Source organism: Ranitomeya variabilis, chromosome 1, assembly GCF_051348905.1.
Source record: "Ranitomeya variabilis isolate aRanVar5 chromosome 1, aRanVar5.hap1, whole genome shotgun sequence".
Lineage (NCBI taxonomy): Eukaryota > Metazoa > Chordata > Amphibia > Anura > Dendrobatidae > Ranitomeya > Ranitomeya variabilis.
In genome coordinates, this window is record NC_135232.1 from 1157638817 (window position 1) to 1157782995 (window position 144179).

At 46.0% G+C, this 144179-nt stretch overlaps 1 protein-coding gene across 2 annotated transcripts; it reads right to left on the reverse strand.

Moving 5' to 3' along the window:
- Positions 1-26831: 26831 nt before the first annotated feature.
- On the reverse strand, positions 26832-115749 carry LOC143793419 (uncharacterized). 2 transcript variants are annotated; one of them, XM_077280368.1, is made up of 10 exons: positions 115660-115749; positions 107450-107788; positions 104835-104885; positions 104535-104654; positions 96879-96983; positions 65907-65963; positions 38639-38710; positions 38198-38305; positions 33150-33248; positions 26832-28681 (listed from the first exon to the last, which is right to left on the reverse strand). In XM_077280368.1, the coding sequence occupies exons 1-10, from the start codon at positions 115703-115705 to the stop codon at positions 28599-28601; spliced, it is 1080 nt and encodes a 359-aa protein (XP_077136483.1). In that variant the 5' UTR covers positions 115706-115749; the 3' UTR covers positions 26832-28598. The 2 variants fall into 2 exon arrangements, with proteins under 2 accessions (XP_077136483.1, XP_077136484.1); XM_077280369.1 differs by having other exon boundaries at positions 115629-115730.
- Between the last annotated feature and the right edge of the window lie 28430 nt (positions 115750-144179).

Consider the following 144179-nt stretch of genomic DNA (forward strand, 5'->3'; position numbering starts at 1 on the left):
TCTCAATGACTGCTCTCCACCTTTTATTCACTTATTAGGAGTAAATATCTCCCCTAGACTGTAAGAACTCTCGAGTATGTAACTCAAAACACACAAGAACTTTACAGAAATTTGGACTCACTGGCAACTTTTTAGCAAATCCACCCATAGACCTTCCTTTCCGATAGGTATCCCATCTTCTCTGCTCCTCTCATGGGCTGATAGTTTGGATGTGCCGGTTAGTGTTTTGATATTTGCATACATAGGCTCTCTCTAAGCACTCCACCTCTCAGCCTCAGCAGGATCCTACCTTCCCATATAAATGTAGACTTTTGCCCATGGGAGGATTCACATTAGGAAGGTTCCCAGCAATGAGAATCGCCTTATCATGGCTGCCGGGTATGCATGAGTTGGCCAGTTTATGAGTATTTTCAATTTTGACTACTTTCTAGAGCAGTAATGCAATTAAAATTTCATATATTTCATGTTTTTGTGTTATAGCACTACATAGTGCAGCTTTATACTGTTGGTTGTGTATGGAGATGGCTACTCTTAGTACGCTCCTGTACACGCCTGATTTCTGTTTGGAAGTGACGGTCAGTCTTTTGATATTTATAATACTTGTAGTTACCAATTTATAAAACTTTAATAAAAAGAATTTAAAAAAGAACATATAATGCATAGAATAAAATAAATAGAATATATAGTATATTACAGAATATAAATTACATAACATACACCTTACACCAAAATCAGAGGATAAAAATTCATCTGAACTGGTCCATGGTATATAAATAATGATGACCTACATATATTGGGGAGCACTGTCCCTCCTGGAACAACATCTCAAACACTTACACGAAAATTACATCTCAACAACCTTCAGGACAAAGCGTATCCACATGCCAAACACCTGACCAACGTTGGTAAAAAGTTCTTATTCCGAAAAATACCTAGACCCCTAAAGTATTGTAGATCGTAGAAATCACTGCCCCGCCAGGTCTTTCTGCTAGAGGTTCCTGTTTTCTCGCATCAATGAGTTTGGGTCCGTGGTGGGGTCCTCGTTGTTTTTCTCATTTTTGTTCTTTAGTTTCCAATCTACAAGAAGAGTAAAAATATAAATGTAACCCCTTCATGACGGAGCCCTTTTTCGTTTTCGCGTTTCTGTTTTTCGCTCCCCTTCTTCCCAGAGCCATAACTTTTTTATTTTTCTGTCAATATGGTCATGTGAGGGATGAGTTGTACTTTTGAACGACTCCATTGGTTTTACCATATCATGTACTCAAAAATGAGAAAAAAAATCCAAGTGTGGTGAAATTGCAAAAAAAGTGCAATTCCACAACTGTTTTTTGGATTTTTTTTTACCATGTTCACCAAATACTAAAACTCACCTGCCATTATGATTCTCCAGGTCAGTACAAGTTCACAGACACCAAACATGTCTAGGTTATTTTTTATTTAAGTGGTTAAAAAAAAATCCAAAGTTTGTTAAAAAAAATAATGTTTCATTTTTCGATACCCGTAGATCTGTGATCTGGGGTCGGGTGAGGGCTTATTTTTTCTGTGTCGAGCTGACATTTTTAATTATATCATTTTGGTGCAGATATGATCTTTAGATCGCCTGTTATTGCATTTTAATGCATTGTTGCCGCAACCAAAAAAAGTAATTCTGGTGTTTTGAATTTTTTTTCGCTACGACGTTTACCAATTGGATAAATACTTTTTATATATTGATAGATCGGGCGATACTGTACACAGTAATACCAAATATGTGCATGTTTGATTTTTTTTTTTTATTATTTTGAATGGGGCAAAAGGGGGGTAATTTGAACTTTTATATATTTTTTATTTTTGTTTTAATATTTTTAAAAACTTTTTTTTTTTTTACTTTTGGCATGCTTCAATAGCCTCCATGGGAAACTAGTGCACACCCAAAGAGAAAAACCCGAACAAAAGGTCAGATAAAATAGGACAATAAAAGATATTACAGTTAAAATACCGTTATTTAGTAGCAGTACATGGCACTACAAGCACAAGAGGTGCCTGCACAAATAATAACACATGATTTATAGAGATAAAAAATAATATACAATATAATATGAGCGGCGCTCATAGCAATCTGGCATTGACAAACATAGAGGTCTGCTGGAGATTGACAGCGGCATTTAACAGGTTAACAGCCACGGGTGGATCGTGATTCCACCCAAGGCTGTTAGAGGTGCGTGTCCACTGTTCAAAACAGCAGACATGTACCGGGAAAGATGTGGGCTCAGCGCCAGAGCCTACATCAAAGGGAGAGACATGAATCGCACAGTGCTAGTACGGCACATGTCATGAAGGCAATAAAGGGGTGGTACGAAAAACAAATGTATTTTTATCCGACATCCCTATGTATTTAGTGTCATATTTAGGGATGAGTGGACCCGTGGAAGTTCAGGTTCTTCGGGTTCAGCTGTAATTTAGTCCAAAGTTTCGTTCGGTTACCAGAACTTGACCCGGACCCCATAAGTCAATGGGGACTTGAACTTTGGTGCTGTAAAATGGTCATAGCAAGGGCTAGAGGGTTGCATAAGGAATCAAAATGGGGGTAAGAGCAGGACAAATGCCCAGCAAATGTGGATAGGGAAATTACTAGTGATGAGCGAGTGTACTCATTGCTCAGGTGACCTCCGAGTATTAGTGTTCGGAGATTAAGTTTTCATCACCGCAGCGGAATGATTTACGCCTACTGGTCAGCTTGATTACATGTGAGGATTCCCTAGCAACCAGGCAACCCCCACATGTACTGAGCCTGGCTAAATAATTCAGCTGAGGCAATGAAAACTTAATCTCCAAAAACTATCAAATACTCGGAGATCACCCGAGCAACGAGTACACTCGCTCATCACTACAAATTACTTAAAATAGCATAGAGTTAAAAAAAACTAAAATTATAATTTTGGACCAGGAGGTGGAAGTGGAGCAGTGTCTCACATGTGCAGTTTACTGTACCTGTTAATAAATAATTGAAAAAATAACATGGAGGTCCTCTCTATTTTTATATCCAGTCAAGGCAAAGCAAACAGATGTGAGCTGGTGTTATTATGCTGGGAAAGGGACAATATTCATAGCCTATTAATATAAGCTCGTGCTCTCTGCTTTGCCCTTGCTGGTTACTAAAAACGGGACCCTAGAAAAAAAACAACATGAGATTTCCCCCTATTTTTATTAACCAGCTAAGGCAAAGCAGAAATCTGTGTGTTTATATTAATTGGCTGGGAAGGTCGATAGATATTGGCCCCTTCCCAGGTTAATAAGACTGGCCAGTTCCCCCAGAAATGGCGCATGCGGTAATAGTGTTTGGGGTTGATGTCAGCTGTGTTATGTCAGCTGGCATCATTCCCAGGTTTTAATAATGGAGGGGCATCTATCAGACACACCCGTTTGGAGCGCCCCCAGCCGCAGGGCCGCGGTGCACTCGATACCGGGCCTCTCTGTCTAAGTTCTGGGGTTGTCACGGTGGCTAGACCCGGTCTGTGACCCTGCTAAGGGGCGTCCAATAAAAGATGTAGTGGTGCGTGGTGCGATGAAATAACGAGGACACAGGGTTGCAGTCTCTTTACCTCTTTACTGTAGGCTTCAGGATCCACAATCCAGAGCACTGCTAACAGGGCTGGCTGAGACCGGCCGGTCCGAAGGCACATCCAGAGTTCCCTTTGCAGGTGGAAATCAGTGCCTACCTTCTAGCGCCTGTGTGTTGTAGTACTTCCCTGCTGAGCACCACGGGATAGTCCTCACAACTGTTGTGTCTGTTTCTGATTTTCGTTCTCTCCGTCCCCCAGATGATTTGGCTAGGACACACCCGTATGACGGGGTAGGCCTGGAGTTCTTCCGGGACCCTAGAGTCGCCCCTCTCCTAAAATTGCCTCCGTTGTCTGCTTAGGTGATTTAGGTGAGACAGCCAACCTATGATTGATTGTCCTGCCATGGTTTGAAGTAATGCTTAAAGTCTCTTACTTTCTCGGCGTTCCGGCCGCCGGCTTTGCGCCTCAGAAGTATGTTGCTGATCTGGGAGCACGACTCCTTCTGGTCCTGTCGCCTCTTTGCTGTATTCCCGTTTCTCACTCCTTCACAATACCCCTTGCTTCTTGTCCTTTCTTAGGAGTCTGCCACTATAAAGCACAGGCACGGCTCCGTAACGATCTATCCTTTCCTAGGGCTCTGCCAGGATTCCACCCCTGACAGCTCTCTCGAGCTCTTTCCAGCTACTTTCTTCCTAACTTCCTGTCCAACCCCCAGTTTTACCAAAGTGTGAGGAGTGGCCTAATAGATAGAACCACCCCCCCTGGTGGCCGGATTGTAGTGTGTGTGTGATACCTGGTCAGGTGAACTCCTTTAGTGCAATCAGACGTAACATCACTCCCCTTAGTGGCAGAGCGACATTACAGCAACGACCAGGACTCTGGGGCGCTGCACTCCCCCCCCCCGGTTAAATTCAGTACTCCCGGACTGGGAAAAGAAGAACAACATTACATGTTATTAAGAAAACACACAAAATTTTGAAACACTATAAACAAGCAAATGCTATGAACAAGTGAATATATAACAGTGTTTCCCTTTATGGGAGGTGAGGACGCTTGAACGTGGCAAAAGTTTAGTCATGCACAGTTCATGACTCCCAGTTCAGTCGTTGAAACAGCGGGGACCCCGGGTAAACAAAGGGCTCCCCTTTGAAAGTTTTGGAGCAATTCACTGTCCATTACTCCATTGTCCATTTTTTTTTAAACCTGTAACACAGATATTTACACAAACATTCTTAACCAAATAGCAACTTTCGTTAATACCTCCAAGTTTTGTAGCGAAGTGGAGTTTGATTCTTGGTGCTACGTGTAGACCTCCGCAGCACAGGGGTTGCTATTGGCCTAACAGGGCCCGCTACGCTTGCTACCACTGGTGTAGTGCACTGCCTTCTAGCTACGCTTCTAGTGAGTCTGGGTAGTACCGGCATGCTGGGGCTCTCAGGGCTGCTGCTACCAACAGTGGGTACGGCAGGCTCGCCGATAGCAGAGGGAGGACCCGCTGGTCCCACGGTTGGAATGGCATCTTCTGGTGGGGTCTGCGGTGATTGCGGGTCCGGATGATCTGGCACCACATTTAGTTCAGGCGGATTCGGCTGACGAAACGTTAGGACAGGCACCACAAAGGCCTGGTTTATTTGAGTCCACGACTGGGGAAAATCGCCAAGGACAGTGTGTATCATCTTCTCCTCTTCGACAGGTGGAGAGGTTCTTGGATCTGCTTCCCTCTCTCTTAACTTATCAGGGCATATCTTAAGGTGGTCCCTGGATATTGCCGTGGAGGTTTCTCCTCCATCCTTGCTGATGAGGCAGACCTTCGTGTTGTCAAAATCGGACGGCAGGATGGTATACGGTTCCGCTTCCCATTGGTCGTCAAGCTTGTGTAGCCTCCTCTTCCGCTTGAGTACTTGCTCACCGGGCGACAAGGGAATCGCAGGAGCATGCTGGTTGTAGTCCCTTTCTTGTTTCTGTCTGGCTTGAGTGAGATTTCTTTCCACGCATTCCTGTACTTTGCGGTACCTCTGCTGCCTTTCTGTATCCCAATCTGCATCCGGCGAGGTATCTTCAGGAGTTAAGACCCCCATGTCTAGATCAACAGGTAACTTGCTAGACCTTCCACGCATCAGGTACGCCGGAGTGCAATTGGTGTAATTTACTGGGATGTGGTTGTACATGTCTACCAGGTCAGGCAGTTTTGTTGGCCACAAGTTCCGCTCCTCTACAGGCAAGGTCTTCAGTAAGTCGATCACCACTTGGTTCATCTTCTCATTCTCACACATCCTGTTGGTTTGTGGATGGTACGGTGTGGTTCTGATCTTCTTACACCTGTACAGGTTGCAGAACTCCTGGAACACCTCCGCCTCAAACGCTGGTCCCTGATCGGTCAGTACCTTCTCCGGATACCCATGGGGCCTGCAGAAGTACTGCTGGAAGGTTTTGGCGGCCGTCCTGGCCGTTAGATCCTTGACAGGCACAACCACCAGGAATCTGGAGTAGTGATCCACGATGGTAAGAGCATAAATATTGCCTGACCGGCTAGGTGTCAGCTTCACATAGTCTAGCGTGACCAGTTTGAGCGGCCATTTGGTGATGATAGGCTGCAAAGGAGCCCGTTGGCTGTCACGGTCCTTCCTGCGTAGGCTGCATGGGCCACACTCCCGACACCACTTCTCGATGGCTCTCTTCATGCCAATCCAGTAGAATCTCTCTCGGAATAGCCTCTCTAACTTCCTCCACCCGAAGTGTCCGGTCCCATCGTGGTATGCCCCCAGAACTATTGGCGCATCTTGCCTTGGGACCACTATCTGCCATATCAATTCGTGAGTGCGCGGGTTGACACTTCTTCGGCACAGCTTGCCATCGTGAATGAACAGTTTGCTTCTCCCCTTCCACAGCTGTTGCGTCTCTTGTGGGTCATCCGGGCCAGGATGCGAACTTACCTGCATCAGGAGCTCTTTCACCCGATGGACCGTGAGGTCCCCATCTTGGGTCTCTGCCCATCCGTGGTGGGGTAGGGGATTCAGCGTGGTATCCTGTTTGGTTTTGTGCCGATTCTTCACATGATGGGAGCACTGAGTGGCTTTGGGACGATGGAAAGCGGGCAGCTCTACCTCTTCAAGTGCCTCCAGGTCCTCCTCCGTTTCTGGCAAATTAGGCATCCGGGACAAGGCATCAGCATTCGCATTCTTGCGTCCTGCCCGGTACTTGATGGTAAAGTCGTAATTGGACAATCGGGCCATCCACCGCTGTTCCAAGGCCCCGAGCTTGGCGGTGTCCAAGTGCGTCAGCGGATTGTTATCCGTGAAGACGGTGAATTTCGCTGAGGCCAGGTAGTGCTTGAACCTCTCCATCACTGCCCAGACGATGGCAAGGAATTCCAGCTTAAAGGAACTGTAGTTGTCAGGGTTCCTTTCCGTGGGACAAAGCTTCCTGCTGGCATAAGCGATTACCCTCTCCTTGCCTTTCTGGACCTGGGACAACACGGCTCCCAGTCCTATGTTGCTGGCATCCGTATACAGTACAAACGGTTGATCATATTCAGGATAGGCCAGTACCTCTTCTCCCGTCAGCGCCATCTTCAAACAAGTGAATGATCCTTCTAGCCCCTCGTTCCAATCAAATGGGGTATTCTTTCCCTTGGTCTTCTTGGATTGGCCCACCAACAGGTCTTGCAATGGCGCGGCCTTCTTGGTGAAGTCCTTAATGAATCTCCGGTAATAGCCTACCAGCCCAAGGAACTGCCGGACTTCATGGAGGTTGCTGGGTTTCGGCCAGTCCTGAATCACCGTAACCTTGTCGGGGTCTGGGGCCACTCCTTCAGTACTCACCACATGGCCTAGGTACTGCACTTTGGGCTTCAGCAGATGGCATTTGGAAGGTTTCACCTTTAAGCCAAAGTTGGACAGGGCTTCAAACACCTCGGCCAGGTGCTTCAGGTGGTCTTCATAGGTCTTAGAGAAGACAATGACATCGTCCAGATACAGCAGTATGGTTTCAAAATTCTTGCGTCCCAAACAGCACTCCATCATCCTCTGGAACGTCCCCGGGGCATTGCACAATCCGAAGGGCATTTAGTTGAATTCGCAGAGACCCATCGGCATCGTGAAGGCCGTCTTCTCCTTGTCCGCTTCAGCCACGGGAACCTGCCAGTACCCACTGGTGAGATCCAAGGTAGAGAAGTAGTTAGCAGATTTTAAAGCGGCCAGGGACTCCTCTATCCTGGGCAGTGGGTATGCATCCTTATGTGTAATGCGATTCAACTGCCTATAATCAACACACATCCTCATTGTGCCATCTTTCTTCTTAACGAGGACTAATGGAGCTGCCCAGGGGCTACAACTGTCTCTCACTACCCCAGCCTCCTTCATTTCTCGCAACATGTCTTTGGCACACTGATAATGAGCTGGGGGTACAGGACGGTATCTCTCTTTTATGGGTCGATGGTCTCCTGTGGGGATATGATGTTGGATCCCTTTTACCTGCCCAAAATCTACGGGGTGTTTGCTAAATACCCGCTCGTACTCATGAACCACCCTGTAGGCCCCCTGTTTCTGGTGGGATGGGGTAGAGTCAGTGCCCACGTCCAATTCCCGACACCAATCTTTCGGGTGCCCTGCAGAACCGTTGTCCTCCGCCGGGTTGGATGGGACCAAGGGTCCAGGTGTTTGTATCACACTATTATTGACAGTAAACAGTTTGGCGAGCATGGCATATTTGGTGAGATGGACCTCCTCCTCCCCACAGTTAAGGACACGTACTGGCACCCTCCCCTTGTGGAGGTCAACCACCCCCCTGGCTGTTAGGAGAGTAGGCCTATTGTCTGAGTATACTGGTTCTACCAGGGCCTGATAGTCTTTACCCCTGAGGCCTATGGCTGCCCGACACCATATTAACATTTCGCTCCTGGGGGTATCGCAATGGGGTTTGAATCACTCACTGTGACACGACCAATTTCACCACCAGTCAGCTCCACCTGTTGTCTCTGCATCAGAGCTCTGATTTCTTTTTGCAGGGCACGTTGCTCACTGTAGCCAGCTGTTTCTGCTACCTGTTGTAGCAAGACAATAACTTCTGCAAGACAATTCTCTATAACATTGGTACCGATGGTCATCATGGGATTACATTCACGGCGGTCAATATCAACAATTACAATCCCTTGGGCCTTCAATTCCACCCGCCCCACTTTGATGGTGACCTCTTTATACCTCACTTGTGGCAATGGCTGACCATTACTGGCTATTATGGTGAAATCATCACCGGGGCCACGAGTAATATCGGTGTCCTCCCAATAACGTTTATAAAGCACGTAAGGCATAGTCATCACCTGAGAACCGGTGTCCAGCAAAGCGTTCATGGGGATACCGTTGATCACAATTGGGAGGACTGGTCGCCCTCCAATGTATTTGGCTGTCCAATGCTGCGGGCCTGATCGTCCTACTTCTGGGGGTTGGCCCTCTGCCCCAGGGGTTGCTCGTTTAAATAACAGTACCTTGCAAGGTAGCCCACCTGGTGGCAGCGGCGGCAGATAGGTCGTCCGTCCCGATGAAAACGATCGTCATCACTGCCTCTGGTCGGCGGAGTCCTCCTCTGTCGCATCCAGGGGACATCCTCCAGTCTGGAGGCCAGCTGGATCTTCTCCTTGGGGGTCTCCTGTAGGGACTGCACGGTCCGGGCTAGGGCAGCAACGCTCTTGGTCAGCTCCTGCATCTGGAGGCGTAGTCCTGCAGGGGAGTCGTCCTCCAGGATCTGGGCATCGGCCTCGGCGGCAACTGGGGCATCTGGCGCCACCTCCTGGTGGTACATGAGGGCTTGACGCCTGGGGGGCACCGCACGGCTGGGCTGTCGCTCTTGCAGCGCCTGGATGGCTTCATCCTTGAATTGTGCAAAAGTCAGGTCTGGATTCTGCATGGCCAGGAAATGCAGTTGGCCCCTTTGGTGACTGCACAGGAGCCCCTCAATGAACCGCTCTTTCAGGAGTTTATCTTCATCTTGCTAGCTGCTGGGGTCACTCTGCTTGATGGCCCGCAGCGCCTCCTGGAGATTAAGGGCATAGTCCCATAAGCTATCCTGCGGCCTCTGTTTGCACCCATAGAAAGTCAACTTAATTTCTGTAGCGGTGCGGGTGTCAAAGGTGGCTTTATCATATGAACTTTCTGAGGCTCTGTCAAGGGATAGAACTCGAGCAGGCTGCAGATCCCTTCTTTAAAGTCAGTATGCGATTCTCCAGAGTATCGCGGGAGCCAGGCCGCCCCAGGTAAGTACGGCATGGAGAAGGGCATTATGACCGTTGTAGTCGCGGCAGTCTCCGGCTGGCTGATGGGGGCGGCAGGCTCTGCGGCAACCGGTGGTGGTATAAGGCCCGCGGCTACGTCTACTGCGGGGACCGGAGCTGCCTCCGTATCCACGGCTGCGACTGCCGCCTCCGCTCCTCCCGACTCAGACATGACCGTCCCTCCCTCTTGCTAACCTGCTGGAGGTCGGGGTTCCTCTTCCGGTGTCGGCACTTTATTGCGTTTTCTTGCTCCGCGCTCCTTTTGGCCGGCTCCGCCCACGAAGCTATGGCTCCTCCCTCCGTGCGCGGCGATGGCGGCCTGTGGCGGGAACTTTTGGCGATGTTCTGTCTTCATACACGTTGATACAGTGTGTGATCCAACATACGGCATAAACCACTTCTGTCTCCCAAATAAGCAGACTGTTTTCTGTAGTCTAACTTGTTTATTGGTAAACATGAGCGCGGTAAAACTAGAAGAATACAAATGATATGTATAAGTATTGGGCTAAACGATAACACAACTGCAACTTAACAGGGAAACATACAGTATGGTGCAACTTCTACATAACTACATACAGCAGATTCCTGGTAACCACATTTCCTGTGTACTGGCTGCTATACAGTTAATCACACTCTGTACAACACTACATTACAAGAACAGAAATAATGATCTTACCGGATAAACTTAACAAGGATGGGAAGTAAGTGAGGTAGTTCCAACAGCAGAGATTAACACGAGTGTACAGGAAATACATAGAGAGAAGAAAGGGGAATTCCCCAATCCCATGATGCTTTGCTGAAACCCACAATGCAACACTCTATTATTACATGGAAAACACAGGTTATAAATTTATCCACCACTGGGTGGTGCTATAACACAGCAAAAACCAAACACTAATAGTAATTAACCTTTAATGCATGGACGAACCCCTGTCTTTCATTAGGAAGGGCAGAACACTCCCCGCTTGGCATCAACCGATGCCACACACAGCTCTTTTCGCGAAAACAGTAAGACAAGTTCCGCAACTGGTCTGAGGAATTAAACGAACGAGGGCACGAACAAGTGAGTCCCAAGTTGAGAACCTGTTGAATCGGTGGGATTTGAGGTGATTGTCTTTAGTCACCGTACGTAGAACGGATACCTGAGGGCGGATTTCCTCATCTGCCTCTGGATCTACCAGTTCAAAGATGTTTGACTCGTCCACATATGGCGTCGAACGGTATAAGAATGTAGGGCTGGTGAACCAGGTTGTGTCCTTAAGGTGTCTTGCTTCAACGGATCTGGTTGCGTGGTCCGCCGGATTGTGGTGCGTGGACACATAGTGCCACTGTTTAGGTTCGGTGGATCTCCTGATCCTTAGCACCCGATTGCTGACATAGACATAGAAGCGACGAGTTTCATTGCAAATGTACCCCAGCACTACCTTGCTGTCGGTGTAGAACTCGACTTCTTTGATTTCCAGGTCCATTTCTGTCGAGATAAGCTCAGCTAACTCTACTGCTAGCACAGCTGCACAGAGTTCCAGTCTGGGTACTGTGTGTTCACGGTGTGGAGCCAATTTTGTCCGGCTCATAACAAGCCTTACGTGGCATTGTTCATTGATGTCAGTTGTTTTCAAATATGCCACTGCTGCAATTGCTTTGGTTGAAGCATCGCAGAAGATACAAAGCCTTTGCATCTTGATTTCTGATGAAGGCACAGAAGCATATGGTCGTGCTACGTAGAGACTTGACAGGGCTTCTAAAGAATTTTTCCATCTTTCCCACAATTCTCTTTTCTCGCTGGGAAGCGGATCATCCCAATCGGATGTCTCTTGGGTGAAGTCTCTCAACATCATTTTACCTTGGATAGTTACAGGGGTTACAAATCCCAGAGGATCGTACAAGCTGTTCACAACGGACAGGACGCCTCTACGCGTGAAGGGTTTCTCTTCTTCGCTGATCTGGAAGGTGAATGCATCCTTTTTCAAATCCCAGAATAGACCCAGGCTCCGCTGCATGGGAAGGGAGTCTGTGCTTAAATCCAAGTCTTTTAAATCGGTTGAGTAGTCTTGAGAGGGAAAGGCTGCCATTAGTTTCTGGCTGTTGGAAGCAATTTTGTGCAACCTCAAATTGGACGAAGCGAGCATTTCTTGTGCCCTTTTCAGGAGACTGACTGCCGACTCCTCTGAGGGTGTGGATTTCAGGCAGTCATCTACGTAGAAATCCTTTTCCACAAAAGATCTTACATCCGATCCATACTTCGCTTCACCATCTCTGGCTGAATGTCTAAGGCCATAGATAGCGACAGCAGGGGAAGGGCTGTTCCCGAAGATGTGAACCTTCATACGATATTCCACGATGTCCTTGTAGGGGTCATTATTGCGGTACCAGAAGAACCTCAAGTAGTTTCTGTGTTCTTCTTTAACAAGGAAGCAGTGAAACATCTGTTGTATGTCGGCCATAAATGCTACTGCGTCTTTGCGGAAATGAAGAAGTACTCCCAGAAGTCTGTTGTTGAGGTCTGGACAAGACAGGAAGACGTCGTTTAAAGAAACCCCTTCGTATCTGGCACTTGAGTCAAATACCACTCTTATCTGACCTGGTTTCTTCGGATGATACACGCCGAAAATAGGTAAGTACCAACATTCCTCGGAATCTTGAAGTACAGGTGCAATTTCCGCGTGGCCACTCTGGAATATTCTCTCCATGAAGGTAAAGAAGTGTTGTTTTGTTTCTGGTGCCTTCTGCAGTTTGCGTGTAAGGGAGACAAATCGACTGTAGACAAGTTCTCTGTTGTTGGGTAAGCGTTGCCTCTGTGGTTTGAATGGTAAAGGTGCGACCCAACTCTTTGATTCATCTCTTACTATCTTTCGCTCCATGATGTCCAAGAACAGTCTGTCCTCTATGGACATTGCTACCTGGTTGTCTTCTCTTGTCCTGTGGAAAACTGTGCACCCTATATGATCTTGCTCACCGTCGCACGCATGGTCTTCACAGGAAGGATCAGCTAACGGACAAGGTGGAGGGGTGTGGTGTGGCAATTCTTTAATCAGGAAACTGTTCTCGCATGGCTGGAAGAGAGATGGGCGTCCATTCTCGAGGGTATTGGTGAGCATGCTATTGACTGATGTCGGCCTGTGTGCTCCACCCAAACAGACATCTCCCACAATGACCCATCCTAGGTCAAGTCTCTGAGCATACGGGGCGTTTTGTGGGCCGTTGATCTGTCTTCTAGCCTTGTGGACCCATAGTATGTCTCTTCCGAGAAGTAAGATGATAGGAGCTCCTTGGTCGAGCTCTGGTATCAGGTGAGCTATACATCTCAAGTGGGTGTGATGAGCTGCTACCTCTTGTGTAGGTATCTCAGACCTGTTGTCTGGAATCTGGTTGCACTCCAGTATTGATGGCAAGGATAAGCAGGTTTGACCGTCTATAGACTCTACCTTGAATCCAGTTGCTCTCCTCCCCGCCGTCTCGATAGTACCTGCACATGTCTTCAAGGAGTACGGAGAGCCGGGACCAGCAATGTTGAAGGTGTCGAAGAGAAAGGACATAGCTAGAGACCTGTTGCTCTGATCATCCAAGATTGCATATACCTTGATTGCCTTATCCCGTTGGCTCGCTGGGAATACTCTGACGAGACAGATCTTTGAGCAGGATCTTCCTGCTACGAGTTCCTTGCAGATCTCCGTGCACCGAGAAGTGACCACTGGGGTGTCCATGTCAGTGTCCATCTGTTTTTCGGCAGACTCTTCTACTCGCGACGATACCCCTGAGGGTGGTCCAGGATGTAAGGCCGTGTTGTGCTCCACACTACTACATTCTGTGCATTTCACACTGGTTTCACAGTTCTTGGCGAAGTGTGAGGTTGTCGCGCAGCATCTGAAGCATATCTTGTTTTCCTTTAGAAAACTCTTACGGTCTTCTAGAGACTTCTCCCTGAAGGCTCTACATTTTAGCAGAGGATGAGGTTTCTTGTGTAGGGGGCAGTGTTTGCTGAGATCCTGCGGTTTGTCCTCTTCTGGAGAGGACTTACTTGCACTGTAAGGAAAACCTGTGGAGGTAACATTAGTTTTGTGGACTGCCACTGGTGTTTTACTGGGTTTTACACCAGAGGCAGTGGTACATGACATAGTGAAATCGAAACTAGGGTCATTTCTAACTTTGGCCTGCTGAGCAACAAAGTCTACAAACACCCCAAAGGGAGGAAATGGTACCTTATGAGCCTGTTTGTAACGGGACCCCTGACTGACCCACTTTTCTTGTAAGTTGTAAGGGAGCTTTTGAACAATCGGGTTGACACCTCTGGCAGTGTCCAGGAATGCCAACCCTGGTAGATCACCTTCTGCCTGAGCAGCATGTACCTCCATTAACAGGTCGCTCAGTTCCCTGAGCTTTTGATAACCCTTATTTGCTATCTTGGGGAAATCATCAATTCTTTTAAACAAAGCATTTTCTATAGCTTCTATTGACCCATAACATTCTTCGAGTCTCTCCCACACCATACGAAGTCCTGTGTGTGGGTACTTTATGTTAATGTTCCTGATTCTTTTGGCATGTTCAGCTGACTCACTCCCAAGCCACTTAACCAGTAGATTTAACTCTTCACTACTGGAAAGATGCAAGTCTCTGATGGCATTCTGAAAAGAGGCTCACCATGCTCTGTAGCTTTCAGCTCGATCAGTGAACTTTACAAGTCCCTTGGTCACCAGCTCCCGGCGGGTAAAGAACCTTGCAAAGTTCATAGTGGCTGAGTCTGTGCCGACGTGAGCTGGTGTGCTGTTGTTATGCGGTGTTTGTGGTGCATCCTCATACCTGGTAGGAGCTTCTGGCATAGGAAAGTCTGTATAAACCCGTTCAGTGGCGAAGGGTGTCCCTGTCAGTCTGGGCGGAGGTCGTACCTTCTGTTCCGTAGGACGGTAGTGGTGATCAATGTCGTTTCGCAGTATACTTTCCTGCTTCCAGTACGGTGTTTGGAGGAAGGATCTCTGGTAATCTGTATAGGCTGGTTGGTGTAACGGATCAGAGTTGTCTTCCACTTTGGGATGTTGGCGGACATATTCTGAGACGCGTTGAGCAGGGTCCTGATGATCAAGGTCTGGTCCGCGTATGTCGCTGCCTCGCTCGGATTCAGGAAACTCCACGGCTTCTAAAAACTCAGCTTTGGCTATTGCGGCTGCTGCTTCTTTTTCAGCGGAAAGCCTTTCTAAGGTCGCTTGCAGGCGGGCTCTTTCTGCTTCTTGCTCTGCTCGCAGGCAGGCTCTTTCTGCTTCTTGCTCTGCTTGCAGGCGGGCTCTTTCTGCTTCTTGGCGAGCTCTTTCAGATTCTTGCTCTGCTTGCAGGCGGGCTCTTTCTGCTTCTTGGTCCGCTTGTCTTAACTTTAACTGCATCTCTTGTGCAGCGAAGGAGGATCTTACTTTTGCCGCCTCAGCTTCAGCTCGGGCGAGGGTGGCAGACCTTTTCGAGGAAGACTTGCTAGAGCGGCTTGTTTGGGACCTCGTCCTGAGTGAAGATGTTTGACTTGCAGACATTTTATGTCCGTTTGCAGGCTGTAGGACGTCTCGGAGCGGGTAGGGGTGACTTCAGCGTGGACTGAGACGTGTGGTGCTTGGTGGGCTGCACTCTCGGTACTTGTGACTGTATGGCGGCCGCTGTGGTATCTGCAGGCAGTGCGGTGTGGTACAAGCGGCTGCGTAGGTGGTATTTGCTATCGCTGGCGTCTAGCCTCCCTTTACTGTAATCCCAGCGCCTAGCTTCCGTTTTACTGGCCTCCGCTGGTATTAAGTCTCCGTTTTACTGTTCTGTCTTCATACACGTTGATACGGTGTGTGATCCGACATACGGCATAAACCACTTCTGTCTCCCAAATAAGCGGACTGTTTTCTGTAGTCTAACTTGTTTATTGGTAAACATGAGCGCGGTAAAACTAGAAGAATACAAATGATATGTATAAGTATTGGGCTAAACGATAACACAACTGCAACTTAACAGGGAAACATACAGTATGGTGCAACTTCTACATAACTGCATACAGCAGATTCCTGGTAACCACATATCCTGTGTACTGGCTGCTATACAGTTAATCACACTCTGTACAACACTACATTACAAGAACAGAAATAATGATCTTACCGGATAAACTTAACAAGGATGGGAAGTAAGTGAGGTAGTTCCAACAGCAGAGATTAACACGAGTGTACAGGAAATACATAGAGAGAAGAAAGGGGAATTCCCCAATCCCATGATGCTTTGCTGAAACCCACAATGCAACACTCTATTATTACATGGAAAACACAGGTTATAAATTTATCCACCACTGGGTGGTGCTATAACACAGCAAAAACCAAACACTAATAGTAATTAACCTTTAATGCATGGACGAACCCCTGTCTTTCATTAGGAAGGGCATAACAGGCGGTAATAGCAATAAACAGTCTTTGCAATAAATCACGATTCAAGCACAATTCAGTCACAGTTCCAAGGCACACATGACCTGATTCTTCAGGCTTAAGTAGATCCTGTTCGTGATGCCAAGTTTGGAGCGCCCCCAGACACAGGGCCGCGGGGCACTCGATACTGGGCCTCTCTGTCTCAGTTCTGGGGTTTGAAAAAAATGACCGTCACATCCAAACATAGATTAAGTGTGAACAGGTGCTGAACCTTAGAGTCACCAACTCCTATACAGTCAAGCAAAAAAGGCAGCACACTGCAGCGCTAACACATGCAAACATGAAACACAGAAATTGAATTGCATTACTGCACTATAAATATGAAAAATGAGAGCGTTTAGCACATAAAAAAGGCCAATTTTATGTGTACCTGGTAGCCACTTTACGGCATCTCTCTTATACCAGGTCCTATGCTTTCCTTCCTCGCTGAGAACACACGTCTCCATGTGAATGGGTACCTATGAAAACCTCTTCTTAGACTAACATTCTCTCTCTCTGTGGAGGGGTACTGGACCTGCTGCAATTAAGACACCTGTGACTAGGAGGTGGAGTGCTCGGTCAGAAGGCTAAATAATACATTTGAAAAAACTGACCGTCACATCCAAACAGATTAAGTGTGAACAGGTGCTGAACCTTAGAGTCACCAACTCCTATACAGTCAAGCAAAAAAGGCAGCACACTGCAGCGCTAACACATGCAAACATGAAACACAGAAATTGAATTGCATTACTGCACTAAAAATATGAAAAATGAGAGCGTTTAGCACATAAAAAAGGCCAATTTTATGTGTACCTGGTAGCCACTTTACGGCATCTGTCTTATACCAGGTAAATTTCAGACTGCCATTGTAGTGCCCAGTACGTTGCAGTGCCCAGTACGTTGCAGTGCCCAGTATGTTGTAGTGCCCAGTACGTTGTTGTGAGCAGTATATTGTTCTAAACAGTACGTTGTAGTGACCAGTATGTTGTTGTACTAGTACATTGTGCCCAGCTCATGCTCCTCTCCTGTAAATTATGCAGGCTCTCATCGCTATAGAAATGCCGGACATGTGAATGCTAAATGTGGTTTAGGCCGGTTTCACACGTCAGTGGCTCCGGTACGTGAGGTGACAGTTTCCTCACGTACCGGAGACACTGACACACGTAGACCCATTAAAATCAATGCATCTGTTCAGATGTCATTGATTTTTTGCGGACCGTGTCTCCGTGTGCCAAACACGGAGACATGTCAGTGTTCGTGGGAGCGTACGTATTACACGGACCCATTAAAGTCAATGGGTCCGTGTAAAACACGGACCGCACACGGACGTTCTCCGTCTGCAGTCCGTTTGCGTGCAGGAGACAGCGCTACAGTAAGCGCTGTCCCCCCCACATGGTGCTGAAGCCGTGATTCATATCTTCTCTCCAGCAGCATTTGCTGCAGAGAAGATATGAATAATAGTGTTTAAAAGACAGATCTATGTGTCCGCTGCCCCCCACCCCCTGTGCGCCCCCCCCGCTGGTCAGAAAATACTCACCCGCTCCCTCGTTGGCTGTCGGTACTTCCTGGTCTGGCCGCGGCTTCTCTACTGTATGCGGTCACGTGGGGCCGCCGATTACACTCATGAATATGTGGCTCCACCTCCAATAGGGGTGGAGCCGCCTATTCATGAGTGTAAATGAGCGGCCCCACGTGACCGCATACAGTGGAAGCCGCGGCCAGACCAAGAAGCAGCGAGGGAGGCGGGTAAGTATTTGCAGAACAGCGGGGGGGGCGCACAGGGGGTGGGGGGGCGGTGGACACGTAGATCTTTATTTTAAACACTATTATTCATATCTTCTCTGCAGCAAAGGCTGCTGCAGAGAGGATATGAATCGCGGCTTCAGCACGATGCAGGGGACAGCGCTAAACTTTAGCGCTGTCTCCTGCATGCTCCGTGTGGTACCCACTCACCACACGGGCGGCACACATGTGTGCCGCACGTACAGTGCCTACAAGTAGTATTCAACCCCCTGCAGATTTAGCAGGTTTACACATTTGGAATTAACTTGGCATTGTGACATTTGGACTGTAGATCAGCCTGGAAGTGTGAAATGCACTGCAGCAAAAAAGAATGTTATTTCTTTGTTTATTTTTTTTTAAATTGTGAAAAGTTTTTTCAGAGGGTCATTTATTATTCAACCCCTCAACCCACCAGAATTCTGTTTGGTTCCCCTAAAGTATTAAGAAGTAGTTCAGGCACAAAGAACAATGAGCTTCACATGTTTGGATTAATTATCTCTTTTTCCAACCTTTTCTGACTATTTAAGACCCTCCCCAAACTTGTGAACAGCACTCATACATGGTCAACATGGGAAAGACAAAGGAGCATTGAAAGGCCATCAGAGACAAGATCGTGGAGGGTCACTAGGCTGGCAAGGGGTACAAAACCCTTTCCAAGGAGTTGGGCCTACCTGTCTCCACTGTTGGGAGCATCATCCGGAAGTGGAAGGCTTATGGAACTACTGTTAGCCTTCCACGGCCTGGACAGCCTTTGAAAGTTTCCTCCCGTGCCGAGGCCAGGCTTGTCTGAAGAGTCAAGGCTAACCCAAGGACAACAAGGAAGGAGCTCCGGGAAGATCTCATGGCAGTGGGGACATTGGTTTCAGTCAATACCATAAGTAACGTACTCCACCGCAATGGTCTCTGTTCCAGATGAGCCCGTAAGGTACCTTTACTTTCAAAGCGTCATGTCAAGGCTCGTCTACAGTTTGCTCATGATCACTTGGAGGACTCTGAGACTGACTGGTTCAAGGTTCTCTGGTCTGATGAGACCAAGATCGAGATCTTTGGTGCCAACCACACACATGACGTTTGGAGACTGGATGGCACTGCATACGACCCCAAGAATACCATCCCTACAGTCAAGCATGGTGGTGGCAGCATCATGCTGTGGGGCTGTTTCTCAGCCAAGGGGCCTGGCCATCTGGTCCGCATCCATGGGAAGATGGATAGCACGGCCTACCTGGAGATTTTGGCCAAGAACCTCCGCTCCTCCATCAAGGATCTTAAGATGGGTCGTCATTTCATCTTCCAACAAGACAACGACCCAAAGCACACAGCCAAGAAAACCAAGGCCTGGTTCAAGAGGCAAAAAATCAAGGTGTTGCAGTGGCCTAGTCAGTCTCCTGACCTTAACCCAATTGAAAACTTGTGGAAGGAGCTCAAGATTAAAGTCCACATGAGACACCCAAAGAACCTAGATAACTTGGAGAAGATCTGCATGGAGGAGTGGGCCAAGATAACTCCAGAGACCTGTGCCGGCCTGATCAGGTCTTATAAAAGACGATTATTAGCTGTAATTGCAAACAAAGGTTATTCCACAAAATATTAAACCTAGGGGTTGAATAATTATTAACCCACACTTTTATGTTTAAAATTTATAAAAATTTAACTGAGCAACAAAACTTTTTGGTTTGTAAGATTTATGCATCTGTTAATAAATCCTGCTCTTGTTTGAAGTTTGAAGGCTCTAACTTATTTGCATCTTATTAAACCTGCTAAATCTGCAGGGGGTTGAATACTACTTGTAGGCACTGTATGGCCTACGTGAGCTCACAGGCACACGGACACGGATAACTCCGGTAACGATTTTTTCCGGTACCGGAATTATCTGGATGTGTGAGACTGCCCTTAGACACACTGGTGCTCAAAAGGAAGGGGGCATTTGGATTAGGGAGCGCACAACTCACTGGATTTCTTTTTGGGGGAGCGAGGAGCCATAGCGCGTTTACAGAGCCATTGTGCTACCAGTAACGTGAAAGCCCCCTATATTTCCATTGACAGATGACAGACCTGAGTGCGGTTTTTTGTGGATTGAGTTGAAGCTTTTATTTGGGAACATTTTACATAACACATGGGATTACATTTATCTGGTGGTCTACGCTGAACACTTACTTTGAAGTTTCCAGCTAAATCGCCAAGTGATGTGATTCAGATGAAACCCCTGAGGGATCCATTCACTATAACAAGGCAGCAGAGTTACTCTGGACTCCGCGGTGTGCTTCTTTTTGGAGGTGCACAAATCTAATACTGACAGCACTTTTATGCACGGCTAAAAAAAGGACATCTCCGGATTATAGGCCAGGCAGAGTCCACAGTGTTTCCATCTGCCTCATTATAGGGAATCTTCCGCCAGGGGTTCTGTCTGAATCTCATATTTCAGAGATTTACACTGAAACCCCGGTGTAAGCGCTCAGTGAAGAACGCAGGATAAATGTGCGCCGAGCTTTACTGTGATCTTTGGGAGGCAGATTGAACAAATCAACAGCAGATGAATAATTGGTTTATTTGTTTTTTTATGTTATTCCTTGTGTAGTGTAAGTGATTAGGCGACTTTATTCTTCCAGTCAGTGCAATTACAGCGATACCAGATTTATATCAGGTTTTTATGTTTGGTTGCAGTCACACACTAAAAGACCTTTTTTTGCAAAAACTAGTTTCCCCATCACCATATTTTGACATATTTGAGTATATCAGCAACAAATCAGTGTAATACATGTAGATGCACACGCCCACAGTGAAAATTCTCTGATAACGCCCATTTCAATTCAATTTGTTTTACCTCATCAGGTGCCAATACTTTGATTGTTAATATTTCTACAACAGAGAGGCAAAATTAAAATGTACCGTATTTTCAAGTGTATAAGGCGACTGGGCGTATAAGACGACCCCCAACTTTTCCATATAAAATATGGAGTTTGGGATATACTCGCCGTATAAGACGGGGGTCATCTTATACGCCCAGTCATCTTATACGGCGTGTGCGGTGCGGATGGTTCCCTGGGTCTGGAGGAGAGGAGACTTTCCTTCAGGCCCTGAGATCCATATTCATGTAAAAAAAGAATAAAAATAAAAAATGTGGGATATATTTACCCTCCAACGGCCTGCGGCTCTCAGTGGTGCAAGTGGCGGCCTCCATTCCTAAGGATGCATTGAGCAAAGGACCTTCGATGACGTCGCGGTCGCGCGACCGTGATGTATCCTTAGGAACGGAGGCCGCCACTTGCACCGCTGAGAGCCGCGGGCCGTCGGAGGGTAAGTATATCCCATATTTTTTATTTTTATTCTTTTTTTTACATGAATATGGATCCCAGGGCCTGAAGGAGAGTCTCCTCTCCTCCAGATCCTGGGAACCATACAGGACCGCTCCCTGCACATGCCGTACCGGCGTATAAGACGACCCCCGACTTCTGAGATGATTTTCAGGGGTTAAAAAGTCGTCTTATACGCCGGAAAATACGGTATATATAAATTCTACTCTGCAGACTCTATTACATAGTGTGTCCAGTTCAACATAAAAATTTGGTGAAATCTTCTCTTTAAGTATCTATATATTTTTCTATTACCTTTTGTATTCCTGTGAAGTGTGCATTATTATTGCTAACCTTTTGCCAGTCCCTGATGAATGCTGTTCACTGGTGATACGCATGTGTCTTATCCTGCACATAAGGACTTGAACCACTCAGACTGTCCACGGGGTGAACAGGTGAATCCCCTGGCGGACCCCTCTGTAGGAGAGCTAATAAGCAGCGCTAATACCTTTGATTTTGTATTTGCAGACAAAGGAATCAAAAATGAATTAAACAAATGAGCCAGATTAGTATAATATAGAAGACAAATACATTTCTGCGCAAGGTCACTTTTGAATGTAGCTGAACACTTGTTCCCAACAATCAGTGTTACCGGTCGGCCACCCCAGTCTGACGCTGCGCGGTGTAAAGCTGCAGTAGCATCGTACGCAGTGAAGAAGCAGTGACCCACAAATTCAAACACAAAAGTCTCTTTTAATGTGTTTCTTCACAGCATTAAAGTCCAGTACACATAAATGCATATAACTTCAGTGATCAGTTTACACCAGTTCAATGCAATGCATTTCACATGGCTTTAGATTTGCGGTCCCTAAACAGGCCAGACTTCCCTTGTCCAGTTTCCCTGGGCGACCGCACGCCATCTTAGTCTCTATACGTCTCCATACACACAGCCCTCCTCTGACTAGTTCCCGTGGGTGTCCTGCATCGCTGTATCACAGTCTCTGTACTCACTCAGCGCACTGCACTCTTTATCCTCTGGAGTGCAGCCGGGTACAAATAAGACAAAGTCTCTTACAGACTCTTTACTCACACAGTCGTACACAGATCAGGATATCCTCCGGATAGCAGCCGGGCACCATATCCACCTGTTTGCAATCGTTGCACATGCTAGTCCTCTTTCGGGCACAGGACATCCACCTCCGGGCACAGAACATCCACCTCCGGGCACAGGTCTGTCCACATCCGACTCCTATGGGCACAGGACAACCACCTCCGGGCACAGGACTGTCCACCTCCGGGCACAGGACTGTCCACCTCCGAGACCAGTACCATGGACGACTTGCATCTCTGCGTACGCTGCGGGTGCCAGGCTATTCAGCTGCCCTGGGTGCTGGCTCTGCTGGCCTCCATGCACTCTGCAGACCAGCACACACCAGACTGACACTGACGTGCACCTTGCACACCTGGCCTCACCTGGCCAGAGGCCTGACACGGCCTGAGAAGGCCTGCACGGCCTGACACGGCCTGACCCCCTTACTGCAGGGCTTTTAAACACACACAAACCTGTGGCCTTCAGCCACCTGGAAAACCCGGACCGGAAATCCATGACTCTCATGCACACCTATGGACTTCATCCGTCTGCATGCATATTCTGGGGAGAACAAACAGCGCCCCCTAGCTGTATCAGAGGCCACAGCCTCACAGCGGACATCAACCCTCTAGATACAAGGTACATCACTTTGGTTGAACGTTTTTATGGCTTTATTTTATGGTACAATATATTCATGCTTTTCTACTAACTACTTGATAATCTGAAGGCATTAGCTTCATCTACTTATTTTTTTTATTTTTCTATTTTATTCACTTATATAGCGCCATTAATTCCACAGCACCTTACAGACATCTTCATCACTGTCCCAACTGGGGCTCACAATTTATGTCCCCTATCAGTTTGTCTGTGGAGTGTTGGAGAAAACCAGAGTACCCAGAAGAAACCTCCGCAAACACAGGAAATACATACAAACACCTTGCAGATGTTGTCCTTGGTGAGATTTGAACCCAGGACCCCAGCGCTGCAATGCTAACCTCTGAGCCTTCATGCTGCCCATTATGTGGCTTTTGTCCATATTGGAGTTGTTGTGCCTTATAATGGCCCATAGCTGGCTAGTTTCACTCTGTAATATGTTTTTTACGTGATTTTAATTGAGTCTGTGATAAAGATGATCAAATCCATTCAATGTGAATTGAATACGAATAGAATTTTATGAAAGTCGTAGGTCTCAGTGAATTCAAACAATTCGTGATTTGATTCAACAGCATTGCTAGAATAAAACTGTCAGGTCAGATCATGTGTTTACTCATCCTCCCTCGCTGGACCGGTCCCTGGAGTCTCTTCTATCCTCCCAAGGCCTGTGTACAGTACGCAGGTCTACTGAGAGAACACTTAGGAAGCGCACTCTACCTGCTTCTTAAAAGGTCCACTCAAGCATTTCTGAATAAGTCCCCAGCCATTGACTGGGAGACGTTAGGTATTTAAGGCACCTTCCCCAATAGGGAGGTGCCTTAGCAACTTTAGTAATCAGCGGATTGTCCTGCTGACTAGTTGTAAGGTCCCTGTACATGTGCTCTCTAAATCTTACCCTGCCCATCCTGTCTGCCCTTGATCCTGCTTTTTCTGCTGTATCCCATTCCCTGAATCTGTCCTGTCTCTACCTAGCCCTGAACCTGATCTGCCCTGTCTCCACCTATACCATTGCTCTCACCTGTCCAGTCTGAACCTGTATAAGTGATCCTGCACCTGAATCCGTCTTGTGTTTCTGTACCTATCCTGCTCATAGGGGGGCTGCATTGGACAGCATATCACGCAGGTACACTCATGGGTAAGCGGAACCTCTACCTGATTATTGTCTACACTCCTGCTTGGTGTTTTATTTGAATACTTCAACCATATAATGTGGCAGGTCTGCATACGATACCCTTATTGGTCTGGGATGTATGTGTAATTATTATGATCTGAGGGTGCCAACTGATTTTACATTGACACATTTGATAGTGGCTGTGGTATCTCATTTGCACCATAGACTTTATACTGTAACTTTGGTAGAGTAGTCTTTTCTTGATCCTGCTTACATTTAGTAATATGGTTTGGTCCTCACACCTGAGCCTTTATATCTGCTTGACCTTCTTTGTGCATACTGTCTTGATAATTTTTTTAGGCCTGATTATTTAAATAAATTCTTGTTTTAAAATACTTTTCTGGACTACACCTCCATTGCTCTTGTACGATATATTGTATTGGGAGTGTCCTTGTGTACTTCATGCTGGCTTTTTTAGATTGGCATTACCAGCTTACATGGATATTTAGGATGTGTCAGTGGTTTCTGCTTATTCCAATCCTGCTCATGCCTGATCCAGCATCTGTCCACCAGCCACATCCCTCCTATCAACCAGTTTCTGGATGGTCCTGCTCCCCTGCTCCTTTGGAGTTAGCTGCCGCGGCTCTGGACTCTGTCCTGGAATGACATCTGGCATCCACCTGGGTTCAAATCTAACACCATCAGGGTCTCTCGTGAAGAACCACTTGGTTGCTTAGGTACGCCCCTAACAGGCTCTCCACAGATCATGGCACAGTGGTTCCACAACCGTGTGCAGAAAAAAAAACACCAGCATTCTCCACAAAACAGAAGATCCTACATGCCAGAGAGGGTTCCCATATGCTCAAAGGCAGTGAAGCGGGCTTTACCATAATGCATTGCAACTGTTACATCACATGGTATAGCACAGCTAGGAGGGACAATCCTAGCCTATATAAAAGCAGAAGAAGGGAATGCAGCAGCCATTTTATGGTGATTAATGATATTGATAGGACAGCAAAGCTTGCAGCTCAGCAATAGAGGAAGGAAGAGAAAGCCTCAAAACATTGGGCAAGTACTCCATGTGTTTTATAAGTGTAGCACTGAAAAAGATGAGAGTAGTAATCTGAGAATAATAAAAAGATTCAACTAATAGGAGGGGGGACAGAGCTAGGCTAGGTGCCAGCAGCAGTGCCAAGTTCACTTTTTGATTGATTGAGGGATATGGTGTGGCTGACATCTGTCTTGCTGCATTTTAATTACAATTACTCAGTTTTCCTTCATCATTCTTAATGCACTAGAAAGCAGCAGGAAGGTAGCACAATAGTTTTTATAGAGAAAAAAATCTGAAATCAGTGTCACATAGTGTTCTTGCTTGTCTTAAGCAAGCGTATTGAGTTTTTATTTTTTTGTGCACACATTCTTTGTGAAAGGGAGGAATAATTGTTTAGTTTTTAAAAAAAAAAAGTCCAAAAGAAAAGTCCCCAAAAAACAGAAATTTATATGCGTCTACCCACCTCCTGAAGGGTGCGTCTTCATACCACCTTTTTTTTGACACATGGCAAGAGCTGAATAACTGAGGTTGACAAGATTGTCAGAAGAAAATTATAGTAATTTACAAAATGTTTGGAAAAGAAAAATTAGTAATGGCAATAAATGCGATAGGGTAAAAAATAAACCCCTTACCATGATTAAAAGTGTTGGAGCCGCTAACAGGAACCATCACCACTCTTTAGTCAGTAGTACCACTAACTTAAGCCAAAATTGGTCTCCTTTGCCTGCAGCAACCATATTTTAGGGTATAAAGTGGTGGGCATTATGGAATAATGGCACATCACTGGTACATCATACGGCACATCACTGGTTTAAGTCAAAATCAAATGTGACCTCTGGCAGCAACATCATCAGTTTGAATGAGTGATCTGCACAGGACATAATTTATTAGTTAAAAAAAATGAAAGATTTTCACTGCACTGTGTTAATAAATGGGTTGCTAGTTATTATCAGGTTATTATACATTTTTATAGTGAGTCACTTGGACATTACTAATTTTCAGTTTGAGTTACAGCTTGAAAGGAGTTGAATGCAGTCTATTGAAGCTTCCGAATGTTATACATATATTTTCGGGGTTATTAGTTTACCTGTGTGTTAACCTGTAGGTATGGGGTGACTCTGCAGGTTAACGGCGTTATGATGCTGTCCGGCGCCTGCACGCAGCCAAGTGCAGCACGGAGAAAATGATCTTTATTCTTCCCGCCATCATTCTTTATTCAGTCACAGGAGTTGCGGGGGTGCCGGCTTCAGTCACCACAGAGCGGCCGCTGTAACCGTGCACCCTCAATGTACAGTCAGTGTCAGGGCCGGAGGCGCGCTTACAGTGTGTATACTCAGAGCAGTGACTGAACCAACGCCGCCGCCTCCGTGACTGAATACCGAATGCTGGCGAGGAGAATAAAGATCATTTTCTCCCCGTTGCATTCGGCGGCAGGTTGGCGGCGGACAGCATCATAACGCTGTTAATCTGCAGTGACAGGTTCCCTTTAATTAGCTTTCAAAAGTCACATAATCCGTAGGTTGTGGTTTCTAACCCCAAAATACATACAGGCACCACATCCTTCACCTCCTTTTTCACCTCTTTCGTCTTCATTTTGTCTGTCCATTGCTGTTAGATCCTAGGGCAGATGGCACTGCGGGGTGATCATTACCGAACATCCTACAGGACGGCTCAGCTCCGGTTATGTAGGATTATGTGTGGTGCATAGTTTGCCTGTTATTTCTAGTGTCATTCTGAATATAATTTCCTTTACACCTTCGGCCACACGTTTCTGCTGTGGCGCCATTTACATTGTAGTTAATGTAAACAATATTTTTTATGTATTTGTACATGTTCCATCTTTAATAAAGCTTTATCTTTTACTCTGGTTCTTTCTGTGCACATTTCTGGATAATGTATATTTTTTTGTATTGAACCCCACTTAGTTCCATGCGCCGCCCATGAGCCTGGTTTACAGCCAAGAACACACACAATTTAGGCTCAGTTTAATACATTTCTTCATACATGAAAACATTATACAAATATAGCTTTTTTCCAGACAGATGAAATCAGTAATAATACCGTTATCAAAACACTTCATCAAAATATTAGTGTAACATTTTTTGCTCGAAAAAAAAAACACACAAAAGACATTTTTAAATAAATGATATATAAACGTATGTAAATTAAATTAACATATTTCAATAAACTGAACATTTTCAAGTACTGAGAAAATTAGGGCGAGTCAAACATTTTCGACACTCCTGTTATATTAATAATAAATAATAATAATAATAATCTTTATTTATATAGCACCAACATATTATGCAGCGCTTTACAGTTTAGCAGGTGAAAACTTCTGTTGGCCGCATTATTTTATCGTAGACTTTATCACTTCATAGAAGCCCCCTGAGGATGAAGAGCAGAAGACAGCGGGGCGTTCATGACTCGCAACTCAGCCTAAAATCTTTCTGAGGGAATATTACAATTTGTTAACACATGAACAATGTGTATTGAAAAGCTGGGAAAGGGTGTTGAAAAATGATGTATTTGATTTTTGTTTTTGTTTTTTTTTAAATTAATAAAATAAAATCTGAAGCCCGAGTGCGGATTATATTTGACTCACCCTTGTACAAAAAGTGCAGCACAAATTCCTGCCTGCAAAACCGACCGGATATTTTTTCACAATGCAAATAACATTTACTTCACATAAAAATTCATCAATAATTTAGAAAAAAACTGCTGTACAAATAATGCTAATAATACTAATAATGATGAACTGCTATCTGTCTTGTCTGTCAGTAAACAGAAGAAAATGACACAACGGAAATGTAAAAGAAAATGTTTAAAAAATGCCATTAATAAAAGCAGCAGCTCAGAGATTTTCTCAGTAACAGACAAGAAACTTTTTGTACATTTTTCACACATATAAACAGTCGGTGTGATGAGGGTAATAAAGAGGTGGAGTCATTGTTACCATCAATGGCACAGTGAGTGCAGCAGTTCCTCAGGGGCGGGGCACATTCATTAGCACCGCTGCACACAATCCCAGAGATACAACCTGCACATTCTACAGTTTTCGATCGGATATCAATAAAGAAAATAAAATGCAAAAAAAATGAATATAAAACAGCTCCTGGAGGAGGTTTAAACACTTCTGATAGGGGCTCCACGCAGGGAGTGTTTGCCTTTTGTGCTTTTTTGGGGGGAACTCGTTATCCAGTCAGACAGGACAGCTGCCAATAATAGATCATTACTAATTGATGCCAGATGTAAAGGGAATAATTATAGTGTTAAATACAAAAATACTTCCAGACATTTGGAATGAGGGGGGTCCACAGGATCCAGGATTGTCCGCAGTGGGTCTGCTGTGCTCCAGTGCTCGGCAGTGTGTTCACCAGCTGGGATCCTACAACTTTCCGCTCTACATGGACGTCTCTTTTTCCGGGTCATCAGTTGTTTTTGTAGGATCATCAGTGGGAACTTCATCAAATGTTGCTTTATAACCTAAAAAAGAAGATAAGATTACAGTGTACTGACACTTCCAAAAAGAAAAGGACACATCCAATGAGCATAGATGGAATGAAAGTACAGTGTAGGAGAAGACGCCTCCTAGAATATCACACGTTAAAGAACCAGTCCAGCAAACGTTCTTCCATCCCTGAACCACAACCCCCACATCTATCCCTGTTACAGATGTAAATCTATAAGAGGTCTTATAATTAGCCAAGAGCTTGCAATCTAACAAGTTATTATTATTTATTTATATAGCACCATTAATTCCATGGTGCTGTACATGTGAAAAGGGGTTACATACAGGGTTATAGATATCGTTAAAAGTAAACAAATTTACAATTACAGACCCTGTCCTTGCATGATCCCCTATGCAGCTGACTCCTTCCTTTGGAAACAGGTAAATAAGGAAAATCCTAATGGCTAGCAGATGTGAGGCCAACCCTAGCTTCATGCACAGAGAAGGACAGATGGGTGACCTCAAATAATAATCTTTATATAGCGCTAACACATTCTGCAGCGCTCTACAGGTTGCACACAGGTTGCACACATTATCGTCGCTGTCCCCGTTGGGGCTCACAATCTAAATTCCCTATCAGTTTGTCTTTGGAATGTGGGAGGAAACCAGAGGAAACCCACGCAAACACGGAGAGAACATACAAACTCTTTGCAGATGTTGTCCTTGGTGGGGCTTGAACCCAGGACTCCAGCGCTGCAAGGCTGCTGTGCTATCCACTGCGCCACCGTGCTGCCCAACGGTCACACCATAGGCGGAGAAAATACAGGGCATGCATGTCGGCGCATGTTAAATGCCGCTGTGAGATATTGACAGCGCCATTTAACAAGTTAAAAATCATGGGTGAAGCTCCACCTGCGATTTTTAGAATAAGGTCCCATCAGTAATACACAAGCATCACCTGCTGGGTGTACACAGTAATACACAACCATCACCAGCTCCATACATCTACTTCCGACATATGTCATAGATTTTCGACAGATGTCGCGAAGGGGTTAGAGCTGGACATATGGTCAGGAGCTTCTTTTCTCATGTCAAAAACTCTAGTTTCCAGTAATAAGATTTCAGGGCATATCATCTACAGGACTACCTCCCAAAATGGCTGCATTCTCGGATTGCCTTCAATCAGAATGTAGGTAGTCTGCTCTCTACCGGCACCGACTCCTGACTATAAAAGGGGAAACTGCTCTCTGCCTGCTCGTTATTTGCCCCAGGATGGAATCTCTCAATCTCTGTAGTTAGGACACGGAATCTTGCTGGACCCTCTGGCACAGGACTTTCCTCGCTGATGCAAGAGGGAAAATCGACTCTCTAATGGCATCTGCACCCTAAAAGAGTGCTAAACGTTAGTGATGAGCAAGTATACTCATTGCTGGGGTGGTCTCCGAGTATTTATGACTGCTCGGAGATTTAGTTTTTGTTAACTCAGCTGCTTGATTTATAGCTGTTATCCAGGCTGAGTACATGTGGGGGTTGCCTGGTTGCTAGGAAATCCTCACATGTATTCAAGCTGGCTGGAGACCACCAGAGCATGCTCAGGAAAACCCGAGCAACGAGTATATTCGCTCATCACTACTAAACGTCCATCCACATTGTTGGAAGCGTATGTACATAGAACCCTATAGGACTGGGCTTACTTTCCATGTGGCAGAGAAAGTAAGAAACATAGGATTTCCTATGAGTGGGTGAAGAAGCAGGACTCACAGTCTTTATCTATGAATAGTTGAGGAAGCTGGATTCACAGGCTTTCTCTATAAGTGAGTGGGGAAGCAGGACTCACAGGCTCTCTCTATCAGTCAGTGGGGAAGCAGGACTCACAGGCTCTCTCTATCAGTGAGTGGGGAAGCAGGACTCACAGGCTTTCTCTATCAGTGAGTGGGGAAGCAGGACTCACAGGCTCTCTCTATCAGTCAGTGGGGAAGCAGGACTCACAGGCTCTCTCTATCAGTGAGTGGGGAAGCAGGACTCACAGGCTTTCTCTATCAGTGAGTGGGGAAGCAGGACTCACAGGCTCTCTCTATCAGTCAGTGGGGAAGCAGGACTCACAGGCTCTCTCTATCAGTGAGTGGGGAAGCAGGACTCACAGGCTCTCTCTATCAGTGAGTGGGGAAGCAGGACTCACAGGCTCTCTCTATCAGTGAGTGGGGAAGCAGGACTCACAGGCTCTCTCTATCAGTGAGTGGGGAAGCTGGACTCACAGGCTCTCTCTATCAGTGAGTGGGGAAGCAGGGCTCACAGGCTTTCACTATAAGTGAGTGGGGAAGCAGGACTCACAGGCTCTCTCTATCAGTGAGTGGGGAAGCAGGACTCACAGGCTCTCTCTATCAGTGAGTGGGGAAGCAGGACTCACAGGCTTTCTCTATAAGTGAGTGGGGAAGCAGGACTCACAGGCTCTCTCTATCAGTGAGTGGGGAAGCAGGACTCACAGGCTCTCTCTATCAGTGAGTGGGGAAGCAGGACTCACAGGCTTTCTCTATCAGTGAGTGGGGAAGCAGGACTCACAGGCTCTCTCTATCAGTGAGTGGGGAAGCAGGACTCACAGGCTCTCTCTATCAGTGAGTGGGGAAGCAGGACTCACAGGCTTTCTCTATAAGTGAGTGGGGAAGCAGGACTCACAGGCTCTCTCTATCAGTGAGTGGGGAAGCAGGACTCACAGGCTCTCTCTATCAGTGAGTGGGGAAGCAGGACTCACAGGCTTTCTCTATCAGTGAGTGGGGAAGCAGGACTCACAGGCTCTCTCTATCAGTGAGTGGGGAAGCAGGACTCACAGGCTCTCTCTATCAGTGAGTGGGGAAGCAGGACTCACAGGCTCTCTCTATCAGTGAGTGGGGAAGCAGGACTCACAGGCTCTCTCTATAAGTGAGTGGGGAAGCAGGACTCACAGGCTCTCTCTATAAGTGAGTGGGGAAGCAGGACTCACAGGCTTTCTCTATAAGTGAGTGGGGAAGCAGGACTCACGGGCTTTCTCTATAAAATAGCAGTTTTTTAAATGTATTTTATGCAAAAATTCAAGACCTGTAAGAATAGGGCCGCGTTCACATGTGCAGTAGTTGTGCCCATCCTTGTAGCCCACTTAGGAATTAGTGCTGGATCCATTCATATAGATGGGGATAGAAACGACCCCAAATGTCTTATGTTTTACAATCCGCTTATGTTTCATTAGGCAGAACCAAAGCATCGTCTGCACAATTGTTTGGTCCAGCTGAAAAAAATGGAATGCAGCTGGATCATTACTATGTTTGTATTAAAGTATATGATAAACAGATTCGTTAAAGGGAACCTGTCACCCCCTACATCATTCTGTAATGCTGTAGATAAGCCCCTGATGTATCCTAAAAGATAAGAAAAAGAGGTTAGATTATACTCACCCAGGGGCGGTCCACACTGCGGTCCGGTCTGATGGGCGTCGCGGTCCGGGGCCTCCCATCTTCTTACGATGATGTCCTCCTCTTGTCTTCACGCTGCGGCTCCGGCGCAGGCGTACTTTGTCTGTCCTGTTGAGGGCAGAGCTAAGTACTGCAGTGCGCAGGCGCCGGGCCTCTCTGACCTTTCCACAGCGTGGAGACCAGAAGAGGACGTCATCCTATGAAGATGGGAGGCCCCGGACCGCGACGCCCACAGGATTGGACCGCCCGCCCAGGTGAGTATAATCTGACCTCTTTTTAGTCTTCAGAAAGGGAATGGCACTAGGTCCGCCTGAATCACAGCATGAAAAAAATCACATCGCTCCATGTGGGTGCAGTCAGCGTGGAGTAACTGGATTTATGGTGCTCAGCTATACTCAAGTGTTGCAATACGACATTTCAAAAAGTTAGTCTTTAGAAAATAGCGGCACTCACCAGCTTGCTGATCCAAAGTGTTTAATCCATGTGCAGATTAATGCAAACCCATCTTGGAAGGTGCGGAGGGTGTGGGGAGTGCAGAGGGACGACGGCCGTTTCGTGCGATTAGCACTTCTACGGGTCCAGGATGAAACGGCCGTTGTCCCTCTGCACTCCCTGCACCCTCCGCACTTTCCAAGATGTGTTTGTATTAATCTGCACATGGATTAAACATTTTGGATCAGCAAACTGGTGAGTGCCGCTATTTTCTAAAGACTAACTTTGTGATCTGACCTCTTTTTCTCACATTTCAGGATACATCGGGGGCTTATCTACAGCATTACAGAATTCTGTAGATAAGCCTCTGATGCCGGTGGGCTTAGCTCACCCTCGATTTTGGGGGTGACAGGTTCCCTTTAACTATCCATCCGTTTTCCAACCGTGGGAAACGGATCCATTTATTTGTTTAATGGATTCATTTGGGTGATCACTGGACATGTGAACTCTGTCCAACATGTCTGAGACTGGGCCTGGATGTAACGAGCCTTCTGTAGAGCTGGCGGCTCATAGAGGTTTCCACCCTACTCCCCTCATACAGCAGTAAGACCTCCGTATTGGTACTTACAGTGGTAGGTAATGATGAAGACTCCACATTTCAAGATCATCGAAAGGACGAGTGACAGAACCAAATAAATCCAGGAGGAACGTATTCCTGAAGAGTCACCTAAGAATAACACAAAGGGATCAGATTTGGGGATTATCAGACCCATCACAGACAAAACGAGAACCGGTGATTATTACAAAGAATGTGAGCGGAAGATGGGTAAGTTTATATATAAATACGAGAAAGGCAGCGCACCATTCAAAATGAAAAATAATGCTGTGTTCTTGCCCATCATGGCTACTAACTACTAGACAGCACTTTCTGTCATTTTGAATGCTGCGCTGCCTCCAATTTCTAGTATTATATTGGAGGTTGGTCTGCACCGGGGAGGCTTTGCACCCAAATACTATGTGCTAGCGCTGCTTTTGTTTTTTTAAATATACACATACAGACACACAGCGGGTGAAATAAGTATTGAATACACCACAAATTTTCTAAGTAAATCAATTTCTAAAGGAGCTATAGACATGAAATTCTCTCCACATGTCGCTAATAACCCATCCAATCCACACAGGAAAGAAATCACCAATGAGAAATGACACCGGGGAAAAGTATTAAAAATTCTTATTTACATTTATTTAAAGGGAACCTGTCACCAGGAATAACACTGATAACCTACAGATATGGGGTTATTCTGCAGGCTAGCAGCGTTATGATGCTGTCCGGCGCCTGCACGCAGCTGAATGCAGTGAGAGAAAATGAACTTTATTCTCCCCGCCAGCATTCGGTATTCAGTCATAGGGGCAGCGCTGCTTCAGTCACCGCTCTCAGTGTACAGAGCAACCGCTGTAACTGCGCCCCGGCCTTGACTAACACCCGCCTTTAAAGTAAAGCCTGTCATGATCCAGACCAGGTTTTGAGTCCCGTCTTCCCTTTTCCCGGTCTGATCATGTCAGGGGTTAAGTTTTCTCAGCCTCAGTCTGGTTTCAGGTTTTGCTATTTATCTCTGTTGCATCCTGCAGGCGGTGTCAGTTATAGATCTGCCTGCGGTGTGTATAGCTGACTCTGGTATATCTTGACTTGTCCTACTGCGTTAGCTGCCTGAACCCCTGTCTCTGTGTTCCCCTATCCCCGTCTTGACTCAGTGTTTCCCCTTTACATGTTTACTCCCTGGTTTTGACTCAGCTTGTATCCTGACCTGCTTCTGCCTTCTGTCTTTGGCTAATCCGCTCCTGAGTGTTACTGACTTTTTGGCTTGTCTCTGACTCTGAGTTTTGTCTATTCCTTTGGTACTGCGCTAATGGCTATATCTACCCGGCTTGTTTAACTTTCCTGCTGCCACCTAGTGGTAGCCTTGCTGCTGCACGCCAGGCCAGCTTTGTCTAGATGCAGTCCTCCTTCCACTCTATAGATATCTAGTGAAGCTTGCACCTACCTGCATTGCAGCAGCATGACAAAGCCAGTGTCAGTCAGGGCCGGGGCGCGGTTACAGCGGTCGCTCTGTATACTCAGAGCGGTGACTAAACCAGCGCCACCCCTATGACTGAATACCGAATACTGGCGGGGAAAATAAAGATCATTTGCTTCCCACTGCATTCGGCTACGTGCAGGCACCAGACAGCATCATAACGCTGTTAACCTGCAGATTAACCCCATATTTGTAGGTTATCATTGATATTCCTGGTGACAGGTTCCCTTTAAGTAAATTTCAATAAGAATGCTCAATACTTCAATCAAATGAAATTTGCCTGTGCCGCATGCTGAAAAACAGCCTCACACCATGATGTTCCCACCTCCACACTTTACTGTTGGTATGGTGTTTTGGGGTGATATGCAGAGTCTTTTGGCCTCCAAAAATGGTGTGTATTATGGCATCCAAGGAGCTCAATTTTGGTCTCATCATTTTGGTCTCATCTGACCAGACTATATTCTCTCCCTGTATTTCACCATTATGTATCCATGTTTATGAGCAAACAATAAAAAAAGTTGCACGTGCTTTTTGTTCAGCACTGTCACAACCAAGCTGTGACAATGTCTCCATGATGGGGATCATTATCCTGTTGGAGGAGCCATGACCTGGGTCTCAGACTGAGCTTTCTGACACTCAGAAGCACATATCTCTCTGGAATGATAGTCTTGAGATTTCATTGTTCCCTGCACATGTTCAAGAGTCTCTATGCCAGATGCAGCAATACAGCCCCAAAACATCACGAGCTCCTCCATATCTCACAATACAATGTTCTTTTTATTTGTTACTTCATGTTTGCATCTGAACATAGAGCTGATGTGACACCAAAAAGCTCCAGTCTTTTCTTTTACTGTGTGTACAAAAGGACGCTCTATCAGAAGCTTTGTGACTTGTCAATAATATGCATTCTTACAAATTACAGTATTGCTTTTTTATGATTTGCTTTCAGCAGTGGCTTCCTCCTCAGTCATTTTCCATGAAGTCCATTTTGGCCAAGACAGTGATGGATGGTGTGACCTGACACTGATGGTCCTTAACCTTGGCGTTCACCTATAATCTCTTTAGAAGTTGTTCTGGGCTCAGTGGTTCCCATTCGTATTATCCATCTCTTCAGTTTGTCATCAGTTTTCCTCTTGTGGTCACGACCAGGGACGTCGGCTTCAGTCCCGTAGACCTTACACTTCTAGATAATATGTAGTAACAGGAACATCGAGTTGTTTGGAGGCGTCTTATAGCCTTTACCTTAAACATGTTTGTCTGTAATTCTTTTTCTAACCTCCTGAATACTCTCTCCTGAGCTTTCTTTGCTCCATGTTCAGTACAGTATGGATCGCCCCCAGGCGCAGGGCAGTGGGGTACTCGGTACCGGGTCCCTCGGTCTCGGTTCTGGGGATGTCAAGGTGGCCCGACCCGGTCCTGCTAAGGGGCGCCCAATTAAATGTGTAGTTTGTCAAGTGTTCGTGACGCCACCTGTGGTGTTCGGTCAGAGTGACCGACGCTGCTTAGGGGTCCACTGGGGTGATGTTATGGCAGCTAGATGGTATACCTTCCCACAGGTGAAGTATGTCCCCAGGGCTTCCCAATGTGTAGATGGATGGCGATGGTGTAAGTCGCAGTAAATAACGAGGACACAAGGTTGCAGTCTCTTTACCTTTTACTGTAGACTTCAGCGTCCACAATCCAGAGCACTGCTAACAGGGCTGGCTGAGACCGGCCGGTCCGAAGGCACATCCAGAGTTCCCTTTGCAGGTGGAAATCATTAGCCTTCCTACTAGCGCCTGGGTGTTGTAGTACCTCCCTGCTGAGCACCACGTGATAGTCCTCACAACCTTTGTAGATGTTTCTGATGTTCTCTCTCTCTGTCCCCCAGATGATATGGATAGGACGACCCGTATGACGGGGTAGGCCTGGAGTTATTTTATAGGGACCCTAGAGACACCCCTCTCCCACAATTTGCCTCTGTTGTCTTCATTAGGTATTAAGGTTGGGCAGCCAACCTGGAATTAACTGCCCTCCCGTAGTTCAGAGTAATGCGTAGAGCCAATCACTCCCTCGGCGTTCCGGCCGCCGGCTACGCGCCTCAGAAGGATGTTGCTGATCTTAAGGCAGGACTCCTCCTGGTTCTCCTTGTGCTGTGATCTCGTTTCTCACTTCTCCACAATATACTTCGCTTCTTGTCCTTTCTTAGGATGCTGCCGCAATGAGGTGCAGACACGGCTCCTTAACGTTCTATCTCATGCTAGGCCGCTGTCAGGATCCCACCCCTGACAGGTCCTCCCTGGGTCTCCCCAGTCAGCTTTCTGTCTAACTTCCTTATCCAACCCCCAGTTTTACCCGAGTGTGAGGAGTGGCCTAATACATAGAACCCTTTGCTCCCCCTGGTGGTTGGAGTGTGAAGTGTAGTGTGTGACTGTGATACCTGGTCAGGTGAACTCTTTTAGTACAATCAGACGTACCATCACTCCCCCTAGTGGGAGAGCGATAATACTGCACGACCAGGATTCTGGGGCACTGCACGTACACAGCACGATACCAAACAGAACAATGACTACTTTTCACCCCTTATATTAGCACTGACTTAGAAGTTTGTAGACACATGTGATGCTGATTGAAAGGACACACATTAGTTTCACATGTCCCTATGGTCAAATTATTTTCAATCTTTTCTATTACTAGTTTGCAGAAATGAGGAAAAACAAGACTCTGCCCCTATAGATTCATTGGTATTCACGTCCTTAGGAAATTAAAACAATTGAGCAGTTGGATTTTGTTTGTCGCCAAGAGGCCTTTTGCTCCCTGTGATTTGGCACTCTCAGTGCTGCAGGACTGGACTTTCTTGGGTACAGGTGTGATGGATCTCCAGATGTTGCACAGAGAAGACCCCCTAACCAAATACTCTAATTACTAATGAACAAAATTTAAGATAGAAAAATGAGCATATACCCTGCTGTATGTAATTAATATGTCATAGTACATGGAAATGACGTAGGGTACTTAGTAAAAAAAAAAATGTAAAAGCCATCCAACCGTGACAAGGTGAACCCATCGGGACAGTCCTATCCTCTAGTATTAAAAGTTCACCTTGTGTCAGACAGCTTCAATGTAGATGGGGACGACCGTGGCCCGACTATTCAGGCACCCAGCCATGGGAAGCTGCGTAGATCTAATACTTAGCTCAAAAAGGGGAAAAGCCCCTGTTTGTACAAGAAAATAAAGCAAAACCAAAGCAAAGTGGGCCCCTTTTCTGACCTGGGCATTTCATCATGGCGGGGTGCCTGAGTCATCGGGCTTCGGGCCTGCTCTACCCCTTTGATACAAGGTGAGGTTTTAATACTAGATAGGAGCATCCAGATGGATTCACCTTGTTGCGGTGGGGTGGCTTTTACCAAGCGTTTGCCAGGTCCCCTGGTTATTTCCATGTACTACTACTATTTTCTTACTTACAGAAGGACACATGTGAACATACTCCTATTGCATGTATCCCGACTTCTGCTCCAGCTCATTTCATTGGTTTTACTATAACTCCACCCTGGTTGGTAACAGATCTGACAACCGCTCATCTGACATCTCCAGTGCATTAAGGTTGTCAGTGGACACTCACCAAAGGATAAAAGCCAAACGAAGACAGCAAACAGGACCTGAATCAGCAGGATGAAGGCGTTCCACAGATACCAAGCGATCCGCTTACATCTGGAACAAAAGTCGTCACCTAAACAGGAGGAAAAATACAAGGTCAGACATTTTCTTTATAACATATTCCTAAGAGCCCGATTCATTAAGGCTGGCGTATTGCACCACACTCCTATTGATGGCAGAGCTGGAATCAGCTTGCATCCGCCTCTGTGGAAAAGTTACTCTAGTCAGGGAGTGGAGTACTTTTCTGGCATAAGTTTTGAAGACTTTGCCGAGCGGCCTTCACCACATCCTTTCCCACCCCAACTCTGCCCGTTTTGGTGACATTAAATAGGGTTGACATAAAAACCAGAATTCTGGTGAAATCACCTTCATGAATCGAGCCCTGAATCTTAAACCTAAAACTTACCGCAACTCGAGCAGCAGAAGAAAATCTTCCTGAAGCAGATTAGAGAATGTCTCAGAAAATAATCCAGGCATACTGCAAAATGCGGAAAGGAAAAAGCTCAGCCCACGATTCCTTTTTTTATTTTCCCAACATTAAAGTAACAACCTGAAAAAATGTGATGTATTATCCAAGACCAGGATCTAGATTGCCGTCACCCACACTGATACACTGTAACAAACCACCAACTGCTCAGAGTTATTCTCTACAAGGAATACGGTATTCAGGTAGCCAGTCTAGTCGCTTCTCCCTAACACTGCCAGTCTAGTCGCTTCTCCCTAACACTGCCAGTCTAGTCGCTTCTCCCTAACACTGCCAGTCTAGTCCCTCCTCCCTAACACTGCCAGTCTAGTCCCTCCTCCCTAACACTGCCAGTCTAGTCGCTTCTCCCTAACACTGCCAGTCTAGTCCCTCCTCCCTAACACTGCCAGTCTAGTCACTTCTCCCTAACACTGCCAGCCAAGTCGCTCCTCCCTAACACTGCCAGTCTAGTAGCTTCTCCCTAACACTGCCAGCCTAGTCCCTTCTCCCTAACACTGCCAGTCTAGTCACTCCTCCCTAACACTGCCAGTCTAGTCCCTCCTCCCTAACACTGCCAGTCTAGTCACTTCTCCCTAACACTGCCAGTCTAGTCCCTCCTCCCTAACACTGCCAGTCTAGTCACTTCTCCCTAACACTGCCAGTCTAGTCACTTCTCCCTAACACTGCCAGTCTAGTTGCTTCTCCCTAACACTGCCAGTCTAGTCCCTCCTCCCTAACACTGCCAGTCTAGTCACTTCTCCCTAACACTGCCAGTCTAGTTGCTTCTCCCTAACATTGCCAGCCAAGTCGCTTCTCCCTAACACTGCCAGTCTAGTCACTTTTCCCTAACACTGCCAGTCTAGTTGCTTCTCCCTAACATTGCCAGCCAAGTCGCTTCTCCCTAACACTGCCAGTCTAGTCACTTCTCCCTAACACTGCCAGTCTAGTCGCTTTTCCCTAACACTGCCAGCCAAGTCGCTCCTCCCTAACACTGCCAGTCTAGTAGCTTCTCCCTAACACTGCCAGCCTAGTCACTTTGCCCTAACACTGCCAGTCTAGTCGCTCCTCCCTAACACTGCCAGCCAAGTCGCTTCTCCCTAACACTGCCAGCCTAGTCACTTTGCCCTAACACTGCCAGTCTAGTCGCTCCTCCCTAACACTGCCAGTCTAACCCCTCCTCCCTAAAACTGCCAGCCAAATTGCTCCTTCCTAACACTGCCAGTCTAGTCACTTCTCCCTAACACTGCCAGTCTAGTCACTTCTCCCTAACACTGCCAGCCAAGTGACTTCTCCCTAACACTGCCAGTCTAGTCGCTTCTCCCTAACACTGCCAGCCAAGTGACTTCTCCCTAACACTGCCAGTCTAGTCGATTCTCCCTAACACTGCCAGCCTAGTCACTCCACCCTAACTTTGCCAGCCAAATCACTCCTCCCTAACACTGCCAGCCTAGTTCCTCCTCCCTAACACTGTCAGCCAAGTTTCTCCTCTCTAATACTGCCAGTCTAGTCACTTCTCCCTAACACTGCCAGTCTAGTCGCTTCTCCCTAACACTGCCAGCCTAGTCCCTCCACCTTAACATTGCCAGCCAAGTCGCTCCTCCCTAACACTGCCAGTCTAGTAACTTCTCCCTAACACTGCCAGCCTAGTCCCTCCTCCCTAACACTGCCAGCCAAGTCGCTCCTCCCTAACACTGCAAGTCTAGTCCCTCCTCCTTAACACTGCCAGCCAAGTCGCTCTTCCCTAACACTGCCAGTCTAGTCGCTTCTCCCTAACACTGCCAGCCTAGTCACTCCTCCCTAACTTTGCCAGCCAAATTACTCCTCCCTAACACTGCCAGTCTAGTCGCTTCTCCCTAACACTGCCAGCCAAGTCGCTCCTCCCTAACACTGCCAGTCTAGTTGCTCCTTCCTAACACTGCCAATCTAGTCACTTCTCCCTAACACTGCCAGTCTAGTCGCTTCTCCCTAACATTGCCAGCCAAGTCGCTTCTCCCTAACACTGCCAGTCTAGTCACTTTGCCCTAACACTGCCAGCCTAGTCCCTCCTCCCTAACACTGCCAGCCTAGTCGCTTCTCCCTAACACTGCCAGCCTAGTCCCTCCACCTTAACATTGCCAGCCAAGTCGCTCCTCCCTAACACTGCCAGTCTAGTATCTTCTCCCTAACACTGCCAGCCTAGTCCCTCCTCCCTAACACTGCCAGCCAAGTCGCTCTTCCCTAACACTGCCAGTCTAGTCGCTTCTCCCTAACACTGCCAGCCTAGTCACTCCTCCCTAACTTTGCCAGCCAAATTACTCCTCCCTAACACTGCCAGTCTAGTCGCTTCTCCCTAACACTGCCAGCCAAGTCGCTCCTCCCTAACACTGCCAGTCTAGTTGCTCCTTCCTAACACTGCCAGTCTAGTCACTTCTCCCTAACACTGCCAGTCTAGTCACTTCTCCCTAACACTGCCAGCCAAGTCGCTTCTCCCTAACACTGCCAATCTAGTCGCTTTGCCCTAATACTGCCAGTCTAGTCCCTCTGTTATGACCCCAGTGGACAGGGTCTCAGAGGAACGTGTAAGTCTGCGAGATACAAAAATCCAGCTCATAGGGCTGTGGTAACTGGGTTGACCAAATAGCTACTCCTAACGCCAACACTAGAAGTAGCCGGGGATCATGCCTACGGTGATCGCTAGATGACTCGCGCCAGCCGGAGAATCTAACTACCCCTAGGAGAAGAAAACAAAGACCTCTCTTGCCTCCAGAGAAAGGGACCCCAAAGCAAGATACAAGCCCCCCACAAATAATAACGGTGAGGTAAGAGGAAATGACAAACACAGAAATGAACCAGGTTCAGCAAAGAGAGGCCAGCTTACTAATAGCAGAATTAAGCAAGATAACTTATCTGGTCAACAAAAACCCTATAAAAATCCACGCTGGAGATTCAAGAACCCCCGAACCGTCTAACGGTCCGGGGGGAGAACACCAGCCCCCCAGAGCTTCCAGCAAAGGTCAGGATACAGATTGGAACAAGCTGGACAAAAATACAAAACAAAACCAAAGCAAAAAGCAAGGAAGCAGACTTAGCTTGAAATACAGGAACCAGGATCAAAGGACAAGAGCACAACAGGTTAGCTCTGAATTCAACGATGCCAGGCATAGAACTGAAGGTCCAGAGAGCTTATATAGCAACGCCCCTGAACTAACGGCCCAGGTGAGCATATAGGAGAAGACAGAAGCTCCAGTGTCAAATCACTAATGACCACTAGAGGGAGCAAAACGCAAATTCACAACAGTACCCCCCCCTTAGTGAGGGGTCACCGAACCCTCACCACGACCACCAGGGCGATCAGGATGAGCGGCGTGAAAGGCACGAACTAAATCGGCCGCATGAACATCAGAGGCGACCACCCAGGAATTATCTTCCTGACCATAGCCCTTCCACTTGACCAGGTACTGAAGCCTCCGCCTGGAGAGACGAGAATCCAAGATCTTCTCCACCACGTACTCCAACTCGCCCTCAACCAACACCGGAGCAGGAGGCTCAGCAGAAGGAACTACAGGCACAACGTACCGCCGCAACAAGGACCTATGAAACACGTTGTGGATAGCAAACGACACAGGAAGATCCAGACGAAAGGATACAGGATTAAGGATTTCCAATATCTTGTAAGGACCAATAAAACGAGGTTTAAATTTGGGAGAGGAAACCTTCATAGGAACAAAGCGGGAAGAAAGCCACACCAAATCCCCAACACGTAGTCGGGGACCCACACCGCGGCGGCGGTTGGCAAAGCGCTGAGCCCTCTCCTGTGACAACTTCAAGTTGTCCACCACAAGATTCCAGATCCGCTGCAACCTATCCACCACAAAATCCACCCCAGGACAGTCAGAAGGTTCCACATGACCCGAAGAAAAACGAGGGTGGAAACCAGAGTTGCAGAAAAACGGCGAAACCAAAGTGGCGGAACTAGCCCGATTATTAAGGGCAAACTCAGCCAACGGCAAGAAGGTCACCCAATCGTCCTGATCAGCAGAGACAAAACACCTCAAATAAGCCTCCAAAGTCTGATTAGTTCGCTCCGTCTGTCCATTAGTCTGAGGATGGAAAGCAGACGAAAACGACAAATCAATGCCCATCCTACTACAAAAGGATCACCAGAATCTGGAAACGAACTGGGATCCTCTGTCTGACACAATATTCTCAGGGATGCCGTGCAAACGAACCACGTTCTGGAAAAACACAGGAACCAGATCGGAAGAGGAAGGCAGCTTAGGCAAAGGAACCAAATGGACCATCTTGGAGAAGCGATCACATATCACCCAGATAACAGACATGCCTTGAGACACCGGAAGATCAGAAATGAAATCCATGGAGATATGTGTCCAAGGTCTCTTAGGGACAGGCAAGGGCAAGAGCAACCCGCTGGCACGAGAACAGCAAGGCTTAGCTCGAGCACAAGTCCCACAGGACTGTACAAATGACCGCACATCCCTTGACAAGGAAGGCCACCAAAAGGATCTGGCCACCAGATCTCTGGTGCCAAAAATTCCTGGGTGACCTGCCAACACCGAGGAATGAACCTCGGAAATGACTCTGCTGGTCCACTTATCAGGCACAAACAGTCAGTCAGGTGGACAAGAATCAGGCCTATCAGCCTGAAATCTCTGCAACACACGTCGCAGATCTGGAGAAATAGCTGACAAGATAACTCCATCCTTAAGAATACCAACAGGTTCAGCGACTCCAGGAGCATCAGGCACAAAGCTCCTGGAAAGAGCATCGGCCTTCACATTCTTTGAACCTGGTAAATACGAGACAACGAAGTCAAAACGGGAGAAAAACAATGACCAGCGGGCCTGTCTAGGATTCAGGCGTTTAGCAGACTCGAGATACATCAGATTTTTGTGATCAGTCAAGACCACCACACGATGCTTAGCACCCTCGAGCCAATGACGCCACTCCTCAAATGCCCATTTCATGGCCAACAACTCCCGATTGCCCACATCATAATTTCGCTCCGCAGGCGAAAACTTCCTAGAGAAAAAGGCGCAAGGTCTCATAACAGAGCAACCAGGTCCTCTCTGCGACAAAACGGCCCCTGCTCCAATCTCTGAAGCATCCACCTCAACCTGAAAGGGAAGCGAGATATCAGGCTGGCACAAAACAGGCGCTGAAGTAAACCGACGTTTCAACTCCTGGAAAGCCTCCACGGCAGCAGGAGCCCAATTACCCACATCGGAGCCCTTCTTGGTCATATCCGTCAAAGGTTTCACAATGCTAGAAAAATTAGCGATAAAACGACGGTAGAAGTTAGCGAAACCTAAGAACTTCTGAAGACTCTTAACTGACGAGGGCTGAGTCCAATCAAGAATAGCTCGGACCTTGACTGGGTCCATCTCCACAGCAGAAGGGGAAAAAATGAACCCCAAAAAGGGAACCTTCTGTACACCAAAAAGACACTTTGAGCCCTTGACAAACAAAGAATTTTCACGCAAAATTTTAAAGACCATCCTGACCTGCTCCACATGCGAGTCCCAATTATCAGAAAAAACCAGAATATCATCCAGATAAATGATCAAAAATTTATCCAGATAGTTCCGAAAAATGTCATGCATAAAGGACTGAAAAACTGAAGGGGCATTAGAGAGCCCAAAAGGCATCACCAAGTACTCAAAATGACCTTCGGGCGTATTGAATGCGGTTTTCCATTCATCACCTTGCTTAATGCGCACAATGTCATGATCTCAATGGCAAGAGAACATAGCATCAGCATATATTGGAACTAGCTCTTGGAAGATGGGAACTGAGCTGACCATGAACTAAACCTAACGCACAACTAGCAGTGGCCGGGTAGCATGCCTACGTTGATTCTAGATGCCCAGCACCAGCCGGAGGACTAAATAAAGCTAGCAGAGGAAAATATTAGTCCTAGCTCACCTCTAGAGAAATACCCCGAAAGGAGACAGAGGCCCCCCACATGTATTGGCGGTGAGTTAAGAAGAAATAACAAACGTAGTCTGAAAATAGGTTTAGCAAATTTGAGGTCCACTTACTACATAGCAGAAGACAGAAAGGACACTTTCATGGTCAGCTGAAAACCCTATCAAAACACCATCCAGAAATTACTTTAAAACTCTGGCATTAACTCATAACACCAGAGTGGCAATTCCTGTTCACAAGAGCTTTCCAGACACAGTAACGAAACTACAGCTGTGAACTGGAACAAAAATGCAAAAACAAACATGGACAAGAGTCCAACTTATCTAGTAGTTGTCTAGGAGCAGGAACAAGCACAGAGAGGCTTCTGATAACATTGTTGACCGGCAAGCAACTAACAGAGCAGCAAGGTTATATAGCGACTCCCACATCTTGATGGGAACAGGTGAACAGAGAAGATGAAGACACCAGTTCAATTCCACCAGTAGCCACCGGGGGAGTCCAGAATCCAAATTCACAACAGTACCCCCCCCCTCAAGGAGGGGGCACCGAACCCTCACCAGAACCACCAGGGCGATCAGGATGGGCCCTATGAAAGGCACGAACCAGATCAGAGGCATGAACATCAGATGCATTCACCCAAGAATTATCCTCCTGGCCGTATCCCTTCCACTTGACCAGATACTGGAGTCTCCGTCTGGAAACACGAGAGTCTAAGATTTTCTCCACAACGTACTCCAACTCACCCTCAACCAACACCGGAGCAGGAGGCTCAACGGAAGGCACAACCGGTACCTCATACCTGCGCAATAATGACCGATGAAAAACGTTATGAATAGAAAAGGATGCAGGGAGGTCCAAACGGAAGGAAACAGGGTTAAGAATCTCCAATATCTTATACGGGCCGATGAACCGAGGCTTAAACTTAGGAGAAGAGACCCTCATAGGGACAAAACGAGAAGACAACCACACCAAATCCCCAACACAAAGCCGAGGACCAACACGACGGTGGCGGTTGGCAAAAAGCTGAGTCTTCTCCTGGGACAACCTCAAATTGTCCACCACCTGCCCCCAGATCTGATGCAATCTCTCCACCACAGCATCCACTCCAGGACAATCCGAAGATTCCACCTGACCAGAGGAAAATCGAGGATGAAACCCCGAATTACAGAAAAACGGGGACACCAAAGTGGCAGAGCTGGCCCGATTATTGAGAGCGAACTCCGCCAATGGCAAAAAAGCAACCCAATCATCCTGGTCAGCAGACACAAAACACCTCAGATATGTCTCCAGGGTCTGATTAATCCGCTCGGTCTGGCCATTCGTCTGAGGATGGAAAGCGGACGAAAAAGATAAATCTATGCCCATCCTAGCACAGAATGCCCGCCAAAATCTAGACACGAATTGGGTCCCTCTGTCAGAAACGATATTCTCAGGAATACCATGCAAACGAACAACATTTTGAAAAAACAGAGGAACCAACTCGGAAGAAGAAGGCAACTTGGGCAGAGGAACCAAATGGACCATCTTAGAGAAACGGTCACACACCACCCAGATGACAGACATCTTCTGAGAGACAGGCAGATCTGAAATAAAATCCATCGAGATGTGCGTCCAAGGCCTCTTAGGAATAGGCAAGGGCAACAATAATCCACTAGCCCGAGAACAACAAGGCTTGGCCCGAGCACAAACGTCACAAGACTGCACAAAGCCTCGCACATCTCGTGACAGGGAAGGCCACCAGAAGGACCTTGCCACCAAATCCCTGGTACCAAAAATGCCAGGATGACCTGCCAACGCAGAAGAATGAACCTCAGAGATGACTCTACTGGTCCAATCATCAGGAACAAACAGTTTATCAGGTGGGCAACGATCAGGTCTATCCGCCTGAAACTCCTGCAAGGCCCGCCGCAGGTCTGGAGAAACGGCTGACAATACCACTCCATCCTTAAGGATACCTGTGGGCTCAGAGTTACCAGGCGAGTCAGGCTCAAAACTCCTAGAAAGGGCATCCGCCTTAACATTCTTAGAACCCGGTAGGTATGACACCACAAAATTAAACCGAGAGAAAAATAATGACCAGCGCGCCTGTCTAGGATTCAGGCGCCTGGCGGTCTCAAGATAAATCAAATTTTTGTGGTCAGTCAATACCACCACCTGATGTCTGGCCCCCTCAAGCCAATGGCGCCACTCCTCAAAAGCCCACTTCATGGCCAAAAGCTCCCGATTCCCAACATCATAATTCCGCTCAGCGGGCGAAAATTTACGGGAAAAGAAGGCACAAGGTTTCATCACGGAGCAGTCAGAACTTTTCTGCGACAACACTGCCCCAGCTCCGATCTCAGAAGCGTCGACCTCAACCTGAAAAGGTAGAGCAACATCAGGCTGACGCAACACAGGGGCAGAGGAAAAACGGCGCTTAAGCTCCCGAAAGGCCTCCACAGCATCAGGGGACCAATCAGCAACATCAGCACCCTTCCTAGTCAAATCGGTCAATGGCTTAGCAATATCCGAAAAACCAGCAATAAATCGACGATAAAAGTTAGCAAAGCCCAAAAATTTCTGAAGACTCTTAAGAGAAGAGGGCTGCGTCCAATCACAAATAGCTTGAACCTTGACAGGATCCATTTCAATGGAAGAGGAGGAAAAAATATATCCCAAAAAGGAAATCCTCTGTACCCCAAAAACACACTTAGAACCCTTCACACACAAAGAATTAGACCGCAAAACCTGAAAAACCCTCCTGACTTGCTGGACATGAGAGTCCCAGTCATCCGAAAAAATCAGAATATCATCCAGATACACAATCATAAATTTATCCAAATAATCGCGAAAAATATCATGCATAAAGGACTGGAAAACTGACGGAGCATTTGAAAGACCAAAAGGCATCACTAAATACTCAAAGTGGCCCTCGGGCGTATTAAATGCGGTTTTCCACTCATCCCCCTGCCTGATACGCACCAAATTATACGCCCCACGAAGGTCAATCTTAGAGAACCACTTGGCCCCCTTTATGCGAGCAAACAAATCAGTCAGCAACGGCAATGGGTATTGATATTTAACAGTGATTTTATTCAAAAGCCGATAATCAATACATGGTCTCAAAGAGCCGTCTTTTTTTGACACAAAGAAAAAACCGGCTCCTAAGGGAGATGACGATGGACGAATATGTCCCTTTTCCAAGGACTCCTTTATATATTCTCGCATAGCAGCATGTTCAGGCACAGACAGATTAAACAAACGACCCTTTGGGTATTTACTACCCGGGATTAAATCTATGGCACAATCGCACTCTCGGTGCGGAGGTAACGAACCAAGCTTGGATTCTTCAAAGACATCACGATAGTCAGACAGGAACTCAGGAATTTCAGAGGGAATAGATGATGAAATGGAAACCACAGGTACATCCCCATGAGCCCCCTTACATCCCCAGCTCAACACAGACATAGCTCTCCAGTCGAGGACTGGGTTGTGAGATTGCAGCCAAGGCAATCCTAGCACCAAATCATCATGTAGATTATACAGCACCAGAAAACGAATAATCTCCTGGTGATCCGGATTAATACGCATAGTTACTTGTGTCCAGTATTGTGGTTTATTATTAGCCAATGGGGTGGAGTCAATCCCTTTCAGAGGTATCGGAGCCTCCAATGGCTCCAAATCATACCCACAGCGTTTGGCAAAGGACCAATCCATAAGACTCAAAGCGGCGCCAGAGTCGACATAGGCGTCCGTGGTAATAGATGACAAAGAGCAAATCAGGGTCACAGATAGAATAAACTTAGACGGTAAGGTGCAAATGGAAACAGATTTACCAAGCTTTTTAGTGCGCTTAGAGCATGCTGATATAACATGAGTAGAATCACCACAATAGAAACACAACCCATTTTTCCGTCTAAAATTCTGCCGCTCGCTTCGGGACAGAATTCTATCACACTGCATACTCTCTGGCGACTTCTCAGTGGACACCGCCAGATGGTGCACTGGTTTGCGCTCCCGCAAACGCCTATCGATCTGAATAGCCATTGTCATGGACTCACTCAGACCCGCAGGCACAGGGAACCCCACCATAACATCCTTAATGGCATCAGAGAGACCCTCTCTGAAAGTCGCCGCCAGGGCGCACTCATTCCACTGAGTAAGCACAGACCATTTACGGAATCTTTGGCAGTAAATTTCCGCTTCATCTTGCCCCTGAGATAGGGACATCAAAGTTTTTTCTGCCTGAAGCTCCAAATGAGGTTCGTCATAAAGCAACCCCAAGGCCAGAAAAAACGCATCCACATTGAGCAACGCAGGATCCCCTGGTGTCAATGAAAAAGCCCAGTCTTGAGGGTCGCCCCGGAGCAAGGAAATCACAATCCTGACCTGCTGTGCAGGGTCTCCGGCAGAGCGAGATTTCAGGGACAAAAATAATTTGCAATTATTTCGAAAATTCTGAAACCCAGATCTATTCCCCGAGAAAAATTCCGGCAAAGGAATTCTCGGCTCAGATACAGGTGCATGACAAACAAAATCTTGCAATTTTTGTACCTTCGTGGCGAGATTATTCAAACCTGCAGTTACACTCTGAAGATCCATTACAAACAGGTGGACACAGAGCCATTCAAAGATTAGAAGGAGAGAAAAAAAAAAAAAATTTCAGCAGACTACTTATTTCTCTCCTTTCTCAGCCAAGGATTTTAACCCTTTAGTGGGCCGGTCAAACTGTCATGATCTCAATGGCAAGAGAACATAGCATCAGCATATATTGGAACTAGCTCTTGGAAGATGGGAACTGAGCTGACCATGAACTAAACCTAACGCACAACTAGCAGTGGCCGGGTAGCATGCCTACGTTGATTCTAGATGCCCAGCACCAGCCGGAGGACTAAATAAAGCTAGCAGAGGAAAATATTAGTCCTAGCTCACCTCTAGAGAAATACCCCGAAAGGAGACAGAGGCCCCCCACATGTATTGGCGGTGAGTTAAGAAGAAATAACAAACGTAGTCTGAAAATAGGTTTAGCAAATTTGAGGTCCACTTACTACATAGCAGAAGACAGAAAGGACACTTTCATGGTCAGCTGAAAACCCTATCAAAACACCATCCAGAAATTACTTTAAAACTCTGGCATTAACTCATAACACCAGAGTGGCAATTCCTGTTCACAAGAGCTTTCCAGACACAGTAACGAAACTACAGCTGTGAACTGGAACAAAAATGCAAAAACAAACATGGACAAGAGTCCAACTTATCTAGTAGTTGTCTAGGAGCAGGAACAAGCACAGAGAGGCTTCTGATAACATTGTTGACTGGCAAGCAACTAACAGAGCAGCAAGGTTATATAGCGACTCCCACATCTTGATGGGAACAGGTGAACAGAGAAGATGAAGACACCAGTTCAATTCCACCAGTAGCCACCGGGGGAGTCCAGAATCCAAATTCACAACAGCACAAGGTTGTACGCACCACGAAGGTCTATCTTGGTGAACCACTTGGCACCTTTAATCCGGGCAAACAAGTCAGACAACAGCGGCAAAGGATACTGAAATTTGACAGTGATCTTATTTAAAAGCCGATAGTCAATACAAGGCCTCAAAGATCCGTCCTATTTAGCCACAAAAAAGAATCCCGCACCAAGAGGGGAAGAAGACGGACGGATGTGTCCTTTCTCCAGAGACTCCTTGATATATGAACGCATAGCGGTATGTTCAGGTATCGACAGATTAAACAGTCTTCCCTTAGGAAACTTACTGCCTGGAATCAAATCTATTGCACAGTCACATTCCCTATGAGGAGGCAATGCACTGGACCTGAACTCGCTAAAGACATCCTGATAATCAGACAAATACTCCGGAACTTCCGAAGGCGTAGAAGAAGCAATAGACACAGGCAGGGAATCCTCATGAATACCACGACAGCCCCAACTTGACACTGACATAGCCTTCCAGTCAAGGACTGGATTATGGGTCTGTAACCATGGCAGCCCCAAAACAACCAAATCATGCATTTTATGTAGAACGAGAAAACGTATCACCTCGCGGTGTTCAGGAGTCATGCACATGGTAACCTGTGTCCAATACTGCGGTTTATTAGCTGCCAATGGTGTAGCATCAATACCCCTAAGAGGGATAGGATTTTCTAATGGTTCAAGAATAAAACCACAGCGCTTAGCAAATGAGAGATCCATAAGACTCAGGGCAGCACCTGAATCTACAAACGCCATGACAGGATAAGATGACAGTGAGCAAATCAAAGTTACAGACAGAATAAACTTAGGATGCAAATTACCAACGGTGACAGGACTAACAACCTTAGATATACGTTTAGAGCATGCTGAGATAACATGTGTAGAATCACCACAGTAGTAGCACAAGCCATTCCGGCGTCTATGAATTTTCCTCTCATTTCTAGTCAGGATTCTATCACATTGCATCAAATCAGGTGTCCGTTCAGACAACACCATGAGGGAATTTGCGGTTTTTCTATCACATTGCATCAAATCAGGTGTCCGTTCAGACAACACCATGAGGGAATTTGCGGTTTTGCGCTCCCGCAACCGCCGGTCAATTTGAATAGCCAGGGCCATGGTATCATTCAGACCTGTGGGAATAGGAAAACCCACCATAACATTCTTAATGGCTTCAGAAAGGCCATTTCTAAAATTAGCAGCCAGTGCACACTCGTTCCAATGTGTCAGCACGGACCATTTCCGAAATTTTTGGCAATACACTTCAGCCTCGTCCTGGCCCTGAGACATAGCCAGCAAGGCTTTTTCAGCCTGAATCTCAAGATTGGGTTCCTCATAAAGTAAACCGAGCGCCAGAAAAAACGCATCAATATCAGCCAATGCCGGATCTCCTGGCGCCAACGAAAAAGCCCAATCTTGAGGGTCACCCCGTAAGAATGAAATAACAATTTTTACTTGTTGAGCAGAGTCTCCAGACGAACAGGGTCTCAGGGACAAAAACAATTTACAATTATCCCTGAAATTCCTAAACTTAAATCGGTCTCCTGAAAACGGTTCAGGAATCGGTATCTTGGGTTCAGACCTAGGATTTCTGATAACATAATCTTGTATACCCTGCACACGAGCAGCAAGCTGGTCCACACTTGTAATCAAGGTCTGGACATTCATGTCTGCAGCAAGCTTAAGCCACTCTGAGGTAAAGGGGAAAAGAAAAAAAAAGAAAAAAAAAAAATGAGAGAGGAAAAAAAAAAACTCAAAATTTTCTTTCTTATAATCCCACTTCTGCAATGCATCAAACATTCAATACTGGCCTGGCATACTGTTATGACCCCAGTGGACAGGGTCTCAGAGGAACGTGTAAGTCTGCGAGATACAAAAATCCAGCTCATAGGGCTGTGGTAACTGGGTTGACCAAATAGCTACTCCTAACGCCAACACTAGAAGTAGCCGGGGATCATGCCTACGGTGATCGCTAGATGACTCGCGCCAGCCGGAGAATCTAACTACCCCTAGGAGAAGAAAACAAAGACCTCTCTTGCCTCCAGAGAAAGGGACCCCAAAGCAAGATACAAGCCCCCCACAAATAATAACGGTGAGGTAAGAGGAAATGACAAACACAGAAATGAACCAGGTTCAGCAAAGAGAGGCCAGCTTACTAATAGCAGAATAAAGCAAGATAACTTATCTGGTCAACAAAAACCCTATAAAAATCCACGCTGGAGATTCAAGAACCCCCGAACCGTCTAACGGTCCGGGGGGAGAACACCAGCCCCCCAGAGCTTCCAGCAAAGGTCAGGATACAGATTGGAACAAGCTGGACAAAAATACAAAACAAAACCAAAGCAAAAAGCAAGGAAGCAGACTTAGCTTGAAATACAGGAACCAGGATCAAAGGACAAGAGCACAACAGGTTAGCTCTGAATTCAACGATGCCAGGCATAGAACTGAAGGTCCAGAGAGCTTATATAGCAACGCCCCTGAACTAACGGCCCAGGTGAGCATATAGGAGAAGACAGAAGCTCCAGTGTCAAATCACTAATGACCACTAGAGGGAGCAAAACGCAAATTCACAACATCCCTCCTCCCTAACACTGCCAGTCTAGTCGCTCCTCCCTAACACTGCCAGTCTACTCGCTTCTCCCTAACACTGCCAGTCTAGTCCCTCCTCTGTTATGACCCCAATGGCGAGGGTCTCAGAGGAACGTGGAAGTCTGCAGAATACAAAAATCCAGCTCATAGGGCAGTGGTAACTGGGTTGACCATATATCTACTCCTAACGCCAACACTAGAAGTAGCCGGGGATCATTCCTACGTTGATTCTAGATGACACGCGCCAGCCGGAGAATCTAGCTACCCCTAGTAGAGGAAAACAAAGACCTTTCTTGCCTCTAGAGAAGGGGACCCCAAAGCTGGATAGAAGCCCCCCACAAATAATGACGGTGAGGTAAGAGGAAATGACAAACACAGAAATGAATCAGGTTTAGCACAGAGAGGCCCGCTTACTGATAGCAGAATAAAGAAAGGTAACTTATATGGTCAACAAAAACCCTATCAAAATCCACACTGGAAATTCAAGAACCCCCGAACCGTCTAACGGTCCAGGGGGAGAACACCAGCCCCCTAGAGCTTCCAGCAAAGGTCAGGATATAGATTTGGAACAAGCTGGACAAAAATACAAAACCAAAACAAATAGCAAAAAGCAAAAGGCAGACTTAGCTGATATAACTGGAACCAGGATCAGTAGACAAGAGCACAGCAGACTAGCTCTGATAACTACGTAGCCAGGCATTGAACTGAAGGTCCAGGGAGCTTATATAGCAACACCCCTAACTAACGACCCAGGTGCGGATAAAAGGAATGACAGAAAAACCAGAGTCAAAAAACTAGTAACCACTAGAGGGAGCAAAAAGCAAATTCACAACAGTACCCCCCCCTTAGTGAGGGGTCACCGAACCCTCACCACGACCACGAGGGCGATCAGGATGAGCGGCATGAAAGGCACGAACTAAATCGGCCGCATGAACATCAGAGGCGACCACCCAGGAATTATCCTCCTGACCATAGCCCTTCCACTTGACCAGGTACTGAAGCCTCCGCCTGGAGAGGCGAGAATCCAAGATCTTCTCCACCACGTACTCCAACTCGCCCTCAACCAACACCGGAGCAGGAGGCTCAGCAGAAGGAACTACAGGCACAATGTACCGCCGCAACAAGGACCTATGAAATACATTGTGAATAGCAAACGACACAGGAAGATCCAGACGAAAAGATACAGGATTAAGGATTTCCAATATCTTGTAAGGCCCAATAAAACGAGGTTTAAATTTGGGAGAGGAAACCTTCATAGGAACAAAGCGGGAAGAAAGCCATACCAAATCCCCAACGCGTAGTCGGGGACCCACACCGCGGCAGCGGTTGGCAAAGCGCTGAGCCTTCTCCTGTGACAACTTCAAGTTGTCCACCACATGATTCCAGATCTGCTGCAACCTATCCACCACAGAATCCACCCCAGGACAGTCAGAAGGCTCCACATGACCCGAAGAAAAGCGAGGATGGAAACCAGAGTTGCAGAAAAAAGGCGAAACCAAGGTGGCGGAACTAGCCCGATTATTAAGGGCAAACTCAGCCAACGGCAAGAATGTCACCCAATCGTCCTGATCAGCAGAGACAAAACACCTCAAATAAGCCTCCAAAGTCTGATTGGTTCGCTCCGTCTGTCCATTAGTCTGAGGATGGAAAGCAGACGAAAACGACAAATCAATGCCCATCCTACTACAAAAGGATCGCCAGAACCTGGAAACGAACTGGGATCCTCTGTCTGACACAATATTCTCAGGGATGCCGTGCAAACGAACCACGTTCTGGAAAAACACAGGAACCAGATCGGAAGAAGAAGGCAGCTTAGGCAAAGGAACCAAATGGACCATCTTGGAGAAGCGATCACATATCACCCAGATAACGGACATGCCCTGAGATAGCGGAAGATCAGAAATGAAATCCATGGAGATGTGTGTCCAAGGTCTCTTCGGGACAGGCAAGGGCAAGAGCAAACCGCTGGCACGAGAACAGCAAGGCTTAGCTCGAGCACAAGTCCCACAGGACTGCACAAATGACCGCACATCCCTTGACAAGGAAGGCCACCAAAAGGACCTGGCCACCAGATCTCTGGTGCCAAAAATTCCCGGGTGACCTGACAACACCGAGGAATGAACCTCGGAAATGACTCTGCTGGTCCACTTATCCGGGACAAACAGTCTGTCAGGTGGACAAGACTCAGGCCTATCAGCCTGAAATCTCTGCAACACACGTCGCAGATCCGGAGAAATAGCTGACAAGATAACTCCATCCTTAAGAATACCAACAGGATCAGCGACTCCAGGAGCATCAGGCACAAAGCTCCTAGAAAGAGCATCGGCCTTCACATTCTTTGAACCTGGTAAATACGAGACAACAAAATCAAAGCGGGAGAAAAACAATGACCAGCGGGCCTGTCTCGGATTAAGGCGTTTAGCAGACTCGAGATACATCAGATTTTTGTGATCAGTCAAGACCACCACACGATGCTTAGCACCCTCGAGCCAATGACGCCACTCCTCAAATGCCCATTTCATGGCCAACAACTCCCGATTGCCCACATCATAATTACGCTCGGCAGGCGAAAACTTCCTAGAGAAAAAGGCACAAGGTTTCATAACAGAGCAACCAGGGCCTCTCTGCGACAAAACGGCCCCTGCCCCAATCTCCGAAGCATCCACCTCAACCTGAAAGGGAAGTGAGACGTCAGGCTGGCACAAAACAGGCGCCGAAGTAAACCGGCGTTTCAACTCCTGGAAAGCCTCCACGGCAGCAGGAGCCCAGTTAGCTACATCGGAGCCCTTCTTGGTCATATCCGTCAAAGGTTTCACAATGCTAGAAAAATTAGCAATAAAACGACGGTAGAAGTTAGCGAAGCCCAAGAACTTCTGAAGACTCTTAACTGACGAGGGCTGAGTCCAATCAAGAATAGCTCGGACCTTGACTGGGTCCATCTCCACAGCAGAAGGGGAAAAAATGAACCCCAAAAAGGGAACCTTCTGTACACCAAAGAGACACTTTGAGCCCTTGACAAACAAAGAATTTTCACGCAAAATTTTAAAGACCAACCTGACCTGCTCCACATGCGAATCCCAATTATCAGAAAAAACCAAAATATCATCCAGATAAACAATCAAAAATAAATCCAGATACTTCCGGAAAATGTCATGCATAAAGGACTGAAAAACTGAAGGCGCATTGGAGAGCCCAAAAGGCATCACCAAGTACTCAAAATGACCCTCGGGCGTATTGAATGCGGTTTTCCATTCATCACCTTGCTTAATGCGCACAAGGTTGTACGCACCACGAAGGTCTATCTTGGTGAACCACTTGGCACCCTTAATCCGGGCAAACAAGTCAGACAACAGCGGTAAAGGATACTGAAATTTGACAGTGATCTTATTTAAAAGCCGATAATCAATACAAGGTCTCAAAGATCCGTCCTTTTTTGCCACAAAAAAGAATCCCGCACCAAGAGGGGAAGAAGACGGACGAATATGTCCTTTCTCCAGAGACTCCTTGATATATGAACGCATAGCGGTATGTTCAGGTACCGACAGATTAAACAGTCTTCCCTTAGGAAACTTACTGCCTGGGATCAAATCTATTGCACAGTCACATTCCCTATGAGGAGGCAATGCACTGGACTCAGACTCACTGAAGACATCCTGATAATCAGACAAATACTCCGGAACTTCCGAAGGCGTAGAAGAAGCAATAGACACAGGCAGGGAATCCCCATGAATACCACGACAGCCCCAACTTGAGACTGACATAGCCTTCCAGTCCAGGACTGGATTATGGGTCTGTAACCATGGCAGCCCTAAAACAACCAAATCATGCATTTTATGTAAAACCAGGAAACGTATCACCTCGCGGTGTTCAGGAGTCATGCACATGGTAACCTGTGTCCAATACTGCGGTTTATTTGCTGCCAATGGTGTAGCATCAATACCCCTAAGAGGAATAGGATTTTCTAATGGTTCAAGAGTAAAACCACAGCGCTTAGCAAATGAGAGATCCATGAGACTCAGGGCAGCACCTGAATCTACAAACGCCATGACAGGATAAGATGACAGTGAGCAAATCAAAGTTACAGACAGAATAAACTTAGGATGCAAATTACCAACGGTGACAGGACTAACAACCTTAGCTATACGTTTAGAGCATGCTGAGATAACATGTGTAGAATCACCACAGTAGTAGCACAAGCCATTCCGGTGTCTATGAATTTTCCGCTCATTTCTAGTCAGGATTCTATCACATTGCATTAAATCAGGTGTCTGTTCAGACAACACCATGAGGGAATTTGCGGTTTTTTATCACATTGCACCGAATTAGGTGTCTGTTCAGACAACACCATGAGGGATTTTGCGGTTTTGCGCTCCCGCAACCGCCGGTCAATTTGAATAGCCAGTGCCATAGTATCATTCAGACCTGTGGGAATGGGAAAACCCACCATAACATTCTTAATGGCTTCAGAAAGGCCATTTCTAAAATTAGCGGCCAGTGCACACTCGTTCCAATGTGTCAGCACGGACCATTTCCGAAATTTTTGGCAATACACTTCAGCCTCGTCCTGCCCCTGAGACATAGCCAGCAAGGCCTTTTCTGCCTGAATCTCAAGATTGGGTTCCTCATAAAGTAAACCGAGCGCCAAGATCAGCCAATGCCGGATCTCCTGGCGCCAGCGAAAAAGCCCAATCCTGAGGGTCGCCCCGTAAGAACGAAATAACAATTTTTACTTGCTGAGCAGAATCTCCAGATGAACAGGGTCTCAGGGACAAAAACAATTTACAATTATTCACGAAATTCCTAAACTTAAACCTGTCTCCGGAAAACAGTTCAGGAATCGGTATTTTAGGTTCTGACCTAGGATTTCTGATAACATAGTCTTGTATGCCCTGCACACGAGTAGCCAGCTGGTCCACACTTGTAATCAAGGTCTGGACATTCATGTCTGCAGCAAGCATAGCCACTCTGAGGTAAAGGGGAAGAAGAAAAAAAAAAAAAAAACTCAGAATCTTCTTTCTTATAATCCCTCTTCTGCAATGCATTAAACATTTAATACTGGCCTGGCAAACTGTTATGACCCCAATGGCGAGGGTCTCAGAGGAATGTGGAAGTCTGCAGAATACAAAAATCCAGCTCATAGGGCAGTGGTAACTGGGTTGACCATATATCTACTCCTAACGCCAACACTAGAAGTAGCCGGGGATCATTCCTACGTTGATTCTAGATGACACGCGCCAGCCGGAGAATCTAGCTACCCCTAGTAGAGGAAAACAAAGACCTTTCTTGCCTCTAGAGAAGGGGACCCCAAAGCTGGATAGAAGCCCCCCACAAATAATGACGGTGAGGTAAGAGGAAATGACAAACACAGAAATGAATCAGGTTTAGCACAGAGAGGCCCGCTTACTGATAGCAGAATAAAGAAAGGTAACTTATATGGTCAACAAAAACCCTATCAAAATCCACACTGGAAATTCAAGAACCCCCGAACCGTCTAACGGTCCAGGGGGAGAACACGAGCCCCCTAGAGCTTCCAGCAAAGGTCAGGATATAGATTTGGAACAAGCTGGACAAAAATACAAAACCAAAACAAATAGCAAAAAGCAAAAGGCAGACTTAGCTGATATAACTGGAACCAGGATCAGTAGAGAAGAGCACAGCAGACTAGCTCTGATAACTACGTTGCCAGGCATTGAACTGAAGGTCCAGGGAGCTAATATAGCAACACCCCTAACTAACGACCCAGGTGCGGATAAAAGGAATGACAGAAAAACCAGAGTCAAAAAACTAGTAACCACTAGAGGGAGCAAAAAGCAAATTCACAACACTCCTCCCTAACACTGTCAGCCAAATCGCTCCTTCCTAACACTGCCAGCCAAGTCACTTCTCCCTAACACTGGCAGTCTAGTAGCTTCTCCCTAACACTGCCAGCCAAGTCGCTTCTCCCAAACACTGCCAGCCAAGTCACTCCTCCTTATCACTGCCAGCCAAGTTCCTCCTCCCTATCACTGTCAGCCAAGTTGCTCCTCCCTAACACTGCCAGTCTAGTTGCTTATCCCTAACACTGCCAGCCTAGCTGATTCTCCCTAACACTGCCAGCCTAGTCCCTCCTCCTTATCACTGCCAGCCAAGTTGCTCCTCCCTAACACTGCCAGTCTAATCGCTTCTCCCTAACACTTCCAGCCAAGTCGCTTCTCCCTAACACTGCCAGCCTAGTCGCTTCTCCCTAACACTGCAAGTCTAGTCGATTCTCCCTAACACTGCCAGCTTAGTCACTCTACCCTAACTTTGCCAGCCAAATCACTCCTCTCTAACACTGCCAGCCTAGTTCCTCCTCCCTAACACTGTCAGCCAAGTTGCTCCTCCCTAATACTACCAGTCTAGTCGCTTCTCCCTAACACTGCCAGCTTAGTCCTTCCTCCTTAACACTGCCAGCCAAGTCACTCCTCCCTAACACTGCCAGTCTAGTCGCTTCTCACTAACACTGCCAGCCAAGTCGCTCTTCCCTAACACTGCCAGTCTAGTCGCTTCTCACTAACACTGCCAGCCAAGTCGCTCTTCCCTAACACTGCCAGTCTAGTTGCTCCTTCCTAACACTGCCAGCTTAGTCCTTCCTCCTTAACACTGCCAGCCAAGTCACTCCTCCCTAACACTGCCAGTCTAGTCGCTTCTCACTAACACTGCCAGCCAAGTCGCTCTTCCCTAACACTGCCAGTCTAGTCGCTTCTCACTAACACTGCCAGCCAAGTCACTCCTCCCTAACACAGCCAGTCTAGTCCCTCCTCCCTAACACAGCCAGTCTAGTCCCTCCTCCCTAACACTGCCAGTCTAGTAGCTTCTCCCTAACACTGCCAGCCTAGTCGCTTCTCCCTAACACTGCCAGCCTAGTCGCTTCTCCCTAACACTGCCAGCCTAGTCCCTTCTCCCTAACACTGCCAGCCTAGTCGCTTATCCCTAACAATGCCAGCCTAGTCGCTTCTCCCTAACACTGCCAGCCTAGTCGCTTATCCCTAACAATGCCAGTCTAGTCCCTCCTCCCTAACACAGCCAGTCTAGTCCCTCCTCCCTAACACTGCCAGTCTAGTAGCTTCTTCCTAATACTGCCAGCCTAGTCGCTTCTCCCTAACACTGCCAACCTAGTCGCTTCTCCCTAACACTGCCAGCCTAGTCGCTTCTCCCTAACACTGCCAGCCTAGTCCCTGCTCTTTAACACTGCCAGCGAAGTCGCTCCTCCCTAACACTGCCAGTCTAGTAGCTTCTCCCTAACACTGCCAGCCTAGTCCCTCCTCCTTAACACTGCCAGCGAGGTCGCTCCTCCCTATCACTGCCAGTCTAATAGCTTCTCTCTAACACTGCCAGCCAAGTCGCTCCTCCCTAACACTGCCAGCCTAGTCTCTCCTTCTTAACACTGCCAGCCAAGTCGCTCCTCCCTAACACTGCAAGTCTAGTCGCTTCTCCCTAACACTGCCAGCCTAGTCACTCCTCCCTAACTTTGCCAGCCAAGTCACTCCTCCCTAACACTGCCAGCCTAGTTCCTCCTCCCTAACACTTTCAGCCACCAAGTTGCTCCTCCCTAACACTGCCAGTCTAGTCGCTTCTCCCTAACACTGCCAGCCTAGTCCCTCTTCCCTAACACTGTCATCCTAGTCGCTCCTCCCTAACACTGCCAGTCTAGTCGCTCCTCCCTAACACTGCCAGCCAAGTCGCTCCTCCCTAACACTGCCAGTCTAGTCACTTCTCCCTAACACTGTCAGCCTAGTCCCTCCTCCCTAACACTGCCAGCCTAGTCCCTCCTCCCTATCACTGCCAGCCAAGTCGCCCCTCCCTAACACTGCCAGTCTAGTCGCTTCTCCCTGACAATGCCAGCCTAATCGCTTCTCCCTATCACTGCCAGTCTAGTCGCTTCTCCCTAATAATGCCAGCCTAGTCACTTCTCCCTAACACTGCCAGACTAGTCACTCCTCCCTAACCCTGTCAGCCTAGTTGCTTCTCCCTAACAATGCCAGCCTAGTCATTTCTCCCTAACATTGCCAGCCTAGTCACTTCTCCCTAACACTGCCAGACTAGTCACTCCTCCCTAACACTGCCAGCCAAGTTGCTCCTCCCTAACACTGCCAGTCTAGTCACTTCTCCCTAACACTGCCAGCCTAGTCGCTTCTCCCTAACACTGCCAGCCTAGTCTCTCCTTCTTAACACTGCCAGCCAAGTCGCTCCTCCCTAACACTGCAAGTCTAGTCGCTTCTCCCTAACACTGCCAGCCTAGTCACTCTTCCCTAACTTTGCCAGCCAAGTCACTCCTCCCTAACACTGCCAGCCTAGTTCCTCCTCCCTAACACTTTCAGCCACCAAGTTGCTCCTCCCTAACACTGCCAGTCTAGTCGCTTCTCCCTAACACTGCCAGCCTAGTTCCTCCTCCCTAACACTTTCAGCCACCAAGTTGCTCCTCCCTAACACTGCCAGTCTAGTCGCTCCTCCCTAACACTGCCAGCCAAGTCGCTCCTCCCTAACACTGCCAGTCTAGTCACTTCTCCCTAACACTGTCAGCCTAGTCCCTCCTCCCTAACACTGCCAGTCTAGTCGCTTCTCCCTGACAATGCCAGCCTAATCGCTTCTCCCTAACACTGCCAGTCTAGTCACTCCTCCCTAACACTGTCAGTCTAGTCGTTTCTCCCTAACACTACCAGCCTAGTCACTCCTCCCTAACACTGCCAGTCTACTCACTCCTCCCTAACCCTGTCAGCCTAGTTGCTTCTCCCTAACAATGCCAGCCTAGTCATTTCTCCCTAACATTGCCAGCCTAGTCACTTCTCCCTAACACTGCCAGACTAGTCACTCCTCCCTAACACTGCCAGCCAAGTTGCTCCTCCCTAACACTGCCAGCCTAGTCACTTCTCCCTAACACTGCCAGACTAGTCACTCCTCCCTAACACTGCCAGCCAAGTTGCTTCTCCCTAACACTGCCAGCCTAGTCGCTTCTCCCTAACACTGCCAGCCTAGTCGCTTCTCCTTAACACTGCCAGCCTAGTCTTTCCTCCCTAACACTGCCAGTCTAGTCACTCCTCCCTAACACTGTCAGCCTAGTCGCTTCTCCCTAACACTGCCAGCCTAGTCGCTTCTCCCTAACATTGCCATCCTTGTCACTCCTCCCTAACACTGCCAGCCTAGTCCCTTCTCCCAACACTGCCAGCCTAGTCCCTTCTCCCAACACTGCCAGTCTAGTCACTTCTCCCCAACACTGCCAGTCTAGTCACTCCTCCCTAACCCTGTCAGCCTAGTCGTTTCTCCCTAACACTGCCAGCCTAGTCACTTCTTCCTAACATTTACAGCCAAGTCCCTCCTTCCTAACACTGCCAGCCTAGTCACTTCTTCCTAACACTGCCAGTCAAGTCCCTTGTCCCAAACACTGCCAGTCATAGTTGTGCTGTTTTTCCTTTGCTTCGGTTTTTGTAAATTTTCCTTGAGATGGTGACTGCATCTGTAACACTTGTGGCCAGTGGGCTACTAGATCAGTGGTCTCTTACAGGACCGCGGCAGGCATCTGCCGGTGCAGTAACTGAACCTGTGTCCGAGATGCAGGTTCAGTTAAACTCTATTGCCGTGCGATCCTGCACGCAATACTTAAAAGCTGCCAGACAATCAAAGGCTGGCAGCTGACATCAGCGAGCACGTCACCGATGTATGACATCATTGTCATTCGCCGGCGAGTGCGCACCTGGACTGTGTTGAGGGAGTATTGCCGCAGGAGCGCAGCCAGGTAAGAAAGTTTTTTTTATTTTTATTAAAAGCGGCACGGAAGCAGGATGGGAGACACGAGGGCAGGATGGGAGACACAGGGGGAAGAATGGAGACACAGGGGGCAGGTTGGGAAACACAGGGGGTAGGATGGGAGCCAAGACGGGCAGGATGGGAGACATAGGGGGCAGGATGGAAAACACTGGGGACAGGATGGGAGACACGGGAGCAGGATGGGAGACACAGGGGGAAGAATGGAGACACGAGGCATGTATGGAGACACGGGTGAAAGTATGGAGACACAGGGCAGGATGGGAAACACAGGGGGCAGGATGGGAGCCAATGCGGGCAGGATGGGAGATATAGGGGGCAGGATGGAAAACACGGGGGACAGGATGGAAGACGTGGGACAGGATGGAGACAGATCATGTGGTTAGGTAAGGAAAAGGTTTTTTTATTTTTATTGAAAGCGGCAAGCTGCAATATGTTTCTAAGGCAAAACTGAGACAGGGGGCAGGATGGAGACACAGGGGGCAGGATCATGAATAAAGATTTTTTAAGGGGGCACCATCATATGATATCTAACAAATTCCATGGGTTCACTGCCAAGCATGTAAATCATATACTTAGAGTTTGAAAGAGAAAGGTACATGCAAATAAAGGTTGGAACACCACAAAAATTTAAGCAAAAAATACAAAATATGCAATAAGAGTGCACACAGCGTGTAAATAATGGACATCACTAAAGTCGCCCCCTGGTCCCATAAGTCTTATGGGACCAGGGGGCGACTTTAGTGGACTGGATAGGGTGAAGTATTCAGCACCTTTCTGCATTTGCTTTTGATTTTGCAAATTTTGCTCAATCACATGTATTTGTGATATAAAATGCCACTTACCTTGGCATGGGCATCTTTGTAGACCAAGCTTAGGATGTCCATTATTTACACGCTGTGTGCACACTTATTGTATATTTTGCTGGTACTGCTGCCATCTTTTTGAGTTTTGCATACTGTTTATATTTCTCTATCTATGGGTGTTCTTTACATATTACATATTATCCATATTAGCCACAATATCGCCACCTTATGGGTCCCACCTAATGGAATCTATTTTTATTTTTGTATAGTGAATGATATATGCAGCAACTGTGTTACTATTTAATCGGTTTTGGTGCAAATATGTTTTGAGCCAGGCATCATATATGTATATCCATATTTTGAATGAACACTATATTATGATACATTGGAGTTAATATGCACTCCACTTTGTGGAATGGTTTTTAGATGTTTTTAACTGTGTGTGATATTTTTGTGTGGAAATAAACTTTTGTATTTTTTGCTTAAATTTTTGTGGTGTTCCAACCTTTATTTGCATGTACCTTTCTCTTTCAAATTCTAGGGGACAGGATCATGGGGCAGGATGGAGACAGATGGGGCAGGATCATGGGGCAGGATGGAGACAGATGGGGCAGGATCATGGGGCAGGATGGAGACAGATGGGGCAGGATCATGGGGCAGGATGGAGACAGATGGGGCAGGATAATGGGTCAGGATGGAGACATGGGGCAGGATGGAGACACATGGTGCAGGATCATGGGCAGGATGGATACAATGGAGACAGATGGGGCAGGATCACGGGGCAGATGGGCCAGGATCGGACATCACATGGGGTAGAATGGATACCAATGAGGGCAGGATGGGAGAACATATGGGGACAGGATGGGAGAACATATGGCTGGAGCCAGGAATGAGACACACGGGGGCCAGGATAGGGGATATTATTACCATAAGGGCTAATTAAGGTATATTATTACTGCAGTGATGTATTTATTTTACTGTTACTGTTTTGAATGCCAGAAGCGGTCCTGTTACTGTGCAGAACGACACTATATCGCCTTACTTTCTTCATCTAGTGTAGGTTAGAAGTTGGAAAAAAATTACATAATGTGTTCTGCAAACGGTGCTCTAGCTAACTGTGTTATGTCCTGCAGAGATGAGCCTTGGCTGCAAGTGATGGTGGTCTGTGCTGGATGAAGATGAAAAGCAAAGATGAAGGACTTCACGTAGAGACGTCACTGGTGAGTCAGTGTGTTACCTGTACACTGACACTATACACTGTATACTATATACAGTGGTCTTGTGTATAATGTCACCAGTGATCACTGTATTACCTTTATACTGACACTATATACAGAGCTCCTGTGTATAATGTCACTGATCACAGTATAACCTGTACAATATATACAATTCTCGTGTGTATAATGTCACTGGTGATCCCTGTATTACCTGTACACAGACACTGCATACTAAGTACAGATCTCCTGGGTATAATGGCACTTATGGTGATATTAGTATTGTGGTTTTTATTATTGATCAGTATTGTAGCATTCAGTCACTCTGTGGTGATAATATGTTGTCCGACCATGGTGTGGTGATATTTGTTCCTTGTATGTGCTAATATTTGGTCACTATGTGGTTGTGGTCTGGTCATGGTGTGGTGGTATTTGTTACTTGTATGTGGTATTATAGGTCATCATATGGTGGTAATATGTGGTCTGGACATGGTGTGGCAGTATTTGTTCCTAGTATGTGGTATTATAGGTCAATATGTGGTGATAATATGTTGTCCGACCATGGTGTGGCGATATTTGTTCCTTTTATGTGCTAATATTTGGTCACTATGTGGTTGTGGTCTGGTCATGGTGTGGTGGTATTTGTTACTTGTATGTGGTATTATAGGTCATCATATGGTGGTAATATGTGGTCTGGGCATGGTGTGGTGGTATTTGTTCCTAGCATGTGGTATAGGTCACTATGTGGTAGTAATATGTTGTCCGGCCATGGTGTGGCAGTATTTGCTCATTGTATGTGGTATTATTGGTCACCATGTGGTGGTAATATGTGGTTTGGACATAGTGTGGTGGTATTTGTGCCTTGTATGTGATATTGTTTGGTCACTGTGGTGGTAATATGTGGTCTGGACATGGTGTGGCAGTATTTGTTCCTTGTATGTGGTATTATAGGTCACTATGTGGTGGTAATATGGTGTCTGGTCATGCTGCGGTAATATTTGTCCCTTGTATTTGATATTATTTGTCATTTTAAAAATTGAAAAACAAATAAAAATATTCCTAAACTGTATTGGACATTTTAACAAATGACTAATAGGATAGAGTAGAGAAGGGCTCGGCCAAAAGAGTATTCCTTGTCGTGGTGGTGGCTTAAAAAATCTTTTGGCCAAAACAAAAGCTGCTGTCTATATATGTGATCTGGTGATGGGAACGGTTAATGTGTGATAGGTGAGAAGTGGAGCTTTTCCAAGAGAGAGCGGTGGGGCTGTGGACAGTTCGAGAGGTGGAGTCTGGGTGGAGTCTCAGGCGAGCCCCAAAAAGTTTGCCAGTATGGGGCTCCGAAATTCCTAGCGGCAGCCCTGCCAGCCATCATGTGCGTCGGTAATCGGCCCCCACAGGCACAGATCTGAGGCTTTATACATGAAGACATAAAGCGGATCACTCACCTATGTCAAAGAAGAGGATGATGGGGATCAAAAACAGGATCCAGGTGTAAGAAATTCCTAAGGAAAGAAAGAAGATTTCTCGCTTTATTGGTAGATAACAGGCAACCTGAATGGGAAGTCGCACCCCAACCTTCCTATGTAATATATGTGCACAGATCCCCCCGGATCCTGATTGCTGCCAGTGAACGAGAATATTCAGATCCACAACGAGATCATGACAACTGGTCCAACAGCTGAGGGGCTGTTACAATGTGTGAGTACAGGCAATCTTGTGGCAACAAGTATCTTCCCCTTTAGGTCTGCGTAATACGGACGAGCGCTATGCCATAAAAAAAAATCACATTGCACTTGTACCAATGTTACTCTATGGGGCAGCTCTTATCATCCGTTGTTTTCATCAAAGCAAAAAGTGGCTACTTTGAAGAACCTAGAATATAAGACATAATTTCAGTTGTTTCACACTTTTTTGTTAAAGAAGTTGTCCACTACTATAACCTTTTTTTTTTTTTTCATAAATCTTGCTATTATGTGCCACTGAAAACATCCACTGTGTTTATTTTAGCAATATTACCTTTTATCATGCTGTAGCAGCACATCTTTAGTGCTGGATTCAGCTCTCATGGGGTTAATCGACAACTTCCTTTCTCCTGAGTTATTGTGCTCTAATACTACAAGTTCCATGATGCATTGCACTGCTACTAAGCCTGAACCTGCCACACCCCCTCCAAAATACACCCCAACCCCTCCCTCCTCTCCCCCCTCTAGCTTCAAAAAGATTTGTGATGTCATTTCTGTCCAACCCACACTCCATTACACACAGATAGATAGATAGATAGATAGATAGATAGATAGATAGATAGATAGATAGATAGATAGATAATAGATAGATAGATGAATACACACAGACAGAGGGATAGATAGATAGATAGATAGATAGATAGATAGATAGATAGATAGATAGATAGATAGATAGATAGATAATAGATACAGAGATAGATAGATGATAGATAGATAATAGATAGATAGTTGGATAGATAGATAGATAGATAGATAGATAGATAATAGATACAGAGATAGATAGATAGATAATAGATAGATAGATAGATAGATAGATAGATAGATAGATAGATAGATAATAGATAGATAGATAATAGATGGATAGATAGATAGATAGATAGATAATAGATACAGAGATAGATAGATAGATAATAGATAGATAGATAGATAGATAATAGATAGATAATAGATGGATAGATAGATAGATAGATAGATAGATAATAGATACAGAGATAGATAGATAGATAATAGATAGATAGATAGATAGATAGATAGATAGATAGATAATAGATAGTTGGATAGATAGATAGATAGATAGATAATAGATACAGAGATAGATAGATAGATAGATAATAGATAGATAGATAGATAATAGATAGATAATAGATAGATAGTTGGATAGATAGATAGATAGATAGATAATAGATACAGAGATAGATAGATAATAGATAGATAGATAGATAGATAGATAGATAGATAGATAGATGATGTCTATTTCCATAGATATGTTCATATCCATGTTTCTCAACCCCTTCACCCCTGGAGCTTTTTTGTTTTCGTTTATCGCTCCCCTTCTATCCAGAGCCATAATTTTTCCGTCAATATGGCCATGTGGGGGCTTATCTTCTGTGGGACAAGTTCTACTTTTGAACGACACCATTGGTTTTACCATGTCGTGTAACAGAAAATGTGAAAAAAATTCAAAGTGCAATGAAATGGCAAAAAAAGTGCAGTCTCACACTTGTTTTTTGCTTGGCTTTTTTGCCAGGTTCACTAAATGCTAAGGCTGTGTGCACACGTTGTGAATCTGATTGCAGATCCGCAGTGTTTTTTGCCGCACTGAATTGCATCAAATCCGCAGTGTAGTGCACAACCAATGTAAGTCTATGGGAGCCGCAGACTTGTTGTGCACATGCTGCGGAAAAGGCCGCACTGAAACACAGCTTTTTTCTCTGCAGCATGTCACTTCTTTTGTGCCGAACTGCAGCATTTCTGCACCCATAGACTCTCATTGAGTCGGGCATATCCGCAGCAAAACCGCAGATGTAAAAAAGATCTGCAGTTTAGATGCGGATGTGGGTCCAGGAAATGCTGCAGCTCGGGAGGAGGGAAGTGTGTGGGCGGTGACTGTGTGTGTGTATGTGTGTGCTGGGTCTGCGGGCTGTTCAGGTGTGTGCGGGGCTGTTCGGGTGTGTGCGGGGCTGTTCGGGTGTGTGCGGGACTGTCCGGGTGTGTGCGGGACTGTCCGGGTGTGTGCGGGACTGTCCGGGTGTGTGCGGGACTGTCCGGGTGTGTGCGGGGCTGTTCGGGTGTGTGCGGGGCTGTCCGGGTGTGTGCGGGGCTGTTCGGGTGTGTGCGGGACTGTCCGGGTGTGTGCGGGACTGTCCGGGTGTGTGCGGGGCTGTTCGGGTGTGTGCGGGACTGTCCGGGTGTGTGCGGGACTGTCCGGGTGTGTGCGGGGCTGTTCGGGTGTGTGCGGGGCTGTTCGGGTGTGTGCGGGGCTGTTCGGGTGTGTGCGGGGCTGTCCGGGTGTGTGCGGGGCTGTGCGGGGGGTCTTTTGGGGTGTGTGTGCAGGCATCATCCAATGGGACTACAAGTACGCAGCATCCAATCTGCAGCTCATTCGCATGTAATCTGGACAGTGGACACACACCCTACGCTATCTATACATCTATCAATAGACATATCTATCCAGACACATCTATAGATAGATATATGAATAGATAGATGTATGCATCTATAGATCTATCTATATGTAGATCTGTCTGTCCATTTCATCTATCATCTATGTGTCTATCTGTGTGTGTAATGGAGTGTGGGTTGGACAAATGCAAAAGAGGAGGTTGGACAATAATGACATCACAAATCTTTTTTTTGTTGTTCAATAATACATCTTTATTTAGCTTTCAAAAATGCACCAAAATGCATAAAAACCGTGCAAAAACCGCACCAAAAGCAAATTTAAAAATGCATCAAAACCGTGCAAAAAACTGCATTAAAAAAGGCATCAAAACTGCACCAAAAACTGCATCAAAACTGCACCAAAAACTGCATCAAAACCGCACAAAAACTGCATCAAAACCGCACCAAAACTGCACCAAAAACTGCATCAAAACCGCACCAAAAACTGCAAAACTGCACCAGGTTTTGATGCAGTTTTTGGTGCAGTTTTGATGCAGTTTTTGGTGCAGTTTTGATGCAGTTTTTATGCTGTTTTTGGTGCAGTTTTTGCGTGGTTTTGATGCAGTTTTTGGAAATAAATAAACGGAAAATGTGCATGATTTGAATGGAAACATGCATGAAAAAACGGATTCCGAGGACAGATTCATCATTTCACATCTCAGTTTCATACGTTTTTCGCTGGATCCATCGCTGTGCGTTTTTTCGCCGGACAGAAAAAACGTTCCTCTGTATGTGTTTTACGTCTGGCGGAAACAGCTTTTTTGACGGATCTGGCAAAAAACGGATGAAACGTGTGGCCATCAGGCGCAATCCGGCGCTAATACAACTCTATGAGAAAAAAACGGATCCGGTGGAAAAAAATTGATCCGTTTTGACGGCAAAAACCTGATGTGTGAAAGCAGCCAGATATATGGATAGATACTTCTATGTATCTATAGATACATCTATCTATAAATATATCTATAGATAGATATGTCCATAGATATATAATAGAAAGGCCGATGTTTCTAAGGCTACTTTCACACTTGCGTTTTTAGCAATCCGTCTTTTTGGGAAAAAAAACGGATCCTGCAAATGTGCTCACAGGATGCGTTTTTTACCCATAGACTTGTATTAGTGACGGATCAGCCACATGTCACGTCAGTCGTGCAACGGATGCGTCATGTTTTGACGGACCGTTGGCACGAAAAAACGTTCAAGTGAACTTTTTTGTCCCTCGCGTCTGCCATTTTCTACCACGCATGCACGGCAGAAACTCCGCCTTCTCCTCCCCAGACTTCAGAATGGGCAGCGGATGCTTTGAAAAACTGCATCCGCTGCCCACGACGTGCACAAATTTCACAATGTGCGTCGGTACTTCGGCCCGACGCATAGCGACAGACCCGTACCAACGCAAGTGTGAAAGAGGCCTTAATGAGCGTTTAATTTTAAAAAAACGGCGTGGGCTCCCGCAAAATTTTCTGCACCAGAGGGGGAAAGCCGACGGCCGGGGGCCAATATTTGTAGCCTGCTATGAATATCAGCCCGCAGCTGTCTGCGTAGCCTTTACTGGCTATTAAAATAGGGGGACCCCCAAAAAAATGACGTGGGGTCCCCCTATATTTTATAGCCAGAAAGGCTACGCAGGCGGGCTGATATTCATAGCCTAGAGAGGGGCCATGGATATTGCCCCCCCCCCCCCCGCTACAAATACCAGTCCGCAGCCGCTCCAGAAATGGCTAATCTATAAGATGCGCCAATTCCGGCACTTAGCCCCTCTCTTCCCACTCCCGTGTAGTGGTGGGATATGGGGTATTAAGGGGTCAATGTCACCTTGCTATTGTACGGTGACATTAAGCCGGGTTAATAATGGAGAGGCGTCAATAAGACACCTCTCCGTTATTAATCCAATACTAATAAAGGGTTAATAAAACACAAACACATTAGGAAAAAAGTATTTTAATATTCTTCATTTAACCATACTTACCATACTTCAGCGCCTGCAAAAAACGTAAAATAATAAACCATATACTGCCTGTCCGCCGTAGTCCAATTAATAACGAGTGTCCCACGACGATCTCCCCTATAGAACAGTGACATCGGGTGATGTCACTGCTCTATAGGACCCTCAGTGACACACTGACAGGAGACAATGGCTCCTGCAGTGTATCGCTGAGGTTACTAAAGTTCAAAGTCTCACTTTATGGCAATTGCTGCCTGGGAAAATTTCTCACACAGCAATAGCATAAAGTGAGACTAGGGACTATTTTCTCACAGGGGCCTAGGAATACAGTGCGGAAGGATACCTTCCATCATTGTATTCCTGGAGCCCCTGGAGAGCGGTCGCATCAGCTGATGCTCCTGCTCTCCATGGGAGATCGTCGAGGGACACTCGTTTTAATTGGATTTCTGCGGATCAGGGAGTATATTGGTTGTTTATTATTTTAATATTTTTTACAGATGACAATGGCTTCGGGGATCAAGGTGACAAGTGATGGTGAGTCTGTACTCTGTTACATGTACTGTATGTCTGTATGTATGTTGTATGTATGTACATACTGTATGTGGCATGTCGCATGTCACATCTTGCATGTCGTCGCATGTCATTGCATATAGCATGGTGCATGTCGCATGTCATCGCATGTCGCATGCTGCATGTCATCGCATGTTGCATGTCGTTGCATGTCGCCGCGTGGTACATGTCACATGTTGCATGTCGTCGCATGTCATCGCATGTCGCATGTCATTGCATGCTGCATGTCATCGCATGTTGCATGTCATATGTTGCATGTCGCATGTTGCATGTCGTCGCATGGTGCATGTCGCCGCATGGTGCATGGTGTCACATAGTGCATGTCGCATGTCGTCGCATGGTGCATGTCGCATGTCGTCGTATGGTGCATGTCGTCACATGGTGCATGTTGCTTGTCGCATGTCATCGCATGGTGCATGTCACATGTTGCATGTCGTCGCATGCTGCATGTCATCGCATATCGCATGGTGCATGTCGTCGCATGTTGCATGTCGTATGTTGCATGTTGTCACATGTCGCATGTTGTCACATGTTACATGTCACATGGTGTGTGTTGTATGTACTGTATGTATGTATGTATGTATCTATGTATGTACTGTATATGTGTATGTGTATTATTTATTTATTTTTTTTTACATTCAACACATTAGCCGGACAATGGGACTACTACTGTCCCATCATTGGCTAATGTGTCACTCACTGTCACTGCAGCAGGCAGAGCCCGATGGGACTTGTAGTCCCATCGGACGATGCCTGCACACAGAGACACACACACCAATGACCACCCCCCGCAGCAGACCCACCGCAGACCCCAGACCCCGCACATAGCGGCGCCGCCACGCAGAGCCCCGGCGCTGGCCCACGCATACCGGCGCCGGCACGCAGAGCCCCGGCGCCCGCACATACCGGCGCAGGCACGCAGACCCCCGCACATACTGGCGTCGGCACGCAGACCCCTGCCGCCCGCACAATCATCCCTGCCTAACCCCGCCCGCCCCCAGCACAGCCCCGCAGGCAGACCCCAGCCCCGCCCACAGCCCAGTCACTCTTGATGAGTGACTGCTGACTGTGAGGCTGGCTCACGCCTGCTGCTGACGTCACATCAATTTCCAGAGTCTGAAAATTGACGTGACGTCGGTGGAAAGCTGCAGCCTGGGGGTCACGTGACCAGGACTCAGCTGCCGGAATAGCGCCGCTCACAGGCGAAAACGGCAATGGAAGGTATTTGCACAATTCATTAGGGGCCCCAGGGGGTTAATTGGGGGGTTAATTGAAAGTAGTGGACAACCCCTTTAAGTATATAATTCCACATGTTAATTCATAGTTTTGATGCCTTCAGTGTGAATGTACAATGTTCATAGTCATGAAAATACAGAAAAATCTTTAAATGAGAAGGTGTGTCCAAACTTTTGGTCTGTACTGTAATTATATATATATATATATATATATATATATATATATATATATATATATATACACACACACAGTATACAGGGCTAGATAGCAGAATAGCCGGTAATTTCATTGTCGGGTTCTGTAAAATCATTGCAGAACCCGACAGGATATGAGTCATGGTCGATATACAGTAATCCATTGCATATCCATTATAGTTTTATACTTCCCTCGCTAATGATGTTCGTAGTTTGTGTGTGCAAAATTTGGGAGCTGTAGATGTTAAGTTAAAGGATTAATTCATAGAAAAAACTGGCGTGGGCTCCCGCGCAATTTTCTCCGCCAGAGTGGTAAAGCCAGTGACTGAGGGCAGATATTAATAGACTAGAGAGGGTCCATGGTTATTGGCCCCCCCTGGTTACAAACATCTGCCCCCAGCCACCCCAGAAAAGGCACATCTAAATTAATCCTTTAATTTAACACCTACAGCTCCAAATTTTACACACACACACTACTATTATTAGGGAGGAATGTATAATTACCAGCTATTCTGCTGTCTAGCTCCGTATGAAATAGAAATTGAAATATATACTGTATATGTGTCTCACTGATTATTATTTATTATTATAGCGCCATTTATTCCATGGCGCTTTACATGTGAGGAGGGGTATACATAGTAAAAACAAGTACAATAATCTTGAACAATACAAGTCATAACTGGTACAGGAGGAGAGAGGACCCTGCCCGCGAGGGCTCACAATCTACAAGGGATGGGTGAGAATACAGTAGGCGAGGATAGAGCTGGTCGTGCAGCGGTTTGGTTGATCGGTGGTCACTGCAGGTTGTAGGCTTGTCGGAAGAAGTTGGTCTTCAGGCTCTTGTTGAAGGTTTCGATGGTAGGTGAAAGTCTGATATATTGTGGTAGAGAGTTCCAGAGTAGGGGTGATACACGAGAGAAATCTTGTATGCGATTTTGGGAACAGGAGATAAGAGGGGAGTAGAGAAGGAGATCTTGTGAGGATCGGAGGTTGCGTGTAGGTAAGTACCGGGAGACGAGGTCACAGATGTATGGAGGAGACAGGTTGTGGATGGCTTTGTATGTCATGGTTAGGCTTTTGTACTGGAGTCTCTGGGTAATGGGGAGCCAGTGGAGGGATTGACAGAGGGGAGAGGCCGGGGAATAGCGGGGGGACAGGTGGATTAGTTGGGCAGCAGAGTTTAAGATAGATTGGAGGGGTGCGAGAGTGTTCGAGGGGAGGCCACCGAGCAGGAGGTTGCAGTAGTCAAGGCAAGAGATGATGAGGGCATGGACTAGGGTTTTTGCAGATTCTTGGTTGAGGAATGAACGGATCCGTGAAATATTTTTGAGTTGAAGTCGGCAGGAAGTGGAAAGGGCTTGGATATGTGTTTTGAATTAGAGATCAGCGTCAAGGATTACCCCGAGGCAGGGAACTTGTGGGACTGGGGAGAGTGGGCAGCCGTTTACTGTAATGGATAGGTTCGTTGGGGGAATCGCATGAGATGGGGGAAAGATGATGAATTCTGTTTTGTCCATGTTAAGTTTCAGAAATCTAGCGGAGAAGAAGGATGAAATAGTGGACAGAGATTGAGGGATTCTGGTTAGTAGGGAGGTGATATCTGGTCCAGAGATGTAGATCTGTGTGTCATCAGCATGGAGATGATACTGAAAGCCGTGAGATTCTATGAGCTGTCCCAGGCCAAAGGTGTAAATGGAGAAGAGCAGGGGCCCAAGCACTGAACCTTGTGGGACAGATAGGGGGCGAGGTGAGGGGAGGTGGTGTGTGAGTGGGAGACGCTGAATGTCCGGTCTGTTAGGTATGACGAGATCCAGGATAGGGCGAAGTCTGTGATGCCATGGGATGAGAGGGTCTGTAATAATAGGGAATGGTCCACTGTGTCGAAGGCAGCCGACAGGTCCAGGGGAAGGAGGACAGAGTAGTGTCGCTTGCTCTTGGCGGTTAAGAGGTCATTGGTGACCTTAGTTAGGGCAGTTTCAGTGGAATGGTGCGATCGGAAGCCAGATTGAAAGTGGTCGAAGAGGGAGCAAGAAGAGAGATGGGAGGACAGTTCAAGGTAGACGTGTTGTTCCAGTAGTTTTGAGGCATAGGGGAATAATGATATAGTGCGATAGCTAGATACAGAGGATGGGTCAAGAGAGGGCTTTTTGATGATAGGTGTGATGGAGGCATGTTTAAAGCTTGAGGGTGTAGAGATTAGACTGAAAGAATCCATTGTATCTTTCTCTTGAGACGTCTGGCTTATCAGCAAGAAACTTGAGCAAGTTGACATTTCCTTTTTATGCACGCATTCCTTCTGTTATTATAGCCTTTTACCTACATACTAGAGGTTGTAAATTTCACAGTATAGATAAGCTTTGTAAGAGAATGTGAAATAATGAGCGCTTGTGCGCATGTCTGCAAATGCATAACTCTTTTTCTTTATAAAGGAGGGGTAAAGCCCAGAGAGTCAGACGCGCTCCTGAGCTTCCCCTGTATATGATCACACAATACTTTGTTTGCGTGTCATTTACCTGGAAGCTTACCTCCAGTAAGCCAGGGACTGAGAAGGACTTAACATTTCTTTGGCGCATCGAACAGGGACCTGAGATAAGAGTATTTGCTCGAGATTTACCTGCGGATACGGACAACGGAGATCTGGGATAATGGACGGCAAATGAACTGAAAAACCTGGCCAGGTAAGAGACATTATTAGTTCTCTTTTATCTGCCCTGTATTATCCGAAAGATCTCTATGAGCCGTGTCACGCTGGGTTAGTCTAGTAGTGAGTAGATACCTATAAAACTCGGGTTACCATATTGTATAGACTTATGAGTCCTGTCCCTGGCAGTGTGTGAACAGTGTGAAGGTTGTGGTATGTTGTGAAAGAAGAGCAAAAGTGCGTAGAAAAATAAGCCGAAATAGTTGGGGTATAAGCCTTATACACGGAAGTCAGCCTAACTGGGTCATGTGGTTGCGTCCTTCTGGGAGACCTCCGCCCATGCTTGACTATTCATTAAGTGCTTAACCTCCTTCATTTCTGGATAAGGTTTGATAGAATGAGCCCAGGACGCGGGTTTTCATGAGCCTGGGACAAGTATGCTAACTGACACAGAAAGTTTTGTGATCTGTATGGTGTTGATGGGTCTGTTTGCGTGCATAATAGCACTTAAGTACGTCCTGCATATTAGAAGAAACGGAGCAGACAAGCCCTTCAATATTTTAGCTCCCTAGGAGAGAAGGCAACGAGACGCCACCAACAGAGGAAGTGGTTGTCCAAACGTCACCTAGGGTAGTCATAGCTAATATTGAAAAAGAAAAATGGGAAATAAACAGACCAAAACCGTCTTAGGACAAGTGGAAGCAGCAGATATCATACAGGAAAGATGTGGAAAGATAGTCAGAAGACAGATTAGAAGGGTAAGAGGAAAATTGGGAATTTCAGAAGCACTTATGTTCAGTACAGAATGGGAAAGACTGAGTAAAGAACGAGGTGGAATTATCAAAGACAATGGGTGGGAAGAAATCATACACTGTATGATAGAGGTCTCATTAGGACCTAAATGTTTTGCATCCAGATTTTTGTATGCCAGAGGTGCCCCAACATGTCTGTTAGGAACTGATGTACTAAAGAAATTAGAAGCTAACATCAAATTTAGGGACGATGGCACAGTTATGCTGACTATCCCTGATGATGCAGAATCATTAGAACAATATGTCAGAATTCAGGCTTTTGAGGATTATACTGAAGAAAAAGAGTACAACACAGATCTAGACCTCTCAACGGTCCCAGAAACACTGTGGGCACAGGGTGACACTGATGTGGGATTATTGCATATTTCTCCTGTAAAATTATCTGTGCAACCAGGAACTGTTCTCCCACAGCTCAGACAATACCCTGTGAGTGCCCAGCAGGAATTAGCAATTACAAAACAGATAGAGGGATACAGAGAGAAAGGAGTTTTGGTAGAGATACAATCACCTGCTAACACTCCTCTGTATCCAGTCAAGAAGAGAACTCTTGATAAGGGTTCCATGCCCAAATATCGTATGGTACATGATCTAAGAGAAATAAACAAAGTTCTAGATCCAATCACCCCAGTTGTACCCAATCCTCATACGTTACTATCACAGATACCAGCCAGTTCTCAAGTGTTTACTGTAATAGATCTTTCAAATGCATTTTTCTCGGTTCCTTTACACCAAGATAGTTGGCATTTGTTTGCATTTACATTTAAGGGCAAACAGTTGGCGTGGACACGCCTTCCACAGGGAATGATACACTCCCCTACTCTTTATTCAAATGCCCTACAAACAGTTCTTCAGAGGTTTGAACCTGAATCACAGGTAGTAATTTTGCAGTATGTGGATGACCTACTACTTTGCTGCCCAGATCTAGAAACTGCAGAAAGGTCCACTGTGAGTTTACTATGTTTTCTAGAAAAAGAAGGGTGTAAAGTGAATAGACAAAAGCTACAAGTTTGTCAGATCAAAGTGGTCTTTCTAGGTCATTGCATTTCTCAAGGTAAAAAGCATCTTACACCTCAAAGAACTGAAGCAATAAGACAGATGAATGAGCCTAGAAATCATAAACAGCTACGAGCATTTTTAGGAATAGTGTCTCATTGTAGACAATGGATTATACATGCCAGTCAACTAATGCAATCACTGTATGACTGTGTAAAAAGTGAACCTTATTTGTTGACAAAAGAAGGTCAGATTTCGTTCCAACAATTAAAAGATGCCCTTGTTTCAGCTCCAGCGTTAGGGCTACCAGACTACACCAAACCATTTCAGCTTATGGCTGCAGAAGTTGATTCCCATGCTACAGGAGTTCTTACCCAGAAGCATGCAGGGAAACAAAGACCAATTGCATATCTTTCAGCAAGGTTAGATCCCGTAGCTAGAGCAGCGCCAACCTGTGTACGTGTAGTTGTTGCTGTCTCACTATTGTTGGACAAAGCATCAGAAATTGTCCTAGAGCATCCACTCACAGTTCAAACTACGCATGATGTTTATGGGATATTAAACCAGGTCCAACCAAAACACATTTCCATGGCCAGACATTTGCGGCTACAGTGTTCTTTGCTGCTTCCCTCTACTATCACATTTGCAAGGCTTCAGACTCTCAATTTAGCAACACTGCTACCTCTCGAGTCTGAAGGGGGGAATAAGGACACTGATCCACACGCAAATTTTTTCCCTACAGACACACATGATTGTACAGAGCTCATTTTACAAGAGACGGTAGGCTTACCCAATGTATCCGAAACACCACTTCAAAATCCAGATTTAGAGCTGTTTATAGACGGTAGTAGGTTTGCAGATGACACAGGTAACTTCCATACAGGGTATGCAGTTGTGTCAGAATCTGAAACTCTCAAAGCAGAACCTCTTCCACCGAAACAGTCTGCACAAGAAGCAGAACTAACAGCATTAATTGAAGCGCTAAAAATAGCTGAGAATCAGACAGCTAATATATACACTGATTCTAGGTATGCACATGGTATTGTGTTTGATTTTGGAGTAATCTGGAGAGCTAGAGGTTACATGACAGCGTCAGGACAACCTGTAAAACATGCTTCTCTGATCAAACAGATCTTAGAGGCTGCACAAGAAACAAAAGAAGTAGCAGTAATTAAGGTAGCTGCACATGTGAGACTCGACACTAGGGAATCTAGGGGAAATGATAGGGCTGATAAAGCAGCCAAAGCAGCGGCAGTCAAACCCTTACGACAGGTTCATACTGTAAACCTCACAGAAAATACTGAAGATAGACTGAGACAAGCACAGGAAGATGCAGGAGAAGAGGAGAGGGACAGGTGGAAAAAGGAAGGGGCAGAAGAACAAGCAGGAATTTGGAAGAAAGATGGACTAATATGTCTACCTAGAGCCTGGTACCCGATTGTAGTTGGTGGACTGCACCACCCTACTCATGTGTCTGCAAATGCAATGACACTACTGGCAAAGCAAGTCTGGTTGGCTCCAGGTTTTGGCAACTACGCAAGAGACTATTGTGCTGCATGCGCTATATGCCTGGCACATAATCCCGGACAGACGACAAAGACCCCTATGAAGCACCACGTCCGACCTCTCTATCCGTTTCAGCGATTACAAATAGACTTTATCCAGCTGCCAAAAAGTAATGGGTATGAGTATGTGTTGGTGTGTGTGGACATGTTCTCAGGGTGGCCAGAGGCCTATCCAGTTCGGAAGGCTTCAGCTAAAAACACTGCTGTAAAGCTAGTTGCCGAACTGATACCCCGTTACGGTCTCCCTGAAGTGATCGAGTCAGATAGGGGTACTCATTTCACTGGAGAAATATTTCAAAATGTACTGAAAATGTTGGGTGTTGAAAGTCAGTTACACACTCCATACCATCCTCAAAGTTCTGGTAAGGTGGAACGCATGAATGGAACTTTAAAATTAAAAATACAGAAAGCCATGGCTGAAACAGGAAAGCCTTGGACAGAATGCCTTCCACTGGCCCTTTACTCAATACGCAATACCCCAAGGGGTAAGACTAAACTGTCTCCATATGAAATTTTGTTTGGCAGGACTGCCAATTTAGGATGTTATTTTCCACAACAACTTGTGTTAAATATTGAGTCATTGACTTCTTATGTGCAAAACCTCCAGAAACAATTAACTAAGGTGCATGCACAAGTTTTTGCTTCTCTTCCAGATCCTGACAACATTGAAGGAAGTCACAAGTTGGAACCAGGTGATCAAGTCTATGTAAAAAGACACACCAGAAAGGCTCTTGAACCAAGATTTGACGGACCCTTCCAAGTCCTGTTGACAACACCTACATCAGTCAAGCTTGAAGGAAAGGCATCATGGATACATGCAAGCCACTGCAAAAAAGCAGTACAAAACTCATGATATTGATGTTAATAATGTTAACACAGATGTGGGATAAATTAGTTAGAGCCACGGATTATCTAGATGATCAGATTTGGGATATATTGGATATACTAAACACTAGTATAGCTGTACAGAATCAGCTTATAATAGTCATCAACCAACATACTCTGGTATTGGATTACCTAACTGCCTCACAAGGAGGTATGTGTCAAATCATCGGACCCACCTGCTGTCATTATATAGACCCGAATAGTACTATGAGTATGACATTTAAATTAGGGGACGTACAACGACTCAGAGATCAGTATGACAAAGATAATGACCAGAATAAGGATAACTGGTGGTCAGATACCTTTTCTTTTCTTAACCCAGCCAACTGGTTCAGAGGAATCGGTGGGTGGGTTGCTGGGATTATGCAGAGCATAATACATATAGTTATGATTATTGTAGTCATATACGTACTATTCCAGATTGTGCTCAAGGGTATCTCAGTATGCACAGATAAACTTTGTGTAATAGATGCAAGAGTATAAAGTTGTTTTTTTTTTCTTCCTTCTTATGTTATCCTCTAGTGATTCTAATTAATATTACTGTACTAATTTTTGTTTTTATATTTTAGTATACTGCTAAAGAAGAAAATAATTTGCGATAGAAGAATTAATACTAGATTTGATTCTCTTATTAATAATATAAGTGTGTGTATGTGTAATACCAAAAATAAAGGCTTTGTCTTTGGCCCTATGGTAATAAATAAAAGGAATATGTCAAAGGGGGGAATTGTAGAGATTAGACTGAAAGAATCCATTGTATCTTTCTCTTGAGACGTCTGGCTTATCAGCAAGAAACTTGAGCAAGTTGACATTTCCTTTTTATGCACGCATTCCTTCTGTTATTATAGCCTTTTACCTACATACTAGAGGTTGTAAATTTCACAGTATAGATAAGCTTTGTAAGAGAATGTGAAATAATGAGCGCTTGTGCGCATGTCTGCAAATGCATAACTCTTTTTCTTTATAAAGGAGGGGTAAAGCCCAGAGAGTCAGACGCGCTCCTGAGCTTCCCCTGTATATGATCACACAATACTTTGTTTGCGTGTCATTTACCTGGAAGCTTACCTCCAGTAAGCCAGGGACTGAGAAGGACTTAACAAGGGGAAAACACCAGTTGTTAGTGATAGGTTGAAGAGATGGGTTAGGGTTGGGATGAAGACTGTGGTGAGGTTTGGGATGAAGTGGGATGGGATCGGGTCAAGTGCACAGGTGGTGAGATGCGATCTTGAGAGTAAAGTGGAGCGTCGATCTTCTGTAATGATGGAGAAGTTGGTTTTGGAGGTGGAGGGCTGGAAAGTTGGGAGGAAGGGCTCTGGGGGTTGTTGACCAAAACTGTCTCTGATGTTATCAATCTTCTGGAGCGCCCCCACACTGCCGCAGGGCCGAGGGGTACCCGGCGCCGGGTCTCTGAAAGTCTCTGTTCTGGGGTTGTCACGATGGCTAGACCCGGTCCGTGGCCCTGTCCGTCAGTGGGGGACGTCCAGTGCAATAAGTGTGGATAATGGTGCAGTCGTGGGGTGCAAGTCGCGGTAAATAACGAGGACACCAGGTTGCAGTCTCTTTACCTCTTTACTGAAGGTTTTGGAGACCTCAGTCCAGAGCGCTGTTAACTGGGTTGTCAGAGACCGGCCGGTCTGAAGGCACATCAGGAGTTCTCTTCACAGGTGGGAATCAGTGTCTACCTTCTAGCGCTGGGTGTTGTAGTTCTTCCCTGCTGAGCTCCCGGGATAGTCCTCACAACTGTTCTGTCTGTCTCTACTGTTCGTTCTCTCTCCGTCCTCCAGGTGATATGGTAGGACGCACCCGTATGACGGGGTAGGCCTGGAGTTCTTCCGGGACCCTAGAGTTGCCCCTCTCCTGCAGCTGCCTCCGTTGTCTGCTTAGGTGTTAAGTGAGACAGCCAACCTGTAATTAGCTGTCCGGTCGTGGTTTGCAGTGTACTTAAAGTCTCTTACTTTGCTCGGCGTTCCGGCCACCGACTGTTTGCGCCTCAGAAGGATGTTGCCTCGGTCTAGCAGCACGACTCCTTCTGGTCCCAATTCCTCCTTACTGTATTCCCGTTGTGCACTGGTTTGTTCCGCTATTAGGAGTCTGCCAGGATCCCATCCCTGGCAGGTCCTCTCACTAGCTCTTCCCAGCTACTTCTCCCTGTCTTTCTGTCCAACCCCCAGTTTTACCAGAGTGTGAGGAGTGGCCTATTAGATAGGACCACCCCCCCTGGTGGCCGGAGTGTGAAATGTAGTGAGGTGTTACCTGGTCAGAGAAACTCCTTTAGTGCAATCAGACGTACCATAGCTCCCCATAGTGGCGGAGCCACAGTACTGCAACGACCAGGACTCTGGGGCGCTGCACTCCCCCCCGGTTAAATCCAGTACTCCGGGACTGGGAAAACAAGAACAATAATACATGTTAACAGTAAACATACAAAAAATTTTTAAATAGCATAACAACTAAATATAACAGTGCTTCCCTTTACGGGAGGTGAGGATTCTTGAACGTTGCGAAAGTTAGGTCATGCACAGTTTATGACTCTCAGTTCATTGGTTGAAACAGCGGGGACCCCGGGTAAACAAAGGGGTCCCCCTTGTGAAAGTTTTTGAGCAATTCACCGTCCATTACTCTATTGTCCATTTAAAAACCTGTAACAAAGAGATATGCATACAAACATTTTCAATTAAATAGCAGCCCCTATTAATACCTCCAAGTTTTGTAATGGAGGGGAGTTTGATTTTGAGTGCTGCGTGTGGACCTTCGCAGCGCAGGGGTTGCTATTGGCCTAACAGGGACCGCTATGCTTGCTACCGCTGGTGTAGTGCACTGTCTTCTAGCTACACTTCTAGTGAGTCTGGGTAGCACTGGCAGGTTAGGGCTCTCAGAGCTGCTGCTATCAACAGTGGGTACAGCAGATTCACTGACAGCAGAGGGAGGATTTGCCGGTTCAACGGTTGGCATGGTTTCATCAGGTAAGGCTTGTTGAGGTAGCGGGGCCAGATGATCTGGTACCACCATTGGTTCTGGTGGGTCCGGCTGTTGAAACATTAGAACAGGCACCACGATGGCTTGGTTTATCTGAGTCCAGGATTGGGGAAAGTCACCAAGGACAGTATGGAACATCTTCTCCTTTTCCACCGGCGGGGAGATTTCTGGGACCGTGCCCCTCTCTTTCAACTTATCGGGGCAGACCTTAAGGTGATCCCTGGATACCGCTGTCGAGGTCTCCCCTCTGTCCTTGCTAATGAGACAGACCTTTGTGTTGTCGAAGTCGGATGGCAGGATGGTATACGGTTCCGCTTCCCATTGGTCATCGAGCTTGTGTAATCTCCTCTTTCGTTTAAGTACTTGCTCACCAGGTGACAGGGGAATCGCAGGAGCGTGTTGGTTGTAGTCCCTTTCTTGCTTCTGCCTAGCCTGGGCGAGACTTCTCTCTACACACTCCTGTACTTCGCGGTACCTTCGCTGCCTTTCCGCATCCCAATCTGCATCTGGCGAGGTATCTTCGGGTACTAGGACCCCCATGTCCAGATCAACGGGTAACCGACTAGATCTTCCTCGCATCAGGTACGCTGGAGTACAGTTGGTGGAACTTACGGGGATGTGATTGTACATATCCACCAAGTCAGGCAACTTTGTCGGCCACAGGTTCCGTTCCTCCACAGGTAAGGTCTTCAATAAATCAATTACCACTTGGTTCATCTTCTCGCACATCCCGTTGGTTTGAGGATGGTACGGTGTGGTTCTGATCTTCTTACACCCGTACAGTTGGCAGAATTCCTGGAACACTTCCGCTTCGAATGCAGGTCCCTGATCGGTCAGTACCTTCTCTGGGTAGCCATGGGGCCTACAAAAGTGCTGCTGGAAGGCCCTGGCGGCAGTCCTGGCCGTTAGATCCTTGACAGGCACAACCACCAAAAACCTGGAGTAGTGGTCCACGATGGTAAGGGCGTAGATATAGCCCGACCGGCTAGGTGTCAGCTTCACATGATCCAGCGCGACCAGTTCGAGCGGCCTTTTGGTGATGATAGGCCGCAGGGGAGCCCGTTGACTGTCACGGTCCTTCCTGCGCAGACTACATGGACCACACTCTCGACACCACTTCTCGATGGTTCTCTTCATGCCAATCCAATAGAACCTCCCTCGGAGCAGCTTCTCTAGCTTCCTCCATCCGAAGTGTCCGGCTCCATCATGGTAGGCTCCCAGAACCATGGGCGCATCTCGCCTGGGCACCACTATCTGCCACACCAATTCATGAGTACGTGGGTCGATGCTCCTCCTGCACAGCTTGCCATCATGGATAAACAGTTTGCTTCTCCCTTTCCACAGCTGCTGGGTTTCTTGTGGGTCATCTGGGCCAGGGTGCAACCCTGCCTGCGTCAAGAGCTCCTTCACCTGACGGACCGCGGGGTCACTATCCTGAGTTTCTGCCCATCCATGATGGGGCAGGGGATTCAGCGTGGCATCCGGTTGGTTCTTGTGCTTATTCTTTGCCTGATGAGAGTTTTGGGTGGCTTTGGGGCGATGGAATGCAGGCAGCTCCACCTCTTCAAGCGCCTCCGGGTCTTCTTCCGCTTCTGGCAAATTGGGCATTCAGGACAAGGCATCGGCATTGGCATTCTTGTGTCCTGCCCGGTACTTGATGGTGAAATTATAGTTGGATAGCCGGGCCATCCACCGCTGCTCCAAGGCCCCTAGTTTAGCAGTATCCAGATGCCTTAGTGGATTGTTGTCCGTGAAGACGGTGAATTTCGCGGAGGCCAGGTAGTGTTTGAACCTCTCTGTCACTGCCCAGACAATGGCAAGGAATTCCAGCTTAAAGGAACTGTAGTTGTCAGGGTTCCTTTCCGTGGGACGAAGTTTCCGGCTGGCGTAAGCGATCACCCTCTCTTTGCCTTTCTGAACCTGGGACAGCACGGCTCCTAATCCCACATTGCTGGCATCTGTGTACAGCACAAACGGTTGGTCGTATTCGGGGTAAGCCAGTACCTCTTCTCCCGTCAGTGCCGACTTCAAACAGGTGAAGGATTCCTCCAGCTCTTCGTTCCAGTCAAAGGGGGTGTTCCTCCCCTTGGTCTTCTTTGGTTGGCCCACCAACAGGTTTTGCAAGGGTGCGGCCTTCTTGGTGAAGTCCTTAATGAACCTCCGGTAATAGCCTACCAGCCCGAGGAACTGCCGGACTTCGTGGAGGTCACTGGGCTTTGGCCAGTCCTTGATCACTGTGACCTTGTCGGGGTCTGGGGCCACTCCTTCAGCGCTCACCACATGGCCCAGGTACTGCACTTTAGGTTTCAGCAGATGACACTTGGACGGCTTCACCTTTAAACCAAAGTTGGATAGGGCTTCAAACACCTCGGCCAGGTGCTTCAGATGGTCTTCGTAGGTCTTAGAGAAGACAATGACGTCATCCAAATACAGCAGCACGGTTTCAAAGTTCATGTGCCCCAAGCAGCACTCCATCATCCTCTGGAACGTCCCGGGAGCATTGCACAATCCGAAGGGCATGTAGTTGAACTCGCAGAGACCCATTGGCGTCGTGAAGGCCGTCTTCTCTTTGTCCGCCTCCGCTACAGGAACCTGCCAGTACTGTTGTGAATTTGGATTCTGGGCTCCCCCGGTGGCTACTGGTGGAATTGAACTGGTGTCTTCATCTTCTCTGTTCACCTGTTCCCATCAAGATGTGGGAGTCGCTATATAACCTTGCTGCTCTGTTAGTTACTTGCCGGTCAACAATGTTATCAGAAGCCTCTCTGTGCTTGTTCCTGCTCCTAGACAACTACTAGATAAGTTGGACTCTTGTCCATGTTTGTTTTTGCATTTTGTTCCAGTTCACAGCTGTAGTTTCGTTACTGTGTCTGGAAAGCTCTTGTGAACGGGAATTGCCACTCTGGTGTTATGAGTTAATGCCAGAGTTTTAAAGTAATTTCTGGATGGTGTTTTTTGATAGGGTTTTCAGCTGACCATGAAAGTGTCCTTTCTGTCTTCTGCTATGTAGTAAGTGGACCTCAAATTTGCTAAACCTATTTTCATACTACGTTTGTTATTTCATCTCAACTCACCGCCAATACATGTGGGGGGCCTCTGTCTCCTTTCGGGGTATTTCTCTAGAGGTGAGCTAGGACTAATATTTTCCTCTGCTAGCTTTATTTAGTCCTCCGGCTGGGCTGGGCATCTAGAATCAACGTAGGCATGCTACCCGGCCACTGCTAGTTGTGCGTTAGGTTTAGTTCATGGTCAGCTCAGTTCCCATCTTCCAAGAGCTAGTTCCTATATATGCTTATGCTATGTTCTCTTGCCATTGAGATCATGACAGTTTGACCGGCCCGCAAAGTGTTAATTGTTTGGGCTGAAGCAGGAGGAAAAGAAGTGTTGAAGGGAAATTTTTTTTTTTTTTTTTTTCCCCCTCAGAGTTTTGCTGCCTAGCCCTTAATTGCTGTCTAGCTGCTTCTTACCTCCTCTTAACCCTTGAATGGCTCTGTGTCCACCTGTTTGTAATGGATCTTCAGAGTGTAACTGCAGGTTTGAATAATCTCGCCACGAAGGTACAAAATTTGCAAGATTTTGTTTGTCATGCACCTGTATCTGAGCCGAGAATTCCTTTGCCGGAATTTTTCTCGGGGAATAGATCCGGGTTTCAGAATTTTCGAAATAATTGCAAATTATTTTTGTCTCTGAAATCTCGCTCTGCCGGAGACCCTGCACAGCAGGTCAGGATTGTGATTTCCTTGCTCCGGGGCGACCCTCAAGACTGGGCTTTTTCATTGACACCAGGGGATCCTGCGTTGCTCAATGTGGATGCGTTTTTTCTGGCCTTGGGGTTGCTTTATGACGAACCTCATTTGGAGCTTCAGGCAGAAAAAACTTTGATGTCCCTATCTCAGGGGCAAGATGAAGCGGAAATTTACTGCCAAAGATTCCGTAAATGGTCTGTGCTTACTCAGTGGAATGAGTGCGCCCTGGCGGCGACTTTCAGAGAGGGTCTCTCTGATGCCATTAAGGATGTTATGGTGGGGTTCCCTGTGCCTGCGGGTCTGAATGAGTCCATGACAATGGCTATTCAGATCGATAGGCGTCTGCGGGAGCGCAAACCAGTGCACCATCTGGCGGTGTCCACTGAGAAGTCGCCAGAGAGTATGCAGTGTGATAGAATTCTGTCCCGAAGCGAGCGGCAGAATTTTAGACGGAGAAATGGGTTGTGTTTCTATTGTGGTGATTCTACTCATGTTATATCAGCATGCTCTAAGCGCAATAAAAAGCTTGGTAAATCTGTTTCCATTTGCACCTTACCGTCTAAATTTATTCTATCTGTGACCCTGATTTGCTCTTTGTCATCTATTACCACGGACGCCTATGTCGACTCTGGCGCCGCTTTGAGTCTTATGGATTGGTCCTTTGCCAAACGCTGTGGGTATGATTTAGAGCCTTTGGAGACTCCTATTCCTCTGAAGGGGATTGACTCCACCCCATTGGCTAATAATAAACCACAATACTGGACACAAGTAACTATGCGTATTAATCCGGATCACCAGGAGATTATTCGCTTTCTGGTGCTGTATAATCTACATGATGATTTGGTGCTAGGATTGCCTTGGCTGCAGTCTCACAACCCAGTCCTTGACTGGAGAGCTATGTCTGTGTTGGGCTGGGGATGTAAGGGGGCTCATGGGGATGTACCTGTGGTTTCCATTTCATCATCCATTCCCTCTGAAATTCCTGAGTTCCTGTCTGACTATCGTGACGTCTTTGAAGAATCCAAGCTTGGTTCGTTACCTCCGCACCGAGAGTGCGATTGTGCCATAGATTTAATCCCGGGTAGTAAATACCCAAAGGGTCGTTTGTTTAATCTGTCTGTGCCTGAACATGCTGCTATGCGAGAATATATAAAGGAGTCCTTGGAAAAGGGACATATTCGTCCATCGTCATCTCCCTTAGGAGCCGGTTTTTTCTTTGTGTCAAAAAAAGACGGCTCTTTGAGACCATGTATTGATTATCGGCTTTTGAATAAAATCACTGTTAAATATCAATACCCATTGCCGTTGCTGACTGATTTGTTTGCTCGCATAAAGGGGGCTAAGTGGTTCTCTAAGATTGACCTTCGTGGGGCGTATAATTTGGTGCGAATCAGGCAGGGGGATGAGTGGAAAACCGCATTTAATACGCCCGAGGGCCACTTTGAGTATTTAGTGATGCCTTTTGGTCTTTCTAATGCTCCGTCAGTTTTCCAGTCCTTTATGCATGATATTTTTCGCGATTATTTGGATAAATTTATGATTGTGTATCTGGATGATATTCTGATTTTTTCGGATGACTGGGACTCTCATGTCCAGCAAGTCAGGAGGGTTTTTCAGGTTTTGCGGTCTAATTCTTTGTGTGTGAAGGGTTCTAAGTGTGTTTTTGGGGTACAGAGGATTTCCTTTTTGGGATATATTTTTTCCCCCTCTTCCATTGAAATGGATCCTGTTAAGGTTCAAGCTATTTGTGATTGGACGCAGCCCTCTTCTCTTAAGAGTCTTCAGAAATTTTTGGGCTTTGCTAACTTTTATCGTCGATTTATTGCTGGTTTTTCGGATATTGCTAAGCCATTGACCGATTTGACTAAGAAGGGTGCTGATGTTGCTGATTGGTCCCCTGATGCTGTGGAGGCCTTTCGGGAGCTTAAGCGCCGTTTTTCCTCTGCCCCTGTGTTGCGTCAGCCTGATGTTGCTCTACCTTTTCAGGTTGAGGTCGACGCTTCTGAGATCGGAGCTGGGGCAGTGTTGTCGCAGAAAAGTTCTGACTGCTCCGTGATGAGGCCTTGTGCCTTCTTTTCCCGTAAATTTTCGCCCGCTGAGCGGAATTATGATGTTGGGAATCGGGAGCTTTTGGCCATGAAGTGGGCTTTTGAGGAGTGGCGCCATTGGCTTGAGGGGGCCAGACATCAGGTGGTGGTATTGACTGACCACAAAAATTTGATTTATCTTGAGACCGCCAGGCGCCTGAATTCTAGACAGGCGCGCTGGTCATTATTTTTCTCTCGGTTTAATTTTGTGGTGTCATACCTACCGGGTTCTAAGAATGTTAAGGCGGATGCCCTTTCTAGGAGTTTTGAGCCTGACTCGCCTGGTAACTCTGAGCCCACAGGTATCCTTAAGGATGGAGTGGTATTGTCAGCCGTTTCTCCAGACCTGCGGCGGGCCTTGCAGGAGTTTCAGGCGGAGAGACCTGATCGTTGCCCACCTGATAAACTGTTTGTTCCTGATGATTGGACCAGTAGAGTCATTTCTGAGGTTCATTCTTCTGCGTTGGCAGGTCATCCTGGCATTTTTGGTACCAGGGATTTGGTGGCAAGGTCCTTCTGGTGGCCTTCCCTGTCACGAGATGTGCGAGGCTTTGTGCAGTCTTGTGACGTTTGTGCTCGGGCCAAGCCTTGTTGTTCTCGGGCTAGTGGATTATTGTTGCCCTTGCCTATTCCTAAGAGGCCTTGGACGCACATCTCGATGGATTTTATTTCAGATCTGCCTGTTTCTCAGAAGATGTCTGTCATCTGGGTGGTGTGTGACCGTTTTTCTAAGATGGTCCATTTGGTTCCTCTGCCCAAGTTACCTTCTTCTTCCGAGTTGGTTCCTCTGTTTTTTCAAAATGTTGTTCGTTTGCATGGTATTCCTGAGAATATCGTTTCTGACAGAGGGACCCAATTCGTGTCTAGATTTTGGCGGGCATTCTGTGCTAGGATGGGCATAGATTTATCTTTTTCGTCCGCTTTCCATCCTCAGACGAATGGCCAGACCGAGCGGATTAATCAGACCCTGGAGACATATCTGAGGTGTTTTGTGTCTGCTGACCAGGATGATTGGGTTGCTTTTTTGCCATTGGCGGAGTTCGCTCTCAATAATCGGGCCAGCTCTGCCACTTTGGTGTCCCCGTTTTTCTGTAATTCGGGGTTTCATCCTCGATTTTCCTCTGGTCAGGTGGAATCTTCGGATTGTCCTGGAGTGGATGCTGTGGTGGAGAGATTGCATCAGATCTGGGGGCAGGTGGTGGACAATTTGAGGTTGTCCCAGGAGAAGACTCAGCTTTTTGCCAACCGCCACCGTCGTGTTGGTCCTCGGCTTTCTGTTGGGGATTTGGTGTGGTTGTCTTCTCGTTTTGTCCCTATGAGGGTCTCTTCTCCTAAGTTTAAGCCTCGGTTTATCGGCCCGTATAAGATATTGGAGATTCTTAACCCTGTTTCCTTCCGTTTGGACCTCCCTGCATCCTTTTCTATTCATAACGTTTTTCATCGGTCATTATTGCGCAGGTATGAGGTACCGGTTGTGCCTTCCGTTGAGCCTCCTGCTCCGGTGTTGGTTGAGGGTGAGTTGGAGTACGTTGTGGAGAAAATTTTGGACTCTCGTGTTTCCAGACGGAGACTCCAGTATCTGGTCAAGTGGAAGGGATACGGCCAGGAGGATAATTCTTGGGTGAATGCATCTGATGTTCATGCCTCCGATCTGGTTCGTGCCTTTCATAGGGCCCATCCTGATCGCCCTGGTGGTTCTGGTGAGGGTTCGGTGCCCCCTCCTTGAGGGGGGGGTACTGTTGTGAATTTGGATTCTGGGCTCCCCCGGTGGCTACTGGTGGAATTGAACTGGTGTCTTCATCTTCTCTGTTCACCTGTTCCCATCAAGATGTGGGAGTCGCTATATAACCTTGCTGCTCTGTTAGTTACTTGCCGGTCAACAATGTTATCAGAAGCCTCTCTGTGCTTGTTCCTGCTCCTAGACAACTACTAGATAAGTTGGACTCTTGTCCATGTTTGTTTTTGCATTTTGTTCCAGTTCACAGCTGTAGTTTCGTTACTGTGTCTGGAAAGCTCTTGTGAACGGGAATTGCCACTCTGGTGTTATGAGTTAATGCCAGAGTTTTAAAGTAATTTCTGGATGGTGTTTTTTGATAGGGTTTTCAGCTGACCATGAAAGTGTCCTTTCTGTCTTCTGCTATGTAGTAAGTGGACCTCAAATTTGCTAAACCTATTTTCATACTACGTTTGTTATTTCATCTCAACTCACCGCCAATACATGTGGGGGGCCTCTGTCTCCTTTCGGGGTATTTCTCTAGAGGTGAGCTAGGACTAATATTTTCCTCTGCTAGCTTTATTTAGTCCTCCGGCTGGGCTGGGCATCTAGAATCAACGTAGGCATGCTACCCGGCCACTGCTAGTTGTGCGTTAGGTTTAGTTCATGGTCAGCTCAGTTCCCATCTTCCAAGAGCTAGTTCCTATATATGCTTATGCTATGTTCTCTTGCCATTGAGATCATGACACAGTACCCACTAGTGAGATCTAAGGTAGAGAAGTAGTTAGCAGATTTTAAGGCAGCCAGAGACTCCTCTATCCTGGGCAGTGGGTATGCGTCCTTATGTGTAATGCGATTCAATTGCCTGTAATCAACACACATCCTCATTGTACCATCTTTCTTTTTAACAAGGACTAACGGGGCTGCCCAGGGGCTACAGCTGTCTCTCACCACCCCAGCCTCCTTCATTTCCCGCAACATGTCCTTGGCACACTGGTAATGAGCTGGGGGTACAGGGCGATATCTCTCTTTTATGGGTCGGTGATCTCCCGTGGGGATATGATGTTGGATCCCTTTCACCTGCCCAAAATCTAAGGGGTGTTTGCTGAATACCTGCTCGTACTCGTGTACCACCCTGTAAGCCCCCTGTTTTTGATGGGATGGGGTAGAGTCAGTGCCCACATGCAATTCTCGACACCAGTCTTTCGAGGGCTCCGCAGAACCTTTGTTCTCCGCCACGTTTGACGGGACCAAGGGTTCAGGTGTCTGTATCACATTATTATTGACAGTGAACAGTTTGGCGAGTGTGGTATACTTGGTGAGGTGAACCTCTTCCTCCCCACAATTGAGGACACGTACGGGCACTCTCCCCTGGCGGACGTCGACCACCCCCCGGGCTGTCAGAACAGTAGGCCTATTGTCTGAATATACGGGTTCTACCAAGGCCTGGTAGTTCTTACCCCTGAGGCCTATGGCTGCCCGACACCATATTAACATCTCACTCCTAGGGGGTATCGCGATGGGGTTTGAATCACTCACAGTGACACGACCAATCTCACCACCAGTCAGCTCTACCTGCTGTCTCTGCATCAGAGCTCTGATTTCCTTCTGCAGGGCACGTTGCTCATTGTGGCCAGCGGTTTCTGCCACCTGTTGCAACAAAACAATAACTTCTGCAAGACAATTTTCTATAACATTAGTACCAAGAGTCATCATGGGATTACATTCTCGACGATCAATATCAACAATCACAATCCCTTGGGCTTTCAATTCCACCCGTCCCACCTTGATGGTGACCTCCTTATACCCCACTTGTGGCAACGGCTGACCATTACTGGCAATTATGGTGAAATCACCGTCAGGGCCACGGGTAATATCAGTGTCCTCCCAATACCGTTTGTAAAGCACGTAAGGTATAGTCGTCACCTGAGAACCAGTGTCCAGCAAAGCGTTCAAGGGGATCCCATCAACCACGACGGGGAGAACTGGCCGTCCCCCAACGTACTTGGTTCTCCAATGCTGCGGGCCGGTTCGTCCTACTCCTGGGGGTTGGCCCTTTGCCCCAGGGGTTGCTCGTTTAAAGGACAGTACCTTGCAAGGTGGCCCACCTGTTGACAGCGGCGGCAGATGGGTCGTCCATCCTGGTGGAAGCGATCGTCAGGCCGGCTTCTGGTCGGCGGAGTCCTCCTCTGTCGCATCCAAGGGACATCCTCCGGGCTGGAAGCCAACTGGATCTTCTCTTTGGGGGCCTCCTGTAGGGACTGCACCGTCCGGGCCAGGGCAGCAACGCTCTTGGTTAGCTCTTGCATCTGAAGACGGAGTCCTGCAGGGGAGTCGTCCTCGAAGCTCTGGGCGTCGACCTCCGCGGCAACTGGGGCGTCCGATGCCACCTCCTGGTGGTATGTGAGAGCGGGGCGCCTGGGTGGTATTGTGCGGCTGGGCTGGCGCTCCTGCAATGCCTGGATAGCTTTATCTTTGAATTGCGCAAAAGTCAAGTCTGGATTTTGCATGGCCAGGAAGTGCAATTGGCCCCGCTGGTGACTGCACAGGAGCCCCTCAATGAACCGTTCCTTCAGAAGTTTATCCTCATCCTGCATGCTGCCGGGGTCACTCTGCTTAATGGCCCGCATCGCTTCCTGGAGATTAAGGGCATAGTCCCGTAAGCTATCCTGCGGTCTCTGTTTGCATCCATAGAAAGTCAATTTAATTTCTGTAGCAGTGCGAGTATCAAAGGTGGCTTTAAGCTTTGCAAAAATCTGTTGCGCAGTTCCTTTATCCTCGGCGGGCCAGGACTTCAATTCTCTCAGAGCCGCCCCAAAGAGTTGGCCGGTTATCATATGAACCTTCTGAGGCTCTGTCAGGGGATAGAACTCGAGCAGGCTGCAGAGCCCTTCCTTAAAGTCAGTGAATGTATGCGACTCCCCAGAGTATTGCGGAAGCCAGGCCACTCCGGGCAGGTACGCCATAGAGAAGGGCATTATGGCTTTTGTGTTAGCGGTAGTGTCCGGCTGGCTGGGGGAAACAGCGAGTTCTGCGGCTACCGGTGGTGGTATTAGGGCCGCGGCTTCGTCCGCTGCGGGGACCGGAGCTGCCTCTGCGTCTGCGGCTGCGACCGCCACCTCCTCTCCTCCCGACTCAGACATGGCTGTCCCTTCCTCCCACTAACCTGCTGGAGGTCGGAGTTCCTCTTCCGGGTTTGGCGCCTTACCGCGCTTTCCGTTCCGCGCTTCTTTTGGCTGATTCCGCCCACGTAGCTAAGGCTCCTCCCTCCGTGCGCGGCAATGGCGAATTTTGGCGGTAAATGGCAATACACAGTCTTTTCAATAAAGTACAGTTCAAGCACAATAAATCACAGTTCCAAGGCACACATGACCCGATTCTTCAGGCTTAAGTAGATCTTGTTCGTGACGCCAAGTTTGGAGCGCCCCCACACCGCCGCAGGGCCGAGGGGTACCCGGCGCCGGGTCTCTGAAAGTCTCTGTTCTGGGGTTGTCACGATGGCTAGACCCGGTCCGTGGCCCTGTCCGTCAGTGGGGGATGTCCAGTGCAATAAGTGTGGATAATGGTGCAGTCGTGGGGTGCAAGTCGCGGTAAATAACGAGGACACCAGGTTGCAGTCTCTTTACCTCTTTACTGAAGGTTTTGGAGACCTCAGTCCAGAGCGCTGTTAACTGGGTTGTCAGAGACCGGCCGGTCTGAAGGCACATCAGGAGTTCTCTTCACAGGTGGGAATCAGTGTCTACCTTCTAGCGCTGGGTGTTGTAGTTCTTCCCTGCTGAGCTCCCGGGATAGTCCTCACAACTGTTCTGTCTGTCTCTACTGTTCGTTCTCTCTCCGTCCTCCAGGTGATATGGTAGGACGCACCCGTATGACGGGGTAGGCCTGGAGTTCTTCCGGGACCCTAGAGTTGCCCCTCTCCCGCAGCTGCCTCCGTTGTCTGCTTAGGTGTTAAGTGAGACAGCCAACCTGTAATTGGCTGTCCTGCCGTGGTTTGAAGTAATACTTAAAGTCTCTTACTTTGCTCGGCGTTCCGGCCACCGACTGTTTGCGCCTCAGAAGGATGTTGCCTCGGTCTAGCAGCACGACTCCTTCTGGTCCCAATTCCTCCTTACTGTATTCCCGTTGTGCACTGGTTTGTTCCGCTATTAGGAGTCTGCCAGGATCCCATCCCTGACAGGTCCTCTCACTAGCTCTTCCCAGCTACTTCTCCCTGTCTTTCTGTCCAACCCCCAGTTTTACCAGAGTGTGAGGAGTGGACTATTAGATAGGACCACCCCCCCTGGTGGCCGGAGTGTGAAATGTAGTGAGGTGTTACCTGGTCAGAGAAACTCCTTTAGTGCAATCAGACGTACCATAGCTCCCCATAGTGGCGGAGCCACAGTACTGCAACGACCAGGACTCTGGGGCGCTGCACTTCTGCTTGAAAAATGAGGCAAAGTCTTCAGCTGAGATAAGTGGGGAGGGAGGAGGTGCTGGAGGACGGAGGAGAGAATTGAAGGTGTTGAATAACTGTTTAGGGTTGTGAGACAAGGAGGATATGAGAGATAAGAAGTAGGTTTGTTTTGCTGTGGCGAGTGTGGTCTTGAAAATAGTGAGGGACTGTTTGAATGCGACGAAGTGCTCATTGGAGTGGGATCTTTTCCATCTGCGCTCAGCAGCCCTGGAAGCTCGCCTCAGTTCTTTGGTCAGGCTGGTGTGCCAGGGCTTTCTGTTGATTTTGCGAGCTTTAGTATGTGTAAGTGGGGCAGCAGATTCCAAAGCTACAGCTATTGTGGTGTTATATAGAGAGGCAGCGTCATCCGCATTGTGTAAGGAACTTATATCTGTGAGAGGGAGGAGGGATTCAGAGAATGAGTTTAGGTCAAGGTGTTTAAGATTTCTGCGAGGGTGTGAAAGTTTGTGGGGTGGGGATTGTAGACATGGAGTGTAGAGGGAAGAGAATGTGAGAAGGTTGTGGTCAGAAAGAGGAAGAGGTGAGTTAGAGAGGTTAGATAGGGAACAGAGGCTGGTGAAGATGAGGTCCAGTGTGTGGCCATCTTTGTGGGTGGCTGCAGAAGACCATTGAGTGAGGCCGAAGGAGGAAGTGAGAGATAGACGTTTACTGGCAGCTGAGAGGGAAGTGTCAATGGGGATGTTGAAGTCACCCATGATGATAGTGTGGATATCCGCGGAAAGGAAATTAAGTAGCCAGGTGGTGAAATGGTCAAAGAAGGTGGTGGCTACTGGCTAGCCCTGGGGGGGCGGTGAATGACAGCCAGTTGGAGGTTGGAGGGGGAGTAAATGTGCACAGAGTGCACCTCAAAGGAAGGGAGGGTAACAGAGGGTGGTAGTGGGATTGGGGTGAAGGAGCAGTTATCTGACAGGAGAAAACCAACTCCTCCGCCATGTTTGCTGCTGGGGCGGGGTGTGTGAGAAAGGTGGAAGCCACCGTAAGAGAGTGCAGCAGGAGAGGCTGTGTCTGAAGGGGTGAGCCAGGTTTCGGTGATGGCGAGGAAGGAAAGTTTGGTAGTAACAAAAAGATCATGGATGTAGGAAAGCTTGTTGCAGACAGAGCGAGTGTTCCATAGAGCTTCTGTTAGTGGGATTGGGGAAGTGGGGGCTGGGCAAATGGGTATAAGGTTAGAGAGGTTTGTGATAGAGCGTGGATGGGAGGTAGAAATGACTGTGGGGATCTGGTGAGGAGGACCAGGATTTGGCGAGATATCACCAGCAGTGAGAAGGAGCAGAGATAGTGTTAGCAGGTGGGAGCAGGAGAGGGCATGAGGGGGCTGTCTGTGCTTGGAGACAGAAGATTGTATGTTGAGGAACAGCTCTGAGGAGGAGGTGAGATGGATGGGTGGGGAGGATTGAGGAAGAGATGAACAGTTCCCTACTAGGTGTAGGGATCAGGGAAGTTAAAAGAAAGTGAAGGATTATAGGGATGAAAGTGAAAACAAACAGAAACATTGTTTACAGTGACTGGCCAGTTACCTTCAGTTCCCTTCTGGTTCAATTCTGAGATATATATATATATATATATATATATATATATATATATATATGTTTTCATGAATCTTTGAGCCCATGAATCCATTATATGTCCATTTTGCAAGTCATCGAGATACGTAAGCCATACGATTTACAGAAAAAAATCGCATCCTCGTATTGAATACGGATAACATTTCGATCACTGTTAATAATCATTTCTGCACATCTCTGACGTAAAAAATGGACCGTATTTTTATACGTTAGGTATTACACTGGCCTTATGCTAATTACTGTAGAGAGGGTTTGGCCCCATCAGCTCCTCATCAGGTCCTCACCACTGGCTCCACCTACATCAGCTCCTCAGCACTGGCTCCTCCTACATCAGGTCCTCAGCACTGGCTCCTCCTACATCAGCTCCTCAGCACTAGCTCCACCTATATTAGGTCCTCAGCACTCGCTCCTCCTACATCAGCTCCTCAGCATTCGCTCCTCCTACATCAGCTCCTCAGCACTGGCTCCTTCTACATCAGCTCCTCAGCACTGGTTCCTCCTACATCAGCTCCTCAGCACTGTCTCCTCAGCACTGGCTCCTCCTACATCAGCTGCTCAGCACTGGCTCCACCTATATCAGCTGCTCAGTACTGGCTCAGCTGTATAGTGTGAGGTATAAATGGTGGTTGTTCACTGTATAGTGCAGTATATATGGTGCTTAATGCACCCACAGTGCAGTATACTGTATATGGTGGATTAGGTAATGTGATGGATCATTTGATTCTCCAACAAAATGTTGGGAGCACATAAAGAAGCCACTAAGATAACATCCAGATTGACAAGAAATAAAATCTCCAGCATGAAGCACAGAGTGACTGATATCAGTGATATATTACACCGCCATATGTTCTTACCGTTGAGCATGATGCCAATGCTGCAGATCTCAGTTCCGACTGTGATGATGTAATTAAACTTACTAGCGACATTCACTCTCCGATCATCCAGCTTGTAGCGGGATCCTAGTCATATAAAAACATATACTATGTGAGAGGAAAGTTCCAACATATGGATCTGTAGTGCCCCGAGAATCATCAAGAGCGACTATGTCTACGGTGATGGGACGGCGGTCAGTGACTGTACAACACCAGGCATCATTTACTGTATAACCATTTCTTCAAGTCCACCCACAAACAAGAAATCCACATTGTCCATCATAGGGCCACAGACACAAAGTTTGTCAGTACAAACTTGAAATCCAGATTGAATAGAAAAATTAAATTAGATGTCTGCTTAATTTTTGTTCTCTAAAAAAGGCTTAAAATGTCAGCAACACTGACACCGCCTGCCGTTCCTGTCCTGCCGCTCCTGTCCTGCCACCCCTGCCCTGCCGCTCCTGTCCAGCCACTCCTGTCTAGCCACCCCCCTGCCCTGCCACTCCTGTCCTACTGCTCCTGACCTGCCACCCCTGCCCTGCCGTTCCTGTCCAGCCACTCCTGTCTAGCCACACCTGCCCTGCCACTCCTGTCCAGCCACCCCTGCTCTGATGCTCCTGCTCCACCATCAGTCTCCATTTCCAGCTGCAGAGATGGCGTCCTGGCCCAGGGACATGTGACTGCGGAAGACAATCACTGGCTAAGGTAGGTGATCAGCTGAGCACTTATTTTCTGCGTGTCGAGAGGGGTCAGAAAGTAGAGACCAATGGAAGAACCATGTTGTGTCTTGGTGCTGTAGCCAAAATTCTTTACATTTGCTAACACTGGAAAATGTGAATAATTTGCAACTCGCTTTTCGCATATTGCCCAAGTTGTTCTCTGCTGTTTTACACACTTCAGAAGATTCCAACAGTCAGAGAAGAATCCCATGACTTCATAAGTGGCCAGGGTTTTGTATAAAGCTTTGCAGCCATCAGATCACATAGTGTATCACAACTCATCCAGAGAGACTATAATAGTCTGTGTAAAAGCAGAGGCAGGGAAAGCAGCAGACATTTTGGTGTGAATCTGGACAGTGACATGATATCAGAGCTTACAGCTTAGTAATAGGAAGAGAAAGCCATAAGAGACTGAAGAAATTGCACAGATAGTGTGTGTGACAGTGCAGCAGTAAAAAAGGTCACAGAGTGGAAAATGATAATAATAATACATATTTAATTGATAGGGAGATATAGCAGAGTCACTGCATCATGAGGCAGGAGAGAATCAGCGCGTCTGTGAGGCAGGAGAGAGTCAGAGCATCTTTGAGGCAGGAGAGTGTCAGTGCATCTGCGAAGCAGGAGAGTCAGTGCGTCTGCGAAGCAGGAGAGTCAGTGCGCCTGCGAAGCAGGAGAGTCAGTGCGTCTGCGAAGCAGGAGAGTCAGTGCATCTGCGAAGCAGGAGAGTCAGTGCGTCTGCGAAGCAGGAGAGTCAGTGCGTCTGCGAAGCAGGAGAGTCAGTGCGTCTGCGAAGCAGGAGAGTCAGTGCGTCTGCGAAGCAGGAGAGTCAGTGCGTCTGCGAAGCAGGAGAGTCAGTGCATCTGCGAGGCAGGAGAGTGTCAGTGCTTTTGTGAGACAGGAGAAAGTCAGTGCATCTGTGAGGCAGGAGAGAGTCAGTGAGCCTGTGAGGCAGGAGAGAGTCAGTGCATCTGCGAGGCAGGAGAGCGTCAGTGCTTCTGTTAGGCAGGAGAAAGTCAGTGCTTCTGTCAGGCAGGAGAGAGTCAGTGCGTCTGTGAGGCAGGAGAGAGTCAGTGCGTCTGTGAGGCAGGAGAGAGTCAGTGCGTCTGTGAGGCAGGAGAGAGTCAGTGCATCTGTGAGGCAGGACAAAGTCTGGGAGGCAGGAGAGAGTCATTGAGTCTTTGGGGCAGGAGAGAGTCAGTGCATCTACGGGGCAGGAGAGAGTCAATGCGTCTGCGGGGCAGGAGAGAGTCAGTGCGTCTGTGAGGCAGGAGAGAGTCAGTGTGTCTGTGAGACAGGAGAGAGTCAGTGCATCTGTGAGGCAGGAGAGAGTCAATGAGTCTGCGGGGCAGGAGAGAGTCAGTGCATCTGTGAGGCAGGAGAGAGTCAGTGCATCTGTGAGGCAGGAGAACGTCAGTGCATCTGTGAGGCAGGAGAACGTCAGTGCATCTGTGAGGCAGGAGAGAGTCAGTGCATCTGCGAGGCAGGAGAGAGTCAGTGCTTCTGTGAGCATGACAGTGTGATGTATTTCTATGCAGCGGTCACGCTCAGGTCAGGAGAGCCGACGGCCAGTATGAGGATTGCGTTGCGAGTTATACGGCCATCTGTCTGCGCCCTAATACGTGTCCTCCATGCTTTTCCAGCCTGAACAGAGTAAAATGACTGTCCTTATTCTGCTCCTCCTATCACACAATCCCACAGTCACCATCATACTATGAGACTATGAGGAGCTGCAGACATCACATGTGGGGTATAACGCCATCACTATATGAGATGTCAGCCATGTCTGCAGTGTGAAGACGGGCAGCGACTGAGGCTGGAACATGACGTAGATAATGGAGGAGCACGATGTCTGAGGTAAAACTTTCCTAAGCGAGTTAGATGATCAGACCTCCCAACTTTCAAAGAACAAAAAGAAGGACAGATAATGCGCCGCGGGCCATTTTGGTCACTCCCCTGGCCACTAACCAATACACACCCATTTACCATTTCTTTCTCTCCTGATAGGAGGAGTTGACAGAGGGGAGTGGGAAATACTGAGTTTTTTGTTTTCTGCAGGATCCGCACCAAACTACACAATAACAATTTTCTTAATGCGTTTTGGGTGCAGATGTGAAGCCTCATAATTAATGTGTTTTTATATACAAAAAAGCTTTGATTCTTTTCTTAATAAAGTATCTGGAGTTTTTTACCTGCGTTTTTTTAGGCTCCACATAGAAGACAAGGGAGAAAAAAAAAAGCACCAAAACCGCAAAGGTCAGTGGCGTCTTTGGGCCACAGGGGGCACAGTTCAGTGGCGTCTTTAGACCACAGGGGGCGCAGTTCAGTGGTGTCATTAGACCACAGGGGGCGCAGGTCAGTGATGTCATTAGACCACAGGGGGCGCAGTTCAGTGGTGTCATTAGACCACAGGGGGCTCAGGTCAGTTGTGTCATTAGACCACAGGGGGCTCAGGTCAGTGGTGTCTTTAGACCACAGGGGGCGCAGTTCAGTGGTGTCTTTAGACCACAGGGGGCGCAGTTCAGTGGTGTCATTAGACCACAGGGGGCGCAGGTCAGTGGGGTCATTAGACCACAGCGGGCGCAGTTCAGTGGTGTCATTAGACCACAGAGGGCACAGGTCAGTGATGTCTTTAGACCACAGGGGGCACAGGTCAGTGGTGCCTTTAGACCACAGGGGGTGCAGGTCAGTGGCGTCTTTAGACCACAGGGGGCGCAGTTCAGTGGTGTCATTAGACCACAGGGGGCGCAGGTCAGTGGTGTCTTTAGACCACAGGGGGCGCAGGTCAGTGGTGTCATTAGACCACAGGGGGCGCAGTTCAGTGGTGTCTTTAGACCACAGGGGGCGCAGTTCAGTGGTGTCTTTAGACCACAGGGGGTGCAGTTGAGTGATGCCATTAGACCACAGGGGGCGCAGGTCAGTGATGTCATTAGACCACAGGGGGCGCAGGTCAGTGTTGTCATTAGACCACAGGAGGCGCAGTTCAGTGGCGTCTTTAGACCACTGGGGGCGCAGGTCAGTGGTGTCTTTAGACCACAGGGGGTGCAGGTCAGTGGCGTCTTTAGACCACAGGGGGCGCAGTTCAGTCGTGTCATTAGACCACAGGGGAGCAGGTCAGAGGTGTCATTAGATCACAGGGGGCGCAGTTCAGTGGTGTCTTTAGACCACAGGGGGCGCAGGTCAGTGGTGTCTTTAGACCACAGAGGGCGCAGGTCAGTGGTGTCTTTAGACCACAGGGGCGCAGGTCAGTGGTGTCATTAGACCACAGAGGGCGCAGGTCAGTGGTGTCTTTAGACCACAGGGGCGCAGGTCAATGGTGTCATTAGACCACAGGGGGCGCAGGTCAGTGGTGTCTTTAGACCACAGAGGGCGCAGGTCAGTGGTGTCTTTAGACCACAGGGGCGCAGGTCAGTGGTGTCATTAGACCACAGAGGGCGCAGGTCAGTGGTGTCTTTAGACAACAGGGGGCGCAGGTCAGTGGTGTCATTAGACCACAGGGGAGCAGGTCAGAGGTGTCATTAGATCACAGGGGGCGCAGTTCAGTGGTGTCTTTAGACCACAGGGGGCGCAGGTCAGTGGTGTCTTTAGACCACAGAGGGCGCAGGTCAGTGGTGTCTTTAGACCACAGGGGCGCAGGTCAGTGGTGTCATTAGACCACAGAGGGCGCAGGTCAGTGGTGTCTTTAGACCACAGGGGCGCAGGTCAGTGGTGTCATTAGACCACAGGGGGCGCAGGTCAGTGGTGTCTTTAGACCACAGAGGGCGCAGGTCAGTGGTGTCTTTAGACCACAGGGGCGCAGGTCAGTGGTGTCTTTAGACCTCAGGGGGCGCAGGTCAGTGGTATCTTTAGACCACAGGGGCGCAGGTCAGTGGTGTCATTAGACCACAGGGGGCGCAGTTCAGTGGTGTCTTTAGACCACAGGGGCGCAGGTCAGTGGTGTCTCTAGACCACAGGGGGCGCAGGTCAGTCACGTCTTTAAACAACAGGGGACGCAGGTCAGTGGTGTCCTTAGACCACAGGGGACGCAGGTCAGTGGTGTCTTTAGACAACAGGGGGCGCAGGTCAGTGGTGTCATTAGACCACAGGGGGCGCAGGTCAGTGGTGTCATTAGACCACAGGGGGCGCGGGTCTGTGGTGTCTTTAGACCACAGGGGGCGCGGGTCAGTGGTGTCATTAGACCACAGGGGGCGCAGGTCAGTGGTGTCATTAGACCACAGGGGGCGCGGGTCAGTGGTGTCTTTAAACCACAGGGGGCGCAGGTCAGTGGTGTTTTTAGACCACAGGGGGCGCAGGTCAGTGGTGTCTTTAGACCACAGGGGCGCAGGTCAGTGGCGTCTTTAGACCACAGGGGGCGCAGTTCAGTGGCGTCTTTAGACCACAGGGGGCGCAGGTCAGTGGTGTCTTTAAACCACAGGGGGCGCAGGTCAGTGGTGTCTTTAGACCACAGGGGGCGCAGTTCAGTGGTGTCTTTAAACCACAGGGGGCGCAGGTCAGTGGCGTCTTTAAACCACAGGGGCGCAGGTCAGTGGTGTCTTTAGACCACAGGGGGCGCAGGTCAGTGGTGTCTTTAGACCACAGGGGCGCAGTTCAGTGGCGTCTTTAGACCACAGGGGGTGCAGGTCAGTGGTGTCTTTAGACCACAGGGGGCGCAGGTCAGTGGTGTCTTTATACCACAGGGGGCGCAGTTCAGTGGCGTCTTTAGACCACAGGGGGTGCAGGTCAGTGGTGTCTTTAGACCACAGAGGCGCAGGTCAGTGGCGTCTTTAGACCACAGAGGGCGCAGTTCAGTGGCGTCTTTAGACCACAGGGGGCGCAGTTCAGTGGCGTCTTTAGACCACAGGGGGCGCAGGTCAGTGTTGTCTTTAGACCACAGAGGGCGCAATTTTCATGAGATCACATCCACTTTGCTTAGACAGTTAAACACAGCAGAATTTTTATGCTAAAAAAGCAGCAGAAAATAAGCAGCATTTCTGTGTGAACACAGTGTAAACAAAAACGGATGAAAAAGAAAACCGCCGTTGCATTTTGAAGTGCAGAATCAAATATTTTCTGTACTATTAAAAAGCATTAAAAACTCTGCTTCATTACTGTCCCCAAATCGCATCAAACAAAGGGAGAAAAAAGCAGCAAACAGAATAATCAGAGCAGATTGTTATTGCGTCGTCTGGTGCGGACACCTGCAAACACCTGAAAAAAAGCAGCAGTAAAAATGCAGCATTTACGCTATGTGTGAACACGACCTCAGCATCACAGTTTTATTACATTTTTTATGGGTTTAATAGAGAAAAAAATATCAATCACACCATTCACATCCGATCCTCGTGAATAATCTGATCGCTGTGAAGTGTAGGTTGTTATGATTACAGGGACACAAACATGTCCGTGTTATTTGCTCATTTGTGATATTTAGTATTTTTTTAAAATGCAATAAAATGACATTTTCTTCATTATCAAGTGTTTTTCATGATTATTTTTTAGAAAATTTGTAGGATAAAAAAGTCTTATTCTCCCTGTAGAATATACAGTGGGGCAAAAAAGTATTTAGTCAGTCAGCAATAGTGCAAGTTCCACCACTTAAAAAGATGAGAGGCGTCTGTAATTTACATCATAGGTAGACCTCAACTATGGGAGACAAACTGAGAAAAAAAAATCCAGAAAATCACATTGTCTGTTTTTTTTATCATTTTATTTGCATATTATGGTGGAAAATAAGTATTTGGTCAGAAAAAAACAATCAAGATTTCTGGCTCTCACAGACCTGTAACTTCTTCTTTGAGAGGCTCCTCTGTCCTCCACTCATTACCTGTAGTAATGGCACCTGTTTAAACTTGTTATCAGTATAAAAAGACACCTGTGCACACCCTCAAACAGTCTGACTCCAAACTCCACTATGGTGAAGACCAAAGAGCTGTCAAAGGACACCAGAAACAAAATTGTAGCCCTGCACCAGGCTGGGAAGACTGAATCTGCAATAGCCAACCAGCTTGGAGTGAAGAAATCAACAGTGGGAGCAATAATTAGAAAATGGAAGACATACAAGACCACTGATAATCTCCCTCGATCTGGGGCTCCACGCAAAATCCCACCCCGTGGGGTCAGAATGATCACAAGAACGGTGAGCAAAAATCCCAGAACCACGCGGGGGGACCTAGTGAATGAACTGCAGAGAGCTGGGACCAATGTAACAAGGCCTACCATAAGTAACACACTACGCCACCATGGACTCAGATCCTGCAGTGCCAGACGTGTCCCACTGCTTAAGCCAGTACATGTCCGGGCCCGTCTGAAGTTTGCTAGAGAGCATTTGGATGATCCAGAGGAGTTTTGGGAGAATGTCCTATGGTCTGATGAAACCAAACTGGAACTGTTTGGTAGAAACACAACTTGTCGTGTTTGGAGGAAAAAGAATACTGAGTTGCATCCATCAAACACCATACCTACAACAGTGTGTGGCAACCTTGTGAAGACTTACAGAAAACGTTTGACCTCTGTCATTGCCAACAAAGGATATATTACAAAGTATTGAGATGAAATTTTGTTTCTGACCAAATACTTATTTTCCACCATAATATGCAAATAAAATGATAAAAAAACAGACAATGTGATTTTCTGGATTTTTTTTTCTCAGTTTGTCTCCCATAGTTGAGGTCTACCTATGATGTAAATTACAGACGCCTCTCATCTTTTTAAGTGGTGGAACTTGCACTATTGCTGACTGACTAAATACTTTTTTGCCCCACTGTAAATCCGTACATTGTACACAGCAGCGTATTTCTATCAGTATAATCTGCCTGTAGTCAGAGCCTGCAGTACAGAGCGAGTACACAGAATTCTCCCCATGACATCACTAGGGCTTGTGAAGCTTGAGCTGCACTGACTTCTCCCCATCTACCCTCTTTTTATCGATATTATATTTACAAACCTTGCCATATCAGGAGCAGTAATCCAAGTACAGCGTTCACCACAGAGTCCAGCGACAAGCAGAAGGAGATTAATCTGAGGGCGCCATCAGAGACCTGCGTCGCATTACGGGAGGTGCTATCTGAAATATAGAGGCTGAGATGAGAGGATGTTCGGAGCAGATCACACACAATTCTCATAGTGACGCTCTGCCATCTTGTCACCACAGTATACAATGTGACAGCAGGGCCCTCACTTACTTGGGGCCCCTATACACATGCACTTATGACATACCCCATTAGTAGTGAGTGATTACACTAACCCTCTTGTGTGTGGTTCATCGCTGGTGTTGATGGACCAGATGCCGTGGGATCTGAAAAAAGACAAAAATGGCATCAAGTGAATTAAGGATTTGGCATGGCGACAACATTGGGGTTGAACTCTTACAAGGACTCGGCAGAAGATTCCAGCTTCTTTTATCTCACACATGAGATCCTTGATCACTTATGGATCAGCATTTCCACTAGGCCTCACCACCTGAGGTCGCCATGGCCACAACATTCCCTCACAATTGACTGGAAGCCCCCGACCAAGTCTGGGAGAACTCAACCGCCAACACATGAATCCCAAATCACTGATCTCTCCAGTTAGGAAGCGATTGTGAATCCAATGGTGTAGTTGATAGTGATAACATGACCACATCACGGACAAATGACGCCCAGTGGCTACTGATGTGCACATGTCTGACCAATTTCTTGGACTCCATTATGGTGGCATGAGGGCCTGTCACATTTTTTTGGTCCTCAGTGTCGTGCATGTAAAAATAGATAAAGATAGATGCAAAGAACGTAAGAGTATTTTATTAGTACAGGTTCATCCACTGTTTAAACAATATTTTTGAGGTTTCTGCCAGTTGAATGGCCTTCGTCAGAACAGGGGAACCTTCTTACTAAAGTCTGACACGGCGGTGAGATAGGCACTAAACACCTTTACGTTATTTGCATCTATCTTGGAGTGCTAAATCTATTTCTACATTATTCAGACTAAGAGCCTCCTGACCCGTGGACTCTTAGAGCTACCTGAGTCCGTGCCACAAGTCCAGTATTGAACCCCTCGTCCCCTAAGCTCATGCATTGCATTCTCTATAAACACTGATGTGATTATAGTTTTTCCTTTGAGCCTCTAATTTTTTCAGCTTTTTCCTGAAATCTGACGTAATATTTTGAAGATAAAATAGTTGCACATTGTTATAATTTTTTATTAAAATTATCTCTTTATGTAACTATTCGAATACCTTGCCATAAAGCTAACTATATTCCTAACTTCAAAAAAGAAACAATACAGAAGAAGAATCGACACCTTGGAAATGTGGCGCTGGAGAGGGATGTTCTCAATACCTTGGATGGGAAGGAGAACAAACAAATCAATTTTGGAACAAATCAAGCCAGACATGTCACTCAAAGCAAGGATCCCCAAGCTACGACTTGCCTACTTTGGACACATCATACAAAGAGAGCAATCACTGGAGAAGGACCTCATGGGCAGAAGAACAGAAGGAACAAGGCAAAGAGGAAGACCAGCAAGCCATTGTCTGGATGCAATCAAGATAATGGCTCAGAAGACCTGGTAGACCTGTCTAGACTTGCGCAAGATCGATCTTCCTACAGAGCGTTCATCCATCAAATTGCCATGGCTCGAGACCAACTGAAGCCTATAAAAAAAAAATCTTAACCCTATCCCTAACCCCATATTCCTAGCCCTAACCAGATATCCTTAGACCTAACCCTAGCCCAAACCCCATAACCTTAGACCTAGCCCTAGCCCTAACTCCATAAGCATAACCAAAGCCCTAACCCCATAACCATAGCCCAGCTCCATAACCATAGCCCTAACTCCATAACCAAAGCCCTAACCCCATAACCAAAGCCCTAACTCCATAACCATAGTAAATAGATCAACTGACCGAACAATATATATATATATAAATAGTTTGTAGCCAAAAAAAGTCAAATATACAATAGATCAATGGCCAAACTTATCTGTGCTAAAAAACAAGGAAATGTGAAATATGTGAAATATGAATAGCATACTGGCTTATGAACTTTATGAACAAACACATGAGATTTTTAGCACAAGATTTGCAAACGTTGTGAGCCCATTCACCAAAACGTCAAGGTAATCTCAGATCGAATGGGTAACTACACTGACTGTCATAGCCGTAACTCAACCATAGCCCTAGTCCCAAAACCCTAGCCTTAAACTCATAATGCTAGCCTTAACCCTATAACCTTAGCCCTAGCCCTAGTCTCATAATCATAGCCAAAAATCATCAGCCCTAATCACATAACCTTAGCTCTAACATCAAATACTGTTGTAAAATGCTGACCAAATACTGAACATGTGAACGTGGCCTAAGAGGAGAGAACTATGGGAGAGTAAAGCAAGACAGATATGCAGTGCTCGGCCTCTGTCCTTTCAGTTGCTGCATTCTGCACTGGAGCTGGTGATAGTTGCTGAGATGACCCCAATCCAAGAAGAAAAGGTAATTGCCGGCACCACTCAGGGCAGTCGGGGGTATTCAATGCCCCAAAATTTGATACCCCTGCCACCCCACACCCTCACACTCCTGCTGCCATGATTCAGGTCTGTAAAAAGGGCGCCATCCCTTGTCTCATCAGGAGCATGCCCAGATGCTGCCAGGATACATAGAGGCATGTGGGGTCATACACTGTAGTGATCACATCGTGAGCTGCCATGATGAAATTCCCACAAGTTTGATCTGCCGGTTATTATTTTTTGGGGAGATTTGGAATCCAGCACACAACTAGTTAAGGGTTTTAGTTTCCATTAACTGTTGATATGAATTACCCAATTTATATCAGGGAGGTATAAGTTGTATACACGCTATGGTGCGATCTGTGGCCGGTCTGAACTCACCGTGGATGATGACCTGGTACGCTATGTCGAGTTGATTTGGCTTCTGGTCTCCATCATAGAACAGTGTCACATTGAATCTGGTCCCGTCCTGTGCACTCAGACTCTTCAAGGTGATCGTACAGTTCGCTCTGTCATACATCAGACGAGCAGAATAATTATTTAGTCCTTGTAGTCCATCGTGATACGTCCCGATCATCTTTGTGTCACGTAGAAGGTCAAAGCGATAGGAACCGTGATATTCACAGGCCTCCACAACGCGAAGGATGAGGTCGGAGCCCAGCTGTCCATATACCAATATGGGGTCCTTAGCTGTAACAAGACCTGAGTGGGCGAGAGAAACTGAAGAAACAAGAAGAGGATGAGGAACTATTATAATGACATAAGAGAGTAAGAATAATTTAATATGACAATCAGAAAGAAAATGCAGGTAATACAGGAACAAGGTCTTCTTTTTTGCAGCTAAACATTCCCTGATACCTTAACCGTTCCTCATAGGACATACTTTGCAGACTGCCAGTTTTACAATGTCTTTTTTAAAATATGGTGGCCAGAACTGAGCACAGTATTCCAGATAAGGTCTGACCAAAGAGGAGTAGAGGGTAATAATGACTTCACGTGATCTAGACTGTATGCTTCTGTTAATACATCCCAGAATTGTATTTGCCTTTTTTTGCTGCTGCATCACACTGTTGACTCATGTGATCTACTAGTGTGACTCGTGATCTAATAGCATATCCAAGTATTTTTCACACGTGCTGTTGCTTAGTTCTATTCCTCCCATTCAGTAGATGTAATTTTTTTCTTGCCCAGAGGGAGAATTTTGCATTTCTCCCTGTTAGATACCATTCTATTAGTCGCTGCCCATTGTTCAAGCTTATTTAGATCCATCTGAATCCTTTCTCTGTCTTCTCTAGGGTTAGCTATCACTCCTAGCTTTTCATTATCTGCAAATTTGATTAGTTTACCTTCAGTTCCCTTATCTAGATCATGCACAAAAGAGTTGAACAACACTGCGCCCAGGACAGAGCCTTGTGGTACCCCACTTGTAACACTTTTCCAATTGAATGTGCAACCATTTGTCACCACTCTTTGAGTATGATCACTGAGCCAGTTATGAATCCACCTAACCGTAGCCTTGTCAATCTTATAATTGGTCATTTTTTCAATAAGGACAGTATGAGATAATTTATCAAATGATTTGCTAAAGTCAAGATATATCTACGGCATTTGCCTGATCTACCCAGTCAGTGATTCCATGTTAGACGGAAATTAGATTAGACTGGCATGACTCATTTGCTACAAACCCATGCTGGCTCTGGATAATTACTGTATTCTTATCCAAGTCCTTACTTACATGCTGTGTAATAATTTGTTCACAGATCTTTCCTGGTATAGAAGTAAGGCTCACTGGCCTGTAATTTTCAGATTCTGTCTTCTTTCCTTTTTTGAAGATACGGAAAACATTTGCCCTTCTCCAATCTTCTGGGACTTCTCCTGTTCTCTAGAATTTTTCAAACACTCTGTCTAATGGTTCTGCAATTTCCTCTGCTAACTCTTTCACTACCATATGATGTAATTCATCTGGACCAGGAGATGTAAATTCATGTAAATTAGCTAAACCCGTGTCTGCAAATTGAGATACTGATTTGGCTCTTATCCTAAGTCATATTGCAAGACTCGTTAAAGGGTTGATTGTGACTTGTAGGATCGCTACTTCCAATAGGTGGCACTATAGAGTTAAGTCCTCTTTTTCTCAGAAGAGACAATTTGCATATGTAAATTAGCTAAGTATTTCTTCACCATCTCTCTGTTTATGGATAGAGTGGATTCTTTTAATCCTTCAATGGCCCCATAAACATCAGTAGATGTTACATTTTCTTTCTTAGAGAACACAGATGCAAAATAGGAATGTAAAAGTTTATGACAGTCACCATGGAGGACACTGTGTGGGGAGGGGGCTCTGTGGAGGATATTGTTGGGGAGGTGGCTCTGTAAAGGACAGTGTTGCGGGGGAGATCTGTAAAGAACACTTGTGAAGAGGATCTATGGATTACACTACTGTGATGACACTTGTGGGGACCCACAGTGTCCTCCACAAAGTTCTCTCAACAAACCATATCAACACCAGTATAACACTATACCCATATCCACACCAGTATAACTCTGTACCTGTATCCACACCAGTATAACACTGTACCTGTATCCACACCAGTATAACACTGTACCTGTACCCACACCATTACAACACTGTACCCATATAACACTGTCTTCACCCATACCCACACCAATGTAACACTGTACCCATACCAGTATAATACTGAACCCATATCCACACCAGTATAACACTGTACCCATACCCACACCAGTATAACACTGTACCCGTATCCACACCAGTATAACGCTGTACCTGTATCCACACCAGTACAACACTGTACCCGTATAACACTGTCTGCACCCATACCCACACCAATATAACACTGTACCCATACCAGTATAACACTATACCCATATCCACACCAGTATAACACTGTACCTGTATCCACACCAGTATAACACTGTACCCGTATAACACTGTCTGCACCCATACCCACACCGATATAACACTGTACCCATACCAGTATAATACTGAACCCGTATCCACACCAGTATAACACTGTACCCATACCCGCACCAGTATAACACTGTACCCATACCCACACCAGTATAACACTGTACCCGTATCCACACCAGTATAACACTGTACCTGTTGTAAACGGATTTGCTTCTCCACAGTAATGTTGTTATTCGACCACAAGGTGTCGATGTTGTCTAAGCATTGCTGAACGACTGTGAGATGCTTGTAAAATGTCAGAGGTGGGACTGAAAAATATTTAGAATTGAGAGTCCTCAGTGGTTGATACCTTTTAATGGCTAACTGAAAAGATGGTAACAAATTGCAAGCTTTCGAGACTACATACGTCTCTTCATCAGGCAAAGACTAAAACAAATTCTGAAGAATCACATATTTATGCACAACATAGTATAGAGAGAAAAAAAAAAAAAAAAAAAAGGGGAAAAAAAAAAAAACCATGGATAAGCCAGATGACATGAAGCAGAATTACCATGGGTGATAAACAGTTACGTCCATAAATATTGGGCCAATTCTTAGATAAGGATTGTTTTATTGTCCTGTGATTAGGGTCTCGTTCTGTTGTGATGACCCCACATGGTCTGAGGGGCAAGTTCATTAGTTGATGTAAAAAGACATAAATCCGTGTGACACATTCATTCCTGCATTTAGAGTAGGGACTACAATGTGACTGATGTGAGACACAGGAAGAGGAAGTGCGGCAGATAATGAGAACAGGAAGCGGAAGTGCGGCGGATAATGAGAACAGGAAGCGGAAGTGTGGCAGATAATAAGAGCAGGAAAAGGAAGTGTGGCAGATGAGAACAGGAAGAGGAAGTGCAGCAGATAATGAGAACAGGAAGAGGAGATGCGGCAGATAATGAGAACAGGAAAAGGAAGTGCGGCAGATAATGACAACAGGAAGAGGAGGTGCAGAAGATAATGAGAACAGGAAGAGGAAGTGCGGCAGATAATGAGAACAGGAAGAGGAAGTGCGGCAGATAATGAGAACAGGAAGAGGAAGTGCAGCAGATAATGAGAACAGGAAGAGGAGGTGCGGCAGATAATGAGAACAGGAAAAGGAAGTGTGGCAGATAATGTGAACAGGAAGAGGAGGTGCAGAAGATAATGAGAACAGGAAGAGGAAGTGCGGCAGATAATGAGAACAGGAAGCGGAAGTGCGGCAGATAATGAGAACAGGAAAAGGAAGTGTGGCAGATAATAAGAGCAGGAAAAGGAAGTGTGGCAGATGAGAACAGGAAGAGGAAGTGCAGCAGATAATGAGAACAGGAAGAGGAGGTGCGGCAGATAATGAGAACAGGAAGAGGAGGTGTGGTAGATAATGAGAACAGTAAAAGGAAGTGCGGCAGATAATGAGAACAGGAAGAGGAAGTGTGGCAGATAATGAGAACAGGAAGAGGAGGTGCGGAAGATAATGAGAACAGGAAAGGGAAGTGTGGCAGATAATGAGAACAGGAAAAGGAGGTGCGGCAGATAATGAGAACAGGAAGAGGAGGTGTGGCAGATAATGAGAACAGGAAAAGGAGGTGCGGCAGATAATGAGAACAGGAAGAGGAGGTGCGGCAGATAATGAGAACAGGAAAAGGAAGTGCGGCAGATAATGAGAACAGGAAGAGGAGGTGCGGCAGATAATGAGAACAGGAAAAGGAAGTGTGGCAGATAATGAGAACAGGAAAAGGAGGTGCGGCAGATAATGAGAAGATAATGAGAACAGGAAGAGGAAGTGTGGCAGATAATGAGAACAGGAAGAGGAGGTGCGGCAGATAATGAGAACAGGAAGAGGAGGTGCGGCAGATAATGAGAACAGGAAAAGGAAGTGCGGCAGATAATGAGAACAGGAAGAGGAGGTGCGGCAGATAATGAGAACAGGAAAAGGAAGTGTGGCAGATAATGAGAACAGGAAAAGGAAGTGCGGCAGATAATGAGAAGATAATGAGAACAGGAAGAGGAAGTGTGGCAGATAATGAGAACAGGAAGAGGAGGTGCAGAAGATAATGAGAACAGGAAGAGGAAGTGCGGCAGATAATGAGAACAGGAAGAGGAAGTGTGGCAGAGAATGAGAACAGGAAAAGGAAGTGCGGTAGATAATGAGAACAGGAAGAGGAGGTGCGGCAGATAATGAGAACAGGAAAAGGAAGTGCGGCAGATAATGAGAACCGGAAGAAAAGGTGCGGCAGATAATGAGAACAGGAAAGGGAAGTGCAACAGATAATGAGAACAGGAAAAGGAAGTGCGGCAGATAATGAGAACAGGAAGAGGAGGTGCGGCAGATAATGAGAACAGGAAGAGGAGGTGCGGCAGATAATGAGAACAGGAAAAGGAAGTGCGGCAGATGATGAGAACAGGAAAAGGAGGTGCGGCAGATAATGAGAACAGGAAGAGGAGGTGCGGCAGATAATGAGAACAGGAAGAGGAGGTGCGGCAGATAATGAGAACAGGCAAAGGAAGTGCGGCAGATAATGAGAACAGGAAAAGGAAGTGCGGCAGATAATGAGAACAGGAAGAGGAGGTGCAGAAGATAATGAGAACAGGAAGAGGAAGTGTGGCAGATAATGAGAACAGGAAGAGGAAGTGTGGCAGATAATGAGAACAGGAAGAGGAGGTGCAGAAGATAATGAGAACAGGAAGAGGAAGTGCGACAGATAATGAGAACAGGAAGAGGAGGTGCAGCAGATAATGAGAACAGGAAGAGGAAGTGCAGCAGATAATGAGAACAGGAAGAGGAGGTCCGGCAGATAATGAGAACAGGAAGCGGAAGTGCGTCAGATAATGAGAACAGGAAAAGGAAGTGCGGCAGATAATGAGAACAGGAAGAGGAAGTGTGGCAGATAATGAGAACAGGAAGAGGAGGTGTGGCAGATAATGAGAACAGGAAGAGGAGGTGCGGCAGAAAATGAGAACAGGAAAAGGAAGTGCGGCAGATAATGAGAACAGGAATAGGAAGTGTGGCAGATAATGAGAACAGGAAGAGGAAGTGCTGAGAGGAATCCTCTCGTGGAAGCATCTCACTGAGACCAGAGCAGCAGATTGGAGTTGAACTTGTCCGTGACCAGAACCTGTCGAGATGTGAGATTTCTGCCAGGAATGCTGCTAAGAGACTGAAAAGGCTGGGACCTAGCATGAGAGGTGTTGGATGCCGCTGAGGGGTTAAGCCACAAACATCAACAGTACTGCTCGCCTGTTGGAGGGGCCCCGCATCCGTCCGTATACATCGATTGTTTGCCCGGAGCAGACCCGGGCGGTAAGAACACTAAAGCCACTGCGCCACCACAGTAAGTAACCGTGCACGCACCACGCTACATTCTGGCACCAAAAGACTTAAGGCTGATATAAAGCCTACAGATGGATAGTTCAGTATATTGACTGTTCAGACCACGTTTATTGCCAAAATCAGAGTCCAGAACTTTCTGATTTGTTCCCACGTTTCCGGTTTGCTCTGTAACTAAGAATCCTATAGTACACCTAGGTGCTGACATGGCACGCAACGGGCCGCAGACCAAACTTGAGCTTCCTTCTGTTTCTGGTGAGGGAGCTTCTGGGGAACATTATAATGCGGGGCAGTTTTTCAACTTCGATAGACTTTGTTCACGGCTAATTTGCTGATACAGATGGTTACGTTTGGGGTGTCTTCAATATAATTGAGGACGGACTATTCCTATTAGTTTATTGAGGTCACGTCGGGATGGGAGATGGATATTTGGTTTTGGAATAGAAGTAAATATTTGCAAGGTTGTGAACTGCTGTGCTGTACCGCAGGTGAGCCCATACATTACCCTCATATAATCCAGTATCCAGGGTGTAGACAGGTAACGGGCGGCCGGTGTAGACAAGCACGCCAGTAGGTAGATTTATACAAAATACAGCAGGTCCAGATTGTTCGGGTGCCATGCTGAACAGCACAGGGGGTTCGGCCTTCTGGCTAAATGTCTGTATAATGTTTTTTTTTTTAATGTTTTCTATTGTCTGTTCAAACTACCCTCATAACTAAGTAAAGTAGTTATGGAAAGTGGACTGTGCAAGAGTTGGGTTTGTCTTGCCCGTGACTCCACTGTATCCTGAAGATCACCCCGGTACACTACTTATAGTTGCACCAGTTACATCCTCTGTCCCAGTATAATCTGATGTTCAAGTTACAGAGTAAACAGGAAGAACAAGAAGTGAGTCGTGTGCAAAATACGGAGTCCTCGGAGCGAGCGAGAGTGCGAGGAGCCTCTGGATATATACTGCTCCTGGATATATACTGCGCCTGGATATATACTGCGCCTGGATATATACTGCTCCTGGATATATACTGCGCCTGGCTATATACTGCGCCTGGATATATACTGCGCCTGGCTATATACTGCGCCTGGATATATACTGCGCCTGGATATATACTGCGCCTGGCTATATACTGCGCCTGGATATATACTGCGCCTGGATATATACTGCGCCTGGCTATATACTGCGCCTGGATATATACTGCTCCTGGCTATATACTGCGCCTGGATATATACTGCGCCTGGCTATATACTGCGCCTGGATATATACTGCTCCTGGATATATACTGCGCCTGGATATATACTGCGCCTGGATATATACTGCGCCTGCATATATACTGCGCCTGCATATATCTACTGTTCTGTCTGGATCGGACACTGACCTCTGGATTCACCTTGCACAGAAGGAAGGATCCTGTCCTGCACTGGATATTTTTTTTTCTCTTTGATATGTCTCATGTAAGTTGCTGGGCTCGGTGGTGCTCCTGGGGGGCAGTGGGGGCTCGTTCTCTGGGATATTTATGGTTTTCACTTTTTGGAGAAACTTTCCGGAACTTTCCTCCTCATAAGGCGCCTTTCCTGGTTGCATTATTCGCCAGCAGGGGGCGTCCTGGAGTCTGCAGTTATGGGAGATGATTCCGCCTGGTAATTGTGCACCCCCTGATTTCATGTTCTGCAGATGCAGCAGCATTTAGTGACGCGTTTGACTTATCGATGTGCCAACCTAAACTGGTCGCTTATACTGACAGACCCCATTTATGGTCCCGGACCCCCGTGACGGTGGTGAGGCTTTCCTTGTACATTAGGAAATTGCACTTTAAGCAATTTTCTACTACGTGTATAGTAAAGCAGCGGCAGGAATGATCACATCACAAACTATTAGCGAAAGGAGATAAGTCCGGACAAGTCCGCCCCGTGCCATCCGCAGTAATGTACAAATCTGTATGTAGCAGAGCCGACTTTGTTACTGAGCTGTTTACCTTCATTGTACAGATAATGACTTGTGTGCAGTCCTATGTAACACACACACAATAACCCTGCGCCATCACAATTACATAGCTTCAAAAGAGGACTCAAGTCCATTAAGTTCAACCTTTCTCCACCAATTGATACATTCAGTTCTGCTACATCTGTAAGTAATTAGACACACACAGACATATATACATATATACACATGTGCACATTACATACCTATGACATGCACTCAGACATATAAATGGCAGGTGGTGCTGGAGCTGGGGGAGCACTCGCCTGATACCAGGACAAGCAGAAGCGGTGGGGGGGCATTGACCTGTCACCAGCAGAAGCCAGGGGGCACTCACCTGTCACCAGCAGAAGCCAGGCCATCCTCTCTCTACAGAACCACATGCCTTCTGTCCGCAGGGAGTCTCCAGTAGTGTGTGTGCTCCATACCAGAGGAGAACGTGTTTAAGTCTCTGGGCTCCTCCCAGTTTGTGACATCCCAGCGGGTCTCCTGATTAGCTGATTACTCTCTCTCTTTAACTTATGACGAGAGGGAAACCGAACAAGGACTGTTCCTTAGTGCTGTTATCATGGCAGCTCTCTACGGCTATGTTCACACCACTGTATTTTCAGTTCTTCTATTATAGCACCATGTCATTCATTCCATGGCGCACTATTGTTTTTATTATTATTATTATAGCGCCATCCATTCCGTAGTGCTCTATTATTATTATTATTATTATTATTATTATTATTTTTATTATAGCGCCATCCTTTCCATAGTGCACAATTATTATTATTATTATTGCGCCATCCTTTCCATTGTGCACTATTATTATTATAGCTCCATCCTTTCCGTGGCGAACTATTATTATAGCGCCATCCGTTCCGTGGTGCACTATTATTATAGCGCTATAGTTTCCGTGGCGCACTATTATTATTATAGCGCCATCCTTTCCGTGTCACACTATTATTATTACTATTATTATTATAGCATCATACTTTCCGTGGCGCACTGTTATTATTATTATAGCGCCATCCTTTCCATGGTGTGCTAATATTATTAGTATAGTGCCATCATTCCGAAGCGCTTTATTATTATTATTATTATTATTATTATTTTAATTGCAGCGCCATCCTTTCCGTGGCACACTATTATTATTATTATGGCATCCTTTCCGTGGCGCAAAATTATTATAATTATTATTATAGCGCCATCCTTTCCGTGGTGCACTATTATTATAGCGCCATCCTTTCCATGGTGCACTATTATTATTATTATAGCTCCATCTTTTTCGTGGCGCACTATTATCATAGCGCCATCCGTTCCGTGTCACACTATTATTATTATTACTATTATTATTATTATTATAGCATCATACTTTCCGTGGCGCACTGTTATTATTAATATAGTGCCATCATTCCGAAGCACTTTATTATTATTATTATTATTATTATTATTATTATTATTTTTATTGCAGCGTCATCCTTTCCGTGGCGCACTATTATTATTATAGCGCCATCCTTTCCGTGGCGTACTATTATTATAGCGCCATCCTCTCTGTGGCGCACTATTATTATTATAGTGCCATCCTTTCCGTGGCGTACTATTATTATAGCGCCATCCTTTCCGTGGCGCACTACTATTATTATAGTGCCATCCTTTCCATGGCGTACTATTATAGCGCCATCCTTTCCGTGGCGTACTATTATTATTATAGCACCATCCTTTCTGTGACGTACTATTATTATAGCGCCATCCTTTCCATGGCGTACTATTATTATAGCGCCATCCTTTCCATGGCGTACTATAATTATAGCGCCATCCTTTCCATGGCGTACTATTATAGCGCCATCCTTTCCGTGGCGTACTATTATTATTATAGCACCATCCTTTCTGTGACGTACTATTATTATAGCGCCATCCTTTCCATGGCGTACTATTATTATAGCGCCATCCTTTCCATGGTGTACTATTAGTATTATTATTATTATTATAGTGCCATAATTTCTGTGGCACACTATTATTATTTAGCAAATAGATAAATGGCTGCACGGTGGCTCAGTGGTTAGCACAGCAGCCTTGCAGCGCTGGAGTCCTGGGTTCAAACCCCTCCAAGGACAACATCTGCAAAGAGTTTGTATGTTGTCTCCATGTTTGCGTGGGTTTCCTTTGGGTTCTCCGGTTTCCTCCCACATTTTAAAGACTGATACGGAATTTGGATTGTGAACCCCATTGGGGACAGCGATGATAATGTGTGCAACCTGTAAAGCACTGCAGAATATGTTAGCGCTATATAAAGATTATTAGATTATTTATAAATGGCTGCACTCAATTGTACTAAATCAAGGGAATGTGTGATACATGAAAAAAATGTGAGCCCATCCACCAAACGTCAAGGTAATCTCAGATCGGATGGGTAACTAACCTGTCTGCCTAGTGTGAACATGTACCTATGGCTAAGGCTGGAGTCACACTCAACGTTTAAAAAATCGGTCCGTTTTAAACGGACGTGAATCGCTGAAATGTTTCCGAAACAGTGATCCGTCTGTAATCCGATTATAATGCGACGATGCGATTTCCTCGCATGTGAGCGTCCGTTTGCAATCCGTTTGACATCCGTCTGGCGATATTTTGTCGGCGGCTCGCAAAATGGACAAATAATGGTTTGGAGGCCTGTGAAAGAAATTTAAATCAACAGCCAGACCCCTATTTATTGTGAGGCTACCAACTTTGAAGCAAATTTGTTGTTTGGTTTGTGTTCTTTGTGCTTTGTGACAAACATGACAGATAGACTGACATTTAACCACCACAGAGCGGGTGCTTTTCAATTGTGACGTTTTTGGTAGTATATTAGGCATACCCTGTGATTGTGTATCCGAGTAGGCGGAGAAGAATGTTGGACCATCCACTTTTGTAGCAAAGGATAACTAAAAGCCCATTTCCACCATCTATAATCATGTCTGCGTAGCCATCCTGACAATTATTTGCAGTATTGTTGGATGAGCCTTGTTAACGTTTGATATTTTTTCCCAGTTTGGCCACCCTGAGATCACGGTTCAGGACACAAGAATGCACAAACCTAGTTCTGCAGAGGAGCTGATTAATCTTACGTTATTGTCTGTCTAAACAATGATATGTTGATGTTCCTAGCATCTGCATAGTTACTTTCATGCCCTAGGACTCTCCCTCCCCATCGTCCCCTTGATGTTCTAAAAGTACGTGATGAGTTACCTACTTATTTTGTGTCACCTCAGGGTGCTACTCCCTGGCAAGAGGATGCATTATCTATGTAGTGTTGTTAGATTTTACTATTCTAAACTAGATTCCTTGAACGATTTTGTGTTTGTTCTTTTGCTACTGTTCTCCTGTTAGATTTTTCGAACAAATTTGGTAACATGTCATGTCATGTTCATTAACAAGCAGTCATTGTGGTCAAACATTTTTATTTGTTGTTTTTGTTTGACATAAAAAAAAACCATATTTCAAACATATGGTATAATGTTACACTCACATTTCAATGTAAAAAAATATAAATCCGTCCAAAAAGATTTTGGTCAAACAAATATAAGGCACTCACTGTGTCACAAATTCCAAACTACAACTGATGGTAGGTCGGGGGTGGGGAAGGCGGTGGGCCAGATTGTGTTGTTGGCCCAGGTTGATGGCCAACCTCAGTGTCAGCATGTGTGGTGGCAGACAGACCGGGATTCTGTTGGATCCTTCCATGATCCAGTTGTGGGTTTGGGTAATGATAGTTCGGAATATGTTGAGGGTTGTCCAGAGTGTAGGGCTGACCAATCTGACTGTATCCCCCAATATGGCCATGTCTCCCATACCCATGTTGTGGCCAGCCAACAACATTGGGTATGTTCAAGTGACCATAATGGGCATGTGCACTATGGCCCATATATTGTACCTGATGAGGCACATTTGTTATTGCTGCTAGCTGAGGCGGAGGTGTAGGCATCCGTGCAGGAGTAGGAGGAGGAGGTGGTGGAGGATGAGAGGCCGATTCAACTTGCACTTGATGGCTTACATGCGACTGTATTGGATTGTCATTTGCAAGCTGCCACCTTTCTAAAAAGGCAAATACAGGCCTGGGATTATTGGGTGGGGTACCGGCATCTAGGACTATTTGTATAGCCCCTCTTGTACGCAACCGGAACTCACGGGGAATAGCCCTGAGATACTGTGCCAGACTGCGTCCATATGCCTCCTCCCCATCATCACGAGTAACTGTGGACAAATAATCTAAGACACCCCTGTCCACCTGACTCCTTGTGACAGCACCTGCTCCTCCTCTCCTTCGCCGGGCTCGCCGTGGGATGCCAGAAGCCTGGGGAGATGCATCCAGAGGCATGGTGGGGCTGCTACTGACGGCCTGTTCCTCGGGATGTGCTGCCTGGCTTTCAGATTCCGGCGGTGGTAGTGGTGTTGGTGGTGCTGCTTGGGTGCTTCTTGAAAGTGATGAGGAAGGACCAGCCTGTTCCTCATCATCACCCACTGGATCAATTTGCACCTCGGATTCTGTACCCGTCTCCCTCTCTGTAAGGTTTGACTCCGTACTAAATTTAAAAATTAAACAAAAAAAAGATTAATAATTCACATCAAATTAGCAAAAACCTTTATCAAACAATGCACTTACGGTCTCAGAGACATCACCGGAGCTAGGAAATTCAGCCGGTCAAAGTACAGGTATTTTCTCTTGGTGGTTCCCTCCGCACCACTCCGGCTCCGCAGCTGTCTCTCCCTCCTATATGAATCCCTACAGCTGCGCCAACGCCTTGTCACATCAGACACTGAAATGTAACACAAAACACAAGTATGTTAAAAAAATATGGTATGTTCAGAGCATCAAAAAATGGACTTTGCACACATAACAATGTGCCATATTACTTTTAAACTGTTTAGCTGAAAAGGAGGACACATTTGTAAAATACAAAATAAAAGTAATATTGCACATTTTAGTCTGGTGACACATGAACCAAAAAAAACCACTTTCATACATTAGTTTACTTACTAATTCTGTCCTGGTCCTCCCGAGATCTGTCTGCATAATCTGGGAACATTTGGCAACATATTCTTCTCCACGCTGCCTCCTTGCATGCCCGGTCGGCATAGTGGGCATCTCTCTGGTCCCATAGTTCTGGTCTCTCTTGGACCAGAACTATGAGCATCTCGACGTTAATTAGCGTCGACATGCTTGTAGGAATCCGTGGAGGCGTTGTTCCTGGTTTTTTTGAGCGCTCCCAGCGTAATTTGCATGCCATAGCTTCCTGGCAATGCCTGATGCAATTTCCTGTCTCCTGGAGAAGTCTGGCGATTTAATCGCAAGTCACACTTGTGGTCCGTTTGTAATCCGATTTTTCATCGCATCCATAGACTTGCATTGGCGAGTCCGATCCGATAATCGGTGACAATCGCAGCATGCTGCGATTGTCTCGGACCGAGGAAAGCGGCAGACAAAAAGTCGGCTACTGGGAGCTGCCCCATATGTTAACATTGGTCCGAGTGCAATGCGATTTTTTATCGCATTGCACTCGGCCGTTTAAGACGCCAGTGTGACCCCGGCCTAATGATTTTAATTACATCCAAGCACAGTTGGTTCCGACCTTCCTATAAATGCAGGCTTTACCATGTTATTAGCCATAGGTACGTGTTCACACTAGGCAGTCAGCAGCGCCATATTTGCCTGGAATGATCTTCTGGTGATGTCACATTGGCAGAGCCCCCGAGGTGCCAGGACAGCAGAACCCCCATAACTGACCCCATTTTACAAACTACACCACTTACCAAATTCATCTAGGGGTGCAGTGATCATATTGTCACCACATGTGTTTCACTAAACTTTACACCATTGAGGGGGTGAAGAAAAGAAATACATGTTTGCCATTATAATGTTGTAATGACCACATAATTTGTCCCACAATTTCTGCTGGACGTGGCAATACCAAAAAGGTGGCAGAATTAGTCAGGAATCACCAAAAATAAACACAGAAGGTATAGTAACCACAAATATCTAGAGAGGGGGCTGATCTTACCCTACAAGGCCCTGATGAAAGCCCTGCCTGCCAGCGGAGGGTGGCACCCTGGTTGTAGATGATATGGCACCCCCGCTCAATGCCGGTAGCCCTGAACACCCTAAAACAACCCTAACATGCCCAAAAAGGTGAGACACAAAAAAAACCAATGAAGAAAAAAAAAAGGTGTTGTCCCGGCTCCTTAAACGAATTCTTTTATTGTAGACACATTATAATTGTGAACAGCGGCTGAATCCTCCTTCTGTGGAGGTGTCCTAGTGCGCCAACAGTCCAGCAACGCGTTTCCATCTGAAAAGATCTTTATCACAGCTGATTCCATTATACTCGTGCAATAGTCTGATACTTGCCATAAACCAATCACATTTCTTATTTTAATCACATGATTATTTCCCGCTAGGTCCTTGTATGTTACATTTCTTTTTTATATATTATTTAGCTCCGCACATATTAAAACACACAAATACAAAACTTAATTTACATAATATCCCTCAGTCGTGAAACATTATTTTGTCTCTTTTATTGAGCCCGTCGGGATGACGAGTCCCTAGATTGTATATCCACAATGCCTCCCTATTATGTAGACGTCTTGTGACCTGCTCTATCCCTGTGATTCTCAGTGATGACATGTTACCACTATGGCAATGAATACAAGGCTCTGAAGCCATTGGAATATTCCTTGTATTAATATTGTGATTTTTAATGTCTCTGATATGTTCTGCCATTCTTACTTCTAAGTTTCTCGTTGTCCATCCGCTACATCTGTTATTACATATGGTGCATTCTATTTGGCATGCCGCATTCTCTGTGTTACAGTTTATAAACTGATTAATGTTATATATAACACATACTGATTATTGAAGGTCTTGGTATTCTGTGCAAATCTGCACACTTTACATCTGTTCGCTCCACATTTTACAAATCCTTTATATTTTAACCAGTTTTGCACTTTTGATTTTGAGGAGAAATATCCCGGCGATGATACATTTCCTATGGTTGGAGCCCGTCTGGATAGGACATTTATTCCCGAATCTAAGATTTTAGCTAAACTGTCGTCCTCATATAAAATCGGGAGACATTTATATATGATCTTTTTTATTTCATCAAACTGTGGACTGTAGCGCAAACATACATAGGGTTTTTCGTTTCTGTTCACATTACCATATTTTTCGGCATATAAGGCACACCCCAAATTTGTGGTGAAAATTGCAGAAAAAAAGATTTTTTATAAGATGGGGGTCCGTCTTATTGTCCGAATTTACAGTATCTTACCTGTGGGCTGGTGGTGGCAGAGCAGGGTCACAGGAGGCATGGTGTCGGCAGAGGTGGGGTGAGGCGGTACGGCGTGCACCTGAGCAGGGTCCCTTCCTGCTTAGGTGAGCGACGCCACGGCCTGGTGTCCATGGGAGGGTGGCAGCAGTGGTTACCGGCAGAGGTGTTGGGATGAGGAGGCACAGTGAGAGGTATGGCGTGAGAGGGGTCCCTTTCCCCGGTGAGGTGATGCAGCAGCCCCGGTAATGCAGCAGAGCCGGGTGAATCCTGTTGTTACCATGGTGGCAGAGGTGTGGAGATGAGGAGGCGCAGTGAGCGGGGTCCCTTTCCCCGGTGAGGTGATGCAGCAGCCCCGGTAATGCAGCAGAGCCGGGTGAATCCTGTTGTTACCGCGGTGGCAGAGGTGTGGAGATGAGGAGGCACAGTGAGCGGGGTCCCTTTCCCCGGTGAGGTGATGCAGCAGCCCCGGTAATGCAGCAGAGCCGGGTGAATCCTGTTGTTACCATGGTGGCAGAGGTGTGGAGATGAGGAGGCGCAGTGAGCGGGGTCCCTTTCCCCGGTGAGGTGATGCAGCAGCCCCGGTAATGCAGCAGAGCCGGGTGAATCCTGTTGTTACCGCGGTGGCAGAGGTGTGGAGATGAGGAGGCACAGTGAGCGGGGTCCCTTTCCCCGGTGAGGTGATGCAGCAGCCCCGGTAATGCAGCAGAGCCGGGTGAATCCTGTTGTTACCATGGTGGCAGAGGTGTGGAGATGAGGAGGCGCAGTGAGCGGGGTCCCTTTCCCCGGTGAGGTGATGCAGCAGCCCCGGTAATGCAGCAGAGCCGGGTGAATCCTGTTGTTACCGCGGTGGCAGAGGTGTGGAGATGAGGAGGCGCAGTGAGCAGGGTCCCTTTCCCCGGTGAGGTGATGCAGCAGCCCCGGTAATGCAGCAGAGCCGGGTGAATCCTGTTGTTACCGCGGTGGCAGAGGTGTGGAGACGAGGAGGCGCAGTGAGCGGGGTCCCTTTCCCTGGTGAGGTGATGCAGCAGCCCCGGTAATGCAGCAGAGCCGGGTGAATCCTGTTGTTACCGCGGTGGCAGAGGTGTGGAGATGAGGAGGCGCAGTGAGCGGGGTCCCTTTCCCCGGTGAGGTGATGCAGCAGCCCCGGTAATGCAGCAGAGCCGGGTGAATCCTGTTGTTACTGCGGTGGCAGAGGTGTGGAGATGAGGAGGCGCAGTGAGCGGGGTCCCTTTCCCCGGTGAGGTGATGCAGCAGCCCCGGTAATGCAGCAGGGCCGGGTGAATCCTGTTGTTATCGGTGCGCGCGGCCATCTTCCTGAGGCCGCGCGTTCGCAGATGGAGCTCTGCTGCCCGGGGCTTCAGGAAAATGGCCGCCGCGATCCCCATCTGCGCACGCACGGCATCCCGCGGCCATTTTCCTGAAGCCCCGGGCAGCAGAGCTCCATCTGCGAACGCGCGGCCTCAGGAAGATGGCCGCGCGCACCGATAACAACAGGATTCACCCAGCTCTGCTGCATTACCGGGGCTGCTGCATCACCTCACCGGGGAAAGGGACCCCACTCACTGCGCCTCCTCATCTCCAACCCTCTGCTGCCGCACCTCTGCCGCCACGGTCCACGGTAAGCCTGCATTGCGAATATAAGACGCACCCCCCATTTTCCCCCCTTTTTTGGGGGGGAAAAAGTGCGTTTTATATGCCAAAAAATACTGTATTTTTTGAAATCCTGTATTTTTTTATTAAAGCATATGACACGCCATTAACACAGTCCGATACAATTTCCAGACAAATACCGTACATTAGATACATGACCTGATAATATATTTTCATTTCATTATTGCGCTTTTTTTGTGGTTTTATTAATGTCTTTTGATAATGCTATACGTCTTGCTCCTTCTATTGTCCATATTGGATATTCCCTCTTAGCCATTTTCGTTTGTAGATCCCTAAATCCGGTGGATTTTATTCTGTGCTTCGGGTGGCTACCTTTTTGCATGCAAGATTGTGTTACCCTTGATTGTTTTCTGATATGTCTTAGACCTTATTATTTGATTGATATTACCCTGTAGGTCTAAATCCAAAAATGATATACTGTATGTATCTTGTTTATATGTGAATTTTATGTTATACTTATTATCATTACTATAATTTATGAATTCTGGTATGGCAGATACATCCCCCTGCCAAATTATGAGGGCGTCATCTATGTATCTGCCATAGCAGACCATATACTGTACATATGGATTATCATGTGAAAATATAAAGTCATGTTCCCAAAATGCCATTACAATGTTTGCTAGAGAGGGTGAGTATTTCCCTCCTTCTGCTGTAGATAAATTGTTTCATCAAACAGGAATATATTATGTTTTAACAAATAAAAAAACACCTGTAATAGAAAATTAATTAAATCATCTGAATATTGGCTGAACTCCCGGAGGAAATATTCCAATGGCCTCATCGCTATTTCATGTGGAATACACGTACACAATGATACTACGTCGCCACTTCGCCACGAATATTCCTTCTCCCATATGTTATTGGATATTGCTCCCAAAGCGTCTCGTGAGTCTCTTCACTAATGGCTGTAGCAGGGAATCTGCCCAGTCACATAAATGCTCATATATAGAGCCTATCCCTGATACTAGCGGTCTCATTGCCGACATTTCATTTGATTTTTTATTTTTTGACAATCCATATATAATTGGTAACACTGGATCCATGACATTCAAGTATTCGGCTTGTTTTTTCCTTATTACTCCCAGACATAATCCTTCTCCCACCATTTTCTCTATTTCCTCCTTGAATCTCTTTGTCGGATTGTTTGTCAGCTTTTCATATGTCTCTATGTCTGATAGTAGCTCCCACATTTTATTTCTGTAGTCCTCGACATTTAACGCTACCACCATACCCCCCTTGTCGCTTTTTTTAATGACAATATTAGTCATCTCAGATATTTCTTTCAAAGCATTTTTTCGTTTTACTGACATGTATTTTTTATTATTGTGTGTTTTCTCTAATTTTTTACGTTCTCTTTCCATAACCTCCTGAAATGTGTCCATACACTCCACCCCAGAATGGATTGGGTAGAAGTATGGATTTTCCACCTGGAGATACTGTGACTGATTAATTGTACTTATATCTTCCTCCTCGCATGTATCCAGACTTCGCATGTCTGATATTCATTAATATTTTCATTGTCTACTTGTTCAGGTACCATTTCATTATCCTGTAAAAAATGTTTTTTAATGGTTAAATTTCACATGGATTTATCAATGTCTAGTATAGTGGAGAATAAATCAAAAGACGAGTCCGGTACAAAACTGAATCCTAGAGTCAATACTTCCAGCTGGTCTGGGGTTAGGTGCTGGGATGATAAATTCACCACATTATGTTCTTTTATCGCTTCTGGTGTCCCTTCCTGTATCTGGTAGTGACAAAAGAAAAGACAAAAAAATCCAGCTCACCGATAGGTGAAAGAAGCCCGGAACTCCGTCCTGATGAGACGTACTGAGACTCCACAAAGAAAAAACATGGTTCCAGCTTCTTGTAAAATGTAAAACTTTAATCCAACATGGTAAAATCCGAGTAACTCCTGGGACGACACCATAGCACTGTATGAGGCAAGCGACGCGTTTCCACCGACACAGCGGTCTTCGTCACAGCTGATCTACTTGATGGCTCACCTAGTATAAAAAGAACTAACTACCAATGAAATGGTGAGAAATGGTCACATGACCAAAAGGTCCTGATCAGTAAAATAGACAAACATATAAGTACACAAAACATATAATGCAATACATACTGATGCGTAAATATATAAAGCAGCACACAGTACATGCCTTCACATGGTATATATGTGGAATTACGCAAAAAAAAACAACAAAATTCAACAAAGCTGCATCAAGACATGTTAATAGTGGAACATCAACTCGTTCCTCTTATTCAGACCAGCCGGGAACCTAGTGCCAAGATTAAATATCCAAAAAGCCTCCCGTGTGAGCAGAGTTCTATGGGTGTCACCTCCACGTGGGTTTTTTTTAACCCCTTCCCGACATTTGACGTACTATCCCGTCGAGGTGGGGTGGGCCCGTATGACCGCCGACGGGATAGTACGTCATAGCCGATCGGCCGCGCTCACGGGGGGAGCGCGGCCGATCGTGGCCGGGTGTCGGCTGCATATCGCAGCTGACATCCGGCACTATGTGCCAGGAGCGGTCACGGACCACCCCCGGCACATTAACCCCCGGCACACCGCGATCAAACATGATCGCGATGTGCCGGCGATGCAGGGAAGCATAGTGCAGGGAGGGGGCTCCCTGCGGGCTTCCCTGAGCCCCCCGCAGCAACGCGATGTGATCGCGTTGCTGCGAGGGTCTTACCTCCCTCCCTGCCTGCTCCAGACCCGGATCCAAGATGGCCGCGGATCCGGGTCCTGCAGGGAGGGAGGTGGCTTCACAGAAGCCTGCTCAGAGCAGGCACTGTGAAGCAGCCTGCACTTTCCTCAGATCGGTGATCTGTCAGAGTGCTATGCAAACTGACAGATCACCGATCTGTATTGTCCCCCCCTGGGGCAAAGTAAAAAAGTAAAAAAAAAATTTTCCAAATGTGTAAAAAAAAATAAAAAAAAATATTCCAAAATAATGAAAAAAAAAAAGAAATATTATTCCCATAAATACATTTCTTTATCTAAATTAAAAAAAAAAACAATAAAAGTACACATATTTAGTATCGCCACGTCCGTAACGACCCGACCTATAAAACTGGGCCACTAGTTAACCCCTTCAGTAAACACCGTAAGAAAAAAAAAAAAAAACGAGGCAAAAAACAACGCTTTATTACCATACCGCCGAACAAAAAGTGGAATAACACGCGATCAAAAAGACTGATATAAATATCCATGGTACCGCTGAAAACGTCATCTTGTCCCGCAAAAAACAAGCCGCCATACAGCATCATCAGCAAAAAAATAAAAAAGTTATAGTCCTGAGAATAAAGCGATACCAAAATAATTATTTTTTCTATAAAATAGTTTTTATCGTATAAAAGCGCCAAAACATAAAAAAAATGATATAAATGAGATATCGCTGTAATCATACTGACCCGACGAATAAAACTGCTTTATCAATTTTACCAAACGCGGAACAGTATAAACGCCTCTCCCAAAAGAAATTCATGAATAGCAGGTTTTTGGTCATTCTGCCTCACAAAAATCGGAATAAAAAGCGATCAAAAACGGTCACGTGTCCGAAAATGTTACCAATAAAAACGTCAACTCGTCCCGCAAAAAACAAGACCTCACATGACTCTGTGGAGCAAATGTGGAAAAATTATAGGTCTCAAAATGTGGAGACGCAAAAACTTTTTTGCTATAAAAAGCGTCGCTGGTTTCACACTTCCGTTTTTGTCTGCAGCGTTTTTTGCACAAAAAAACGCATGCGTTTTTTCCCTATATTTAACATTGAAAACGCATGCGGTTTTTTTGTACGCGTTTGGTCGCGTTTTCAAACGCATGCGGTTTTTTTCTGCATGCGTTCATTTTCAGAAATACAACCTGCAGTATTTTCTTGCGTTTTTAAGCACATGCGTTTGTTTGCGTTAAAAACGCATGCATTTTTATCGAAAAAAACAGAAAACACACTGAAAAGCCACCCACCACCATCAAGGTGATAAAGGGATCCAAACCCTAACCCTAACTCTACCCCTAACCTCACCCCTAACCGTTTAATGAACATTTTCTGACAGTCATAGTGCCACGTATTTCAGTGCCACGTATTTCAGTGCCACGTATTTCAGTGCCACGTATTTCAGTGCCACGTATTTCAGTCACGTTTAGGGTTAGGGTTAGGGGTAGGGTTAGGGTTAGGGCTAGGGTTGGAGGTAAAGTTAGGGTTGGGGCTAAAGTTAGGGTTGGGGCTAAAGTTAGGGTTGGGGCTAAAGTTAGGGTTAGGGTTTGGATTACATTTACGTTTGGATTAGGGTTGGGATTAGAATTATGGGTGTGTCAGGGCTAGGGGTGTGGTTAGGGTTACCGTTGGGATTAGGGTTAGGGGTGTGTTTGGGTTAGGGTTTCAGGTAGAATTGGGGGGTTTCCACTGTCCAGGCACATCAGGGGCTCTCCAAGCGCGACATGGCGTCCAATCTCAATTCCAGCCAATTCTGCGTTGAAAAAGTAAAACAGTGCTCCTTCCCTTCCGAGCTCTCCCGTGTGCCCAAAAAGGGGTTTACCCCAACATATGTGTTATCAGCGTACTCGGGACAAATTGAACAACAACTTCTGGGGTCCAAGTTCTCTTGTTATGCTTAGGAAAATAAAAATTTGGGGGGCTAAAAATCATTTTTGTGGGAAAAAAAAGATGTTTTATTTTCACGGCTCTGCATTATAAACTGTAGTGAAACACTTGGGGGTTCAAAGTTCTCACAACACATCTAGATAAGTTCCTTGGGAGGTCTAGTTTCCAATATGGGGTCACTTGTGGGGGGTTTGTACTGTTTGGGTACATCAGGGGCTCTGCAAATGCAACGTGACGCCTGCAGACCAATCCATTTAAGGCTGCATTCCAAATGGCGCTCCTTCCCTTCCGAGCTCTGTCATGCGCCCAAACAGTGGTTCCCCCCGACATATGGGGTATCAGCGTACTCAGGACAAATTGGACAACAACTTTTGGGGTCTAATTTATCCTGTTACCCTTGTGAAAATACAAAACTGGGGGCTAAAAAATCATTTTTGTGAAAAAAAAAAAGAATTTTTATTTTCACGGCTTTGCGCTATAAACTTTAGTGAAACACTTGGGGTTCAAAGTTCTCAAAACACATCTAGATAAGTTCCTTGGGAGGTCTAGTTTCCAATATGGGGTCACTTGTAGGGGGTTTGTACTGTTTGGGTACATCAGGGGCTCTGCAAATGCAACGTGACGGCTGCTGACCAATCCATTTAAGTCTGCATTCCAAATGGCGCTCCTTCCCTTCCGAGCTCTGTCATGCGCCCAAACAGTGGTTCCCCCCCACATATGGGGTATCAGCGTACTCAGGACAAATTGGAAAACAAATTTTGGGGTCCAATTTATTCTGTTACCCTTGTAAAAATACAAAGCTGGGGGCTAAAAAATCATTTTTGAGAAAAAAAAAAAAATTATTTTCACGGCTCTGCGTTATAATCTGTAGTGAAACACTTGGGGGTTCAAAGCTCTCAAAACACATCTAGATAAGTTCCTTAGGGGGTCTACTTTCCAAAATGGTGTCACTTGTAGGGAGTTTCAATGTTTAGGCACATCAGGGGCTCTCCAAACGCAACATGGCGTCCCATCTCAATTCCAGTCAATTTTGCATTGAAAAGTCAAATGGCGCTCCTTCCCTTCCAAGCTCTGCCATGCGCCCAAACAATGGTTTACACCCACATATGGGGTATCAGCGTACTCAGGACAAATTGCACAACATTTTTTTGGGGTCCAATTTCTTCTCTTACCCTTGGGAAAATAAAAAATTGGGGGCAAAAAGATCATTTTTGTGAAAAAATATGATTATTTATTTTTACGGCTCTGCATTATAAACTTCTGTGAAGCACTTGGTGGGTCAAAGTGCTCACCACACATCTAGATAAGTTCCTTAGGGGGTCTACTTTCCAAAATGGTGTCACTTGTAGGGAGTTTCAATGTTTAGGCACATTAGGGGCTCTCCAAACGCAACATGGCGTCCCATCTCAATTCCAGTCAATTTTGCATTGAAAAGTCAAATGGCGCTCCTTCCCTTCCAAGCTCTGCCATGCGCCCAAACAATGGTTTACACCCACATATGGGGTATCAGCGTACTCAGGACAAATTGCACAACATTTTTTGGGGTCCAATTTCTTCTCTTACCCTTGGGAAAATAAAAAATTGGGGGCAAAAAGATCATTTTTGTGAAAAAATATGATTTTTTATTTTTACGGCTCTGCATTATAAACTTCTGTGAAGCACTTGGTGGGTCAAAGTGCTCACCACACATCTAGATAAGTTCCTTAGGGGGTCTACTTTCCAAAATGGTGTCACTTGTAGGGAGTTTCAATGTTTAGGTACATCAGGGGCTCTCCAAACGCAACATGGCGTCCCATCTCAATTCCAGTCAATTTTGCATTGAAAAGTCAAATGGCGCTCCTTCCCTTCCGAGCTCTGCCCTGCACCCAAACAATGGTTTACACCCAGATATGGGGTATCGGCGTACTCAGGACAAATTGCACAACAACTTTGGGGGTCCATTTTCTCCTGTTACCCTTGGTAAAATAAAACAAATTGGAGCTGAAATAAATTTTGTGTGAAAAAAAGTTAAATGTTCATTTTTATTTAAACATTCCAAAAATTCCTGTGAAACACCTGAAGGGTTAATAAACTTCTTGAATGTGGTTTTGAGCACCTTGAGGGGTGCAGTTTTTAGAATGGTGTCACACTTGAGTATTTTCTATCATATAGACCCCTCAAAATGACTTCAAATGAGATGTGGTCCCTAAAAAAAAATGGTGTTGTAAAAATGAGAAATTGCTGGTCAACTTTTAACCCTTATAACTCCGTCACAAAAAAAAATGTTGGTTCCAAAATTGTACTGATGTAAAGTAGACATGTGGGAAATGTTACTTATTAAGTATTTTGCGTGACATATGTCTGTGATTTAAGGGCACAAAAATTCAAAGTTGGAAAATTGCAAAATTTTCAAAATTTTCGCCAAATTTCCATTTTTTTCACAAATAAACGCAAGTTATATCGAATAAATTTTACCTTTAACATGAAGTACAATATGTCACGAGAAAACAATGTCAGAATCGCCAAGATCCGTCAAAGCGTTCCAGAGTTATAACCTCATAAAGGGACAGTGGTCAGAATTGTAAAAATTGGCCCGGTCATTAACGTGCAAACCACCCTTGGGGGTGAAGGGGTTAATCTTTTCAATGCCAGTAACCTTCAAATAATCTGTGCTGCGTGAGTCACACTCAATGAAATGTTTTGCTGCAAAAGAAATATTACGGCTGTTATTTGTAGTACAGGAAACATCATAAACATGTTCCGATACGCGATTTTGTAATTTTCTGATAGTACAGTCGATATACGCTTTATTACATAGAATGCAGTCAATTTTATACACTACACACCGAGTGTTACAGATGATAAAGTCTTGAGTCTTGTATGAATTACTGTTGCAACCATTGCCAAAGGACTTAGTGGTAATCACATGCTTACTTGTGGTGCAATGACTACCTGTGCACTGGAGCCAAGTGTCCTTACATTGGGGAGAAGAAAAGGTGTTCGGAGATAATATGTTGCCCAACGTGGGCGCTCTTCTGGCTAGAATAGTGCAGCCATCATGTAGGATTTTGGCGAGGGTAGAATCTTCATATAAAATTGGAATCGCTTTGTTAGTCTTAATTGTATTGAATTGTGGACTATATTGTGGACATACATAGGGTCTACTTTCAATGTTCTTTTTGTTAGTTTTGATTTGTTTGAAGATTTCTACAATCCCTTTGAGTACATGCTTGTGGAGAAATGAGAATGTCTTGATCTTTTTTTCCTACTATGTTTAATGCTCTGTCGAGCATCCAGTTACAGTAACCTCGTTTATGAAATTTCTTGCATGATTTCATTAGATCATCCTTCATTGCATTGTTGTTATTACAGTTACGTTTTAACCTGGTGAACTCACCCACCGGAATTGATCTAAGGGTCCCTTTCCACTTGCGAGGAAAACGGACGCGTGCAATCCGATAAAAAATCGGATTGCACTCGGACCAATGTTAGTTAATAGGTGTCTTTTGATTTGCGATTTTTTTCTCAGCCGAAATCGGACTGAGAAAAATCTGGATCGGCTGAGAAAAAAATCGCAGCATGCTGCGTATTGCTGCGATTCTCGGACGAGACTCGCCAATGCAAGTCAATGGGTGCGAGAAAAAAATCGCACAGCACTCGCACCATGCGAGTTCTGTCCGATTTTTACGCACCGGTGTCCTTTGAAAAGCCGGTAATTCAGCGCGGTGTACAGTAAAATCACACTGACAGGTTAGAATAGACTAGATATATACACATAGAATGTGTCTATATACATATATATATGTCAGTGAGACATCTATATATGTATATTTATATTTAATGCAGCGCAAGATAGCATTAAAGCCGCTAATTCAATTGCCGGCTTCTCATTTCTCCTGCACAAACCCAACAGGATATGAGACATGATTACATACAGTAAACCATCTCATATCCCCCTTTTTTTTGCATATTCCACACTACTAATGTTAGTAGTGTGTATGTGCAAAATGTCAGCGCTGTAGCTGCTGAAATAAAGGGTTAAATGGCGGAAAAAATTGGCGTGGGCTCCCGCGCAATTTTCTCCGCCAGAGCGGTAAAGCCAGTGACTGAGGGCAGATATTAATAGCCAGGAGAGGGTCCATGGTTATTGGCCCCCCCTGGCTACAAACATCTGCCCCCAGCCACCCCAGAAAAGGCACATCTGGAAGATGCACCTATTCTGGCACTTGGCCACTCTCTTCCCACTCCCTGTAGCGGTGGGATATGGGGTAATGAAGGGTTAATGCCACCTTGCTATTGTAAGGTGACATTAAGCCAGATTAATAATGGAGAGGCGTCAATTATGTCACCTATCCATTATTAATCCAATTGTAGGAAAGGGTTAAAAAACACACACACATGATTAAAAAGGATTTTAATGAAATAAACACAGCGGTTGTTGTAATAATTTATTGTTCTCTCAATCCATTTGTAGGCCCTCGCTTGGCAAAATAATAACCGCACAAGATACATACCTTCTGATGTCCGATCATGTCCCACGAGGTAATCCATCTGAAGGGGTTAACTAATATTACAGGCACGAGCTGCGATAAACCACTCACTGGTGCCTGTAATCCCCGGGTGCTGAAAGGAAAGCTGGATCTGTACTTACATTGAGTCGCGGTGAGGCGCCCTCTGGTGGATGTTCTCATAAACTGCAGCCTGGGAACTTTTTCCCACGCTCCAGGTCATATGAGGACATCCACCAGGGGGCGCATCACCGCGACTGAAGGAAATGTAGGTCAATGACCTACATTTCATTCATTCGCCGGGGATTACAGGCACGGAGCACACAGCTGCATTAGCAGGGCTCCTGCCTGTAATATTAGTTAACCCCTTCAGATGGATTACCTCGTGGGACGTGATCTGACATCTGAGGGTATGTATCTTGTGCGTTTATTATGTTGCCAAGCGAGGGTTTCCTGATGGATTGAGAGAGCAATAAATTATTACAACAACCGCTGTCTTTATTTCATTAAACTACTTTGTAATCATGTGTGTGTGTGTTTTTTAACCCTTTCCTACAATTGGATTAATAATGGATAGGTGACATAATTGACGCCTCTCCATTATTAATCTGGCTTAATGTCACCTTACAATAGCAAGGTGGCATTAACCCTTCATCACCCCATATCCCACCGCTACAGGGAGTGGGAAGAGAGTGGCCAAGTGCCAGAATAGGCGCATCTTCCAGATGTGCCTTTTCTGGGGTGGCTGGGGGCAGATGTTTGTAGCCACGGGGGGGCCAATAACCATGGACTCTCTCCTGGCTACTAATATCTGCCCTCAGTCACTGGCTTTACCGCTCTGGCGGAGAAAATTGCGCGGGAGCCCACGCCAATTTTTTCCGCGAGTTAACCCTTAAATTTAATAGCTACAGCACCCAAATTTTGCACGTACACACTACTAACATTAGTAGTGTGGAATATGCAAAAAAAAGGGATATGAGATGGTTTACTGTATGTAATCATGTCTCATATCCTGTCGGGTTTGTGAAGGAGAAATTAAAAGCCGGCAATTGAATTAGCGGGTTTTATGCTATCTAGCGCTGCATTAAATATAAATATACATATATAGGTGTCTCACTGACATATATATATGTATATATACCTATTCTATGTGTATATATCTACTCTATTCTAACCTGTCAGTGTGATTTTACTGTACACCGCGCTGAATTGTCGGCTTTTCAAAGGACACCGGTGCGTACAAATCGGACAGTAATATGGATGTCATACGGATGATGCGATTATAAAAAACGGATGATGCGATTAAAAATCGCATTGTACTCGCATGACACTCGCATGAAAATCGCATACGTTCCATCCGTTTTTTCAGTCCAGATTACGGACCGTTTTTTATCTCGCAAGTGGAAAGGGACCCTAACAGTGTGTTTCGGGTGACTGCTCTTCGCGTGAAGAATGGTATTACCTGCTGTTGGTTTAACATATGTCTGTGTAGAAATCAATTGGTTAGAAATACCCATTAATTCCAAATCAAGGAAAGAAATTTTGGATACAGCATGAACATACGTAAATCTCAAATTATAATCGTTGTCATTAACCACTTCATGACTGTGCGATTTTTCGTTTTTCCGTGTTCGTTTTTCGCTCCCCTCCTTCCCAGAGCCATAACTTTTTTATTTTTCCGTCAATTTGGCCATGTGAGGGCTTATTTTTTGCGGGACAAGTTGTACTTTTGAACGACATCATTAGTTTTACCATGTCGTGTACTAGAAAACGGGAAAAAAATTCCAAGTGCGGTGAAATTGCAAAAAAAGTCCAATCCCACATTTGTTTTTTGCTTGGCTTTTTTGCTAGGTTCACTAAATGCTAAAACTGACCTGTCATTATGATTCTCCAGGTCAGTACGAGTTCATAGACACCTAACATGTCTAGGTTATTTTTTAAATAAGTGGTGAAAAAAAATTCCAAACTTTGCAAAAAAAAAATTAAAAAAATTGCGCCATTTTCCGATACTCGTAGCGTCTCCATTTTTCGTGATCTGGGGTCGTGTGAGGGCTTATTTTTTGCGTGTCGAGCTGGCATTTTTAATGATTCCAATTTGGTGCAGATACGTTCTTTTGATCGCCCGTTATTGCATTTTAATGCAATGTTGCGGCGACCAAAAAAACGTAATTCTGGCGTTTCTATTTTTTTTCTCGTTACGCTGTTTAGCGATCAGGTTAATGCTTTTTTTTATTGATAGATCGGGCGATTCTGAATGCAGCGATACCAAACATGTGTAGGTTTGATTTTTTTTAATTGATTTATTTTGATTGGGGCGAAAGGGGGATGATTTATACTTTTGTATTTTTTTATTTTTTTCACATTTTTTTTTACTTTTTTTTCACTTTTGCCATGCTTCTATAGCCTCCCTGGGAGGCTTGAAGCAGGCACAACGCGATCGGCTCTGCTACATAGCAGCGATCTGCTGTTCGCTGCTATGTAGCAGAAAATCAGGTGTGCTGTGAGCGCCGACCACAGGGTGGCGCTCACAGCTACCGGCGATCAGTAACCATAGAGGTCTCAAGGACCTCTATGGTTACCATTCAGAAGCATCGCCGACCTCCGATCATGTGACGAGGGTCGGCGATGCCGTCATTTCTGTCCGCCCGGATGCGGTAGTTAAATGCCGCTGTCTGCGTTTGACAGCGGCATTTAACTAGTTAATAGCGGCGGGTGAATCACGATTTCACCCGCCGCTATTGCGGGCACATGTCAGTTGTTCAAAACAGCTGACATGTCCCGGCTTTGATGCGGGCTCACCGCGGAGCCCTGCATCAAAGCAGGGGATGCGACATCGGACGGGATAGTACGTCCGATGTTGGTAAGGGGTTAATATAGTCCACAAGCTCCTGTATGGCAGGCACATCGCCCTTCCATATGATTAACATATCATCGATGTATCTGCCATACCAGGAGATGAAGGAAGAAAATCTATTAGATGTTGAAAATAAAAATTGATACTCCCAATAAGCCATAACTAAATTTGCCAATGATGGTGAAAATTTGGCCCCCGTCGCTACACCTGCGCACTGTCAATAATATTCAGAATCAAATGAAAAGAAATTGTGAGTTAATAGAAAAAAGTAACCTGTAAGATAAAATCCATAAGATCGGTAACTGTTCAGATGAAATTGTAATGCTGACATTGCAACGTTATGTGGGAGACATGTATACAAGGAGACTATGTCACAGCTTAACCAAGTATAATCCGACTGCCACTTTTTATGTGTCAAAATGTCCAAAACGTCCTTTGTGTCTTTAATATGACCTGGTGTCCTTAAAACTAATGGTTGCAACAGGGAATCAAGGCATGGGCCCATACGTTCATTGATGGAGCCAATACTAGGGACTATAGGTCTCATCAGGGGAAATTGAGCTTGTTTGTGGATAACAGGATAAGGAACTTCCAGAAATTCTGCCTGTTTTTGGATATTACTCCTAGAGACACTCCTTCCTCTATGACCTTGTCAATTTTCTGTTTAAACATGACAGTGGGATCAGAGGATAATTAGAAACGTTTTCATCAGATATTAATTTCATCATTTCATTTTTATAATCTAGGGAGTTCATGATGACAATTACACCCCCTTTATCACTTGTTGTTATAACTATATCCTTCATACCTTTAATATCCTGAATAGCTCCTCTTTGTTTTTTTTTAAATGTTATTATTGAAATTTGCAGATAAATTATCTTTTTTTTTTTTTCCTATGTTTTTATTTTCATTTTAGCAACATGACAAGATTCAAGTTTGAAGGCATTGTTTGTCATTAGGTAACATATAACATATAATATTCCATATTATAATAGACATTTGACATATAATGGGTGTCTAAAAGACTTTGTATTGTATCATTAACAATTTTAAGCGTATCAAACGCTTCATATCGTTTTAAAGATTTAGAAAAAGTACAGAAAAAGTACATTCCAATATTTTCGTTTTCGTAACAAAACATGACTCATTTTTATAGGCATTTTTACCGATTTGTATCATAACATACCATATAATATTTTTATGTTTAATCATTCTCTATAAAGCTTTATTTTGCTTCAATATCAATTTTGGGTATTATAAACGCTTTATATCACTTTATAGATATACAGTAAAAATAAACTGAAATGTACAAAAATAAAGTAAACTTTATACAACAATTTTTAAGGTGCGTATATTGGATATACATCTATGAGAATAGATGTTATGGATATATATTGTCCCAGTGAGACCACTGATTTGTATATTTCACTAGTTGGTTATTCGCTAGGGCGAAGGATAATTCATATGTCCTATGGAGAGATAGTTGTTCTATTATGTCTGAAAATGAAGGAGGGAGATGATGTTTCCAGTTAAAAGCTATGCTGTTTTTTACTACCAGTAATATTTGTATAATCATATTCCTTTTATCTAGATTAAGGTCCTCGAGGCCCAGGGAAAGCAAAGCTATATGGGGAGTTAAATTTAGTGGTTTGCCATAAATTTTGTCAATAAGGGTAGATATTTGTGTCCAGAGAGGTTTTAGTTTTGGGCAATGCCAAAACATGTGAAGGAGGTCCCCTTTAATGCCACATTTTCTCCAACAGGAGGCTGATCCATCTTGATTAATATGAGCTAATCTTGCTGGAGTATAGTACCAGCGGGTATTTACTTTGAAATGACATTCTTGAAGAGACATAGATAACGTGGAATCATATGTGGAAGACAGAGCGTCCTCCCAATCTTCTCTGGTAAAGGTAGACTGCAGTTCCCTTTCCCACTTGCGTATATAGGGGTGTTTAGGCATTTCCCAGTCATGATTAAACCAGTCATAAATATATTTGTGACTCCAAAAGACTCCGTGTTCCGTGTTACTTACTAAGTTTAACCCCTTCACCCCGAAGCCTGTTTTCACCTAACTGACACGGCCAATTTTTACAATTCTGACCACTGTCACTTTATAAGGTCATAACTCTGAAACGCTTCAACGGATCTTGGTGATTCTGAGATTGTTTTCTCGTGACATATTGTACTTTATGATAGTGGTAAAACTTCTTCGATATGACTTGCATTTATTTGTGAAAAAAACAGAAATTTGTCGAAAATTATGAAAATTTCGCAATTTTCAAATTTTTCGTTTTTATGCCCTTAAATTAGAGAGTTATATCACATAATATAGTTAATAAACAACATTTCCCACATGTCTGCTTTACATCAGCACAATTTTGGAAACATAATTTTTTTTTGTTAGGGAGTTATAAGGGTTAAAAGTTGAAAAGCGATTTCTCATTTTTGCAACAAAATTTGCAAAACCATTTTTTTTACGGACCACCTCACACTTGAAGTGACTTTGAGGGGTCTATATGACAGAAAATGCCCAAAAGTGACACCATTCTAAAAACTGCACCCCTCAAGGTACTCAAAACCACATTAAAAAAGTTTATTAACCCTTCAGGTGCTTCACAGGAATTTTTGGAATGTTTAAAAAAAATTGAACATTTAACTTTTTTTTCACAAAATTTTTACTTCAGATCCAATTTGTTTTATTTTACCAAGGGTAACAGGAGAAATTGGACCAAAAAAGTCGTTGTACAATTTGTCCTGAGTACGCCGATACCCCACATGTTGGGGTAAACCATTGATTGGGCACATGGCAGAGCTCGGAAGGGAAGGAGCGCCATTTGACTTTTCAATGCAAGATTTGCTGGAATTGAGATCGGAGCCCATGTCGCGATTGGAGAGCCCCTGACGTGCCTAAACAGTGGAAACCCCCACAAGTGACACCATTTTGGAAAGTAGACCCTCTAAGGAACTAATCTAGATGTGTGGTGAGCACTTTGAACCTCCAAGTGCTTCACAGAAGTTTATAATGTAGAGCCGTAAAAAAAAAATTAATATTAATTTTCACAAAAAATGATCTTTTTGCCCCAAATTTTTTATTTTCCCAAGGGTAGCAGGATAAATTGGACCCCAAAAGTTGTTGTGCAATTTGTCCTGAGTACGCTGATACCCCATATGTGGGGGTAAACCACTGTTTGGGCGCATGGCAGAGCTCGGAAGGGAAGGAGCGCCATTTGACTTTTCAATGCAAAATTGTCTGGAATTGAGGTCGGAACCCATGTCGTGTTTGGAGAGCCCCTGACGTGCCTAAACAGTGGAAACCCCCACAAGTGACACCATTTTGGAAAGTAGAGCCTCTAAGGAACTTATCTAGATGTGTGGTGAGCACTTTGAACCTCCAAGTGCTTCACAGAAGTTTCTAATGTAGAGCCGTAAAAAAAAATTAATATTAATTTTCACAAAAATGATCTTTTTGCCCCAAATTTTTTATTTTCCCAAGGGTAGCAGGATAAATTGGACCCCAAAAGTTGTTGTGCAATTTGTCCTGAGTGCGCTGATACTTCATATATGGGGATAAACCACTGTTTGGGCGCATGGCAGAGCTCGGAAGGGAAGGAGCGCCATTTGACTTTTCAATGCAAAATTGTCTGGAATTGAGGTCGGAACCCATGTCGTGTTTGGAGAGCCCCTGACGTGCCTAAACAGTGGAAACCCCCACAAGTGACACCATTTTGGAAAGTAGAGCCTCTAAGGAACTAATCTAGATGTGTGGTGAGCACTTTGAACCTCCAAGTGCTTCACAGAAGTTTATAATGTAGAGCCGTAAAAAAAAATTAATATTAATTTTCACAAAAAATTATCTTTTTGCCCCAAATTTTTTATTTTCCCAAGGGTAGCAGGATAAATTGGATGCCAAAAGTTGTTGTGCAATTTGTCCTGAGTACGCTGATACTTCATATATGGGGATAAACCACTGTTTGGGCGCATGGCAGAGCTCGGAAGGGAAGGAGCGCCATTTGACCTTTCAATGCAAAATTGGCTGGAATTGAGATCGGAACCCATGTCGTGTTTGGAGAGCCCCTGACGTGCCTAAACAGTGGAAACCCCCACAAGTGACACCATTTTGGAAAGAAGACCCCCTAAGGAACTTATCTAGATGTGTGGTGAGCACTTTTAACCCCCAATTGTTTCACTAAAGTTTAGAATGTAGCGCTATGAAAATTAAAAAATATTTTTTTCTTTCCACTAAATGATGTTTTAGCCCGCAATTGTTTTTCCCCAGGGGTAACAGGAGAAATTGGACCACAAAAGTTATTGTCCAATTTGTCCTGAGTACGCTGATACCCCATACATTGGGGGGAACCACTGTTTGGGCGCACGGCAGAGCTCGGAAGGGAAGGAGCGCCGTTTGAAATGCAGACTTAGATGGATTGGTCTGCAGGTGTCATGTTGCATTTGCAGAGCCCCTGATGTACCTAAGCAGTAGAAACCCCCCACAAGTGACCCCATATTGGAAACTAGACCCCCCACGGAACTTATCTAGATGTGTTGTGAGAACTTAGAACCAACAAGTGTTTCACTACAGTTTATCACGCAGAGCCGTGAAAATAAAAAATATTTTTTTTTCCACGAAAATTATATTTTAGCCCCCACGTTTTTATTTTCCCAAGGGTAACAGGAGAAATTGGACAACAAAAGTTGTTGTCCAATTTGTCCTGAGTACGCTGATACCCCATATGTGGGGGGGAACCACTGTTTGTGCGCACGGCAGAGCTCGGAAGGGAAGGAGCGCCGTTTGAAATGCAGACTTAGATGAATTGGTCTGCGGGTGTCTTGTTGCATTTGCAGAGCCCGTGATGTACCTAAACAGTAGAAACCCCCCACAAGTGACCCCATATTGGAAACTAGACCCCCCACGGAACTTATCTAGATGTGTTGTGAGAACTTTGAACCCCCAAGTGTTTCACTACAGTTTATAACGCAAAGCCGCGAAAATAAAAAATATATTTTTTTCCACGAAAATTATATTTTAGCCCCCACGTTTTTATTTTCCCAAGGGTAAGGCTGGTTTCACACTTGCGTTTTTATCTAAATGCGTTTTTTTAAAAAACGCATGTGTGAAAAAATGCATGTAAACGCGGTAAAACGCATGCGTTTTTTAGACGCATGCGTTTTTATAGAAAAACACAAGAAAACGAGAAAAAACCCTAACCCTACCCCTAACCTGAAATACGTGGCACTGAAATACGTTTATATACGTATATAAGTGCCACGATATTTCAGTGGCCACGTGTATAAGTGCCACGTGTGTCATGGTTCTCAACACACAGAGAACATAGTTGAGCATACAAAAAGGACTAGCTCTTGGAAGATGGGACCTCGAGCTGACCGTGAGCTAAACCTATCACAACAACTGAAAGTGGCCGGGTAGCGTGCCTACGTTTTATCCCTAGACGCCCAGCGCCAGCCGGAGAACTGACTGACCCTAGCAGAGGAAAATACAGACCTGGCTCACCTCTAGAGAAATTTACCCCAAAAGGCGGACAGTAGCCCCCACAAATATTGTCGGTGATTTTAGAGGAAATTGACATACGAAGTATGAAAATAGGTTTAGCAAAATTGAGGTCCGCTTACTAGATAGAAGGAAGACAGAAAAGGGGACTTCACGGCCAGCTGAAAACCCTATTCAAAATTCCATCCTGAAATTACTTTAGAACTCTAATATCAACTCATGACACCAGAGTGGCAATTTCAGTTCACAAGAGCTTTCCAGTCTCAGAAATATTCAAACACAGAGAACTGGAACAAAAATGCAAACAAACTTAGGACAAAAATCCAACTTAGCTGAAAGTAGTCTAGGAGCAGGAACATGCAACAGAAATGCTTCTGGTAACATTGTTGGCCGGCATAGAAATGACTGAGGAGCAAGGCTAAATAGAAATTCCCACATCCTAATGGAAACAGGTGAACAGAGGAGATGACAAACCCACGTTCAGTACCACCAGTGACCACCGGGGGAGCCCAGAAACCAAATTCACAACACACGTGTATAAGTGCCACGTATATAAGTGCCACGTATATAAGTGCCACGTATATAAGTGCCACGTATTTCACGTAAATGCCACAATATTTCAGTGCCACGTATTTCACTGAAATATCGTGGCACTGAAAGACGTGGCACTGAAATATCGTGGCACTGAAATATCGTGGCACCGAAATATCGTGGCACTGAAATATCGTGGCACTGAAAGACGTGGCACTGAAATATCGTGGCACTGAAATATCGTGGCACTGAAATATCGTGGCACTGAAAGACGTGGCACTGAAATACGTGGCACTGAAATACGTGGCACTGAAATACGTGGCACTGAAATACGTGGCACTATGACTGTCAGAAAATGTTCATTAAACAGTTAGGGGTGAGTTTAGGGGTAGGGTTAGGGTTAGGGTTTGGATCCCTTTGTCACCTTGATGGTGGTGGGTGACTTTTCAGTGTGTGTTCTGGTTTTTTTCTATAAAAACGCTTGCGTTTTTAACGCAAACAAACGCGTTGAGATCGGACGCCATGTCGCGTTTGGAGAGCCCCTGATGTGCCTAAACAGTGAAAACTCCCCAATTCTAACTGAAACCCCAACCCTAACCCCAGCCCTAACCCTAGCCCTAACCCCAACCCTAACCCCAACCCTAACCCTAGCCCTAACCCTAGTCCTAACCCTAGCGCTACTTTCACACTAGCGTTTTTTGCATACGTCGCAATGCGTCGTTTTGGCGAAAAAACGCATCCTGCAAAGTCATCTGCAAGATGCGTTTTTTCCCCATACACTAACATTAGCGACATATTGACACACGTCGCAAGCGTCGTGCGACGGTTGCGTCGTGTTGTGGCGGACCGCCGGCAGCAACAAACGTTACATGTAACTTTTTTTGTGCCGACGGTCCACCATTTCCGACCGCGCATGCGCGGCTGGAACTCCGCCCCCACCTCCCCGCACCTCACAATGGGGCAGCGGATGCGTGGAAAAACAGCATCCGCTGCCCCCGTTGTGCGGCGCTTGCACAGTATGCGTCGGTATGTCGGGCCGACGCAGCGCGACGGCCCCGTACTGACGCTAGTGTGAAAGTAGCCTAACGGGAAAATGGAAATAAATATATTTTTTTAAATTGTATTATTTTTCCCTAACTAAGGGGGTGATGAAGGGGGATTTGATTTACTTTTATAGCGGGTTTTTTAGCGGATTTTTATGATTGGCAGCCGTCACACACTAAAAGACGCTTTTTATTGCAAAAAATAGTTTTTGCATCACCACATTTTGAGAGCTATAATTTTTCCAGATTTTGGTCCACAGAGTCATGTGAGATCTTGTTTTTTGCGGGACGAGTTGACGTTTTTATTGGTACCATATTCGGGTACATGACATTTTTTGATCGCTTTTTATTCCGATTTTTGTAAGGCGGAATGAACAAAAATCAGCAATTCCTGAAATTCTTTTAGGGGAGGCGTTTATACCGTTCCACGTTTGGTAAAAAGGATAAAGCAGTTTTATTCTTCGGGTCAGTACGATTACAGCGATACCTCATTTATGTAATTTTTTTATGTTTTGGCGCTTTTACACAATAAAAACTATTTTATATTAAAAAATAATTGTTTTTGCATCGCTTTATTCTGAGAGCTATAACTTTTTTATTTTTCTGCTGATGATGCTGTATGGTGGCTTTTTTTTTGCGGGACAAGATGACATTTTCAGCGGTACCATGCTTATTTATATCCGTCTTTTTGATCGCGTGTTATTCCACTTTTTGTTTGGCGGTATGAGAATAAAGCGTTGTTTTTTGCCTCGTTTTTTGTTTTTTTTGTTTTACGGTGTTCACTGAAGGAGTTAACTAGTGATATAGTTTTATAGGTGGGGTCGTTACGGACGCGGCGATACCAAATATGTGTA

Coding starts and splice junctions, on each gene's coding strand:
- LOC143793419 (XM_077280368.1), bottom strand. CDS start 115,705: ATGTGGTTCTGTAGAGAGAGGATGGCCTGGCTTCTGCTGGTGACAG. Junction 104,655..104,834: donor GATGAACCACACACAAGAGG/GTTAGTGTAATC, acceptor TCTATATTTCAG/ATAGCACCTCCCGTAATGCG. Junction 28,682..33,149: donor CTTCATCATTACCTACCACT/GTAAGTACCAAT, acceptor CTTCTTTTTTAG/GTTATAAAGCAACATTTGAT.